The sequence below is a fragment of the Rhinocladiella mackenziei genome (genome assembly GCF_000835555.1).
Source record: "Rhinocladiella mackenziei CBS 650.93 unplaced genomic scaffold supercont1.9, whole genome shotgun sequence".
In the NCBI taxonomy this organism is placed as follows: Eukaryota; Fungi; Ascomycota; class Eurotiomycetes; order Chaetothyriales; family Herpotrichiellaceae; genus Rhinocladiella; species Rhinocladiella mackenziei.
The window spans coordinates 1-137260 of record NW_013550596.1 but is presented as its reverse complement, the minus strand read 5'-3'; the positions used below and the strand labels follow the sequence as shown (position 1 = coordinate 137260).

Genomic DNA, 137260 nt, shown 5'->3' with positions numbered 1-137260 from the left:
CCATAACTATCCAAAAAATGCGAAACCAAGGACTCCAAAGCCGTTTTTAGATGATCGATCATATGATGAAGCTCGGCTGAAGGTGTGTCCTGTTCCACAATTCCTGGCGGTTGGACCGACTTGGGGTCAATACGAATATAAAACATAGGCCACCTGTCAACCCCCTTTCCACTCCTAACAAATTCTCGGCTTAGCCCGCGGTCTTCCTTTGTATTCGTCATCGAGCGTGTGGAACCAGGGGTTTCAACCAGGCAGCCGAAGTTCGAGTACTCGAACACATGATTGACAGTCTCAAACAAATAGTTCTTCCCTCGCTCGCGTAATAGGGGAATGTGACCAATGGATATGAATTGAATGGCTCTACATGGAGAAGGTTGTAGTGAGAAGGCAGCATGAATGGAGTATTCGCCCGTGTAAACCGACGCTAATCTCCAGGTTGCCGTGTCAAGAGCGCTGATGAACTTGGCCTGAAACAGGGTTGCCACCACTGATTCGACGCAGACTTGCCCATTGGCCGGTCCAGGGGGGTGGCAATGGACATACTGCCTTCGGCCAGATTTCAGAGAGAATCGGACGTCGGTAGCCGTCGATCGCGCGAGGACGTATGCCACAAGGGTTCTTTTCACTTGGTCAAAATCTTTCTCGACCTGAGAGGGAGAAGAGTAGCGGATAGACAGGAATTTCGCTCGCACAGGGATATCTCCAAAGAGATTCTGTACGACAACGCTGGTGCCTTTTTGTCCGAGTCCCACATCCTCTTTCCTGACCCGCAATTGCCGGCTGATGACCTCTCCACGATGTAGGATTGATCGACTTGCATGAGATTCGGATTCGTGTTGAGAAGATATTGATAGGACTGACAAGAATGATAAATTGGACAAAAAGCGACCGTAGCGACCGTAGACAGGGTGTGACGAGTTGAATTTCGAGGTGCCTGACTGTTCCATCAGTTGTTGTGCCGTGAGTTGTCTGGGGTCTTCATACAATGGAGTTGTGCAAGATGACCATTCTCGGCAAATTCACCTTCTCTTATACCAATCCCATCATCACAAACCAAAATGGAGCCCTTGGTGAAATCCACTTCGATATTGATGGATGTTGCCTCTGCATCCAGCGCATTTTGAAAGAGGCCCTCAATGACATGTTGTGGAGAGGCTATTTCATAAGAAGATGAGACCTTCGAGCGCACATCCGCTGGGAGAAGGATAATAGGGACAGAGGTCGCAGCCATGCTGTCGAGCGAGACGGCATGAGGACTACTAGATCGACTGAAAAGGTGGACCTCACGGAGGTTGCCACTTCGATGATTTTGCGGGAAGAAGGTCTTTGGGCCACATGGTATTCAATGCAGTTGACACGCTTGCACGACGCAGCTCTTCAATGGTGAAAGTCGAAATACTCCATGTTCATCACGGAGGCTAGTCATGGGCATGTCACAGTCCGGGTTTGTTCAACTCGACCCTTTGGGGTTGATGTCCGCTTCCGTATGCCAAGCCCATCGGATGGTTTGGTCACACTGCCCTTTTGGTCTCCCAGTCTTGATGTCGAATCTATTTCAATCCCAGATATTGTGACAAAGACTACCATGCTGGATATTTGAGTCCTCGCGATGTACCTAAAGGACGTCCAAAGTGGTGTTGTCTGCTGATCATTGACCCCCACCCTTGACAAGCGCGAAAGGCATGACCGTCTCGAAATGGGTGACCCTGGTTCGCCAGTGTCTGCAGCAGCGAATATCAGTGGGAGAATTTGGCGAATTCTTGCACAGCTACGGTGATGGCATCGACGGCAAGCGGCTCTTTAATGCCTTGATTGAATGCCGGCGATCATTTTGTGCACCCGGAGACCCCCTGATTTCGTTATATGTCGACTATGTGGGCACTGCTGGAATGGTCAAGGTTTCCGATGCCCTCCTTGTCCTCATCAGCAAATGGAATGAAATGAAAACACCGCCAACACAACCCGTTCTAGGCTGCTACAATCAGACACTACAAGATATTACCATGATCATTGTGTCCGCCAGGTACAAGACCAATGCATCGGAAGTGTGCACATCCCTCTTGCTCTCGTCGAGATGGCTTTCTTCACTGGCCCGCCATCTCTCACAACAACTGGGCGATTCAGCAAATCCAGAGCACAGCCCTGTCATCGAGGCTCTTGCCTTTCTTGTGGTGTCACTCGCTGCGACTGATGGTGGACTTGAGGCCCTGTCACCAGCTAATATCTCCAAAGGTGACCCCAAGAAAGGATCTGGCCGCGAATTGCGGACGTCATTAAGACAGGCAATGGAGCACTGCCTGCCGCTGTATCCGGTTCTCTCAACTCAACTCATGGAACGAGTCAACGCCGTACTGAAGCATATCAATCTTCTTGATGATGGTTCGTCACAGCCAGCCAACTCATCGACACAATCTTCTGAGATTCAGGCTCTTCAATTTCAAGTTTCTATTCCTGATTCTCAGATTGTGGCGTCGAAACCAGGCACACTGATTTATCTTGAGAATATGGTACGTTGACCTCCCCATGTACGCTAAACACGGAGCTCATTGAATAGCTGTCGACAGGTTCAACAATTGATGACGGCATTGTGGTCAACTTTTTGTCTTCAAGGCATCAGGTAGCGTGTCCGATCCCCAGAAGCATTTCCAAATTGTTGATTGCCCCCAGAATGATTACCAAGCCATGTTCATTGATCTCTTTACGTCGTCCTTTCGCATTCTGAAGACTCAAAATACCGCTCCGAAAATGCAGTTGCTTCATCAACAATGTCAAACCTTCGCGCAAAACAAGCTTCCAGTACTTCTTTCCATGATATCCGCTTCCTCCTTCAACAGCTTCAATACGGAACAAGCGATTACCGATGCGTGGCATCAAGTTATGCCGTCAAATCAGGGTCTTCTTATGACAGGCTTTCGTTTCTTACACATCTGCTCACTACACCATTTACTAACGCCGCACGGCGCAACCCGGCTCATTGGCAGCGAAGATTTAGTCGCAAACATGAGCAAAGGCCTGTTCGCAAAAGACGACCTAGTTCTGCAAGTTAGCTCAAATCATACCAGGGGACCAAAGCTTGTGGAAGAGCTTATTCGCAGCGATGGAAGTGCCGGATCCATCAGCCAAGCTTTAGTTGAGGCAAGTTCACGTGTGAATTGCGAAATCTGCCCCTGACGCCTTCTCAGATCATGCACAATTACTGTCAAAGTAAAGAAACTCAATATCTCAAAGACCTTGCAAATTCGATCTTACGACGGCCTGCGACAATCAATTTCATCAGCTTATTTATTCGCCCGTCTTATTGGTTGGGGCCACTTTGTACCTTGTTGGATGATTGGCGTTGGGACGAGATACACGGTGAGTCATTGCGTTGCAAGGAAAAAGTCTCGACTGACTTGAAGAAGGTGAAGCTCAACCAGTATACGACGACTTCGGAGCCGTTTTTCTCCTCATTCTAGTGAGCAAGGCTCGATTGGGATTGACAAAATCTGATATTGGAATCCGGAAGAAGGATGGCTTTCTTGCTGAATATCTCGAACGCGACAATTCCGAGGAAAGTTTGGAAAATCTTTCTGAAGAGAGGAAAACACATCTGGGGAACTGGATCAACGCCCTTTACCTCGCCGAAGGTTTAAGCGATGAATTATTCACCAATTGCAGCCCACACGACTTCTACCCGCTGATACCAACTCTTCTTCGACAGTCCATAGCAGCCAACCAGCAGGGCAAGCTGACACAAGATTCTTTGAAAGCGGGATTAGATTGTAAGCAGGACATTATCTCCGTGTTGACGTGGACTAAACTTATTCCAGACTTAATGGAACCATTTTTGCTGCCATCGTTAATTTCCGCCTTGAACTGGGTTGGAAAATTGATCCTGGAAGACCCAGTGTCAGCGAAGGTAGTCCTGGAAGTGTTGGTCAAGCCACCGGGCGGAACTGACTCCCAAGACATACACCAAACTATTCTTGCAATGTGCGCACCTCAACTTCGCAAACGAATCGAGTGCATTCAACATCAAGACGACAAATTCGAATCAATCATCAAAACCCTAAATCAATGCCCCGAATTCTCTCTTTCCGTGGAAGCAGAAGCACATATCCGAGATAAGGGTCTTTTCAGTGGACTGCAAAACAGTATCGTCACAATGATCACATCTGCTAGTGCTCTGGAAATTGATGAACAGCTGATCGTCCAAAATGTTTCATCCATGGTACATCACGCCATTGAGCTACGAGGAGCCGATGCAACTTTGCGAGCTCTCATTGGCGTTCTACTACAATTGAGTGATAGTCATGACTTTCTCTTTGCTCTGGACACGGTTTCGACTATTGTTTGCGTGGCTGGACACCGAGTTCGTGATGTCTTGCGCTCTCAATACAACAATCTCAGTCCATTGTTGAAGAAGGGTGAAACATTGCTTGCCGAGGCGATAGTTCGTCTTCACCGGCAGGTGGAAGCCTACACAAATGTTCTCACTGTTCAAGACATGGGATTGGATGCCTTTTCGTTTGCCCAACAACTTACAAATATTGATACGGCCAACCCCAATCTTGACGACAATACAGCTGTATCTGGAGGTCTGGACATGCAGACAGAACAAGTTCAAGCAGATGGTATTGATCAAGTTCTGGACGAAGTTGCGGCAATGGGTAATTTGGACTCCAATGATGCTGATATGAGTTTTGATGCTTTCTATGGCTTACACAGCACAGATATGGATCTGAATGACTTGGATTTGGATATGTTCTGAGGTGCATTTGACATTCCCGATTTGGGGAAAATCAAGATTCAAAGTTCGATTAGTGTCACAGTCAAGCGTCTAGGCTAGTTCTTGGGAGATGAGTCTCATTTGCGCTTAAAAGCGAACTGCTTCGATCTCGTCATGATTGAAAATAGTTCGACAGCAGCGAAGACAACAACACCATATCGGTATTGAAGAACCGGCAAAAGACATCAGTTTGGTCCCTGGTATAGAAATGGGAGACAATGTGAGCCTATTATCCATTGTTTGCTTTCCATCGACTGCGAGATTCCGGGAATCTTAAGATTACCGATGTTGGCGCGATCATGAAGTGAGAAGAGTACGGCTGACACAACAGGACGGCTACAAAGTCTAGGTTCAATCCAGATCGTCTCACTGTTTACCAAACCCAACTCGATCGACTCCTCCCCATTAGGCCAATCACGAAAGCAGGAGATGTTCTGGGGCATTCTAGCCCGGGTGGTCATATTGCCATATTCCGAAATCGCAATCCCATCGCGAGGCCGAAACCTCAGGCACGAGCCATCCTGCCAAGGCCGAGTTTGTCCACCAATGTGAAATATAATTATTGGGCATGCTGACATGACCCTGGAAAAGGATTTGAATTGCTCATGAGGAAGTGACCGATGCTCAATCTCCAAATGCTGAAGCCACGGATTTTGTTCTTCAATCCTGTTCAGCATGCACATGAAGCATACAAAGCGCTGGCCTCCGTGGCTCAGACAGAGGTGGTAGCTAGCAAGTCACGACAAGAATTCTTCGAGGACGTTAAGCGCCGATATGCAGACATTGCAGTCATCTATCGAACATCTTCAAGTGGAGCTGTAAGTCGACATGCAATTATATTAGAGGAACTGGCGTCTGACTGTGATTTCAGGTCGCTGGCCGTTTCGACGAGGAATTTATTCGAAAGCTACCCTCAACCTTGGGGGTGATTTGCCACACAGGAGCTGGTTTGTGCACCAACTTTCCTGAAGCTGCACGTTGGAACTCATGGCCATAGGGTACGATCAAATCGACATCGACGCTTGCACACAACGGGGCATTCGAGTCACATACGCGCCTGACCCTGTCACAAATGCCACAGCTGATTTGACCTTGTTCCTCATTCTCGGAGCCGTTCGACAGCTGAATCCATCCTTGGTCTCATTACGTCAAGGGCGTTTCAAGACAGGCCTTGGGTTCGGCCATGATCTTGCTGGAAAGACGCTGGGAATCCTGGGTATGGGCCGAATTGGACGGGCGGTTAAAAAAAGGGCAGAACCCTTTGGCATGAAAATCATTTACCATAATCGAAGTCGTTCATACCATCCCGAGTCAATGGATGCGGAGTGTGTCTCTTTCGACGAACTCTTATCCGCAAGTCATATCATATCGATCCATGTACCCCTTCGAGAAGACACGCGTCATATGGTGGGCGCTGAGCAATTACAAAGGATGAAAAATGGCGTGGTGATTGTCAACACCTCTCGTGGTGCCGTGATAGATGAGGCCGCTTTAGCAGCTGCCCTTGACGCAGGAAAGGTGGCTGCGGTGGGCTTGGATGTTTATGAGCATGAGCCAACTGTCCACCCTTCGCTCTTGAGGAATGATCGGGCGCTCCTTGTTCCACACTTAGGAACCCACACAATTGAGACCTTGGCCGCGATGGAAGGGCTTGCAATGGAAAATGCCAGGAGAGCTGTGACGAAACAACCACTTTTGACAATTGTCCCTGAGCAGAAAGAATTCGAGGATTATCTACAAAGCTTGGAGAATGGCAAGGCTACGAATACTGGGTGACAAACATCCGACAGCGTGATACAAATGTGTTTTGCACCAACTCCATCCTGCCTCCAGAAATTTGAACATCGAGATTTTCCGAGTAGAAAAGCTGTGAAGGTCCAATCTGGTTGGAAGTTAGATTGGCAAACAGACTACGGCGAAGCTGCGATATCAATCCTCTACCCAGAATCAGATTTTTTTGCGCTACTGAATGTCTGTCCAGGAAAGGCCGTCCAGGTCCAGAAACTCGGGAGGGAAATTCACATTTGTTTGGAGGAGGTCTGTGTACACACGCAGAGAATCAAACACCAAGAATGCGCCCATCCTCGAGCGATGCGAGGACTCCTTGGCTCTGCTGACACGGACACACTCGGCCCTATTTTCCGGAGATGTAACCGTGGCCAGAAATTGGAAGAAATTTGGGCTTTTGGACGAACTGAGAGCCTGTTGAGCTCTTTCGATATGATGATTGATCAGATCGTCTTGCATCGCATAGGGGCCGATTTTGATGCGATACAGGAGGAGGACACTATAGCAAACTGACCGACAGGTATAAAATGGCACCAGAGATAGGTTTTTCTCACATGCGACTTGAATGAGTCGGATGGCGTCTTCTTTGGCTCGATGGACAATTTGAACGGCATCAGCGGAGACGGGAACATCATCATGCATTGCGAATGACCATAGCTGGAGCCTCGAACTCAAGAAAAACATCTCGACGACGTCGCTAGGCTTTGGAAAGCGTGTTCTCCGGAGCTCATCAAATTGCTTTGCAAAAATATTGATGAGACTTATTCGAGTTGCCGGTCCGACCAATCCAGTCACATTAGAGCCACGAGCTCCAATCGCATGCGCAGACTCGACGGTCAAGTGTGAGATACGGCAGAGATGAGACAGCTCTGCTGCATCATCGAATGAAGACAGGAGTGCATAATCTGCTAAAATCGTTGCGGGGACACCACGCCTGCTGGCTTGAATTTGGTTCACAACAAAACATGCCTGCCATGTCGTTTTTCTGATTTCCTCGTCTTCCTTTCCTATGCTCCTTTCACTGATAGAATCGAAATCCATACTCGGGCGGTGAAGGCCGATGCTGAGAGCAATTTGGGTCGCAATCGCACCGTGAATAAAAGATGGATCGTTCCTTTGGGAAGTGAAAGGAAATGGCCACATGCATAGAATGAGGAGAGCCTGGACCGTCTCGACGTTTCCCGCCGTCGGGATTAGGACATCAGCAACAAGTCGCCGTACCGTACTTTCAAATTGTGAACGTGCTGTGTCGGTTGATGCCACCGCACAAATGACCCAAAACAAGGTCGGGCTCCTCTCGTAGATTGATTCGATGGACCGATTGAGGGCGAATGGAAGGTATGGATGACATCGTGTGAAGTAGATGCGGAACAACTCATTTACATGAGTCGCGGTGAGGTGGATATCACCGATGCTTTTGTCTGCAATACAGAGACCCTGCAGGGCGGACTCGGACGAAAGAGTAATGCCACCCGATCCGTTTGCGTTGAGCCAGGAAGGCGGAGTCACTGATGGACATATTATCGCGGACGACGAAGAGACGGCATTGGCACCATTTGCCGCTGAAAGAACGTTTGTCAATTCCCTCAGTTCGGCGACCTGAGATTGCAGCTCTGCCAACTGCTTCCTTTTTGGCGTTCGTCGGAAGTTGCCATCAAAAGTGCAAAGGAGATGAAGATTGCGACAACGCGTACAGCCTTCAGGGCCTGCCACGTCAGCATCGCAGCCAACTTTCCACTGGCGGCACCGAGTACATGCTTTAGCCCTCATTGTTTCCTGGAGAGATTGCGAGGCTAGATGAAAGATTGCGAAACCAGCAGAATCGCTTCCAAGACAAGGTGAATTGGAGCTGGTTATAGTCCCATTTCCGATCGCAATTCCATGCGTCAGATTTCGGATAACAGGGACCTTGGAGAGAACTGCTTCTGCTTGGCATTGCAAAAACCGCAATCCTTTCTTGGTGGCTGTTTCAATGGCGGGTTGTCGTAATGGTGCCGTTGATGCGAAACTAATTCCTGCGCCATCAACGGAAAAAAGATGTCCTTGTGAGATCTGCTTCTGTCACGAATTGCTAACTCGCGAAACTGATTTACAATATCCCAACGAATAGGCCAAAGTCTCATTTTGGCGGATCTTTAGCAACTTGCATTCCACCACACCATACTCGTTGGACCTGCCGGATGTTACTGATATTCTCCAATGGGTTTGCTGCAACCAAAATGAGATCAGCTCTTTTACCCACTTCAATTGAACCACGATCTTCGAGACCGAAGATGGAGGATGGCAAAGCTGTGGCAGACCTTACGGCCTCTAGAGGCGACAATCCCGCTTCCACGAGAAGTTCAAGCTCCTGGAATATACTCTCACCACAGGGGACTTTTCCAGGACCACTTCCGTGTTTATTCGCATCAGTGCCAGCCAGAATTGGTACTTGTGCGCACTTCAAATCTATCACAGACATGCGAGCATTGTTGTAATCATTTGGCGGTCCTGGGTTCTTGTTTGCCGTTGCTAACATCTTGATCAACGTCGGTACGGATATGCAACCTTTGGACTTCATTTGAGTCACCAAGTGGCTGCTTAGTGGGTTTTCCATCGGGACATGTGTTAAAATATCCACTCCTGCCGCAAGTGCCATGGAGAAAGACTCACACGAGGTTGCGTGTGCGATGATCATTCGGCCTTGTTCATGTGTTGCTAATACCAGGGCATTTAGAATCTCTTGATCTGGTCCAGGGTTGTCCACCATCACCTTGAGGTAGTCTGCGCCTTCACCAACACGGTCACTGACAAAATGTTGAGCTTCATCAACACGGGTGACGAGAAGATGGGCAGGGAACCCTGGGATCTTGCTATGCCGACTGCCTGGTGATGTTGCTGGCATTCCCGAGCTTCGAACATCACAAATACCTCGACCCCCACGAAGTCGTTCGAAAACGTCGAGTGTCCTTGTACCCATGTCAAGAGCAGTGGTGACGCCGTGCTGTGCCAAACTTGAAAGATCTTCGTGGGAATGGACATGAACATGGCAGTCAATCAAGCCAGGCAATAAATACCCGTCTTGTCCATCGATGACCACGTCAGCATCTGAAGACTCCCCCACTAGGACACCTTTGTCGAAAGCTACCGTCCCGCCATCCTGCATTTGTTCGCCGTCAAACACATGGACATTTTTGATTACAACTTTCAAAATCTGAGCTGCAGTCATTTTTGATGAACCGACCGGGGGATGGAAAACCAAAGGCTCTCTAGAAAACCTGGTAGAAGGCTAGGGAGAAAGGGAGGGCTTTTAGAAATTTTGTAGTAATATATGCCGTCTCATGAGAACTAGTCACTTTGCAGATAAACTCGCATTTAGGATAAATCCGATCTCCACCAGCTTGAGGAGAATTACCCACGCCTGGAGTAATCGGATATGGCCTCAGAGGCCATTCTAGATTAACAAATTTCTGGTGACCCTAATTCAGGGAGAATGTCCTGGCGTCATCATTCCGATACCGACATTGCGATTTTCGGAAATATAGTTTTCAAACTTCTTGCGCGACTTGAATCGAAGGAGGGGCTCTGGCTCTCCCAATGAGTGCAGGAAGAGCCCATCTATACATCTATCTACGCGGTGTACGTGAGCAAGTGTTGCAGAATGAGTCGGTTTGTTGCGAACGACAGGCCACCAATTGTTCAACAGTGGGTGCATTCGATGCGGCGATTCAAAATGGTTCTAATCAAACCATTCAAGATCACTACCCCAATAAGAAGTGTTGTTATGGATATAACAAGAAAAGACACTTTCAGGCCATTGAAATGGGAGCAGAAGCAATTATCTGTGATGATGAATCAACTGACAGTGGGCCTCAAAAGCTCGTACTGGATTCATCAACTGCGTCCAGAGAGTCCTATGAAAAAGGTATCAAGACCACTGTTGATGCCGCATATCATCAAATTCAAAGTCCTAATCAGATCAGCAGGAGCAATGGTTCTGATGAGCATGTCAACGATTTCGTCCAGATCAATAGCCTGGAAAAAGGCTACAAGTTTAAGATCATCAAGATCTATGGCGGGATCAATAAGGATCTCGTGCACAAGGCCTTTTGATACTGGAAAGATTAGGCCTTGTGGAGCTGTGGCCGATCTCATGCACCAAGATGTTGATGATAGCTCTCGCATCGTGGCTCAAATAGGGGTTGAGCGTGTCCTTCTGGCCATGAAAGAGCATCCGGACTTCGATATCATCAAGCCTTTTCTATCACCAACGGACCTGAAAACCTTGGGAACGCCTTCAATATGGATAAGGCTCCTAGAATGCGGCGCATTTTGCTCTTGACCTAAATCAAAGAAAGTGTTTGCAACAATCTACGAGGACTGTTTAATGTTCATCCATTGGATCCGAAGTCAAACCGCACACCACAGTCCCTTTTTGCTCATAGTTTATACGACAATTCTCGTGCCGATCTTCATCCAAGACCTGGAGGAACATTGGACCTGTCTGAATCATGGCACCAGGCACGCGGTGATGGGTCTAGCACTGTCGGTGGTACCAATTTTCACGTTGCCAATCCCTACACAATCAAACTAGAAGGAGCTAAAGTGGCCGGTTGTTGCAGGATTTGGATAGGACGCTTTCGGGATCCTATTTTGATCAAACAAACCGACTCTTTCTTGGGAAATGGCGTCAACCCTAAACCGGAAGATCTATTCCATGGTGAGAAATATGATCTCAATTTCTGGGTGCATGGGAAAGACGGTACGATGGGTCATTATGAAATTGATCAATCTCTGCCTAGGGAAGTTTTATGGGCGAGGTGAAAGCAAGTAACCAAAAGCTTGGTAGTAATGTTGCGTCCATGGGATGGGCCGCAGGCATTCACCATCCATATCCTGATCAGAAGGGAACAGGAGGAAATTTCGCTATGCGGTTGATGTCCCTCGAGATTGGCCTTGCTCTGGTATGTTAGTTCCCTGTTTATCATCTAATGGATGTTGAAGACCCGGCTTCGAACTTTTCATTTTTTTGCGATCGATATTGGACTGCTAGACTCTACAGCGGCGAGACAGCCAGACTTTGGGTTTGACCCACCGGGAACTGGGTATCATCTGGACAAGGAAAAACAATCCATAAGTACGTCAGAGCAAGAAGAAAGGTCTCAAACGGCTGCTTGAAAATGGCGACGAACGCGGTGATAGGAAGACCTCCTTGCCCGAGCTTTCAGATATTCTTCGACCCAAGAATGCAGGTCTCTACGAGATTACTTTCGACATTATCTTCTACAGCATGGACTGCCAAGATCATACGTAGAAATCAGGGCAACTCAGCAAACAGAACATCTCTCTCTAAACTGTGCGGTTTGTCAGAGGACAAGACTATCGTTTTGCCGATTCTTCGAGCAAGCAGTGGCATACACATGCACCATTCGAAGAGACGGCATCGCGAGCGGTTTTGCCGATAGGGGTCTTCACACCAGCCAGCAATATATTCCGTTGATACGAATTCGAGCGTGAAAAGATTTGATATCATGAGATTTGTGCTACTACTGAAACGGCTTCAATGGACCAGGATTTCAAAATGGTGTGCGCACAAACACTTATATAAAGAGCGACTTGTAGATGGATGACTCGTGTTTCATCACTTGGCAGCAGATTCTTCCACCATAAATTATACTCTGCTTGAGGTAAGAGGCTCGGATACTCCCGTGTTTTCCTTCTCGTCTTCAGCAATATCGGCCGCCGCTGTATCCTGAATTCCTGTCACCTTTGCCATGATTTGGGCAGCAAAAAGATCACCGCTGACATTGGTCGCCGTTCGGAAACGGTCGATGAACCAGTCAATGGCAACGACCACCGCGTACATGCCGGTTATGGGAACATTCACTGCTCCCGCAATCATCACCGTGAGCACGAGCGAAGAGCTCGGAATGGGCGTTGTTGCAATGGATGACAAAGTCGAGAGGAGAACGATAATGACATAGTCTCCTGGTGACAGGCTGATTCCTTGAGTGGTGGCAAGGAAAACGACAACGACAGGGAAGTAGATAGCAGTTCTAGAGTGTGTAAGTCGAGTGTTTTTATTATCTCCGAGACCGGCCAACTCACCCGTCCATGTTAATCAAAGCACCAAGAGGAGCAGTAAATTTCGTAACGGTCTGAGGAACTCCGCGCGCCATCAGCGTCCGAATTGTCACCGGGAGAGTTGCGGCCGATGAAGCTGTACCCCAAGCCGTAATCCAAGCGGGTGAACACTTGACCCAATAGGTGTAGGGATTCGTTCTCATGAATGCGAAGAAGATGATAGGAAGCATAATAAATAGATGGATAAACATCCCAGCAATCGATGCTCCAATTAAAACACCCAGATTTCTGCCAATGTCTTCGATATCGAGGGTCATCAGATTTGACAGGATTAGGAAGAAGACGCCGATCGGGGCTAGTTTGATGAGGAAAATGATTATGGTACCGACAATTTTGTCGACTTCTCTGATGGCTCGGAGGAGAGACGAGTCTGGACCTTTGATCAGACAGCCCACAACAAGAGCTGAGATCAATACGGCAAGGAGGCTGTCTTCGGCGAGGGCTTCGAAAACATTTGAGGGAATAAATGACTCAAAAACCTGGACGACAATGTCATGAGGTTGAACATCTTCCCTTTCCTCAATCATCTCTTGATCATCTTCGTCCACGACCAAGCTGTCACCACTGGCTTCGACCATGAGGCGTCTCCACACCAAGTCGACGAGTATCATGCTGTGAACGATAGCCAGGCAAGTCGTGAGGACATAGTAAACAACGGTCCAACGGGCGAGCTTGGCTCCGTCTTTCGCCATGGTTTTCAAATTCTGAACGGCTAGAATAATCGCCGTTATGATCAAGGGCAGGACTGCGATTGTTAGAGAATTGCTATCCGGGGCCAGGATATTACCTGTGGCTCTCAATGCCCGCAACCAAAGAGATCCAGGAACCTCAAGGATAATAGGAGCCGCGTCAGGAATGTCTTGGACGTTGGCTGTGACTGCCATTCCTATGCCGATGGCGATGGCTGCAGCGATCACGATCTGAAGGGCTGATCCAGGCTCCTTGAGCGACTGATAGAGTGCCTGGCTCCATGTTCGCTTCGGGGTTTCCACTGCAGCTTCTATACGACTTTGTTCAAAGTTGGTCGGTATCAGTCGAGGTTCACTGCTTTCCTGTAAATTCTTCTCCATGGCGATCGCGATGCCCACTGTGGGAAGTGAATGAGACGGGGGAAAGGATGGGAGAAGAGTGGTTAGGGGACGGCGCCTGGGCGAGCAGGGAGATGGCCATATTTATCAACCTGATCATTGACAAACCTTTTTGTATTCTCATAAGATCTGTCATGCTCCCTTATCGACTCGATGCGATGGTCTTACGACCGAAAGGAAATGATTGACAGGGTGTCGAGCCTTGGTTGCATAATGGCCAAGAAGAGGAGACAAGCAGGAGAGCCTTTTGTTGGGAGGGCCCCAAATATGCTCCAGATGCTGGTGGCACCCCAGGCCCACATTTCAAGCCGAGGAGGCCAATGAATTGTGTAAAGCGACCACAACAACTCTGGAATTCGCCGAGCCTTGCCGCGCCTTTGACGCTCCAGTCCGGATGCCATGAGACGTTGCAGCCAAGATGGATCCAGCTGTACAAAGGCCTGCTGTCGCACCATCAAAAGTCTTGTACAGATAACAGCACCACCAAAAGATGAGGATTAATGGATTGATATCCATAGTCTTATCTTTTCTTGGAACTTTGTTGGATATCACGGTAGCGCGGCATCTTGCCAACACTTATCTTTGTTGCATTGCAAAAGATTCAGGTTTTTGGGATTGTTGACGTTGCACTGCTAGGAAAAGCTATTGGCTTTAATATTGTTCACATCCTTGGGACCAATAGGAATTCAACTCACCGCTGTACCTGCTGTGGGATCACGACGGGGTCGCAATTGTGTACAGCTATTGCCAAGCTAGGTATTACCTGCCCACTCCTCATAGTACCCTTAAATTTTTGACTGATGGCTATCCAACTCCATAAGAATCGGATCTCCAAGTACAAGCGACAATCGAATGAAAGCGCGATGGGCTATTTAGGTAATTGAGTGTCGCGTGAACCCCACTAGCGTGGCGTCTTTTCTGTCCCGCACCCCATTACTCGTTAGCTATTCCACGCTGTTACAATGTCAATGTCATTCCTTTCAAAGTCATGTCGTTTGTTGAATATTAAACCCCTTCGTTTGCGTCCATCCAAGAATATATCCCTAATATGTCGTGGTAAGAAATGGTCAACGCGTCAGGCAATGAGGCTACGGATCGGTCCAACAGGAAAGCCTATCAGCCAAGACGAGCCGTTTCAATACACAAATGGTCTCGGGAGAAACAACAACGCGACTGTCGTTATCTCAAATTTGATTTGGAAGCTCTCTGTGAAATTGCAACTTCAACCGGCCCTTCCATCTCTCCCGTTCGAGAAGTCGAGAAGTTAGAAGGCGGATTTAGTAAAGCATTACGCGTTCAAAAAGAGGATGGAATGGAGCTTGTCGCGAAGATTCCGTGCCCCATTGCAGGGCCTGCAAGATACACAACTGCCTCAGAGGTTGCCGTTCTGGAGTATGGTACGGACGCCCCAAACTCCTCGAAGCACGCATGAGGTTTGACCAGTCTCAGTGAGAGGATATACTAACATCCCAGTACCACATGTCTACGCCTGGAGCTCCGATACTTCGAACCCCGTTGGGGCGGAGTATATCATCATGGAAAAGGCCATCGGCGTCCAGCTCTTCAAAGTGTGGGATAAGCTTAAAGATATCTCCAAACTTGCTATCATCAAGAAGTTGACCGAATGGGAGAGCCAGTTGATGGCAATAAACTTCCCGGCATATGGTTGCCTATACCATCGCCATTCTATTCCAGACAATGATAGGAAGATGGACCTTCCAACCAGCATCGATCCATCCGGGTCCTACTGCATTGGTCAATCTTGCAATCCCACTTGGTCGTCTGTGGGCCAGAACCTGATGCCTGGACCTTGTTTCCTCTCAACGTCAAATTTGGAGGGCTGAACCATCTATAGGGCCTTCTCTTACCGAGTTTGGGACCGCATTCGCAAAACGCGAGATCCGTCGCATCTCACGGGAATCGAAAAGCGTTGACTCGCATAGTGGCACAGCTCCTGAACAAATCGCTTTGCTGGAGATCGCAGTCAAGCTCATGCAGATTTTAAGTTCCCATTCCGATCTTGTCCGACATGCTAAACCCACCTTCTGTCACACCGACCTGCACATGGGCAATATTTTTATTTCAGAGCATGACCCTTCAAAAATCTCGGCCATTATCGACTGGCAGTTCACACAAATAGCACCCATGTTCCTACAGGCACGTTGGCCGGCTTTTTTGAACCCTCCCGAAAAGAACCCAGCTGGGCTTGTGAGGCCGAAGTTACCTGATAACTATGGAGATTTGGATGGGGAGGAAAAGGAGTTGGCGGAGTATGAGTTCAAACAGGTAACGGCAGCCAAAGCATACGAATTGAGATGCTATCTTGACAATCCAGATGCTTACAATGCGATGAATATACCTCGCGTGTACCGGGAACTTTTCATCCGTTGTGGAGAAACATGGGAAGAGGGACCTGTGCCGTTACGTACTTGTCTCATCGAGATTTTCAACTGCTGGCAAGATCTAGGTCTCCCGGGTGAATGCCCTTACCCGTTTCACAAAGAGGACATTCAAACACATGAAAAAGAATTTGAAGAGTACGAAGAATGGCATCACGCGCGAGAATTTGCCAAGGAATATCTCAACACCGATGCACATGGCTGGATCTCGCCTGAAATGGACTTCACCAAGAAGCAGGAACAAAACAAGGCTCTGTTCAACTTGTTCGCAGAGAGAATGGCTGGCCAGAAGTAGCCAGGGGGGGGGGGGGGGTTACGTAGAATATGGCCATTTGCCGAAGGAATCTAAAGAAGGGATCGTTTCTGTATTGTCTTGTGAACAAAATTTCCCCAAGGTAAATGAATGTTTGTACCTCCTAATGACATTCAACATTAAGGAGGTCCTAGTGATGCTCAATGTATACCTATTATTTAAGGTTATCTTTAGCAGCCTGTTCCATTTCCCTCCCAGAGACATATTGCCGCCTCCTTTTGACCAGTTGCTGGGGTACTCTCATCAATAGTACAGACGGCCAAGTTTGCGTGTGAGCCATGCTTGCTCCTGAATTTCTTCAGGGAGTCGTTCTTAGCTTGAGAGTTGACCTGCAGGTAGACCTTTTCCTTGCCACCTTGTGACTCGCCGGCATCAAGGCGAAGCTCATATCCAAAATCGTTTGCGCTTGCCTGAGGTGGCGCGATGCAATTTCCCCATGTATGTTTGAGAATAGTTTCTCATAGTTGCTTTCTTGAAAGATGAACTCACCAAACGCTTTGAGGACTTCAGACATCCAGTCGATCTCTACTGGGCCGGCCTTGCAGATATCTTGCGCAACTGGAAGTGGCTATATTGTGCAAGACACAGTCAGCGATATCCGATCTCAATTTGGAACGGAAACTGCAGAAAAACGCTAAACAAACTGGACCTTGGCAATGGAAACGTGATTTCGTACACCTTATTTCCTCTTCTGTACATAAGTAAACGGCGTTGTTGAGAGAGTTGAGAGAGATCCTCAGGGAGATTCGGAAGTATAAAAGTTCGATCACGAGAGAAGGGCTAGGTGAAATCTCTTCTCAGGAGGTAGCATCAACGCGAGTAGTCCCATATTGAGAAAGAAAGTCTGACTGAGCTCATTGGCTTGGCCATTGTATTGCGCTCGAATACCAGTAGAAAGCTCTCCTAGGACCCAATTGGCCGAAGGACGGGACCGTTCCAGATATTGCCTTGGGAGGGGGCATCCTCCCTGCATTCCAAAGCTTTCTGCCTCTTCTCACGCTGGTTGCCTTTTGATCCCGCTCTTGACGTAGAATGGATGAGCCAAAGCTTGAAACAGGAGCCTGAAGAATGGATTGATGTTGAAAAGGACGTTTTATCTGCCAAATCGAAGAGAAAGACAGCACGAGGGATGAGTTACAAAGGTTCCACACGACATCGCAGATCCTATCTCAGGCATAAGGCCACTCTTCGACCTTCTAAGTCATCGCATCGCTTTGTAAGGAGCCTTAAATTAAGTGGTGGTCCCATCATAGTCCACGATATCATCATACGGTTGCTTTTCTTTGGGACTACCTCTTCTCTCTGCTCCTTCGCCCAGTCTCTATCATTTCGGTAGGCGGCGGCAACCTTGCCGGAAGTTTCCATATTACCAGTTATGCCCCAAGTGTTAAGAATGCATATAGTATTCAGGCCCCCCTTCAGGGATGACGGGCTGTTAAGGTTGGCGGTAGGCAAAAGCGCTATTGTCGTCAAAAGTTTGGTTCTTCCAACCCCTATGAGCGCAGGCTGCGCATCCTTCTCGCCCCTTCTGTACTAACGTAGCACGCTTTTCGTCCTGCCACTGTTTGACATCCATCTGGTCCCTTGGCTGTTGGTTTGGGGGGGGGGGGGGGGGGGGGGGAAATTCGTGAATGGTATCTCTCTTGAAAGCATTTTGCATTCCGGACATCTCTTTCGATGATTGGAATCACTGAGGCTTGTTATTTGCTTCTTGTTGATAGCGTGCGCATCTCTCTATACAAATTTCTCATGTTCCTGTCATAGGGCTTCTGGTTCAAAAGTTGAAGAATACCTTCATATCGGCTAGGAGCGGTTTTTCTATCAGAATGGAAGTTTGGCCAAGCATTCCTATGAGCGAACTCGATAATGTGCTATTCGAACTTTCATGATCTTGGAGACTTCCATCCCTACTGTAACTTCAAATGCATGGTCTAAGAGATGCCCTAAGGCCTGGCACGAGGCGATTTGCTGGTCAGGGATAAATGGATGCCAAAGAAAAAAGGTTGATTGGCTTAGTTTTTCCACAAGCTGAAGACCAGAAGGGTTTTCATTTCGCCGCAAGATTTCCAATTGAATTTCTAATTTCTGCCAAACGGACCTCCAAGCTTGTTGTTGGGATCATACTTCTTCTTGATCTCGACCAATTTGTCCCCATTCACGCCAAAAACCTATCTCCAGTCATTTCATTGTTTGTATAGTCCGACGACAAGGTAGACTCACCTGTTTTGGATCCACGAAGGATTCCATGAAATTTGGGAAATAATCGGCTCCAGTATGGCCTGGCCGGATCTGATATGGCCCCTCTGCCATTGCTTTATAGGCTAAGGCATCGCTCTCGGCTGATCCTGGTGGTGTACCAGTTCCTATCTGGAGGTTGTGTTGATGCAATGTATGCGGCCAAGCAGAGACTTTGCTAGGGAATCCCAGTGACTGATATGCAGCCTAAAGGTTGTGAGTACGGGTGCCATTTAGCTTTTCAAGTGGATGGGGAAACTGACCTTTTGCATGACTTCCATCAGGACATAAGTACCCCTTACCAATCTCGGATCCTTTTTCAAAAGGTCCAAATACCATTCCCAGGCACGCAAGATCAATTCCTGGTCAACTGATGGAACAGTAACTCCAGCAGCCCAGGTATTTGTCATTCCCATGGTAGACTTTAGAGCGTCTGTCCAACACGTTAGCAAAGGGAGGTCTCTTTGGGGAATTTTCTTTTTAATTGTGGCAGGGTCGATCATCCTTGCCAACGCTCACCGAATTGTTCATTGACCCCTCGATGGTTCAAGCATTTGGTCATATCAACCGCTCCCTTGATGTCTAATGCCCATTTAAACCCTTTATCGCTTCTTCCATGTTCTTCTCCATGAGCATCATATGCAAAGATTGCAAGCCCTGGTTTGGCCTCTTTGCCAGCGTATGTCCCCTGGGTCATGTCCAGGCAATATAAATGCAAAGCCATTTTTGGATCTCTGCATCTGGAAGCAAATGCTGCAACTTCTCGAGCCACATCACGCAGAGCCTCTGGTGGATACACAACCTGCCCGGTGAAGATTGCAGAAGGGTATTTGTAGACTCGCATCTTGTAGGCAGTCACGACGGCAAATCCACCTCCTCCTCCTCTCAGAGCCCATAACAGATCTGGCTCCTCACCGGCCCAGGTGACACTGCCATCCATCTTGACCACTTGTGCGTCAAGCATGTTCTGAGGGTCAGAAGAAAGTCCATATTCTGAACTGAGCCAGCTTTGTCCGCCGCTTAGAATTGAACCACCAACCCCAACGTATGTGCATCTTGCGCTGACCGCTGCATACCCGGGGGCCAGTTCTTCTACTTTGCGATCAATTTCTCCCCAATTGTGACCAGCTCCGAAGGTGATGCTCTCATCGTCTGGGTTGAATGAAAATGATTTGAATTCAGACATGGAAACCAAAACATCCTTTGCAGAGGCGTTTCCCACCCCTGTGCATCGGATCCCAATGTCTAGGCTCGACTCATTCAGACGTGCGATGATTTTGCCCAACGTCTGCAATGTCTTTGGTCGAACTACCACTCGAGGCTTTTTGTTGCATTGGGCAGCCCATGTAACTGACTGCTCGATGTATTCTGGCGATGCAGGTGTGATAATCTCCTCAGAAGATAAAAGACTTTTGATTTCTTCAATCTGAGTATTTATTTCTGCCATTTTGGTTAGAACCTGAACGCGGTCTAGACGTATTAATTCTGACTTGTATTGAAAAAACAGATGGCTGATGGTTGATGCTGGGCGATTTATATAATCCTGTGGTAGAGCTGGCCTTCCGTCAATAGGCTGCTGATCATTTCCACGCTCCGTGATTAAGGCCATCAGGTCTTTTCTTGCCTGATTTTTGAGTCTGAATGTCGTTCTCTTGGTCCAATTGAAATTGAATCCATGCACTCACCGACGTCGTAGAAGATCTTGGAAAAAGTTTCACATTAGTCATGGGCTGACTGGACACCTAGGAAATAGAAAGATGTGAACAAAATCGTCGGGTTACTGGGGGCTAATGAGACTCGAACCATTTTAGATCTCGGAAGCTGCGGAGATCCGAGGCCCTGCCGCTCGAGGTGACACCTGGCGTTCGCTGACACACATCGGGCGCCTGAAAAGAAATTCTTTTTGCCAATTCTCCATGGAATAACAAAGAGACAAGTGACATAAATTTTCGATTTCAGATGGGATAGAGAAACTCGTCCAAACATCATCATGGGTCCACTCGTAGAGATTGACGCCTTGGAAATTCTCGTCATTGTCGACAATGAGGTTGATCCCATCTCCTCGTATCAACATCCGGATCTTGCCGTCTTTGGTCAGCTTGCAGATGTGGCCTTACGAGCTCCATTGGCAGAAACAAGCAGAGGCCATGCCAAATTCGAGATGCGCCTTGATAATGTTTGTTGCGGTGCCCATGGATTATCGCTCATGATTGTGAGAAACGTCCTAGTTCCCTCGTATGGCTTCTCCCGTTGACGGCGTTGCAGACGGCCATCAAAGGGGACCAACGCCACACAGTTCTTTTCGATACAGCGCCAGAAGAACATATCTGGGAACTAAATGCTAAACGGTTGAGGGCAAATATCGGCTCAATTGAGTGGGTGCAATTGTCGCACTGGCATCGAGATCATTCCGGTGGAATATTGAAAGCCATTACCATGATCAATGAGGCAAAATCTATTTCTGGCGGCCTGCCTGTTGACCTTCATCCGAACCGACCAACTTATCGAGGTTTTCAGGGTCCAACTGGTGTGATCGTCTCGTTGGAAAGAGACCCAACATTTGAGGAGATTGAGGCGGCGGGAGCTGCTGTACTCCAGAATGATCAAGCTCATACAATTCTGGACGATATGTTCTTGGTATCGGGCGAAATTCCACGTGTCACCCCTTACGAGACGGGTTTTCGACGTGGTATGAAGTTCAATGAGAGGACGGGTGCCTGGGAATCGGATGAGTTAATCCTGGATGAACGATTCCTCATGTGCAATATAAAAGGTAATGTGATTCAAACGATCGACGGGCTCTTCCTAATAACTTCAAGGCAAAGGCGTCGTCGTTTTTACAGGCTGTAGTCATGCAGGAGTTGTCAATGTTGCGAAGCATGCTTTACAATTGGGAGGCGGATCGGCTCCTTTACATGCTGTGGTCGGCGGATATCATTTGGTTGGCCCGAATGAAGCTTTCATCAAAGAAACCATTGCAGATCTCAAAGATCTCAATCCTCGAATCTTGATACCTGGGCATTGTTCAGGTTGGCGGGCTAAAAACGAAATTGAAAGGGTGATGCCTGGGAAGCTTGCTCCGTCCACCGTTGGAACCAAATTCGTATTATAAGTCGAACACTTTTCATTGTCACACCTTTTTGTGGGTGGGTTCACCTCCTGTTGACCTATGAGATAGCGGCCTGCTAGGCTGCAGCATAGGCGGGGCACTGCTCCAATAGATATAGAGATGAGCTCTATCCTACATTCATTCAAATTGAAGTTGCACAGAGTTTGACACCTCCACGGATCGCTTAGATGACGCTCGTAATGTGACAGTGGACCTCTGGAAAATCCATGCTCCTCCAACTCCCTTCCGTTCCTCTCTTCAACTCATTGTCTGAACACAGGCGGTAAGCGCTGCCGTGCAGAACGCCTTAACAGCCTCCGGACCCTGCGTAGCTAGGATGTCATATGGCACGGCAAAAAACTTGACATCCGGCAGGATTTCGGTCGCGGCCACTAGGAGTTTCGCGCTTTCGTACGGCTTCCAGCTAGAAGCGATTGCCTTCGCAGTGATATTGAATCAGCCGAGAGATCCTTGTGATCACGGGCAGAATGAGATTCCTAGAGTAGTACGTACGAGAAAATCGGGTTTGACATCTCGAAGCACCGACTGAAGGTTTTCGGGGCCTATCGTATCGATTAACAAGTGAGTGACACGGTCAATGTGTCTGAACGGGTGCTTTCGAAACCGGCTCTGGCATACCTTCTGCATGTCCAGCATGAATGATGGTAACTCTATCGCGCATGTTTTCGATGACTTGGCCCATAATGTTTTGGGCGAGACTTCGGTTTCGATTGACGGTGACCAGTTTGAAAGGATCAAGAGGCCTGGAGGGATTCGCTGCGTTGTCAGACATCGACGTTCAATCAAATCATTTGAATGTGTCAAGAACAGACGGGGGGGGTAGATAGATACAGATGGTGACAACCGTCGCAGGATGTTTGATCTGGATAGAGATTGGCAACCCACGAACAGGTTGGGACATCCATCCCTTATTTAACCTGGCTTAGTGAGGTAGATTAGTGTTCTCATTCCCCATTATCTCAGGCCCGATACGTGTATTGTCGAATTTACCGAAGGTTTTTCACCAGCCCGTTGAGGGATGGCGAATACATTCGGAACGACAAGCCTCGCGAAATGGTGTCCGGCTACGTAAGTTGACGACTTCTCGCTCCAGGCTCGGACTTACGCCGCGTGGGAGTGGGACGTCCGATGACCGAGTAAGGCGATCGAGGGGCGCCACCCGTACCCCTTAATCCAGACATTTTCCGAGCTCCGTGCTCCTGACTTCTACTTACTAGAACTGACGATGCTTCAAAGCGACTCCATCGTCCAGGTCTTATATTCCCACCAGTTCCCAAGTGCATACTAAACACTCCCCTTGGCAGCAGTCTCAGCAATGGCGTCCATTACACGACTCCCCTCCTTCGACTCTCTGACCATAGACCTCGAGGGCCCGCGAGGCAATGCCTGGGGTCTGTTCGGCGACGGCAATGAGTTAGGTATGCTAAACCTTCTGACACCTGCGGTTGTTGCCCAAGCCGGGAAAGAGATTCGGGATGGCGTTCGTATATCGTTAGATTGGGATTTGAACCAACCGGAAATTCCCAATTTCAATCGACAACCGTTCAGGAGTGAGATGATTCACAAACACCCGCGGAGTGTGAACGATGATATTTTGACCTTTAATACTCAGTGTAGTTCGCAGTGGGATGGATTTAGACATTTTGGTGGGCCCTCTTTCTACGGTTACTTTGGTCTATGAGATAGGGGGGCTAAATTTCGCTCTTTGTTCTTATTCAGGAAATCAAAAGTTGAAACTTTATTTCAATGGGAATACGCAAGAGGACCTGCAGCGTTCGACCGTGCTGGGAATTGATGGTATGTACTGCCCTTCTCCTTTCTCCTTCCGGGTTTGCCCTCACACGCGCAGCAAGTGCCAGAGCAGAATTTCACGGATCTCAGGGAATTCATCTCGAAAAGTCTTTTCCAATACTAAAGAATTCAATATCTCTTTCAGCGTGGTCAAAGGCAGGCGGTATTGCCGGCAGGGGCGTTCTGTTGGATTGGGCGTCCTGGGCCGAACGCAAGAAGATACCCTACAGCAACTTCGAATCCAGCCATATCCCCCTCTCTGGTCTCCAAACCATCGCCGCAGAAACGGACATTTCTTTCGGCCCTGGGGATATCCTCTTTGTTCGTAGCGGGTATACCCAGTCTTACAATGGCCTATCCTCATCCGAACGCCTAGCAATCTCGCAACGTTCCAGCCCGGATTTTCTAGGCGTGCAGGCGGGGGAGGAAACCTTGCGGTGGCTGTAGAAAAATCAATTTGCGGCGATCGCGGGAGATGCGCCCGCTATCGAGAGGAGTCCGCCGCTGGGTGCGCATGCAGACTTGGATTATACACTTCATGAATGGTGTCTTGCCGGATGGGGGATGCCGATTGGTGAGCTCTTTGACCTGGAGGAACTGAGCAGGTATTGTGCAAAATCCGGGAGATGGAGCTTTTTCTTCACTAGTACACCATTGAAGGCGAGTCACACTTGTTGCTGGCGTAAATATGCTGCTGACCTGTTGTTGATAGGTTCCCGGAGGGGTTGCTTCACCTCCGAATGCGAGTTTAGCCCGCACAGGCTATATGAATTGAGTTGAGTCGGGGACAGGACAAGTTTTCGCAACAGCCAAGCTGTTCAAGACACGCTGTCGATCAATGCCATGGAACCTGGCCAACTTGACTGCTCGAAAGAATGCCAGTGAACCGAGCATCGAATAAAAAATATCCCAGATGAGCGACTTACGGTATCACAGATTGACTGTCACCTAGACTCACAGAATCCGTTAACATCTCACACAGCAGATGGAGCATTTGTCTGTCCGACAAGGTGTTATCATTATCCACCTTTCAACGGAAAGATTCTGAACAGCAGCAAAACAAGCTCGTTCAATTACCCAAACAGCAAAGCCCCTGGCAACAGAATGTCGCACAGTTCAAACTGGCCATGAATGCTCTTGTGTTGCCTTTGCACGCGCATCAAATGATCCCTCTAGGTCTGTCCTAATTGCCATTTCTAGGTCGATCAAGTGGCTGACAAAGAAGGATTCTTGTTTTCTTCGTTCATCATAAGGCTACCTACCGATATGTCGTGCTGGACGATGCATTCCCAAAGATATGAGAACTCGGCTAGAGTGCCTCATGGTGGAATCGTAATGATCTAAATAGCAGCGAGGCAGTCAATATAACATCGACTAATCGCGCTTTGAGGAGGCATCATAGCAACATTTTTCTCGAAGGCGAATCGAACGGTGCCAGCTTGCTGGCTTGGCATGTTCGTCTCAATGCTAAAGGGTCGTCTCGTAACACATAGATACATGTATGCCCGACGAGAGTATATCGCTTCCCGACATACTCAAGACGAGCGGCATTTTAAGTCCGGCCAATATGGCGATCTTATGTCCTAATGCGGTGCCTTCCGTCCCTTTCACTACCATCTCATTCGTTTCCAGAAATGTATTGTACCATAGTTTGAACGCGGCTGGTGCCTTCTCCGGCTCAAGCGGGCGCTCTCTATGGCCACGCTTTCTTCGTACGGAAAAGAGGGATTGGTCAACAAAAATCGCGAAGATATCATCGATTACGACACATGATCGGGAGCATTCTGGTGTACCAACGACGCTCGCCCGCAGAAGACCTGCCATGCTGCCTGGGACTCCTCTGGTACTCCCTCGTAGAGTGACGAGTCACTTTCAAAAGAAATGAAGAACCGCATGTCTTCAATCATAGGTACGTGTGCCATCACCTAGTCAACCTCGCCCACAAACTTGCATTTAATTTTGAGTAGCCTCTCCTTAGAATCAGTGTGGTAAAATGCTTTTGTTTCTCCCGCATTAAAGTCCACCAATTCTCAGCAATGCTAACGGTGTCGGCGACCATAAACAGCGTGTCACTTCCTCGTGGAATTCCCGCGACGGGCCATGGAACATACACAGCACCTCGAGGCAGCAACCACACGATGTTGTGATGTGTCCTATCTCCTTGGATGCTGGTTCAACGAACGACTAGACGGACCGAAACACAAGTGGAAAGCGAAATAGTGATAGCCTGAGCGACTGACTTTGTCGAGGTCACGGGGCGACTGCAAATGAACACCTGAGGAATATGATCGTCCCAGAAAAGGGTAGGAGCCAGGACGGATCAGTTATTTTACCGCTGAAAGATTAGTAATACTCAGGAAGCGCTCTTGATAGCCTGCCTGATGGCTCAAAAGGGGCTACAGCCTTGCAATGTCGTACAGAACAATTGGCGTGTGTTACGGATCTGTGAGGAGCCAGGGGCTGTACGAATTGAATCTAATCCGGTACCATGTTGCATGAGGAAGCAGCCTTCAAGCTCCAACGGGATAATGTCATAGCAATATGCGGCCGCAACATTGGCCCAGCCGGGGAAACCAGTAGCCGTCAATGACTCATCGCGTGGATGCAAGAAGGCTGCAGATGGCATTGCCACCTATCTCGACCGGCTCGATTTTGCTTCAGGTTGGGAGTAGACAGGGTTGTTGGCCAAAGGACGTACAGGCTTGCGAGGCTGCAAGTTGCTTGTCGATGCCATGGGCCACTTCTAATAGATGCCCCATAGTGAAGCCATAGTTGGCGTTTCCAGTCAACACCCAAGGGAGCCGCCGTCCATTCAATGTCGGACTGAATGAAAGGACGACTGGTGCCTGTTGCTAAGTGTTGCATCTTGCTCCGCTACTCTCTGGTCAAGAATTGTCTGATCTCCGCATGAGGGAACGCACGCTACAGTTTCCGATGTGAGTCGATTGCAAGGGCATTGCACTGAAGTATTCCGTGTGTCATCTAATAGTGTACACGGCAATATACGGCTGCCTTTCAGCATAATGGGCGCCTAGAAGCAGTGTCTCTCCCCTAATTCTCCGGTTACTACCATTAAGTGTACGGAGTTCCAGCTTCGTTTGACATCGTCTGGCAGCGCATTCACCATTGGGTTCTCCCTTCAATGTTCACCACTTTTCCTTGTTCAACTTGAGGCGTAAGCTCCACTCTTTACCGGATCACAGCCCGGTCTGATCGTGGCCAATGTGAGTGACGATTGTTCAGTCTCCTTCTGCGCCCTCACTTCGAAGGGACGACAAATACAATCTCCGTTCTTGAAAGTACCATTTGTGGGGCTCTGGTGGGTATAATAATGGAATATTAGGTGCATATCTGTAGGCAGGAAATATCAGGCTTCGTCAGGAAACATTGAAAAGATATCCGTTGATTGACAAGCAACTACGTACACTGACTTAGCTACTACCATCGCTAAATCATAGGTTCGAGAGCGCCCAAGCCACTGATCTTGACTTCACCAATCTCCCTGACGAGACTTTTCCGGGCCTTGAGGGCCGAAGCTGGGACCCAGTTGCCATGGATTTGAGCCTTGACATGGAACGGTAGCTGAACGATTGCCACCGACTTTTCAAATTCTCGGGTATCAATGATGGCAACGTCGCACCGGCCAGCGGCGCGTCGCTCGACCAGCGTCATGACCCAGCCATCACCCTCGGGAGCATCCACAGACCTAGGAATAAAGATCAGTTCTTGACACAACGAATTATCTCCCGCATAGAAATATCGCGTCTTGCCAGTCTTGTTGTTGTGCATGGCAAGACCGTTGAGACCATGGAAGATGTTCTTCCTACCGTCCATATTCTCCGGGATGAAAACATTGAGAAAGAGCCACTCGTATTGCTTGGTCATGAAACGTTCGTCGATTCTCGGAAATTCCGACGGTAGGTCGAGCACGACGAGAGGATCCGGTATACTTGACCCGTTTGGCATGGAGAGATCCAACTCCCAACGAACAAAATCCGCCTTAGTCTCTGGCGAAGGCATGCGCCCGTCGTCAGGAGGGAAAATGGGAAAGCATTGTCGTGCACGCGAGAGCTCTCGATGTAGATTTTGCCGCTTTCCTCCTTCCAACCACCGGCGGTATGGATCGGCATACAATTCTTCCAAGCGTAGACCCGATACTCGCCCTTCTTCCATCCAAAGTTAATGGCCGAATCTTCCCGTCGGGGAACGACGATAAAGGTGGCAGCTAGATCGTAGCTCCAAGCCCAGTGCTGTTTTCTGGCCTCCATCCTCGCTATGTTCGCCTCGAATGGCCACAGAACAAGAACGACAAAATTTTTCGGTCACAGCGCAATCATGAATGAATGCGCACCACGGGGACCGCGACCAGAATTCTGCCGTCTTTTTTCCTTGCTTGTGCAATGCATAGGTCACCACGTCACGCGTGGCAAGGCCTTTGGCCTCGTAACCGAAGCACACCAGCTCCTGTGTGAATGGGTCAACTTTGGGGTGCGCGGTGAACGTTTTGGAATTTATTTGGCCTTTGAACGGATCGTAGCCAAGGGTCTCGAGAGTGTCTGGATCCACCACATAAGGGAGAGCCACTTCTTTCAGGGTCAACAACTTCTCCGCCCAGTACACCAAGTTGGTGTTAGCTGTGGAGTCGACAGCCGCCCTGACGCAAGGATGATGAGTAAAAGGATTGCAGTAGAGCCCGAATAAAGCCTTGTTGGCCTTTCGCTCGAGCTTATAGCGTTCTGTCTCGACATAACGCGTCTTCATATCCACCCTCCCATTGTAAAATCTGAAGGCCGAGATATTTCCATCACCATCAATGGGCACGCTACCTGGGTCGGGGGGAACATATGGGTCACACATCACGCGATAGAAGGTGCCGTCTATCTCTTTGGGGATGGTCCCCAATACGATCAAGTCACCAATTTCTCCCTCAAGGCGACATGGGAGAGTTGACCCTGCGAGATCGTGGACAACCGGCCATTTCGAGGTGAGACCGTAGAGACCATCATTGTGACCGGAACTTGTCGCAGTGGCCGCTTTGGAAAGAGGAGGGACGTCAGATGTGCGTAGAGTATCTCCACTGGCATCGACAGCTGAAGCGCCAGCCATTTCGGCCGAACATGCCGAGTATGACAGCCGGTGACCTTGGATGCAGGACCATTACAACTGCCTCCTGGGACTGATGACGACAAAGTGGACCCTCTGGGTCCGAGTAACACGTTTTCCCTCGGCTTTGATTGGAACTTTGCCCCGATTCCACTAGTCCCAGAGCCTTACCGACTTTTCTAGCGTAAGAAAAAAAGGGTAAAATCTACTGTAATTTCAGTCATATCTAGTGTAGCGGGGTGCTACGTGCATAGGTTATGTAAGGAGAAAACGGACATGGGTGGGTAGAAAGTCGGGAGTGCACAGGGTCTTTCTTAGTTAGTTTCATCGGAGGACACAGGAACATAGAGGAGTCAAGCAACTAGAGCTTTCCGTGTGGTTTCTCATCGATCCTGACACCGACATCCTCCCCCATGATAGGCACTCAAGTGCTAAACCGTTCATCACCTTTACACTAGAAATCGACCAGGGCTATCGACCCATTTGCCTGCCCACCCAATCTTGCGTGAGAGAGCATCTCCTCCAATCTTGCTAGATCTCCACTGTTGCAAATGCGGAGCGATGCTTCACCTGGGGCTGGATTGTCCGGGGTTTGCCGGGATGGACCTCTGGAGCTGTATTATGGGGTGACCTTCTAAATCTTGGGCTCTCAGGAATTCGGAGGACGACAAGAGGAACGAAGATCAGGCCGATTTTGGGGGTTACTATGTCTGCTACCTTGGATACACCAAGTCCTCCGCGCTCCTGCTCTAGGCTCCATCCAGGCACTAGAGCATGCCTTGAGCGAAGAGCTGCCATCGAACCAATATCAACGGCAAGCGTTGGGATATCCCGGCATAAGAGGATTCCGATCATAGTCTAGATACGCCGAGACTGGTAGGGGTTGTACATGTTGGTGACGTTGTTTATCAAATCAAAGATCGTGTCTGCTAGGATGCAATCCTTCTTGTGAGAGCCAAGGAGGTCATCGTTGCTCCATCCTCCTAAGGCTACCATTCGCTTCAAGCTTATGGCTTTGTCGCGGATACGACAAAGGCAAATAACTTCCCAGTATTAGTAAAAGAAACCGCGAGTGGCGAGTTGCTGTGCAGGTATATCTGTTGGATAAATACCTAGACGACTTTCAATAATATGAGTTCGACGTGCTTCGTGTCCACTGGGACGTCGTCAGAACGTGATGGTGAGCTCCTTCGGCTTGCTGATGGTGATTTAACTGGTAATATTGACAGGGCAAAAAGGATTCGTTGATGCTACTGCTGCCATTTTCTCTCCAGCTTTATTAAAAGGAGATATTATTGTCACGTGGGCGGCTACAAGGAGATAACGGCCGATCTCGTGACGACTTATGTTGGGGGAGATGGCCAAGAGCCGATCAGCCTCCGTGTCCAGTGCCAAGAAATAGCAGTCTCGCCATAAGCTCGAGCGGCATAAATATGATCATCCCTCAGTGCAGGAACCAAACACCCAGACGAGTCTTCTATGTGAAAAATGACCGCAGAAAAACCATCATATATCATCGCTGGAGCTGGCGTGTTCGGAGTATCCACTGCCTATCATCTAATCAAGAAGTACCCTGACGCATCGGTGACTTTGATTGACCGGGATGCATTTGATGCAGATTACCGTGTGGCCGCCTCGTGGGATTGGAATAAGGTGGTACGCGCCGACTACGACGATATAGTATACTGCCGGCTCGCACTAGAAGCGCAAGACATCTTCAAGTCCGATCCGCTTTGGAAGCCGTATTTCCACGAGACCGGGATCTTCTGGATGTGTCGCAGCAACTACGCGCAGGATGTCATCGACAACTATAAGAAACTCGGCCGAAATGCTGATCTTTCTGCCGTGTCCGTCAGCGAGGCCCGTAAGTTGTACAATGGGCTTTTCGAAGACGCTGATTATACCGATGTCAGAGAAGTACTCATCAATAAGACCAGTGGTTGGGCTGCCGCTGGAGATGCTTTGCGGGCCATCACCAGCAAAGCCTTAGAACTAGGTGTCAAGTATGTGACTGCTGAAGTTGCAACACTGCAACTCGACAACCGAGGTTGTTGTTATGGAGTCAAGACAGCGACTGGGGAGATTTTGACTGCTTCACATATTATTCTTTGCACTGGTGCATTTACGCCGAAACTGTTGGAGCTGAGTGCTGCAAGTAGTGGCCTGGCTGATCTTCGAGCTGGACCCAGAATTGTGGCGGGTGGCATTACAACGGGAATGACGAAACTAGATGACAAGTCATATGAGAGGTTTACTGGTATGCCTGTGGGTGTTCAAGGGTATACTGCGCAGATAGGTGATTGCCACCCAGATCTATTACATTGCGCTGGTAGCTAACCGTCAAGACAGGTCCTTTTATTGGTAGTCTTCCACCAACTCAGGACAGAGAGCTTAAGTGGTGGGGACAAACGATATTCAAAAATACTCGGGAAATGTTGCCTGGCCGCCACATTTCAGCGCCGCCTCCGGAACCCGACTACGCTCAGTGGAAGGTTTCCGGAAGACTTCAGGAAGATATTCACCATGCGAACAATGTGTTTTACGGGAAGAAAGGTGCACACTGGAAGATGGAGAAATATCGTATCTGCTGGTAAGCCACTGCACCCCAATAACAATATACGGAACGACTAACCTTTAAGAAGGGATGCCTTTACGACGAGCTCGGACTTTATTATTTCGCCACACTCAGCCTCGAAGGGGTTGTACCTCGCAACCTGCGGTTCCTTCCACGGCTATAAGTTCTTCCCGGTGCTAGGTAAGTATGTTCGACAAATGCTGGAGGGCTCCCTCTCTCCCGATCTCGCAAAAAAATGGGCTTGGGATCGGGAGCGGCCAGATCCATCGCTTAACCCGGATTGGCCGAGGGCGGAAATGAGAGATCTCTTAGATCCAATCAAAATTTTGAAGTTGTAGGTAAAAATGTCTTTTAGAAGCCCTTTCGACATAATGGGAGGAGGCTCTAACGCGAGAAAACCTCGAAGGGGCTTTTCCGCTCGGTTTGAAGTTCTCCACTATCGCCACCATTAAGCTTCATCGAGTGGTGGTTGAATTACATTCTTACTTCTATAGCAGATGGTGGTCTAGAAGTGAGCACAAATACTAAAAGCCGCTAGGAGAGACCCACCACCATATGTAAGGAATTCATAGCCATTTAGAAGGGCTGGAACTTAGCGATCTCCTACATCGAATTCAGGGTGCGGCTTTGACGAGTTATCTGCATCATACAATTTTCAATCGGACTCTTGAGAAGTTCAGCCTAAAATACCGCCCTTCACGTTGTCAAAGGGAAAGCTGGCTAGAATTGAGCCTTGTTGAACTGGACCGTTTGCTGATTCCATAAAAATTGAAAGTCAACAAGCGGCCTCTCATCCACGAAAATACTTGCGAGGTGGGTCGCAAATGTAGATGTCCAGGCGAGGAGCTTGACGTCGTCTGGTGTGTTACGGTGCTACTACCTCCGAACTCCATTGTGACATATTTCATCTTCATCGCGGGCCAGGTAAGGCATGGTCCGCTTTACGAACACCGACCGTGCAAGCCTCGATATCAACGGTGTGGTCTTGCAACACTCGGTTGGCTATAGGTATTGCATTTTCAAGGAGTAAAGTTTTGAACTAGGTCTGGGGAGCTTTACTAATGGAAGAGTATAGCGTGGGTAGAACGACTTTGGTCGGACACGGTTATTGATAGAAAGACGTAAACGTCTTATGGACCTAGTTTTCGTTGGACGTTTCCTACATGTTCTGTAGAAGTCGACGCCTAGTCTACATGGACAGATTTGGCGGAATTCGGAGTCGCTGAACCGCCTTCTGACGAGCCTGGCCTAGAAAAGATCGGAAATCTTGGCGAAGCTCTGGGTGGATAAAATTACCTGTTTTGGCCTAGCCCCGTGCGACAAGGGAGTTCAAGGCTGGAAGGGGGGAGCCACGTATGGAACCTAAACTCATTTCGGAACTAGAGCCGCTACCAATACGAGAAAATGCAATGATATCCCCCCGTTGCCGAGGCGGACTCCGGTTCTTGTATCCCGCATGAGTAAGGCGATCTGTTTCCTCCAACGGTCCGAAGCCTCCAAAGGGGCTCGGTGTTGGGTGCCGCCCGCCGGTTGCCTGGTCTAAACTTCGGATTCCTTAATGCGAAAAACAAGCATTGTTCTGGTTTGAATAGATACCAAAGACAGGTGCGATCAGAGTATTGCTTCCTTCTGCAATAGCGCGTTATTTTTTAGGTGGAACAGAAGCTTTTCTCGTCTAACGCTGGTTTACTGGCGAGAAACCTGGAAGAAAATGGACAAGGACTTCTCGAAGCCTTGGGTGACCACCCCTTTGATCGAGAGCCGGACTCTTGCAGAGGCAGCAAAATGGTATGTCTCTCGTTGCACCTGCTATTCGCTTTGTCGGATTTCCCGTTTCTTTTGAACCATGCCCTTGAACCCAGGATGGTAACGATTCTAAATCGTAGAAGCAGAGTTTTCCTGAAGCTTGACAATCTACAACCCGCTGGATCATTCAAATCTCGTGGTATCGGAAACTACATTCTACGGCGAGTTGCTGAACTTCGGGGATGTTCCAAAATACACTTTTATGCAGCATCAGGAGGGAATGCAGGCATTGCCTGCGTCCATGCAGCCAAATTAATAGGCTACCCCGCGACGGTGGTGATTCCCACTACTGCGAAGCCTGCAATGGTCTCAAAGTTGTGGGCCATGGGGGCGACGGAAGTTATCCAACATGGCGCCAATATTGCAGAAGCCCAGGAATATATCCAGAAGGTACTGTTGCCACAGGACCCTAATGGATGTTTCGTACCCCCCTTTGACCATCCGGATATCTGGGACGGCAATGCGACAACTATGGAGGAAATCGCAGAGCAGCTTGGTGGAAAACCCGATGTTGTAGTCTGCAGTGTTGGAGGTGGAGGCTTGTTGAATGGAATTATGCAGGTGATTGATAAAAAGAACTGGAGTGACGAGGTACAAGTCCTGGCGATGGAGACGGAGGGTGCGGACTCGTTGAATCGATCTCTCCATGCGGGGCAGATCATAACGCTTCCACGAATCACATCTCAGGCCACGAGCCTGGGGGTCGTTAGGGTCTCTCGGAAGGCTTTCGACTACGCTAAGCGCCCGAACGTTACGAGCATTGTCCTCTCGGATGCGGAAGCCGCACGAGGGTGTTGTCTATTGGCGGAACACGAAAGGATGATGGTCGAGCTCACCGTCGGTGTCAACGTACCAGTCTGCTATGGAGGCCTTTTGCAGAGGGTCTTAGGACCCAGAAAAGCTCTCGATAGATCGAGTAAAGTGGTGATAGTCGTTTGCGGCGGAAACGACATCGATATTGAGATGCTCATGGACTGGCGCCGTGAGATGCTGGGCAATGAGAACATGCAGGAAAACACAATAACTGCAGCACGAAAGTCGGGACCACTCAGGGTGGCAGTGAATTAAAAGATGATATAACAGGCCGGCATTGAGAAAAGCAGCGTCTTTACTGAGGGCTTTGTATTGGTGTTTGTTTGAGTCTGGATATGTAATTTGCAAGGGAACTATAAATATTGCTCTTGGTCATGCTTTAGAAATAAGAGTGGGTCAGGAGATAAGATACTTGGAGAACTCTATTTTACTACAGTAGATGCGCTGCTCGTTGAGGAAATATTGGGTAATGGGTGAGCATGAATGCGAGTGGCAGATCAAGTCGTATATACGGGGTTTAAGCGGCGTGGTCTCATTAGTACCTGTACAGGTTTGTTAGCAGATTTTACTTCTCTTTTCTCACTAACCTATGGTTTGCGACCAGGCAAAACTTTACCCGAAATTCGTGGCATATTACTCTCGGTTCATGATCGGTGTTTTCGGCCATCTCACACCCTTTGTCCGGACAAGTTTTAATTTTGCACCATCAAATCCAACTTGCAAGAGCATTGCTACTGAATATGTTGCACCAGTGAAAACAATTGATTGTTCAAATCTCTTTGAAGGACATTGCAGTAAGTCAGACCGGGAAGATGACGTTAGGGCTCATATGTCGCTGCTAACGTGGTAGATCTCTAGTTATGCTACATTGCTACATCATGGAACAGTCGACACCAGCCTCTTCGACACCGATCACATGGGCGCGCCACGGGCATTTTGTGCCATAAAAGGTTTCCGGATCCCAAGCCATAAGTTGCCATTAGTTGCCATTTCAAGGACCATTGTGTTACCAGCTTTTCATTGTCTCCAATACTACATCTGAAAGTCGTCAATATGGCCTCGGTTTCCACGTCAACTTATGCTCTGTCTCAGACTCATAAGGACGTCAGTCGCACGAATTCGTTTGATCTGGAACAGGGAACCCTTAACACGAAATTGCAGATCCTCGAGAAGTCTTTGCCGAGATCATGCTACTTACTTCGAGACACTCCCGTATCGAGTTAATCACGACACCGGTATCATCGACTACGATAGGCTCGAGGAGAATGCCGTTCTATACCGCCCCAAGTGTATTGTTGCCGGAACTTCTGCATATTGTCGCTTAATCAACTATGCGCATATGCGCCAGATCGCAGACAGAGTCGGAGCATATCTCATTGTTGATATGGCTCATATCGCCGGTCCTATCGCGGCGGAAGTTGTCCCCTCTCCCTTTGAGCATGCGGACGTGGTTACTACCACCACCCATAAATCCCTTCGTGGCCCTCGCGGGGCTATGATCTTCTTTCGAAAAGGCATCCGCAGTATAAATCCTAAGACTGGCAACCAAGTCACATATGACCTCGAAGGCCCTATCAATTTCTCCGTCTTCCCCGGCCACCAGGGAGGTCCCCATAACCACACAATTACCGCGCTAGCGGTGACATTAAAGCAGGCCCCTACTCCTGAGTTTCGTGTCTACCAGGAACAGACACACACATGGTTCTACTAGACCTGCGCCCGCAACCTCTTGACGGTGCTCGTGTTGAAGCTGTTCTCGAACAAATCAACGTCACGTGCAACAAGAACAGCATTCCAGGCGACAAATCCGCGTTAGCCCGTGCGGGATTCGAATCGGTACTCCCGCTATGACTTCTCGCGGCTTTGGCGAGAAGGATTTCAAGCGTGTCGCGCTCTACGTTGACCAGAGCATTAAGTTGAGCAAGAAAATCCAGACAGAATTACCCAAGGAAGCGAACAAGCTCAAAGACTTCAAGGCTGTCGTGGCGAACGAATTAGTGCCCGAGATTTTGAAGTTGAAGACTGAGATAACTCAATGGGCATCAACTTTCCCTCTCCCTGTATAGTCATCTGGGGTTCCGAGGCAATATCTATATGAATTGATGGCATTTGACACATCGGACCTCGTGAGGAAGGCGTTCATGACGGTTTAGGGTTCGTCATACGCTGAATGTAACGTCCCACGATAGCTGAAAGGCTGAAAAAATGTGCCGAAAAATACAATCAATATCACCTTGGAACGCGTTGAATGGAAGTGCCGCACTCTTAGTTAATTCGTTCATATGGAAATATGATCAACGATGTAAGAGGCTGCGGTGGTTGGCGGTACGGTTAGCCAGGCTTCTTGCCTCTTACATGCGTTGCCAACAGACTGGAAGGAAAAATTGGCTATTTCATCCACGCATCTACGTGCGAAACTTTCTACAGGCAGTTGTGGGGACGGCATGTAAAGAAACTGTCTCGGAGCCACGTTGACATTCTGTGTCAGTTTGCCCTTTCCTCTGGAACTTTCTGAAGAGCATCTATTGCAGAATGTTTCGTATTGAGGGCTCTGCCGTCTTGCAAGAGGCCCTGCTATCTAGCAACTCTGTATACTTGTCCAATGAATCATCGATATAGGCACACGCGGGTACGAGAATGTACAACCGTGCTGAAGACCCACTCTACCCTATGATAGTGTCACGTGGCCTGAAGCCTGACAGTATCTTTCATCCATTTTCCCGGAGGTAATTTGCCCTTGTCCTCAAAGGTAGGCTCAGATAGACTAGTTCAAGTCTGCCATGGTGGATTTGGTGCAGTTTTTGTAGGAAGATTCAGAACAGCTATATATTTCCAGCCTGTAAGAAAAATTGACGCGGTAACCCGCCGCTCTTCAATGGAATATTCGGTACTGAAACGTTCTCACTAAACAACTATTTCTTGAGATACTTATCGTGCACTCGATAGCCAGAACTAGTTAGATTAGGCGGTGGAGGAAGAATTCGCGAGCTTCCGTCCTGGTGAAGCCTGAAGGATCGTGGGTTCTTGCCGTTGCAGATCACCAGCTTGGGAGGACCTGTCCCGAGTTCGATGATCTATGAAAATTCTGCAAGAAGTATGAAGGGTGACCCATGCTCCAGATCTCTTTATTACAATAACCTATTGAGCCACCTCCACGAAATGTGGATGGGCAGGACTGATAGACCAAGGGAACCGAAGTGGGCGGTAGCATTTTTTTGAAGAGACACCCAGAACGACTGGCTGAGATTTCAAAAAAGGGGCCGGAAAATATGAGTTAGAGAGGATTAGGGGATCACGAACAAAATCGACTTTACTGCCCATGAGCGATTGAATAATGACTTACAGACAACGGAGCTGGGCCTATGGTGGCTCGTGTTCTTTGATGCCAATAATTCTACGCCATCGGATTGCGCTACTATCCGGTGTCTCTACTAGGCCCGACCCCCCGATCATATGACCGGTATAATGCCCTGACCACTTCCGACATCCTTATCTGTCAAATGTATCCGATGGAAGGAGAGTAACATGGCCCTGGATCTCTGGCAAGCTCCTTAAATCTAAGCTTCCTTATCAAACAAGGTCCGCCTAGTTCTTGAGTTTCACTGATACTTGTCTTCTTTATCTTTCTTTCTTTCCCGATAATGGCTCAATCGTTCTTGAAAAACTACTTGGGCCTTGGACGGCCGTCGCCCACGGACGAAGAAAGTCCCATCCGTGCTTTACCGGCTTCCTGGTACACCTCCCAGGAAATGTACGAGCTTGAAAGACGAGCGATTTTCTCCAGAAAATGGCTTTTAACTACCCACAAGCTGAGACTGCTCAATCCTGGAGACTGGCTACGATGTGATGTGGCGGGTTTCCAGTTCATTCTTTGTCGAGACCGTGATGAGAACATCAATGGATTCCACAATGTCTGCAGACACCGTGCCTTTCCAATTGTGACCGAGGAGAAAGGGCACAATAACATTTTTGCTTGCAAATATCATGGTTGGTCGTATGGTCTCAACGGCAAGCTCGCGAAAGCACCGGGGTACCATGATCTAGAAGGATTTGACAAATCCAAGAACGGCCTCCTACCCATCCATATCCACATTGATCGTAATGGATTTATCTGGGTCAACTTAGACGGCGGCGAGAAGCCAGGAATTGCCTGGAACGATGACTTCGAAGGTGTGGACGAGCAGCCCAGATTCGAAAATTACAATTTCGATGATTACCAATTTGACCACACCTGGGAGATGGAGGGGGAATACAACTGGAAAATTTTGGCCGATAATTACAACGAGTGTTATCATTGTCAGACTTCGCATCCTGATATTCCTACAATTGCAGACCTCAGTTCCTACTTCGTCGAGACAAAAGACGCGCATATTCAACATTTCGGCAATCCTACGCCAGAACAGATTGCACGTGGCCTTAGGGTTGCCAGCACTTACTTTTTTCCTAATGCCTCGTTGAACGTCTCGTAAGTGCATTATTCTGACTAGACTTGCGATCTCGCTCACGCCTTTCAAGGCCGCACTTTTTCTTCATCCAAAGATTTGTGCCCAGAGGTCCCGTTAAGTCAACCATGAAATATGAAGTCTATAGGAACAAGAACTCAAGCGACGCAGACTTCGATTTGATTAACCAAATTTACAAGAGAATCATGTCGGAGGACAAGGACCTCTGCGCTAACACGCAGAAGAATCTCAACGCCGGGGTTTTTGTCAATGGCGAGATGCACCCAAGGATGGAGAAGGGCCCTTTGTACTTTCAAAAAACGGTGCGTAACCTCGTGCAGGCCCACCACAAGCGAGAGACGGACGTCAATCGCGAGATTTGGCCTGCTCGACAAACTCTCCCCAGAACTGCTGCGGCCAGCGAAAAAGACATCGCTTTTTGCTCTGCTGTGGATTGTTGCAGAATCGGCAAAGAGTCCATTGTTGTGTAGTCACGGCAGGAATTGACATTCTTCATATTGAAATTTACCATCTTCGAACCTGGCTGATGTGTTATGAAGTTTTCAACACTCGGGTTAAAATGCAGGTGCTGTATTTCTATCAGGAATAGTTGACGACCCTTTGCTTTTCATTGATCGTCCGCTAAACAAGAGGGAATCTTTCCCGTACCCGTTCAAGACAGTGCGTCAACAAGAACATGAGAAGTGGACAAGGCAAATAACATGTACCCAGTAAACTTGTGCTACCGTTATAGTAATTTTGCATATTGCGATAACTTCTGTCCTTAATTATAGACTCTCGTGGGAAAATGGAGGGTTCTGCACGTTCTTCTAAACGTCGCGAATGATTGGTCGGGGGCAATTCTGGAAAGATGTGGAGATGATCAAGGCCGGTTCCCCGCGCCGCTTAGTCAGTTGTCGGGGTCAAATAGTTTCAGGGAAGATTGTCACGCTCTAGGCGGGGAGGTGGCGAAGTGGCGACTATTTATTGGAGGTGAGCCACTAAACGGGCTCCTTTTTTCCAACGAAACCCTAAAGGGGGGCTCTCTGGTCTTGGTCATTTTTACTGCTGTGTAATGGCAATCATACATACTGCCGTGTAGCCATCTTCTTCGTCCAATCTTCTAGACTTTTAAGGTCATTCCGTACTCTTCGGTTTAAGATCCAGCATGACGCCGCCAGAAGATATAACTAGTTCTCGTGGAAGAAGACGATCACATCATGCTTGCATCAATTGCAGGTCTGTCACTTCTTACTTTTTTTTTTTATTTTTCGGTTTTTAATTGCATGCCAACCATAGTATATAGGAGGAAGAAGACTCGCTGTCCTGGCGAGAAGCCGGCCTGCTCAAGTTGTGTCCGCCTCAAACAGCCATGCTCTTATGCACCTGTCATAAGAGCGTCACAAAGTGGCCGATCGGTACATTATGACACGCCTTCCAATGATTCATGTCTCTTAACGACTTTTAGGAGGAGAGGCTGGCACACTTGGAAGAGAAACTGGATCTCCTCTTAAGTGGCAGCTTGTACAATCGGCTCCAAGAAAAGCTACGTCCAAACGTTCTGACCGCGTGCTTAGGCCGAGCCATGCAACACGTCAAGAACAGGCACTCGAAGAGATTGCTGGCATTTCGGAGAAATCATACTCAGTAACTCCTCCAGCTCCCGAGCCGAGCTACCCCGTCAGCCATTCTTCTACTCTCGATCTTGATTCCGACATCGTCAGTGGAATCGACCTCTACTTCAAGTATTGCCACAAGCAACCAATCTGGTGCTTTGAGCGTGAAGAAGTCCGGCAACACGGCTCTCTCCCTGAAGAACTTGTCTACAGTATCCTGGCACTGACTTCGCGCTTCCCTCCAAAACGTGACCGGTCGGAGCGCTGCGGCAAGAACGCAAGAAGTCTGATTATGTTTCGCATTGCAAATGGTACGGTGGACCTCGCGACTATCGAAAGCTTGTGTTTGCTTTCGCACTCTTCTTTCATAGGCATGAATGTCTGGCTAAGTCGTGAAGCAACCCCTTCAGCTAACACAGAGATAGACGGAAATGTTTCACTTGGTCAATTTCATGTCGGTCTTGCTTTTCAGCTCTGTCGATCCGCTATGCTAGATCTCGAATCGATATATACTATCGAGGATTCAACCACAGAACGGAAGAAGCGACTTTTCTGGAGCCTCCAGTTACTCGAGCAGTCTTACGGCCGACAGGCTGGTCTTTTGAGCGTCCCAACCGAGATATGGCGACCATCTTATTCCTCAACTGGCGGAGATCAAAAACCGAAAAGAGAACTTGACCAGAAGGCCCCGCCTTTACCCAGGGATGATCTGGGGTGTTCAACATCATCTGAACCAGGAATTTGGAACACAAGTGTCCAGCTCGGATGGGTCTGGAGTCGGGTAAGACAATACGTGTCTGATTGTGCTCGCAATATATGGAAAGAACCCTGGCGGCACGATTCGATGTACGCTATGGTACTCTCTGATTTCATGGAGACCGAGAACAGGATACCCGTCTGCCACCGATATGACTCGGTTAAATTCTACGAGCGCAAAGTGGAAGAGTTGAAAACCAACCGAGACTATTGGGCCCCATGGCTGAGGGAGCAGTTCACGTACCATGCAATCCCTACTGTCTTGAATCACCCATTCCTCTACATTGTTGGGGCACAACACAATCCAGATCTGGCAATTCCGAATACGTTTTGGAGGAGATCTTCCGAGACAGCCCTACTACATTCCACTTGGATTGTCCGCATGGTAGATATGGTTTTGGACAAGCAAATGCCACTCAGCGATCCATTTTTTGGACACGTCGCTGCCATTGCAGCTACGGTGCATCTTTACTATTGCTGCGCTGCCGATACCAGACTGAAATACAAATCGAATACAGACTTCGCCAAATGCAGAAGGTTTTTAAAAAGCTTTGTACCCTTTTCGGCAGCCTGCAAAGCTTTGGTATGTTTTTCTAGAAGACGAGAAAGTCCGAGCTGATAGCTTTTCAGGACTGTAATCTGGACAAGATGACGCGAATTGCTGCCGGCTCCGAGAGCATGGAGGTTGAAGACTGGATGCCATCCAAAATCTATCTCAGTGTACCTTTAATGTGGGATATCTTGCAGTTCAACTGTATAGCAGACCCGCGAGAAATTCCCACTGCTGGGTTACTAGATGCCTCGCTATCCCCCACAATTACTCATGGAGACGAGAACGAAAACTCAACCCTCGAGATCATCGTCGCAACATCACCCGAAATTACAATAAACACAGCTGATGGAGGACAAGACGCACCTATACTATCGTATAGGGCCCCCGTTTCTTCAGGTCCGGAGTCTTCCCAGAAAACTGTCAGCGATGAAGTATCTGTTGAACAGGCTGACAGTCTTACGCTAAACACTACTCCCTGGTTGTGGGCGGATCCTTCGCAATTTCTCAATATGGGTTATCACGACTCGCAGCCCGCAATTGGCGATACTAAGGGCGCAGCATGGTGGGAAGTCGAAAATTTTGGCAATGTCATGTACAATCACTTTTAGCTTAGTCCTTATCTGTCAAGACCGCAAATTCTGAGATATAAAGGTGTATTATTGGGACCATCTACATGATTCACCGATGTGAATTCCTAGCGTGGCAGCGAGGACATGACGATGATACTGCTATCACAGCCCTGACGCTACGTCACACTACCCAGGACTGACCCTACAATACCTCTCTAACTGACCAGAGGTTTCATGGATCTAGTAATTTAGGAGCTACGTCGTAGCTAGTACAACCATGTATGTTGACCATTCTCACTGAAGTGAGTCAGCCCACTCCTCCTGGGTAGAATGACGCATGATCCTGAACGGACGATTTCCCCCCCACCTGGCGATAGAACCCTGTCCGCCCTTTTGCATGCTGAACGAAAGCGACTAGCACAGATATTTACCCTCCTAGTCCGGGTCTTACAATATATTTGGTGTGTCCTGTCTGGGGTATCCTATCCGGGGTATCTGGATAAGAACACCGAAATTAGTCTAGAAGCGGTTTCCCGGCTCCGTGTGCCGACCAAAACGTTCGATCGAAGAGTTAACATGTGGCACCACCTTCTCATCCGTCAGGCGTGTTTTCAGTAAAAATGGTGCAGTATCCCGCGTAATTATTTGTTATTGACTGAAAAAGTTCGTGACAGGCCCTAGCAGACCTGTTTAGCTCCCTGCCGTTCGCTCAAATTCGGTTTGTTTGCCACCGTGTGACGGGCAAATCGGCATCGAAAAGCAGCGATGTGCTTGTGCAGTCTGCAACACCGCATAGAAGGAAGTTATTGCCCCATTTGGTTCATTTAACTCATTTGTTATCTTTTGACGCAGCGGAAATTCACCCGCGGGATCTCGTATTAGCTCACTATATAAACATCTGACATAACCCTATAACACAAAACCCGCAGTTATTCTCCCAAAGCTAGCCATCCATGAAATTCTGTCCGGATGTCCTAGTTTTAGGCATCCATACCCCTGTCGTAAGCTTCTCTTCACACGATTTCATGCTAGGTAAGCGCGAAGATGGTCCGCCTCTTCACAACTATCGAAGCGTCATTTTACTGGCATCCCAAGTCCCGCCGCGCACGGTTTGTACTCTCCGGTATCCGATACTGCATTTTACTGTTCGGTGTCCTCGGTATGCGATTCGGCGACGTTTCACGAGCTGTCTTCTACTTAAAAAAGACATCCATCATGCATAACAGCAAGGAGCTCAAGGGCGACAGCATCAATGAGACCGGCCTTCAACAGGGCAAAATATTCGTTGAAAATGCGGACAACCTTCGTCGACGTCTAAACAGCCGCCAGATCCAACTTATCGCCATCGGAGGTTCCATTGGCACGGCGCTGTTCGTGAGCATTGGAATGGTCTTGCCGCAGGAGGCCCTGGCAGCTTATTTATTGCCTATGTTCTCTACTCCTGTGTGGTGGCCTGTGTCAACAACTGTATAGCCGAAATGACCATCTTGTTCCCCGTCTCTGGCGGCTTCGTTCGACTAGCTGGGAAATGGGTAGACGACGCACTGGGTTTTATGGTCGGCTGGAACTTCTTTTTCTACGAGGCTCTCTTGATTCCGTTCGAGATCACCGCTGTGAATCACATCCTTACCTTCTGGAGAGACGACATTCCAGTGGCAGCCGTCTGTGCCGCAGTTATTGTGGCTTATGCGTACGAAGTCCCCTTAGCAACTTTCTTTGTCGAAGCAACGCCAAATGCATCAAAATGCCTCATGAGTTATTCCTGAATACCCCATTCCACATGCCTAACGGTTATTATTCCCAAATGTAATAATAAGAGCTAAGGTTTTGCCATATCTAGAGTTATCAACGTCTTTGCGGTTCGTGCCTATGGCGAAGCCGAATTCTGGCTCTCCGGAGGAAAGATTATATTGATATTTATACTCATATTCTTCACTCTTATCACCATGGTCGGTGGAAACCCTAAGAAAGAGGCATACGGATTTCGGTATTGGTCAAACCCCGGCGTCTTTGCCAAACACCCACTTCGAGACAATGTACTGGCGGTTTGGAACATTCTTTATCCTAGGCGCCTTGTGTGTCGGTATTGTGGTTCCCTGGAATGACCCTAAGCTTCGGGGGCTGGAACCGCTGCCGCATCGCCATATGTGATCGCTATGAGCAACCTCGGGATCGACATTCTACCAGATATCGTCAATGCGCTGATGGTTACCTCCATCTTTTCCGCCGGCAATACTTACACATACTGCGCCACTCGTTCCTTGTACGGTCTGGCTCTCGAAGGACGTGCCCCTAAGAAGGCAAGGTGTCCCGATCTATGCCTTGACCGTGGTTCTACTCTTCCCATTCCTCTCTTTCCTACAGGTCTCCAATAACGCATCGATCGTCCTCACCTGGCTAGTCGACCTCATTACAGCCGGTGCCCTTATAGACTACTTGATCATATGTATCACCTACCTTTTTTCCTACCGTGCATGTCAGCTGCAGAGTTTTGACCGGAAACAATTCCCGTATGTTGGCTGGCTTCAGCCATACTGTGCGAGGATTGGTGCAGTAAGCACTATTCTCATCTACCTCTTCTACGGCTACACCTCGTTCGCTCCCTAGAGCGTCGAATCCTTTTTCCGGAACTACACGATGCAGCTGGTCGCTCCGATCCTCTACTTTGGCTGGAAGTACATCGAGCGAACTCACCGAGTCAGACCCGCTGCACTTGACTTAGTACGGGAGCGACCTATTGTCGATGCATACGAGAGCAGTTGTGTTGACCCGCCCGTTAGATTCTGGATAGAGGTAAGACAACTGTTCTTAAGATGCTTTAGGAGAAGGAAGAACGACAATGCCAGGAACGTTGCTGGTTGAAACATCTGACATGGTTCGTGAATTGTGTGAGATGTTACGGGCATCGCATCAACTGAATTCCACCCTATATTGAATAACCTATTGGATGATGCTAGGAAGCATATCACCAAGACTATGAGCAGATGGGCTGAGAAAAGTGACTGAGTCTCACAGCCAAAAGAAAACAATTTTTAAAAATTTGGTTGTGCAACATTGGTTTCTGTCGGAATGTGGGCCAGCTCGTACAAAGGGGGAAAAAAAAAAGTTCTTGAGATGGCCCCCTGTTGGAGTCGGCTCGCTAGAGGTGTATGAGTCAATCTGGGTTTTTGAGATTTCATCATTTGTCGAATATACAATGAAAATTGTATCGTGCCTGTATAAACTTCCTTCGCCCTACTGATTTTCCCAAATACATCCATGGCAGTCTGGAGTCAGGAGATCTTGGCCCGGTGTTCTTGATAGGTGATATCTTAGGTACTACCTTACTGGTGCACCTTATACGTGCTTTAGGTGGAATGCTAAGAGAAAAGTCCGCATCTCTACATAATCACCTGGCCTACAGTTCGGGGTAGACATTTCCGATACCGATCAGGTGACCGCAGTAATAGCCGAGTGTTTCAGTTCTTATGACTTTTCGAAACAAAGCACCTCTACTCTAAAATACGGTGGGCTTGCAAGACGCCCGGTCTCATAATTATTAGCCATACAACCTAGCTGGGACATATTCAGAACCACCATTACTTCGCAAGTATCCTCTTTCATCCACGCTAACTATCGCCCTTCTTAAGTGGTCTATCAACATGGCCCCCGTGCCACTTGTCGTTATCATCGGGGCTGGTATTGTCGGAACAAGCCTCGCTGATGAGCTTGTCTCGCGCGGTTGGACCAATATCACCGTCATCGAGCAGGGGCCATTGGATATGCCGGGCGGGTCTACGTCACACGCCCCAGGCTTGGTGTTCCAGACTAATCCCTCAAAGACCATGACCCTGTTCGCGCGCTATACCGTGAAGAAGCTATTATCCTTAGAAGAGGATGGCCAGAACTGCTTTAACCAGGTAGGCGGCCTGGAGGTGGCGACCACCTCTGCGCGGCTCGAAGAGCTTAAGCGTAAGCATGGCTGGGCCTCCTCCTGGGGAGTCGAGACGCACCTACTCAGCAGCGAGGAATGTCTTGAGAGGTACCCGTTGTTGAACAAGGACCTAGTGCTCGGCGGCTTACTCATTCCGAGTGATGGACTAGCGTCAGCCGCCCGCGCCGTCCAGCTGCTTATTGCACGTACCCGCAAGGCCGGCGTCCGTTACTTGGGTTCGGCTCGAGTCACCGGCATCGAGCAGGCTAACGACCACGTTACCGGTGTGGTGACACCGGGTGGAATTATTCCTGCCGATATCGTCATCTCTTGCGCCGGCTTCTGGGGCGTCGAAGTGGGAGCTATGGTCGGCCTACCGATACCCCTACTACCACTGGCGCACCAGTACGTTAAGACCACCACCGTGCCGGCTCAGGTGGGTCACAACTCTCTCCCAAACGGAGCGGGCCTCCCGATTCTGCGTTACCAGGATCAAGACCTCTACTATCGTGAGCATGGCAACCAGCACGGCATCGGATACTATGGTCACCGGCCGATACCGGTCGTCGCCTCAACGTTGCCGATAGCTTCCAAGCATGTTGACGAGAGGAACATGCCATCCCGGCTAGGGTTTACCCCAGAAGACTTCAAGCCGGCATGGGACCTCTCCCAAGAGCTCTTGCCCGCCCTGAAGGAGAGCAAAATCGCCGACGGCATTAACGGGATCTTCTCATTCACGCCCGACGGCGGCCCTATCGTCGGGCAATCACCCACTCTGGACGGTTTCTACGTAGCGGAGGCGGTCTGGGTAACACATTCTGCTGGCGTGGCGCGCGCCATGGCCGAAATCTTAACTACAGGTCGATCTGAGATCGACCTAGCCGAATGCGACCTAGGCCGCTTCGAAGAGGTCCAACTCACACCCGCCTACGTTAGCGAGACTGCGCAGCAAAACTTTGTGGAGATCTACGACATCCTGCACCCACTACAGCCGAGGGAGTCCCCGCGCAACCTGCGAGTAAGTCCATTTTACGCTCGGCAGCGTGAGCTCGGCGCTTTTTTCCTCGAAGACGGTGCATGGGAGCGCCCGTACTGGTACGAAGCGAATGCGAAGCTAATTGAGTATCTACCGGCGGAGTGGCAGCCCGTCGAGCGTGACGCCTGGTCCTCCCGTTATTACTCGCCGATCGCTACGGTGGAGGCCTGGAAGACGCGCACAGCGGTCGCCATGTACGATATGACTCCGCTACGTCGGCTAGAGGTGTCTGGCCCCGGGGCTGTTGATCTACTACAGCGGCTAAGCACGGGCGACGTTTCGAAGAAGCCGGGCGCTGTTACATATACACTTCTTCTCGACGACCACGGAGGTATTCGCAGCGATATAACCGTGGCTAGACTCGCTGACGACCTATTTCAAGTGGGTGTAAATGGTCGCGTGGACCTGATCTACTTTACTCGAGAAGCCCGTCGACAATCGCAGCATAACCCCAGCAGATGGGTGCAGATACGCGAAAGTACCGGCGGCACATGCTGTATCGGGCTCTGGGGCCCCCGCGCTCGGGATGTGATCAGCATAGTCAGCCCTGATGACTTTACTAATAAGGGGCTACGCTACTTCCGCGTGAAGAGGGCGAGTATCGCTAGTATCCCGGTAATCGCGATGCGGCTATCCTACGTCGGAGAGCTAGGTTGGGAGATCTACACCAGCGCCGATAATGGTCAGAGGCTGTGGGACGCTCTCTGGCAGGCGGGCCAACGCTACGGAGTGATTGCCGCTGGTCGGACCGCCTTCAACGCCTTGCGGCTGGAAAAGGGATATCGCTCCTGGGGCTCTGATATGACTACCGAGCATGACCCGTACGAGGCCGGCCTTGACTTCACTATTAAGGCAGGTAAGCAGGGGTATGTTGGCCAGATTGCGCTCGAGGGGCGCTCCAAGGAGACTGTAACCCGACGACTGCGCTGCCTCACCGTCGATGACGGTCGCTCGGTGGTGCTGGGTAAGGAGCCGGTGTTCTACAACGGACGAGCAATCGGGTACGTTACAAGCGCCGCGTTCGGTTATACGATCGGTAAGCCTATCGCTTATGCCTGGCTACCCAGTTCAGTGCTCGAAGGTGAAACCGTCGAGATTGAGTACTTCGGGCGGTTGATTCAGGCCTCCGTCACTCCCGAACCGTTGTACGACCCGCCAATGAGCTGCCTACGCGGATGAACATGTATTTGACATTGATTGCCATGTCATGGGGAAAAAAGACATGATCGGGTCTAAGCTGGGCTTGGCTGAACTGAAATCATTAGGTAGTAATGTCGGAACGCTACTTTTGCAGCATGTCTTGCATTCAGATTAACCGCATGGCCGTTTGGTAGAATATGTCGGTCGGAATTCGACGAAGTCCTTCATGATGCTCAGCCAGAAATCTCGACTCGAGAGTCAGGCGAGATAAGCACTGAATGTAAACGTTTTCTGAATTGGGGAGAGGGGCAGTAGTGATGCATTATGCATAAGAATACAGGCTCCTGTGGATAGTCACATAGGTATCAGGAGCAAGATCCGCTTCGGGATCTGTTTCAGACCTCGATTCGATTTCTGTTTCTGCTGTGCCGTGCGTTATCGTATCGGAAGATTGCATAACTTGGTCCAAATTCGTTCCAGCCAAAAATCCGATACTTTTTGTTTTCCCTCGGCGTCTCATTCTTAGCCAGATGTTCAAGGCGATTCAATCTTGGGTTGGGCTCTGGTATCTGTGGTGTTTACAGATCTCTGGCCTAATTTCGGTCAAGATGTCCTCCATCAGCAACCAGATGCTCCTGATTTACCTGCAAGTCGGCGCAAGGAGAGGAGGGAGGTGCGAAAAGTATTGAGAGAGACGCTCCAGTGTTCTCAGTTATTCAAGTCAGCCAAGTGACTAGATGTTGGATAGAGACAAGAGGTTTCCATAGGCGACGAGCCGAGGGTAATGTTATTCTGTACACCACATTTTGTTATTCTGTACACCGCTTTTGATTGGTCCGGATTTTTATTTTTCCGGTTATCTGCGCAGTTCGAAGATACGTGATGTCACAACACCTAAGTCTGCCTATATAGAATGCAGAAATGATGGTTAACGATGGTATCCTCTGCACGGTCGATACCTCGTGCTGACTAAGGTAACAAACCAGCGCCCATAGGCTTGGGAGGACCGCTCATAAGCCGGAGGGGGAAACCGCCCATGAACCGGGGGGAAACCGCCCATAAGCCGGGGGGCAACTGCCCCGCTTATGGGCGGTTCCCACCCAAGCCTATGGGCGCTGGTTTGTTACCTTAGTCAGCACGAGGTATCGACCGTGCAGGGGATCTCTACACAAATCCGGCTGTGTAGGCCACAATAATTTACAAAGTATACAGAGAAGCTCAAAATGCACGGTACTTATCTACCAAGGAAAAGGGAATCAAATGTGTTTATTGCTTCGCAACCACCTATAACGGGGAGAGTTTAACGCGTCACCCCTCCACAGCTACGCCACTTACTAGTGTTTTCTCGCCATCGCCGGGCCAACGGCAACAAGCTCTGTTAGCGCGGTGTACAGAATAACAGGATGAGAGCGTTAAGTGTACAGAATAAGGCGAGAGAGAGGTGGTGGTGTACAGAATAAGGAGAGTTGAGGCATGGTGTACAGAATAAGCAGGTTTTCCGGTGTACAGAATAACAAAAGTTGGTGTACAGAATAATACCCCCCACGAGCCGAAGGGTTTGCCGTCACGTGATATAACGTGATATTACCACGTACCCTGGCTACTACAATAATTTATAATCTGCTACGGTTGTTTCCTCCGCACTGCAGATTACACAGGTCACCGTAGGTTTCAGTACGTTGCGGAGTAATGTCATTGCTCGGTTTGGTATGGATGTGGAGCCGGTGTAAGGGATGCCTAGAGCATTGTGGGTAGAGTATGATAGGATAAGATGAGATATGGAAAAGGTTGAATCACTCAAAGTCCTCTTGGTCAAGAAGGTTGACCTGGCCGGAGCTCAAATAAGGACGAATTGTTCCACGGGCCGGTTGTCGAAAACCGTAGCTGGTATGCTTCCGATGATTCCAAGGCGCTCGAAGGAATTCAGTGACCGCGATGAAAGACCAAGTATCAACACCTCGCACCTCGACTGGCCCACTCCAATCAGCAAGCAATAGCAAGTACTAGTCCAGCCATGGGACGGTGCCGCCTCAGCAGCTGGTAGATGTTGCGTAGCCGGAGTCGTCTCGCCATGTAGAAACCTCCCCAGGTATGGTCTAAGATGCGTATCCGCAGTGATCTTGACCCAATTCACTGAATCTTTATTGTTGCCAATTTCGTAGATGGTCCGCTGTTCAGAGTCGCCGAGCTCTTGACGCATTCTGACTGCAGCTGGTACGAGCTTGCCTTCCACAATGAGCTCTCCGGTTTTGGGGTCTGCCCTGAGAAGTTTCAGATGGTAGACGAAAGGATCAGCATCGTACAAAGCGCCCTTCTGCGCGTGGACCGTTTGGTAGGATATGGGCCCATCAATGCTCGTCCAGCTCCAGGTTGGCGCAAAATCTCCCGGCATCGCCTGTGCGAATTCGTCCTGCTTCTGTGCCGGTTGCCATGCTAGAGTCTCAATGAGACTCTCCTTCCACATCCCATATACAGGCCCCCAATTCGTCCTCTTTGCAATCCGTCGCATCACAGCTTCAATAGCTGGGAGTCGGTCCGAGGCGTAAGTGATATCCCTGGCTGAGAAATCCTCTACGAGCTTAGTCCATGATAAGTGTGCTTTGTCGTCTAATCGCATAGACCATGAATGCCCAACATGAGCTGGATCAGCGCCCTCCCAGAGAGAGCTACAGCGGCATTCAAATTTCAATGCTGCGGGCGTGTAAAAGACGGTCCGCGCCAAGAGTAGACGCTCCTGCCATATCCAGGCTCGCTTTGAGACTTTTCCATAATCTCCACCTTGGTTCTCCCGCCCTACCGGGATTGCACGCCGTCGAAAGTGTGCCTGGAAAGAATGTACTCCACCTAGTTTCAAGTCCACTATATAATGGTCCCACGATTTCTCCATTGGCCTCAGGATACGATCCGTTCTCTGAGCTCGCAGACGCGGCTGCTATGGTTAAAGTAGAGCTCCCATAGATTTCTCCCATTTTTGGAGCTTGTATCTCAAAGTCTCCGCCTGGTCCTTGGATAATACAAAGACGGTCAATCCTGCAAGATCTTAGAGTCAACAACAGAGGATGTTAGGTGTACTCCTTACCAAAGAAAATCAATGCCGTGTCTCCGAGCAATATTCACCACATCTTGGAAGAGAGGTGGTAGATCATTGAATCTCATCTCGTGCTTCCTTGATGCCAGTGTCGAAACGTTCGTCAGATAGATATTCGGGCTCATAGGACCCCAACAATAACTTAGCGTCACGTAGTCGGCCCTCGCATCTTTCTGCTCCACCAGCTGAAGGCCATCTTGAGTTGGAGCTTTGAGCCAAATGACACGATCGGGCAACAACGGCTTGGTTACTCCACTGCTACAAGCCGGATGGTGAGCGATGCAGTGATCCACCTGTCTTTTGATGAAGCTGCGGCAAACATCATCATTCGCATCAGGCCGTCTACCGAACGCAGGTCCAAAGCGATCATTGAGCTGATCCAAAACCAGCGCCACACTTTCTAGTCTTTGTTAGCAAAGGCCAATCATATATCATGACGCAGGGTATCAACATACCACTCACACTCCCGCGGTCAGCCGAAAAGCCGGGTCGATAAATCTCAATCTCAACCGGCGGTTTCTCAGGGTCCGTCAAATCCATCGAGAGATCCATAATCTGTCCAGCCGGCAACACATATCCCGGAGTTTCGTACCTCTCCACAGTAACCGTCTTCCCAAACAACAACCGCACCACTACTGGCAATCCGCTGGCCACAAAGATCCGTAGAAACGACTCGACTTCCCATCCGGGGTACATCTGGTTGAGCACGATGCACAGGATTGTGCAATAGATACAACCAGTCTGGGCGGTCTGAACTATATCTTTCGCTTCTTTGACTTCGATCTCTCCTGCAGCCGTTTGTGGGGGAATGTTGTATTCTTTCTGCGCCCAGGAGTCTTCTGTCAAGCCGTCGGTTGCCTGAGATCCAAGGTGTGGATTGAGGTCCATGCAGTTTGGACACCCAGATATGTCTACTCCAAATCCTGAGTGCGGGGTGTTGTCCGGAAGCGGCTTCATTTCTCTGAACCTTGTTTGATGGACCTTGGTTGGTTTGCACTACTTTTTCCGGGGTGTTGGAGTGCTGCTGAGGGGACCTTGAGCTCGTATGAGTTGATTTACTTTTGTTGTCGAGTTTCCGAAATAGCTTTTTCATCTTGAGATAGAGTCTTTCTGGAAAACAGGCAATGAATGCTGAACCGTTAAAATCGTTGTACCGCAGGTGTCTCCTAGACCTATGTTATTCGCCACGGTCGACCAGAACTCCCGCGGGAGGGGGATAGGGCGGACTCGCATTCCCGTAACTCGTATTCCTACCTTGCTATGATTCGCGAGCTTACGTACGGCTCTGCGGGACGTATCGATTGGACGAACACCTGCTTGTGTATCTATATCTTTCTAGATCGATTTCTTTTCACATAGTTATGTTCTATGCAATGGCCCCCAATCGTCGTGTAGACTTTCTCCGTCTCTTCCCGTCGATCGTCGTGGTGGATTCTTCCACGTTCCGTTTGGGCGAGGGTGAGGGCAGTAAAAAATATGAGGGTTCGTATCGCTTGTGACGTCGACAAGGAAATGTAGCACTGTTAGAGTGCCTCAGGATGGAATCATAATGATACAAAGGCATAGGAGCTAGGCAATGATCTAAATAGCAGCGAGGCAGTCCATAACATCGACTAATCACACTTTGAGAAGCATCAAGGCAACATGCTCTTCGTTGGCGATATAAAGGGTTTCAAGCTTGCTGGCTTGGCATGTTTGTCCTAATGTCAGGGGTTGTCCTATGACAAACACCTGGACTGAATTGTGATTTTATAAAACTTGTCCTATTTCGAAGGGAATCCAAGGAACCATCAGACTATATTTTTGAAGCGCGTACGAAGCGTACAACGCCTCCGAAGTCTTTACGAGCCTTTGGCGTCGCCACATATCGGGACCTTGGCACTTTAGCACGTTTGGGCCCACAGCATCAATTTCCAACGAGTGTCCAAGGGGTCCGCGGAATGTGTCAAACTGGGATGCAAATTGAGATGTATTGAATGCTCTGTCCTTCTGCAACTGGTCCCGCCAGGTTGCTGGTATTTATACAAGCTTGGTTACCACCCAGTGTTGGCAGGACTAGTAGTTCTGTTAGTCCTGAATCCGGAAAATCTATAATCCGACAATTCCCAAATCCTTTGCTCTTATTGGCCGAAATCCCGTAGGGCTCATCGGATCCAGTCTATGGACCATCCGGGGATGGGTAGACTGTGCGTTGTTGTAGGAAGGGTGCAAGTTGCAATATTGCCAAGCCGCACGTGATAATGCCAAGCAATATGTCACGTGACTGTAGCCCAAGGCTGACCAATTAGAGAGCTTCATTTTCGCCTTTAGGACCTAGTAGTTGGGACTAGGACGAATGGGACGTTCGTCCTGCCAACACTGTTGACCCCTTTCTACTCCTATTCTTCCCCTATATCCGGCATAGGGGTGATAACCATTTTCAAGTAGAGGGTACTGCCTATTATTCAACAGAATGTCACCGTCTTGCCCGCCGCAGAGATTATGCTAGTATTCGTAAGAACGAACCGCGGTGGTGAGCATGCTTTGCCTGCAACTGGTGAAGCATTCGCTCGCTGATTGTCGAAGTCCGCGTCTACCGCTTCCACGAGCACACTTTCTCATGAAGGACTTAAAGATCTCTCAACGTCATGGGATGCTGACTTGGCAAGCAGCCGAGACTTTGAGAAGTCCTTTTTCATTCTATATTGTGGCATGAAGCATCGGGGTTGATCATCCACATCCGGATTCAGCGTTTCTCCCTTAACCGAGGAACACCATTTTGGTCAAAACCCCGAAGTCGGGCTTGGCTTGTTGCAAACCCACCTATCATCTGTGTCGATTTTTCAAGGTGGCGTCTTGTCGAGACTAGGATTTCTTGACCCAACACCTTTAAAAAAAAATAAAAATAAAAATAAAACTTCCATGATTGGTGCGCTCATTGTAAATTCTTCACCTCCAAGTGTTACGGGCTAATAACTTTCTATTCTTTTCGGAAGTCGTAGTCGGTCATTGCACAGGAAGTATATCACGTAAGGGGATCCAGGGGTGTCATCATGGCCGTTGTTGTAGCCTTTGCTGTGACGGCTGTTGCGTTGCTTCTCCTTCAAGCACTTCTAAATCTTCGGCCACGTAGGCCAAAGGGACCAAGGAGCTTCCAGGACTCAAAAGGTAAGTCTTACACACGTGGAGAAAGACTACTTACCTCTAACGCACGGATGCTGACCGCCATAGCAAGGTAAACAAATTATCGGTAGTGTCAAAACCTGAAGGGCGACTATTCCTGGAAGACTTTTGAGAGCTGGGCGAAACAGTATGGTCCAATCTATCACTATAAAGCCTTTGGCTAGGTCAACGTGGCGATGTTCATAGAGAAAATTGCAAACGGTCTCCTTTGAGAGCACGGGACTATCTACAGCTCCCGGGAACAATTGACTATAAGTTCAGAATTGTGCAACAATAACATGAAGGCACTGTTTCTTCCGTATGAGTGGTATGTTCCGTCTCCAGCAGGAAGGTGCGAGGCTTTGGCGTCCCCCACCCCCATATTTGATGAGCTAACTCGTAGACTTGGCCCGAACTCAGAGATACGTGGCGTCACTATCGCAAGTTCCCACACCATGTACCTATGCCCAAAGACGCCACATCTTACCAACCACTTCAGCTTCAAGGGTCGGCCCGCCTCGTCTACGATCTGATACTAGGTCCGATGTGATATCAAACCCTCTCCCAACGCTATGCTTCAGGCTTCATCCCTTGATTTACGTATGACGTTAGGATCGAGACTGATGATGAAGAAACTGTTCGAAAGGTGAATGAGAACCAGCTCAACATCGAGAGAATCGCCGCGCCTGGTCAGTATATCGTGGATATCATCCCCGCTCTGAAACATCTACCGTCCTGGCTTGCATCTTTCAAGCGTGAATCCACAGTTCATAACAAGAAGGAGGTCGAGCTCTTCAGCGATCTGGTAGAGGATGTGCGACGAGATCTTCAGGCTGGGAAAGCGGGACCAAGCTTCACGAGGATGTGGTTAGAGAACAGACAGGACTGCAGTATGTCTGACTTGTAGGTATGCTATGTCTTAGGTGGCTTGTGGTCTGCAGGAGCTTCCACCACTGCGTCCGGCGCTATGAGCTGGGTATTATGTATGATCTTATTTCCTGAATGGTTGAAGCGCATCCAGGATGAACTGGATCGGGTGGTGGGCTCAGATTGGCTCCCTACCTTTGAAGATCTTCCACAACCACCCACAGTGTCAGGAAGAGGTCCACAGTCCCTTGGGATCGCCCTAAAAAGACTAAGAATCCTATCATTTCATGACAGAAACTTGGACCTCTTAGCTTATATACTTGTCAGAAACCGGTTCGTGACACACAGTACTGGCGATGACCAAAGAAACGTTGACATTCAGGCCAGTCACGGCAAGAGGTCAGCTTTTCTCGCCTAGCGCCTAAGTGCATCATTGCTACTGACAGCTGTTACAGGCATTGCCCATAAACTCGCCATGGACGACGTCTACGACAAGACTCTTCATTCCCAAGGGGCCCTCATTCACGCTAACGTTTGGTAATTGTCTACAATGTCTACGAAACTTCAGACCACGATAAGTAACACATATCTCTCCATAGGGCTATCCGTCGGAACCTAAAACTCTACCCAGGACCCGAGATATTTAATCCGAATCGATGACTGAAGTCGGGTTATCCAACATATCGTGAGCCTCCAGAGGTATTCCGTCTTCGGTTTTAGAAGACGCCCATGCCCTGGTGCGAACATCGATGAGCGGAGTCTGCACATCATCGTCGCACGTACAAGGTGGGCTTGCAATATCACGAAAGCCATGGACCCCGAGGCCGGAAAGGAGATTACTCTACCTCCTATGACCGTAAGTCATCGAGCGGAGTTCCTCTCCATCAAACAGAGAAGCTTCAGCTAACAACATATGCTCTTTTCACAGACGTAAACGTTTCAACATCGAACCGCACAGAGCGAACACACGGTAAATCGAGCGAGTTGGATTCATCGAGCCTATCAATCACCAACTGACTCCTTGGGTTTAGATTCCCAAAGCTCTACTTTTGGAACAGGTTTCATTTCCGACACGCCTCCCTCTTCAGCTTGAACTTCCGTCTTGTCAGCTTCATCGCGACTGGACTGGACAGCGAGGTAAGATGATAGCGTATTTTTTGAACCCGCCGTGCTTTTCTGCCCATTCTTTGCCATCTTCGACTAGCTCCAAGGGAAATGTGGCGACTTGTGCACCTACTGACTTCCCAATTTTCAATGTACCTTGATGTAACATACTCAAAACACGTTCAATTATTTCTCGGCTTGCAGTCCATCTTACGATGAACGAGCGATTAAGATGAATAGACTCGGCATATGGTACTCGAACCTCGCCATACGCAGCTCCGCTCAAGATAACTCTCCCATGATTTTTCAAAACTTTCAGAGAAGTCGAAAGGTAAGGAGATGTCTCGAGCCACCCTGGGGTCCAGTCGTTGTAGATATCGCACCCGAGTTGACCTGGTGTAAGTTTACAGATAGCAGCTGCATCCGCCTCCTTATCTCCCGTCATAACGAGCGTCTGAAGGTTATCTGGATTGTCAAGAAGTTCTTTTAATTCATTCTGTGTATCTTGCCGACGACCCAGAGCAATAACACTCGCACCTGCTAGAAGAGCTAATTGGACCGCAACACTACCGAATGAACCAGTTGCTGGGCCCATTACGAGAACATCACCTGTTTTGACTTGTGCCACTTCGATGATAGCGCCTGCAGCAATAATATAAAGTGGAAGACATGTGAGTTCGGGCAACGTGTAGCCAAGTTGTTTCAGGTGATCCGTATCAAGGAGATTGCAACTCTCAAGCGGCACCTTCTGGTACCTTTGGAAAGAACCGTCCCGCCATTCTCCCTGCATCAATTTTCGACCTCGATCGCCTTCCCCTCCAAGGTGACCTTGCACAATTTGTACTGAAGGGTCATCACGCCCATGAATCGTGCTCTCACACCAAACAATGTCTCCAAGCTTGATCAAAACAGCGTCAGGGCCATCCATAATTACCCTTCCCACACAATTGGCATTTGGAATAAGAGGTAGCATAAGATTTGTTGGTTTGACCTCTCCCCTGTGGATTCGACCTAGGTATGGCACGACCCGCGTAGCCAGGATTTGAACGACAGCGCTGCCGCTTGTTGCCTTTGGTATGGGCAAATCGACTATCTCCAGGGGAGTATTGAAAGCGGAGAGCCATGCACCGCGATTGGTCGGTTCTTGGTCCACCATGATATCGGCCTAACAATTCGCTCTTAATCGTGCCCCCTTTTTTTTTTTTTTTTTTTTTGTTTGAGGGGGAGAGGGGAATGATTTTTTGTCTAATTGATCTAAACATTCATCTGGGAAATCTTGTTGTACATGTGCACTTTTGCGGAGTAAGTAATCCGGCCCCACAAACTGTTGGTAGACCTGATTCGGAATCGGAACGGAAGACTTCCGACATTCCTTTATGAAGTCTGTGCGTGGCCCCGTGTTACAGTATTGAGGAGCCGAAAACAGCTACTCTAAGAGTGGGGTTCCCCGAATTCTCCCCGCGATAATCTTTGCGGTTGTGGCTAGGCTGACACTTCATCGTCAGACTCTGCCTCAACAACTCGCTCACACTCTGTCCCGCATAACGCCTGTTGGCCAATCATTTGAGGCAGTTGGCTCGGCAATGTCGCAACTTGCACATGTCAAAACTTCTTGGGCAACTTGAATTGAAGGAGTGCTCTGGCTCTCCTAGCGAGAGTAGGATGGAGCCCATATATATATCTATCTACACAGTGTACGTTAACGATGTTGCCTATTCATGGTGATATAGCCTAGTGAGCGAGTGTCGCAAAACGAGTTAGTCTGCTGCGAACGATGGGTTACTAATTATTCAACAGCACACTTCCTACTTATTTAGACTTGCTCTCTTATTAGATAGAACAACAATGTATTCCTTCATATCTCTTTTCTATACTCCACAGTCTATCATATACAGAATCGATGCACGCTCCCGCACCTACATTTTCGCATCTTGCGTTGTGTCAATATCCATGGCTTCCAATCCGAAACGCAGTACTCGAATTTTTGGAGGGTGGTTCCTTTTACACCAATGGCAGGCACTATTCGCTTCATTCATGGAAATACACCCAACCTCAGGCAAGACCCGGGACTACGGGCCAGCCTGAAGGTATCCAGAGCGGGCATGATCTTCTACCAATGCAGGGCGGATCTCCTTGGGAAGTCTACGAGCCAAGGTATGATCTAGAGTTTGGTTCAGTGGTTAAAGTGGCCGGAATGAAGCTGAAAACTAAGGATGTCTTCGTGATGAGAAGTATTTCGGGTCGCTCATGCTAGATAATATCTGGAAACTATGTCAGAAATCTACTCAACAAACATATCCAGAACCTCTCTCAGCCCCGTTCGTGGCCACATGATCCAACGGAATCCGCTATAAGCGATCCTCTATCTTGGGATCCATCAGCAGCATAAACTTCCCAGCGTCAAACGCTTCTTCAGAATGCTTCTCTGAAAAATGACACATCTATACAATTTAGGATTGCGAGGTACAACTTTTGATCCCTCGGCGATGGTATGCAAAAATATTCGGCGACGTTCGCGTGAACCTTGAGGTAGAGTTATAAGGTCTTGTTGAACGGGGGAACAGTAGCCAGGGCTTCTCTACTGGGGAAAAGGGGAGCGCTGAAATGGGAGCAAGATATTGGCAGCTTTGAGACGGTTACAGTTTTTCAGTGTGTGTAATGGTAAATCTGATGTATTCCAATCAGCATTGGCTAGATCCATCAGTGCTGTGTTTCCTTGATGGTCAATTGTGGAAGCATCCAGATCAGAAGCCAAGAAATATTTGATAATGGAGACTTTGTCTTTGTAACTGAAATTGCTTGACATTGCGATACTCCCCCGGGGGCCGACCCAGCCGATGTATGGAGAAGAGATCTCCATTCGGAGATGGTGAATTCGTAGATCGGCTCCGACATCAAAGAGCACAGAAATCTTCTTCGAGTCCCCTCGAAAAGCGTACTGAGATACAGCGCTGCCTCCCAGTGTTATCCTGGGCGTTGATGTCGATTCGGCCTTCTTTCAGCAGTCTCATCGTTGTCGGACTTTTCCATGAAAGAATTGCGTTCATGTAGCACACAGCTCATGCAATATTCCTTTGCCTTGAGAATTCTTTGTATTTGGATTATCTCTATTCTCGAGGCTATCGATTCTATCAGTGCTTTGAGTATGATCCGAATAAAGCTGACTGACTGATATATGGAGTAGAATTTTACCATCCTTCCGCTGAGCATTTGGGTCCACCCCGCCCCCCACTTTCATCAAGGGTTCGGATATTACAAGGCACCGTCATATGGAGCGGCTAGTTCCGCACATTATCACATGAATAAAAGTCTGCTTCATATTGAAGCAATAGATGAGTCGTTTTAGAATACCCAAAACCCCACGGAGGCATTATGGAGAAGCGTCTTGCCCGTCGAATCACGAACGCTAACATCAATTCCTGTCTTAAGCAATTCCACCGTGATTTACGCCATGTCTGTCCGCATGGGGTTATCCAGATGTGTAGAAGATATCTCTCCGATTATGGGACTTTGTTCCAGCAGCACTTGGGCCTGAAACGGAGATTGTAATTAGCGCCATAACCCAAGAGAACCTCACGACTCTTAGCCTTGTAAAGAGGCGTATGCCCATGCTTGTCCTGACTATCAACATGTATTCATCCCTTATCCAGAAATCGTAGCGATCTCCGCACGGCCATATGCCGCCGCCCAATGTAGTGGAGTCATCAAATTCTTGAGTTTTACCATTCTGGTTAGCTAAACGGAGAGGGCGCTTTCTTTTCTTTTCCTTTTTTTATTTTTCCCATGAGCAACAACATGAGTAGGATGGTTATAGTCCGTAGTCACGCTACTGGGTCATCCCCTTGCGTCGAGAAGTAATTATACTGTCGAATCACGTCCACAATTGGGTGGCTACATAATCCAAAGAAACAAGCCGCAGCCTGCAATGAGCATTAGAGTTAGAATATTTTCACCAAAAATTCAATTGTGGCTGTACATGCGACCCAGAGATTCATGATGCAATTGTAGGCGAGTGATCTTCCATGGTGCGAAGTTCTTTACCCTTTTTGATATAAACTATGACATCATAGTTTCAGGTTGCTGGCCAGAGGTCCTCGAGGGACTTGTTCAGTAGAATTTCCTATTGTGGAGTCAGCCCCGAAGTCGTTTATCGCAATTTTAATAGCAGATACTTAGCCACGGATTACTAGTTTTGTGGAGCGCGCGGGCGTGCCGAATACCATTCCAAACCACCCCTGCAGTGAAATGGAAGGCCTAAAATTAGCCAAGAAACTAAAGTTTATTTCCCTATCGCCATTGGTGGAGCGCGGCATATGACCTAAACAGGTTAGCCCGTCGGCCACTGACGACGTGCACTGCCATATCACATTGTCGAAAAGTCCAACGGATTTGGTCCCAAAGAGCGTGCAGGTAGTTTCCGACAAAGTATATGAGGGGCAGGCAACCCGGGGCAGTATCTTGAACTGTCGATCAATCCACCTCACAATCTTCAAGTATATACCTTAGGCCGAATCACGCACATTATCACCGTTCAACCTGACATGGAATACTCTCACGACATCCCTCAGGAGAAGTTAGGCACATCATCCTCAACAGCGACCTTGAAAGTCGACTTCCGCTGGACAAAGTTAAAAGCACACATCACAACCGTCGAGGCTGACATTCACGATCCATCCACCGTACCTGTCTACACCCTAAGCTTCCAAACGCTGAAATCTCCTCACCTCATTTTCCATCCTGGCAACGACACCACCTCCGTCATCGGCACAGGTACTATCCACGCAATCTCCATCAACCCGGACTACGAGCTTCATGGGAAACCGGGCACTATCAAGGCGTTGCGGCGCTTCCATACAGTTTATGAGCACATCTCGTCCGTCCTGCGTAACCCCGGCGGCGCACCCATGCCCATGACGTGGACTAGCGACACCAACTTTAAAACCTGGGACTTCGTCTGCGTGGATGACCAACAGAACCCCGTGGCGAAGTTCAGTACCAACATATGGATGGTGAAGAAAGTCGGGAACATCGAGTTCATGGACAAGAATATCAGTGATGAGTTGCGCGATGAAATTGTTGTCACGGGGCTGACGCTATACTACTGCATGGCCACCCGGGTGAACAACATCTTCAACTTGTTCGGTGCAGTTTTCTCGAGACCGGGACGGCATTCAGAAGAAGAAGTGGAAAAGAGAGATGATAAGAGGGGTAGTGAGGTTGTGGGTAGCTGAGACATGAGTAGTTAGATAATTCCCGTTTTGGTTGGGAGGGCGCTGATTAGCAGTGGTGTTATATATTGTTTCGCTCCCTGCTTTAGCTGGGAGGGCAAATCGCTTCGAATTTCAGGGTTGCGGTGCTGAAGGTGAGATATGAACTGATGGTCTAAGTTTCTGGACAATTATACTCCCATTTGGCATCCCATAGATTCACCTTTTGAAACCGAATCATCCGGGGGGCCCATATTGACACGAGGCTGTTTGCAATGGCCTCCCCACAAGTCGCTGGAGATGTCGCTTCCCGAACCTTTGCTCGGTAAGCGTCACAGAGAGTTTTCCTGATCAGCCTACCTTTATGATTGTACGCCTGCTGCTAAGTCTTCCCAATCATCCTGGCTTCTCGTTCGTTGGTATCGTCTTCAACTGCCGCGTTTTCTTCAGTGCCTCCTTGCACTCTCAGGTCAACCCCGGGCGAGATCTGTCCTCCCCATAGTATCAGCAAGCGGACATCAACAATCACCGGCTGGAGCATTACGTTTACCCATCTAGGGCACCTAGAAAGCTAGGCCGGACAACCCTCTTACACACCTATGATCAAACATTAGGGAGGCCCCTCAATTCTATCGGTTTGACTGAAACCTAGTACGTCCATTCGGTTTCGTCCTTGATAGGTCAACCACGATTTGGTGTCAATTTGGAGGGGAAATTCTGCGGAACAAAATAAATATGCCCGAATTTCCATGTGGTTGTAGCGGCGGGAAGAGAATGTATGAACTAACTAAAACTATCTGCTGGGGGTGGCCGCTTTACTTATATATACTCCGTAAACGAATGTAGCTTAGCGTGAGCCAGAATCCTTGGCAGAAATCCACATCCATTGGAATCACGTGATTTTAACTTAATACGTGGGACGCCAAGACAATCGTGTTGGCCAATAACGTGGGGTTATGGCTTGGCGTGAGTTCTCGTTACATGGATCGGATCCCATTAAATACCGCCATTGGATCCAATCCGTGGACCATGTGGCCGAGTGGGACCGGGAACGGTGGTCTCGTTTTTTCAGCCTGATCGGATCCAGTCCATGGCCCATCCGGAGACGAGTCGCAAAAATGTCCCGTTCATCTGCTCTTCAGCTCGGAGCTCCTTCTCCGGTAGAGATACCAATCTGTCATTGTCAAACAATCAGTGGATGTACATTGATTGTTGTTAAGTACTCTGGAATTGAAAGGATGCTCTGACCGGACCCGATCAGAGAATAGAGCCCATCTACATAGCTATCCGAACAGTGTCCATCAGCATTTGTTGCCTGTGCTTGGCCGGTGTTGTAGACTAGTCGACAACAGCCTCATGGAATTTACGAGACCAAGGATCCAAGTACAGATGTATCCAACATTACACATGACGAATCGACGACGCTTACGTGCCAGCCTCGATATCTAGATGGTCTATGGATCGGATCCTATGAAATACCACTGCCATCGGATCCAATACGTGGACCATGTGGCCGAGCGGGGAACGTGGAGAGCGGTATGGCGCATCCTGCTACCTCAGCATAGCCTCTATACGATATTGGTGCTATGCTAGTGCTCCTAGGCGACACATTAGAGGATTTTAGTTTTTCCCGGAAGAGCAGGTTCATATACAATCGACGTACATCAACATATTCTCGAAACTCTAACAATACCTTCGTAGTCTCGACAGCAAAACGAATAAATGAGAAAAATTCTTGATATTCCACTTTCAAGGCTACATCCCAGGGTCTCCCCTCCCAAAGAGGTAGCTGAAATCGATATAATGCGCCATGCAGACATTGTATGGATCGACTACGACGGCGGGGGAGTGGGTTCTGAAGCTGTAGGGGGAGAATTTGGTTGACTTTTTCTGCGATGCTGCCTATTTTTAGCTTGGCGTGTCACGTTTGCCGTGTGACTCCTACGGTGTTTACTTAAGGCAACTCACATCGTCAACCGTACTCTCTGAACAGAACTAATCACGGACTGAACAGTCCATCAGAATTAATTAACCATCTTCTCATCGCCTAATCCATCACCTCTACTACCGCCGTTACTTGCCGCTTCTACTCTCCACCTTTCGCCATCTTCTCGCCACGCTCGGCCATTCTAAGTAACATCACTATGAGTACCCCTTCAGAACCGGACACGGAGCACACCGGTTCAGGCTCTCAAGCCGCTCAGGAAAAGTCTACTACTATGGAAAAGGAGCTAAAAGATATGAGTACGGGGGAGCAGCTCGAGTGGCTGGACAAAAGATATCTAGAAGACTGCGAAAAGCTGCTCTCGAGTCCGGCCAAGGACGGGACAGTTAGTGCAGACACCAACAATCCCGCCTTCTATACAGGCTGCCTCTCTCAGATAACTGCAATCCTTCGTGCCCTGCAAAAAGATTGGAACAGTGCGTATTTCCCGCACTCTCTGATTGCGTTACGAGACCTCATTCGGCGATACCAGCTACTCGATGTGAGCCAGTATTACGCAAAAACCTTGGTGTTCGTCCAGAGCAGCGGCATGGGTAAGTCAAGGTTAGCGGATGTTTTCGGCCAGTACTGTCCGATGATCAACTTCATTCTTCGTGAGTCTGGAACTTCCGGCTTTCCACCTCCTGATGGAGAGATACTATCATTTCTACGCGACAGGCCGCCGGCCAACCTCGGGCGCATCAGCTGGCAGGGAACATCTAGTGATTTTCCGGAGAGGAGAGTAACCGTTGCGTGGAACTACACTCTCGCTACAGCATTGCTTCAGGCCAGTTTCGAGACATGTAAGTTGCCGATGCTCTTTTTGCCGAAACTCTCACTAATTCAATCTTGTCAGTTCATGCCTGGGTAGAGAGCCAGGCCTTTACCACAATGACTCTTGAAGAGCTTGCAGGTAGCAGGCATGCAGAGATGGCCACACTTGAACCAAGTATCTTTGCTGAAAACGCCGAGAGCCAACGGTCCGAAATGCGTGTCAAGTTCTGCAATTCGGTAGCGAAGAGAGCTCGGGTGATCGCTCAAGAGTTAATTTCCAGCCGGGATTGGATGGAGAAGTTCGATGATGACAGACCGTCCAAGATTCACCGTCGACTCGAAATGACACACAGTGAAGATCATCCCAATCCCCTAAACGGTCTTCTTAATGTTGCCGAAAACCTGATGAAAATTCTCCAACAGTGTCGAGGTACCAGCAGCACGGACCCACTCTTGGTGATCGTCTTCGACGAGGCGTCAAGTATGATGAGAAAGTATCGTGCCGACGAGCCAAATATCGAACTCTATGTGGCGCTCAATCGAGTCATCAGTTATCTGAAGAAGTTTCGTGTGTGGTCTATCTTCCTCTCAACAGAATCTCTCATCAGACACATTGTACCGCCGAGCAATACCAGCGACTACGTTCAGGACCCCTCCACTTATACTGATCTGATGCGCTTTCCCCCGTTTGTGAGTCTCCAGCTCGACGTCGAGGACAGACGAAGGATGCAGAATCCAATGCTAAAGAAAGAGGAACTCCTTAAGCCGTTAAAGACATTTGCGAACCTAGAGCATATGGCCCTATTCGGTAGGCCTCTCTGGTACATATATACACATGCGGAACGGGGTAGTATGATCGAAGTGGCTAAATTGAAGCTCATTGCTGGCCGGCAGCGGGGATATTACGATCCTAACGACCCGGACCACGTATTTGCTGCACTGTCCTTTCGCCTCTCTTTGGATGTCTGCCTACAGAATCCCGCCACCGTCTCCCTCAACGAGACAGCTGTGAGTTGTTTCATGAGAGTGGTCATATCTATGGATCACGAGACCGGAGTGATGGACACAACGACGCCATCAGAGCCAGTATTGGCCAGGGCAGCCATGGAGCATCTCTGCCGCCGGGGCAACTGGCCGTATAGCATTCTCACGCTCTGTAAGAAGCTCCTTGAGAAAGGATTGATAGAAAAGGGGCGCAAAGGAGAACTCTATGCTCGGTTAGTGTTGATTCTGGCGCACGACTGCGTTCGGTGCGTTCCACCAGATCCCGCTTCACAATTGGCACCAACCTTCACGGTGTCCGACTTTCTCATGGCATTGTATGCTAGAGATCATCACGATTCAATTCGAAAGATACCGAAGCGGACACGCGAAGCCAGAATGAACTTCATTCATTTTGTACCAGCTTATACACGACTTTCCCCCGAAGTCATTCCTGCAGTATGTCACGACCTGTTACGTCGAAGCGCGGCGATGCAGCTGTCTTGGGACCAGCAAATATACGATCTGCTGATTCCTGTGTACTATGGCACCGAGGACGAGAAGTTCGACCCGTCGAACTGCGGAGTTATCGTAGTACAGGTGAAGAACCAGAATAATGCCACAACACCTCGAGAGATATTCAGAGAGGACTTCATTAATGTCAGTCCGGAAACGTCGAACCCGGTTAAATTAGAGGCAAGAATTTCTGAGCGCAAGCCGACGAAATTTCTGTTCAATCAGATGGCAAACCCTATTCTGTTCCTCCTCTTCGATCTAGGCGTGGTTGGAGGCAGCCAGGCTGACGGTCCACCTGTTCAAGTAATGCACAGCGAAAGTGGACAACAACCAGATTTGTGGGCGATCCATTCGCGAGGACATGATCACACTATCTTTGGCTGCTTACAGCATATGGATTCTGGAATCTGGAGCGAGCGACTCTTTAATTCAGTACGAACAGCCAACACTCTGGCTGACCGACTCTCTCTGAGAAATAGAACCTTCTATCAGCCTTGGCGAAGCTTTAGATATGAGGGATTTGAGCAAGAAATGGAAGCGAGTGCGGAAGGGACCGAGAGGGGTGTGCAAGAACAGGGTGTGGATAACGCTGGAAAAGAAGGCGAAGTGGTTAATATCGAAGCGCAGGAAGAGGAAGCAAGCAATACCCGATCGAAGAGAAAGGAGGTGGAAAGTCCCAAGGATAACTGGTTCGGCAAAAGAGCCCGCAACTTTGCCAAAAATCATCTCTGTTTCGGAGACGCTTAGAGGAAGAAGGCTGAGTCGCACTCAAGGTTTGAATTGCTATTTGCCTCTAGCTAGCTAGAAAGGGTCGGTGATTGGAGCAGGTGCGAGAATTTTCTCGTACAATATAGGTCTTCAGCAAGATCTTGATGCTTTCCTAATATCGCCGGTGGATAATTTTACTCATGTTCGTGATTCTCTCATATTTCTAGCGAGCAAATCTGTTCAATGGACACCTTTCAGTTCAACGAGCAAATCTGCTCCGTGAACACTTTCCGCGTTAGCCCAGTGCGCAAAGCTACTTCATGAATACTTCGCACATAGTTCAGCGCGCATCGGTGAAGAGCGAACTATAGCAAATCCGTCAGCATCGGCCAACTCTGCCGGGATGAGGTGGGGCATGGAAAGCCACGGGATAAGATCAGAGCAACTTCGTGCTGACATTCATGCTGATATTTATACTGATATTCACACTGGCATTCATGCTGCTGTCCACGCTGCTGTTCATAATCCTTCTCACGCTGCCACCCATACGATACCCCACCGCCGCCCAGACCCAACCGAGGATATGGCCCGGCGTGATGTGGCCAACCGCTTCGCCCGAAAATCCGCCACGTGAGACCCTACTGAGCCGAAAGATGACGACGAAGAAGCTGCTCACTCAAGATCCGTTCGGGACACCTGAAATCCGTCATAGTGTAAGGTGCAGTTGGGACACTTCCGTAATGGAAAGCTGCGACAGGGCCACCACGAGGCGATGAGTTAAACGGGTGCAACTTGAGATGTATTGAATTCTCTGGCTTTTCCAATGAATGCAGGATAGAACCCATCTATATATCTATCTATGCGGTGTACGTCAACGCTATTGCCTGTCAATGGTAATACAGCCTAGTGGGCAGGTGTTGCAGAATGAGCTGGCTTGTCACGAACGATAGGTCACCAACTGTTCAACTATCAAACTGTGTGCAACTCGAGATGTATTGAATTCAGGCTTCGAGACGAGCCGAGACGAGCCGAGACGAGCCGAGACGAGCCGAGACTGAGCGAGACTAGTCGAGCTTGGGCTAAACCCTAGCACGTCTCGTCTCGTCCCTCTTGGGTTCATGGACCGGATTAACAATTTTCCGGGGCCTTCGCCATCGGATCCAGTCTGTGGACCATGTGTCCCTCGCCCCCTGTCACGGGACCACGCGCCAAGGATTACGTATTCAGGGTTCTTCAGCAATTTCTGCGTAGCATTCAATCTTGATTCTCTTCGTGCTACGTCTTGTACCTAGAACTCGATGCTAGCTAGAATATATTGGTTGTATCCTTGACCCTGAACCCTCACACCCCCCCGGAGCCCATTGGATCCAGTCTACGGACCACCTAAAATAACTCTACTAATCACACTTGACATGATGCACGCATTGGATCCGATGAAATCCCCCGTCGCCCATCGGATCCAGTCTATGGACCACCCAAACAAGCTCGATTGATCACCCTTTGTAGGACCGAGAGAGGATTGATTGATTGAATCTATCTGAACGAGGCGCAAGCTGCGGTGCACGTAACTAGACTAGTCCCAATATGGTCTGCTAATAAAATCAACTAGATTAACTACTGCTAACAAATAATATTTACATCCACCTAGGAGTGATTTTAGGCAACAAGCAACGATAGACAGTAGCAGAGTGTAACCACTGTTGTGACGCCCGCTGTGATATGAAACCTTGACTTACAAATCAATCATGGAAGCATTCCGGTGCTTGATAATCAGATATCTCGAGGAAGTCTACAAGAAAGAAGAGAATAAAAAGGCTCCAAGGAGCGATCTAGCTACGCAGCTTGCATTGAGTTATAGAGAATAAATCAGAGAGTACAAAACTCAATGGGGACAATGAGTTGCAGCAATATAGGCGGCGTATGTAAACAAGCGAGACCGTGGCTCGCCAAGGTCTTGCTCGCTCGTCTCGGTCTCGTCTCAACCAAGACGAGGCGAGACGAGCGCCACCAAGACCAAGCGAGCGCTCAGTCTTGCCAAAATCGTCTCGGCTCGTTGAGAACCCTGTATTGAATGCTCTGGGCTCTTCAAATGAGTGTGGGATAGAGCCCATCTATCTATCTACGAGGTGTATGCTGGCGCTGTTGCCTGTCAATGGTGTTGCACGCCAGGAGGGGAATGTTACAAAACGAGTAGGTTTGCCATGAACGATAGGTTATCGTTTGTTCAACATCGACACCTTGTTCGACAGGTGGTTTGTTCTAGTCGCCAGCGCATTGCTCTAAGTAAGCTTCGTGCCTCTTATCTTTGTTGCTCGTAGTCACTTTCTTTCCAAGGTTCAAACCATCCTCGCCACAGGTTCCTCGGACTTCTTCTTGTATTTGACCTTGAATTATAATTACCTGTTGGACAGGGGGGTAATAATGTATAGGCTCACCATTGAAACACTGGTGGGAGGTTTCCATAGATGACGACGTTACTGGCGGTTACTCCGCGCGACGATGAAGTATTCGCATGTCTATAAAGAGACCCTTAGTAGCACAAGAAGTTTGACATTACTCAAAGATCTATCTGGAGATGGGACCGTAATGGTAACTTATCAGCTACTGGGTGTGAGCAAGTAGAGGCGAAGAGGCAGGGAGGCGTCTCTTGACATCGCTGGTTAATGGGTCCTTGATGCCTTTCTCTGCATAACTGCATAGCGGCCAGCTAATATTCCAGGAAGAGATCGAAGCACCAGAGCACCAAACTCGGCACCACCAAATTCAGCTCGAAAGTATATAGTCTGACGGTCACCCGGATCCCTTCGAAATAGAGGAAGTCCTCCGTAAAATCACACTCCTGTAATTCTACAGATAACTGTCGAACTGGGGAACAAACTTAAGATGTATTGAATGCTATGTCTACCTCACAACCGGTCGTGCCAGGTTGCCGGTATATATATACACGTTGGGTTGACCCCTTTTCTTCTCCTATTCCTACCCCTAAATCCTGCATAGGGTGATAACCCCTTTTCCTAATAAAGGGGCATTTGTTACTCTCCAACAGTTCAGTGAGATCTTGTTCCACAGGTGGTGTACAGGATAACATCTGCCATCCGAACGCGGCATCGCTAGACGCACAAGATTCCTGGCTGTGACAATTCACGGTAGATCCGTGGCCAAGAAGTCTTCCCTATCGGCCGCCGCCGCTCACAATCGAGTTCCCGATCCAGGGCACTCGGGGTGTGCAAATCACCGAAAAGTCAGGACAACATTCAGGAAAAGTTAATGGGAGACATCATTCTAAAGAGCGGTCTTAGATTTTCGGTCGGCAATACTCGTAGGTAAGCGCCTGCCGCTGGCGTCTGAAGACGTCATAACAATATGATTTAGCATTGTGAGATCACGGAGAAATACTGATCGGACATCAGAAGCCAACGAAGCAAGTGGAGTCATTTTTCGCATACGAAATTTAGCAGTATAAGAGAGTTGGGTAGTACGAGGCTACGGGCGATGAAACGGTTGTAGAAAACATTGCTTTGAATGCTGGCTGACAGCTGAGTATAAATATTGTTCATTCAACGTTACGCTAGAGTTTACTAGTCAGAGAAGGGGCTTTTGTTGGAATCCCAAAGCTCGAGATATCTTCCTTGGTCCTTCCATCTATCGCTAACTCCGCAAGGACGCGGCCAAAAGCTGGAGCAAACTTGAAAGCGTGGGCAGCGCCTAGACCTACAATGATGTCGTGGTGCTTTTCCAGTGGACTGATAATGAATTGACGATCTGGAGTAATGGTATATTGACAAGTCACTGTGCGGAGCGGCAGACGATCTTTATCAGGTATCAACTTGTCGAGGAAGCATGACAATTGTTGGAACAGCTTCGGCGAATGAACGTAGGTACGCTGCTCCGGTGTCATAAAGTTCTCCGCGTTATCACGGCCAGCCTTTATGGTCGGCTCGCCGAAGCATGGGAATCCGTAGAACCATAGATCTTTCCCCCAAATCCATACAGGAAACCGGTCGGATTTGAAAGCAGCTGTATCCGTTGGTTTGAAGTACGTCACCTGCTCTTGCGTGACGGCCAAGGGAATCTCTGCGCCCAGGGGCGCAAGGAGTTTGTTTGTCCATGCGTCGGCCGCGAGAATCACCTTGGCTGCATGGAACTGGCCTTGCGAAGTCTCAAGTATCACACCCTTGCCTGATGTCTGGGGCTTCACACTTTCCACCCGAGTGCGCTCTTTCAAAACGGCGCCATAGGAACGTGCCACATATTGCATAGCTGTGACTGATTTGGCGGCGTGGACAATGCCCGAGTCAGCCGTGTACACGGTAACTATGTCGTCTCCTACTTGGAACTGGGGCCAGCGCCTGTGCACTTCTGCGGCATCAAGAAGCTCGTAAGGAATGTTGTTAGCGTCCAAACTCCTCGCGTAGTCGCTCGCCGGGGTCGGTCCATCTTTGTTGAGGAATGTCACGCCGCCAGTCACGGTCAGAAGCTTTAGCCCTGCGGCTTTTTCGAGGTCGGCCCAGTCCTTGTAGGCGGCTTTGGCGAGAGCCACATACTCAGGTGACCCATATGAGGTTCTGACTATGCGCGAAGTGTCGTGGGAGGATCCGTGTACGTGTCCCAGCTCGAATTGCTCGAAAGCGACCACTTTGGCGCCTTTTCGAGCTGCTTGGTAGGCCGCGGCGCTCCCAAGGGCACCAAGCCCGACGATAGCCACATCAAAGTGTTCCATTTGGTCTTTAGGTAGATTTTTGTGAAGAAATTATGTCAGGTGCAGACGGCATGACCTGAATATATGCTCGTCCTCTACGGTGCCCCGCTCCCGTATCAATGCGGAGTATAGATTAGCCTCAACTTGCTGCGGCAAGGGTGGAAATCGGTTATCAGCAAAAAAATCCCTTCGATAATTTCAGCCGTACGTAATGACTGGACAAAATGTTCGCATCGAGGATGCCGTGGATCCGCAAGAAGCTAGTGCTAGAACCGAATTGTTGGCCCAGCCGGTCAGGTGATCGGCCAGTAGCCGGCAACGCCGCCTCGTGCAAGAAAAGTTACCATGTAAATACTTGGCGATGCTTTGAGACAACGTACCACCATCATCACCCAATTATTGCTTCCTTGATTGCTGGATTTCTGGAGAAGCTCGTGCTCTACTCAGCCACGCGTGGTAGAACTCTTCAGTTCTCAAGAGTCTGGCGTTACAGTACACCTGAATCGTGTGGACAGGGAACCACCTTGTCTCCGCCTTCAGCCTCAAGCATGTTATAAGCGCCAACTTGGCTACCTGCAAACCATTCCAAGGAGACCCAGTCCTATTGACTTCTAAAGCACTATAGCGACTTAAGGAGATAGTGAATAACCGCTTCTATCCGATATATCACCTTGTTATCGATACGTTAGAGACAAGTGAAATCGTTAGAAATCACTAGTTAGACATACAAGTATCGCACTATAAGTCCACGAGTATAATCTTACACTGACGCTTTGTAGAAGAACACCTGTGACGAATTTCGAATCCTGCAATAAGCGCCCCTAATCACGAATGCATTCATACAGTGCTTAATGAGCGCTGCAGGTAGAAAGCAATTGAACATTCTGTGACTCTCCTTGAGAATAGACTGGTCAGCTAGCAGACATTACGCAGAGATATGTTGATGGCGCACACACAGGACTTGGCGAAAATACCAAAAATGAAAATGTTGAACAGGGGGTATCATGTATAGGCTCCACCACTAAAACACTGGGAGGAGGTTTCCATAGACGACGGCGTTACTGACGGTTGCTCTGCACAACGACGAGACACTCACACGTCTATAAAGAGACCCTCAATAGCTCAATAAGTAGATAGAGAACAGAGCTCTCCTTCAATTCAAGTTGCACAAGAAGTTTGACATTGTCCAAGAGTCTGAAATTTAAGTTTTGTAATCGTTCTTCCACTCCGTGAAAGGCCAGAATTGGGACCGCGGAGCGACGGCTGGTGGCTACACATGAGACTCTGCTACCCACCAATTAACATGATCAACCCATAGAAATTATCAAAAAGATGGTCCCTAAGACCCCTCTTTAGGGTTTCCGATTGTTGCAGCAGTGTAGCGAAAACGTGCCGACGCTCTCGAGCTACTCTTGAATGAAGAAAAGACCAGAAGTCAAATTCCACCCAGTGAGGAATAAGTCTGCTCAGATTGCAATGCCTAATGAGGCAGATGAAGCTGGTGCTAGACAGGGCAAAAGCTCGGACATGAAACTAAAAGAGAGGAGGAGGTGGTCTCAATTCCGTACATGCGCTGATGTCAAACTTCTCTTTATCGAGAGAAAGATGCTCTGGCTCTTCTAATGAGTGCAGGATAGAGCCCATCTATATATTTATCTAACGAGCGTACGTCATCATTGCTGCCTGTCAATGGTGATACAGTTTGGTGAGCGAATGTTGCATAATAACCTGGTTGATCGTGAACGATAGGTTATCAATTGTTCGACAGCTGAGGCGAAAGATAAAGCCGATGCTGAAGATTCCGGCAGCTTAGCGACTCGAACTAACGCTCCAATGTAGTAGTGCCACTGTCGAAGATTAGAAATCAGCCCAAGTCTACTCACATCATCACAAAAAGGAACCCCGCGATCCGGCTTCTGACCAGGATACGCTGAAAAATTGTTAACAATGCTGGACGCCGTTGGACAGAGTGGTCTGGGGTCTTTATGGCCTAAAGGTAAAGCAGGAGGATCAAACTAGCTCTACCCAGCTGCCACGTTAGCCAATTAGTCTGTTACCAGATCTCTCAAAAAGGGCCGCTGCTTCGCACTCCGCAGTCTAAACGGATGAGTCTAGCGCATGAAGCATATCGTGGCTTGCCGCTTAGCTTTTCAAAGACGTTCATTCTCATGGGGTGCCTCGTCTTCGGCAAGACACCAAAAATTTGCAACGAATGTCCCCATTTCACTCCAACGCGGTTGTAACAACGATATCAACGAAGGGTATCGATCTGTTACGAGGGGTGTAGAGAGAAGGATCATAAATCGTTGCGAGTGCACAAGGTAGGGTATGGAATAGTAATGTACTGAAACCTGTCTCTCTATCTAAGGGTTCGAAGGTCCTTCTTATACCTTCGATCCTTCCGTCTTCCTGCCTCCCTTTCGACGCCCAGCCCCCTTCCTGCCACCCTTACGATGGCTGGGAATTCGTGGCGTGATATTCGGGTGTTACAAATGGTGATAGAGCCTAGTAGGCAAGTGTTGCAGAATGAGTCGGCCTGTCGTGAACGATAGGTCATCACCTGTTCAACGGCACCTAAGACGGTTACTGTGTCGTCAGGGACAACACCAATGATCCACCACGTGTTGGGTAGACACGCGAAGACTAATGCTGAACTAAAGATAGACATCGGTAAAGCTTCACAAAAGAATAATTCTGGGGAGTCTGTTGTTATACGCCGGCATGGATATTATAGCAGCTGGCCATGAAACTCAATCCTCATATGCTTTGAAAGTTTCTTGAGCCTCCTCTATTTTACGGTCAATAGGACGTTGGTGTTCTATGGTCCGCACATTTAAGCTGCAAGGGAATGGCTTTGGCGCCGTAAGGAAGTCGTTCATTTACGGGGTCTCTACTGAGTCCAAGGCCTCTTCACTGAATAGCTATCTTCAGATCTTCAGGCCTTCTCCAAGTGTGATGCTGAATGTCAACACTAGCTTTCTGATGTTGACCATCTGAACAAATTTAGTTAGCAGATCTCAGTCGTAGACATGACAGGAATCTTCCCAGATAATTCTCCACAATATGTAGACCTGGGCAAATATACCTTCCAACTCTGAAGGCCTACGGTATCGTTATTCTCGCTCTATTCGATCTCTACGAATGGCTATTGAACAAGGGTGGTATGCTGCACCACAGTCTATTCCAGAGCAGAAACTCTCCGTCAAACTTCTTGTGCAACTTGAGATGAAGGAGCGCTCTGTTTTCTATCTACTTATCGAGGTGCTAAGGCTCCTTTTATAGACACACGAATGCTACATCGTTGCACAGGGCAACCATCTGTAACGTCGTCGCCTATGGTAACCTCTCGTCTCTATCCAACACCATTTATATATCTGTCTAACGAGCGTTCGTCACCATTGCTGCCTGTCAATGGTGATACAGCCTATTGAGCGAGTGTTGCAAAATGTCATAGTCTGTTGTAAATGATTGGCTAGCATTTGTTCAATGCTTTTGTCCAACACATCGGGATTCCGGTGCCCCACGTAATTGGATTGCAGCGGTAACGCGGAGCATTAGGACCACCCGACAACATCAGTCTTTAACCTCTCTCACTATAGCTAAAAGCTATCGTAGTATTCGCATTGAGATTGAGCAAATCTTCTATAAGGTAGACGGTTTATGTATACGTAAACAAAAATAATATTAAGAAAATAAAAGGCCCCCTCCCATAGTCCATCTCTAACGAACTTATAGATGGGGCGCCGCAACCAGTGAAAGCTTCAGTCACACAAGTTCAACTGCAGAAGAGTTTGAATCAGTGACTTCTCAACGTATGAACAAGACGACATCATCAACAATCACTGGCTGGAGCATTACGTTACCCATACAGGGCACCTAGAAACTCAATAGAGCTAGGCCGGACAACCCTCTTACCTTACCTATGATCGAACACTAGTAAGGCCCCTCAATTCTATCGGTTCGACTGCAAGCCGAGTGTTTTACCACTCGGTTACGTCCTTGATAGGTCAACCACGATTTGGTGTCAATTTTGAAGCAATTTTTGGCATTATAAAATATAAATTTGATTTTTTTTTTTTTTTTTTTTTTTTAAAAAAATTTTGGAATTGCCTGGTTAGGGCCTGACGTTGTGTGGCGACGCCAAGAGCGACAAGCCGGCCAATCACGTAAGCATATAGCTTGGCGTTATCACGTAACTATTTTCCGGGATCACGTGCTAACCCCCGATGGGGGCGCCCTCCCAACTCGACATGATCCACGGATTGGATCCGATGAAATCCCCATCGGATCCAGTCTATGGACCACCCGACCTTCAACGGATCAACCATTTTCCGGGGTCACGTGCTCCCCCGGGCCCATGTGGCGGGGGGCACCCTACTCGATAAATATCGATATCCTCGATATCGAGATAATCCATGGATTCGATGAAAGACCACCGCCATCGGATCCAGTCTGTGGACGTGTTGGACAATAGCATTGAACAAATGCTAGCCAATCATTTAGGATATTGTCATACTTGTGGTACAACTTGAGTTGAAGGAGTGCTCTGTTTTCTATCAAGTTGAGGTCCTGACTCGCATGTTTATATAGACAAAGGTTGTTGCCCCCGTTCGGTGTCTTCGTGTTCAGCTCGTAGACGAAATCCTTGTCTAGCTGAACATTCATTGCCACGCTGAAATCGTTGCCACATGTTGTCTCACAGTTCAACATGATGGCTTAGTGCACCTTTAGGCTCTCATTCAGGCTTCTCAACGAGCCGAGACGAGCCGAGACTGAGCGAGACTAGCCGAGCTCGGGCAAAACCCTAGCTCGTCTCGTCTCGGTCTCATGCGTCTTGCCGAGCGCTCGTCTCGTCTCATTATGGACCGGATTAACTATTTTCCGAGGCCTTCGCCATCGGATCCAGTCTATAGACCACCTAAAATAACTCTACTAATCACACTCGACATCCCTCGTAACCGAGCGTGAACGACGAGCCTCGACGTCGATATGGTTCACGGATTAACATTTTTCCTAAATTACGTGCTCCCCTCGGGACCCCTCGTCGCCCATCGGATCCAGTCTATGAACCACCCAACCCTTAACGATTCAGCCATCTTCCGGAACTATGTGCTCCCCTCGCCCCCCAAGAGGGAGGGGGCCTTCCATTCGATATCAACATGGTCCATGGATTGGATCCGATGAAATCCTCCCTTCGACTATCGGATCTAGTTTGTGGACCACCCCGACAAGTGTTGGCCAGTCACGTGACGCGTTGCCTTGGCAACACCACGTGAGGCTGGTTGGCCTGGCAACTTACGCCCTTCTTTTCGTCTTGCTCTCTTAGATAGAACAACAACACATTCCTTCTCTAGATCTACAGTCTATCAACAAGCTCGATTGATCATACTTGACATGATGCACGCATTGGATCCGACGAAATCCCCCGTCGCTCGTCGAATCCAGTTTATGGACCACCCAAACAAGCTCGATTGATCACCCTTTGTAGGACCGAGAGAGGATTGATTGATTGAGTCTATCTGAACGAGGAGTAATTCTAGACAACAAGCAACGATAGGCAGTAGCAGCAATATAGGCGGAGTATATAAACAAGCGAGACTGTGGCTCGCCAAGGTCTCGCCCGCTCGTCTCGGTCTCGTCTCAACCGAGACGAGATGAGACGAGCGCCACCAAGACCGAGCGAGCGCTCAGTCTCACTAAATTCGTCTCAGCTCGTTGAGAACCCTGCTCTCATTAGGCGCCTTCTACCTAGAGCCTTTAGAAAGTCGTTTGTCTTTTAAAGTCATCGCTCGAATGTTACCACTATACTATTTCAGGCATTAGCGTACTGTAACAACATTTGGAGCACGCCTCCGTACAGAAGCTACGCTTTTTCACCCCTCGTGGAATATCCTGTCCGCAACCCCTAGTTATACGCTTACAGAATGGCGGTAAAATAAGTGCTATTCCGGAGGGTATTTGGATTGGACTGGCGTGGATCGTATTTGGATGGAGCGGATTCAGTGCTTCAAATACTTGGAGTGGATTGGATCGATTCGCTGTACGCTCCTAGAGCTCCAATGGCTTAACCCGACTGAGCAAAAAGCTAAACTGGATTGGACAGGTGGACTACTCGACGGTGATCCCGGAAAATTGTTAATCCGTAGATGGTGGGCCGGGAAATATTAAGAGCGGTCCGCTTACTAATCGCCGAAAAGGGAAATAATGCTGTTAGATCCATACTAGAGAACCAGGAGCCTGTAGACCAGACCTTCTGGACTGGATTGGATCGAGCTCCGGATCCAGCTCCAATCCAATCCAATCCAATAACATCACTGCGTATAAAACACAACATCCTCAACTGCGGCCATAGGTAAGGCTCGAACTTTTGAATTGCAAAAGTTGAATGCTGAATATGGCGTCCAGACAGAACTACGACCAACTTCGCATCGAGATCTCGATACCTCGTTCAAAACGCCACCGAACACGTGCAATACCTTCCCTTAAGGCCTCTCTAGAGAGCCTCCATCGAAGAGGAGGGTTACCACCCGACGGGAATATGGCCTCGCCAGAGAAGGAATCACGCGTCGTGCCTATCTCCCAGATGCCTAAGAAGACAACAACCAAAAGCAGTGTCCCCAATGAGACGCCCCAAGGAGGCAGTAAATTCTGTCCCCCACAACGATACTCAAACTCATCGCTTACCCGTTTTCATCTCTAACCTTGGCTGCATGACACACGTGGAGGACACAAAGGTCTCCATTTTTGAGAAACTTCATAATAAGATGTCCAAGAACGCAAAGTTCACCGAAACCCAAATTAAGAGGGCAGAGGAGACACTCAAGACATCTAACGAATGGAAGAAATGGCGGTCGGATATGGTCTCAAAGAGCTCGGGAATAACTTCTCAGAATATATTTTTCCGCATGCTTCAGAAAGCTCAAGAGGTCCTTCAAACACAATCCACGGCAAAGACACGACAGGCTCAGAACGTCTTCATTAATATCGGAACCAGAGTACCCAAGTCCGGGATTAGTAATGAGGAGTACGCAGAAGGCCTGAAGCTTTTCAAACCCGACCTAGCTAGTATTGCCACCGATGCCAACGAGGGAAATGTGAGGTTTTGCGATATGAAGACAACCTGGGAACTCAAGAAATCGGCCGACCAGACATATGCACAATCGCAAATACAACTCTCTCTTTTGAGATGCAACCAAGTGTTTCGAGACGACCCATTTCGTCACTTCATATACTCCATCTATGTCACCGGCAGGACATTGCGTCTCTATCAACTAAATAGAGGGCAGGTGTTGTGTTACGAAAGTGGGCTTAATATCGAGCAGAATACATTGGGTTTTCTGCGCTTCGTCAACTGGCTCATGCTGGCCAGTGACGACGCCCAGGGCTTAGCAAAGAAACCTTCTGCAATCGGTAGAAGAGCCATCAACTTCACTCCTGCCGGATGTAAGATACCATCGCCACTCGTGCGTGTGGGTGTCGACATGGTCACGACACGCGGCACTACGGTATGGCCTGTTAAAATGCAGAAACCGAAGCCAAAAAAGAAAAAATCAAGAAAGTCACAGGCTAGAAAGGATACAGAGAACTCACCTCCAGAAGGTGACGGCGTTGCAGCGCTGAAAATGGCCTGGGTCTACGAGGCGCGCACGAGTGAAGCCGATATCCTTAGTGAACTTAGCAATATCGAGGAACTACCAAAGCTTTTTGAGTGGAAAGACGGACCTTTAACCACCGCGTTTGACGTTCTACCGGAGGCAAAACATTCCAGACAATATCTCAAAATGGGACCGAACTATCAATATATGGAGGTGACACACAGTACATCCTCCGTCATGGCAAACCAGACCCGGAAGAAAGAGGCTGAGAAAGGCTTGTTCATGCCGGAAGTGAACGAGACCGCTGCCAAGTCAGCCGATAAGCCTTCATATACGAGAAGGCAGCGATGGTATCTAGAAGAGTACTGTGGCGTTTCTGTGGATACCACACCGCGTGGACTTTCACAACATCAATACCGCAATCCTCGAGATGTTACTGAACTTGAGCGTATAAAGGCTCTACGTTCTGCTATACGTGCCATTCGGAAAATGTTTTGCAGAGATCGGCCCATTATTCACCGAGATATTTCTCCAGCGAATATTATGGTGACGTCGCCAGATATACTGAACCGGGAAGGCGCCCCTCCACCCGGACGGCTGATTGACCTCGACATGGCTTGCGCATATGGAGACCCCCGTTCCGGAGCTCCCTGGCGCACTGGCACTTACCTTTACATGGCAATCAACATTCTGATGGGGGAACACTCTCGGCACAACCCATGGCATGACATTGAGAGTGTCTTTTGGGTTTTGCTCTTTGGAGAACTGAATCGGACTCCTGAAGGTGCGAAGGAACTAAAACGCATTGCTTCCGCTGGAGCATCCCATCCCACAGAAGCTGAAAAAGGCGTAGTATTGGGGTCCAGAAAAACCATTATCGTGAGTCATAACTGGGATATATGGATGGGCGGTAAACGATCACGTCTCTTCGGAAAGGCTTCATTCCCAGTCATCCGGCTCATGCATCGACTGAGGGTCGAGCTATTTGGATTCCTTGAACAAAAAGAGCCAGATCGTCTAGCAACCTTAGAAGACGTCGTTGCCGCGGCAAATGAACCCATAGTCACCTCTACGAGATACAACGCGCTCAGATTTGCTGTCCCTGACGAGAAAATTTGGGAGGAGGTTGAGGAGGAAGTTGAGAAAGTAGAAACAGGTATCGAAGGGCTTAGCTTGGAGGAAAAAGCCGACAAGACTGGTCAGAACAAAAGCTATAATTCTGCTGACAAAGAAGGCGTCGGGGAGTCGGAGAAAGACCTAGCCTTCGAGAGGCTGAAGCAGGCAGTTGCCACGACCACAGAGCGCATTGATGGGTGGTTTGCTGAGTGTATTGAGGACCTGGAAGAAGTTAAGTAGTCCATGAGCGAAGAAAGGCTAGGCCCTGATGGGCAGGGATAAATTCTTACCCGAAAAACTTTCCCGTCTGACTGATTGTTAAGCCACAACTGCAGCTACATCTAAGCATTTGTTGCGTGCTCTTGGTCTCTTGCGCTTGAATATTCCACTAGAAAGGACAAACTATCTTCACATATCGTCTTCAGTATCTTTCACGGCTACATTTGCTCTTCAACATAACTATTGTCATGATATATAGTATAGAAGACCGAAGATGTCGTCCGAACTTGATCGATTACGCCGAGAGCTTGAAGAAGAGTATCGACCACGAGAGGAAGAACAATATCGCCGTATAGCCGCCGAAGAGCACGATATTTCGAAGCAACGCCGACGAGAAGAGGAGCAACACCAACGAGAAGAAGAGCGACGCCGCTATAATCAAAGAACAGGAAATACAAGCTTGGCCGAATTCCTCGATGCATGTCATGTTCACCTCTACCAAGGATTGGCCGTCCAACACAAGACCCAGTCAACCCAAGGAACTCCTGCGAATGCTGACCGAAAGCTTCGTCCCGGTTATATGGTTTCTTGGATGGATTTTCCGGCGAACCAGACTCGCATGTGGGATATAGTGATGGAGTCGGATTTCATATCAGAAGACATGTCACGAACCGGGTTCTGACAAGTATATAAGCTAAGAGGTCCAAGTTTCTGTCATGAAATGGCAGGATTCTTAGTCTTTTTGGGCTGTGGTGTAACAACAGTACTGATAGAGGGTGTGGGGAGAGGGATCATAATCGTTGCGAGCGTACAAGGTAGGGTGTGGAATGGCAATGTACTGAAACCTGTCTATCTATCTAAGGGTTCAAAGGCTCTCTTTATACCTTCGATCCTTTCATCTTCTTGCCTCCTTCGACGTCCCCCCCTTCCTGCCACCTTTGCGATGGCTGGGAATTCGTGGCGTGATATTTGGGTGTTACAATCTTACATCGAGATGGGGCTCGACGAAATATGCTCTGGAATTCGAAAGAGCAGCGAGTGATATGGCACGACTTTGGGCGAGCATGTTTCTATCAACGTGATCTTCTAACCGAGAAGTCGATCAACACCCAGACGATTTCAAGGATCCTCAGCGGGAGTTCTCCAAGAAGATTCGGAAGGCGTTGTCGGAACTTGAATTAAACCGATCTTCACAGCCGGGGACGTTACACTCGTCGATATCGCGAGGAATTAGAATAGAGATATTGGTGCAAGGTATTTATAGGATCTCATCCAAGAACCGTCTCGAGTCTGATTAGTAGTATTTGTCTAGGTGTTCCACAGACTGGATTCGATATTGTTGAACAAACGATAACCTATCGTTCATGGCAAACCTACTCTTTTTGTAACATTACCCTCCTGGCGTGCAACACCATTGACAGGCAACAGCGCCAGCATACACCTCATAGATAGATGGGCTCTATCCCACACTCATTTAGAGAGCCCAGAGCATTCAGTACATCTCGAGTTGCACCCAGTTTGACACGAACCATGTCGAATATGATCAGTAGAGCTTGTCCAGGTGGTCCACAAATTGGACCCGATGAAATGCCACGACCCATCGAATCCAATCCATGAATCATCTCGGCGTCGAGGCTTGTCGTTCACGCTCGGTTACGAAGCATGTCGAGTGCGATTAGTAAAGTCTATCTAGGTGGTTCATAGACTGGATCCGATGAAAGACACCCCCGCCATCGGATCCAATTCATGGATCATCTCGATGTCGAGGTTCGTCCGTTCACGCTCGATTATGAAGAACTTGTGTGGTTGGTCCACAGACTGGATCCGATGGGAGCTAGTCCGGAAAATATTTAATCCGATGACGGTTGGCCGGAAAATGGTTAATCCGTTGGGGGTCGGCCGGGAAATGTTTGATCCGTTAATAACGGTGGCCCGTTGATCAAATCCGATCCACGGACCCACCAAAAAGGAAGGCCCCCGGAACAATGTACGTCATTTGTATCAGTGTACGGAGGTGCCCTTCAAAAGTCTTTTCCTGGACCGTGCGCAGTGGCGTTTTTAGCTCGTTCTAGCGCATACTAGCGCGCACGCACAAAAAATATCAAAATTCCTCGTTGTAGTTTCCATTCCTTTGTATGATAATGCCACAAGGGCTCAGGCCGTCAGTTCAAAGCTCGTTGGGTTCGAAAGTGCAGAGATTGAGTCTATTACTAGAATTCAACCTAGGATCCTCAATTCAATACACCGCAAAGCCATTGCCAAAGCACTATTGGGAGAAGAATGGGAGGAGATAGAATGAGATCTACAGAAATCCGTTGAACGATGAGGAAGATTGAATGGCCCTTGATTGTTACATTGAGTGCTTTGTCTCTGATTGTGAGAGTCTGTAACTAGTATCTATATATGCTTGCTCACGAAGCTATAGATATTAGGCAGTAAACTCTGAATTTGCCTCTTCGAGCGTTATGATACCTAAGCTTAACTATCCCAACCTCTAAGGCTTTACCTAGAGAGTGCCTAGGTTTAGACACCCTCTAGGCAACCTTTAGGCGGGTGGTGCCTATAAGCACTGCCAAGAGTCACGTGTAAGCTAAATTATACTATGCGCTAGCATGCGCTAATGCGCGCTAAAAAGGCCACTGCGCACGGTCCAGGAAAAGACTTTTGAAGGGCACCTCCGTACGTGGCCGGGTGGGATCGGGGTTAGTAGTGTCTGTTTCCAACACGTGACACCTGGCTTGGCATTGCCACGTGAGGAGTTTGGCTCGGCAATGTTGCATCTTGCACCCTTTCTACTTATTTAGTCTTGTTCTCTTGTTTAGATATGTCTCTTCTCTAGACTCCACAGTTTATCACAGTGTTTAGCAATATCGCTGTGGTACGCGAGTCGCTGTGGGTTGTCACTCTCCCGATATATTCCCTGAGTAGCCGTTGTTAGCCAGAATAGGCAACGCTGGCTTGGCGTGTCACCGCAAGCAGTAACACCTGGGGCAACTTTGCGCTTTCAACCTTTCTACCTAAATAACCACTCTCTTCTCTACCGCGTATGCTACACTTGTTGCTCCCTCTACCCTCATAATCAGATCGAAGACCCTACCTCCGACCCCTTATCCGACTGCAGTTCACGTGCGCTTATCTTGGGCGAGTTTGAACTCTCCACAACCTGCGTGCGAGTCGTCACATCATCCCGTCTCTCTCGTTTAACCCTCCTTCACGTCGATCATAATGAACGCTTCTAATCAGGAAGCTGGGCAAGGCTAGAAGAGAATCCCTACAATTCAAGAGATGGAAAGTTGGGACGATGAGCAATTGCTCGAATGGATCCAGAAAATACAACCAAACATTTTCCGCAATAAGAAGAACGTTTCGACATTCAAAGCGGCAGAAATCGATGGCTCTACCTTCTTGGATTATGCTGGGGATATAGATTTCTTCAGCAAAACTCAACTGCCCCCTGGAGTCTATGGTGCTCTTGCATCTCTTGCAAAAAAAGTTAAGAAACAGAGTAAGATTAAACTGTGGATACAACTCAAACATAAGCTAACAGTGTCACAAGGGGACAGTGAGCAGATCGGTCCTCCCCGCAAAAAAAGGCGTCTAGAGGTTAATCAACCTCCGAATCCGAAACGTTTCCAGCTGTCCCTCCTTTCAGGATCAAGCGCTATCTACGAGGCCGAAGCTGAAGCCGGAACTGAAGCCGGAGACGAAGCCGAAGCCGAATCTACTGTAGTGCGTTGTGTGTTCCCTTCCACTCCTAGCTTGCGTCTAATGATGTTCCAGAGCCGCAGTCACGTCCTTTTCCCAGCAAGCGCAGAGTTTACCAACTTCAGCAACAATCCTGGCGCCATTGTTGTTGATAAAACACACTTCATCCCTCTTCTAGAGGAGAGCGCCTTCCAATACATGTTTCTCCGTCCTCGGCGCTGGGGAAAGTCCACGTTTCTCAACATGCTCGCCGCGTACTATGATGTCAACACAAAAGATTCGTTTGAGGAGATTTTCGGCGGACTTTATATAGGCAAGGCACCGACAAAGGCTCGCAACTCCCATCTTGTTCTTCTCTTCGACTTCTCCACAATTACAGCAAATGGATCTTTTGAAGCGGTCAGCCAGAGCGTCTTTGATTGTATCTATGGGTCAATACGTGATTTCCTGCTTAAATATCGGAACATATTCGGTGATGTGTCACCAGATGAATATATTGTTCCCGGCCGCGCCGGACCCTCGCTTCAACGGATACTGGTAAGTAAGCTTGGAGCTGGCGATTACTGCAGCACTAAAACGTGATCATAGAATCTCATTTACGAAAGGGGTTATACCGCTTTCGTTGGCGTCGACGAGTACGATGCCCCGGTCAATACTTGTTTAATGTCTGCCTTAAGAAACCGAACGCGCTTGCCGGAGAGAGCGCAAGTAATCGATTACTTGGAAGACATCCTCAAGTCCCAATTCTTTGCCGTGATGAAGAAAGCTTCTGACAGAATCGTGGCAAAGTACTGGCTTACCGGAGTGCTTCCAGCTTTCCGTGATGGGATCAGTCCCCTGACGGCTACGCAGGTACTCTCATTTGACTCGCGGTACCGGTCTATGTGCGGGCTTACACACGAGGATGTTGAGACCATTGTCACACGAGCCTTACGCGATCTTCCGGAGATTGAGCCTGCCCGCATATTGGACTCTCTCAGGCAATGGTGCAACGGATACAGGTTCAGCGCGGCCTTTTCTCACTCCAAGGACTCAACCTTATACAACCCCCAACTAGTTTTCGTTTACTTGCGGAATATCATGTCTGGCCAGCCGCCGCTGTTTTACAACGAGGAACCAAATACTGTCCGCATTTCGACAGTATTGTCAACCGTGGGTGAGACCGGACCCGTCACGATTCGCAACCTCCTCGAGATGCTCTTTCGCTCAAACGTACAAGGAAAAATCTCGACCGAACTTTCTTTCGCTGAACTTACGCAAGACCCAATAATTCGGCCAAGCGATGTGACCTGGTCTCTCTTATATTGTTTGGGAGTTGTGACTTTCCATGAGCATTTAGGTTATCTACGTGCACCCAACCGCTCTATGGTTGAGCTGGTCAGTCCTCGAATGTCAAGCTTAGGGGAAGTGTTGATGATTGACTTGGTTTCTACAGATTACCGAACGCATCAGAGCTTATCTTAATGGTGATCCTGACTTTTCCACGAGGATGCGCAGATCCTACGATGACTTCATGAATGGCAACACCACGACGTTTGTGAACTTACTCGAGGAGTTTTTCGGTCAAGGACATATTAGGTCATTCGCTAACACCTATGAGTCAAACCTGGAAATGGCAACAAGGTTCCTCTGGGTTCACCGTAAGCAATGTGTGGATCAAATGCACCTTGTGGTGGACCCGACCAAGACGTGGGGAACCGGACGAAACGGATTTGTCGACCTCTTCGTCGGCAATGCACACCGACAATATCCTGCCTTGAATTCAGTCATCGTCATGGAGCTAAAGAATGTGTCGCTTTATTCTCTATGGAAAGGAAAACAAAAGAGTCCCTCCGTCGAGCCGAACTCTCAGTCTAATTACGAGCCCCTAGCGAAAGAACTACGCCAAGCCACTGAAGACCAAATGTTGAATCTGAAGTACAGCTACCAGGACAAAACTGGGAAATGGGTCACTCAACAAGTCAATGACATTATGAAGGCCGCCATTGCTCAAGTCAATAATTATGTAAGCATCATCTCGTGTGGTCCGGGAGGGCGAGGACGTGCTGGCGTTGATGATTCTCGAGTTTCCTGCGGCGATGGAGGTCGGGATGTACTTTGTGGGTATGTCATTATATGTGTTGGTGGTACACGGGCTATATGCAGACATACGGTGAAGAAAAACACTCAATGGTCATATGAAGTCACTAGCGTTTAGGCAAAGCTTAAGGGTCTCTGCATGGTTCCCCAGGCCCGAAACGAGGAAGGAGTTGAAGTTGTAAGGGTTCTGCCAAACTTCTGGTGCCACTTGAACCGAATGAGTGTCTGATTATGTGGTATTGACTGACTATATACTTGTGCTGAACCAGGCTGCCGTGCATCGTGATGACTCAAAGCAGTTGTTGCCTAGTAAAGAACCATCTAGAATGAATAGGTCAGACAGCATTCTTCTTCAACATTCTTCCTCAGAACTCTTCCTCAGCATTCTTCCTGCATTCTTCCTACATCCTTTCTCAGCATTCCTCCTCTGCATTCTTCCTTAGCATCCTACGAGGGGATCGGCTTCGCGTCGTCGACCATGGTAAGTTAGACAAACCGACATCTAGGCACAGAGAATTGGTGATCTTTGAGGTCTGATTGTTGCGGCTGAATACAGCGAGCGCTCTGAATTGGTCATAATGGCAGGCCGGGCCTGCGAATGTGGCCAGACTCCTTCCAACACTTTTATTGTAAATTGCTATAGCAAATAAGCATCCTGGCACCTTCAGAATTGAGCCAAACATCCGTAACACGCTCGCACATATCACTGACAGGTGACTGTCTTCCGGCGAATAGTGTGCGTCTCTGCCCCCTGAGCTGCGAAAGTTTCCAGCCTTTCTGATTACTGTCTCTTTATATTAAGTAGAGACCATACCCTGGTTAGGAGGAGTATCTTTCCTCACATCTGTATTTTCCCTCTCCTTTGACTTCTCCAAAGTTACCAATGTGGTTTCGCCTAGAGGGGCATCGACGTGCATGTTAAATTTATCCTTTCGGTCAACGACAAAGTGCCGAACAAGAAAAGGAAGATCGAATAGATCTTGATTGTTACATTGATTGTTACATTGAATGCTCTGTTCCTCGTAAGAGTCTGCTAGCTAGTATCTATTGTAGCGGGGCGCTACGTGCATGGATTATGTAAGGGGTAAGCAAGCATGGGTGGGTAGAAAGATGGCGAGAGCATTGAACTTTTCTTGTAACTAGAGGTTTGTGTGTGGTTGCTCAACGACTTTGACGACGACATCCTCCCTGAATGACAGGCACTCAAGTGCTAAACCGTTCATCACCTTTACACTATATATGTTGTGATATGGGGCTTGACTGACAAATAGATCATGGAAACATTCCGGTGCTTTGAAATCAGATGAATGCTCGGACAGGAGGATTCGAAGTATATATATCTCTTCTTTGTTCTCATAGACAGAACTTTAATAAGATATGCTTCCACTGCCTGAAAACAATAAAACGTACGATATCGTGGGAAAGGGCACAGCTAGGGGCTGAAACCATCGGGAAGGCCTAGTGTTTAAAGCACGGGAAACGAAGTGGTATTACAGATGAGCACCTCGAGATAGTTAACTAAATCTCTTACTGGTCTGCAAGGGCTGGGGGTTGTTGTTAAACGGATCTACAGTAATTGAGTGCTCTGGTTAATCGCACTCACTGAGGGTGTCCATCTACTGGATCCGATGGAGGCTGTTGTTGAATGGGTCTAGTAAAATGCTCTACTTAATCACCCCCACTAAGGTGGTCTGTCAGGGTGGAGGCATACGAGGGAACGAGAGTGGAGATTCGACAATGATATTACTATCCAGTGCACTATAAAGTACAAGACGAGAGACAAGGAGCATGAAAGCAGTGCAAACCTATCCCAGATACTTATAGCCAGCGGTACAGTCATACCGCAAGGCTACCACGCAGGCACACGAGGCTATTCGACAGCCACAGTGGGCCTGTCAAGACCGTTCGAGGGGCTTCCAGGTTGTGCCATGACATGGTCCATGGATTGGATCCGACGGAGGTGTGGATTTCTGCCAAAGAATCTGGCTTACGCTAAACTACATTCGTTTACTGAACATATATAAAGCGGCCACCCCCAGCAAGTTCTTAAAGCAAGCTATGTATCGGTCTGGTCACGCGGCAAAGCAACGGCTATTCAGGGTTGAGTATGTGGTCGATTGAGACGTGAGAAAACAGCATTCAAGTGGCTGACCTGAAAACATAATACAAAGCAGTGTACGATACCCTAAAGTCGTCGTCGCTTCTCCTTTCGGAAGCTGTAACAATCATGCCATCGGCGAACACAACCGCCATGTGAAGTATTGTCATGTACTGTTGACTGACTGAAGTTATGAGCTGTTGATCTTCTTGTTCTTCCACAGTTTGTTCTGCCAGCTTGCTGAAATATATACACGTTTAGTTGCCCCTATTCTACTCCTTTTCTTGCCCCTATCTCCTGCATAGGGGTGAACCCCTTTTTCCTGCGGAAAAGGGGTGCTGGCAACTATTCAGCACCGTTGGATGTTTGTATCTTCAACAGAGCGTCTTGACCGGCTCGAAACGCCGCCGGAGAATTGCCAGATGAATCACTTCCCGTCGAATGACGAACTATACCTGCTTTAGCGCGCCGCAATGCGGTTATCAGCTCTAGAGAAAAGAGAAGGAATATCATACAAATTTGCTGCAACAATTAAACAGAGGAGGAAATATCGATGCCCAGATGAATACTGTACTCCGAATCTGCACGACAAGCCGAAGCTGCGGAAACATTTCATGCAGAAACATCACCCACTGTCGACGTTGATGGAAAAAGAAGTGTGTAGGCCTTGTGGAGAAGTCTTCCGCTCGCCTCGAGGTCTTCAAGACCACGAAAAGAAAGAGCATAACTCTGATCCGGAAGTGAGGATTGAACCTTATTTGAGATAGTTTCTTCAATCTGACGGTATGCCCAAAGATCTCGATTGCCCCATAAAACATTCGGTGTAAGTTGACAGTTTCCAGCTGAAAATGCCTATATGGCGCTGCTTTCTGCCGACACGAGGATAGATGACACTCTGAACCCAAATACATCACTCAAATATGATTCGTGACGGAAAAGAGAAGCGAAAAGAGGAAGACAACGCAGCTGGACATACCAGACCTGACGGGACAACAGAGTCTAGGATGCGGAGACCTCCGGGAGAATGTCTTGACTCGAGCCAACATGGATGAGGTGATCGATAGGCCACATCAAAAGGCGATAGCAGAGCACAACCTTCTGGATGCTGAAGGTGGTGCAACTCAAATTACACCTCTCAACTCTCAAGATGACCTTGGCAACGGGATGTTTCGTGCCCCTGAATCACGGCAAGCTGTGGTTCATAATGACGCGCTCCGGACGGAAGAAACACCTAACAGATCAGCAACACATGAGTTGTACAGCAATATGGTGCATCAAATGGACTTTGAAGATTTCATCCCCTTTTGCCGAGGTGCTGCTAACTCAAACGATGAGGCACTGACCACATTCGGGTCTTCGTACGCTCCTTGCACCTTGACATTCAATGACCAAGCGGGCCCGGGGGTATCTTACGACAACGGTTCGGGACATTATCCACCCACATTCTCCGAAATATACAATGCCCTCCTAAATGAACTGTATAGCGAGGCTCCATCTGGCAACCCTGTACATACTGAATTTATCTCAGGCGCAACTTTGGCATCAGTATACAATGACCTGGATTCCAGCAAGGCGGCTTTACCGGTCAAATTGATCTTCGCGGTCTATAAGCCCGAGACGGGAGATGACTATCTCTCGCAGCGGCTTTCAGTTGCGAATCCAGTTCCGTCTTGGGCAGGTATCATGATGTCCCGGAGCTAACCTCAGCCGACCTATGGTTTTTCCAAGCGTAGAGCATAATTGCCATGTACAGTTCCTTTTCGGGAGTTGGTGCAGGTACTGTAAATTTCAAGTACGCGGCGACTAGCACTCTGTTAATGGTTCAGGAAGATAATGGAACGTAGGACAAAGGTGGAGCCCTACATGTCGGTCTCTCTCAACTCAACCACCCTTTCGCCAGACTCTGGAGAACGGCCAGCTTTGTCATACTTCATGATCCATTTGTCCTCCTGTGTACCTCCGAGGTGGTGACACCAGATAGCGGACGTGCCCTGACCTTCAGCAAACAATTCCCATTTGGGTGCTCGGATCCATTCGTTTTTGGCCGAAGTTCTTTTCACAATATTGACAGCGCTGTGCTGATATTCGCCGTCATAGGGCAAGGCCTCCAATAGAGCCTCAACTGCCTGTTCTTCCTGTGAGAGAAGGTCGTGTAGTGGAGAGCCGCAAGTACCGTATTCGAAACCGCATCCTGCTCTTTCGACGCCGAGGAAACTGTGGTGGAATTCTTCAACACAGCCCCGCCTTTGTTCCCTAGGGTTTGTATAATTTCGAGCGCGCTTTCGCTTCGAGCGATACCACAAGCTGTGTCTGGAGACGTATTGTCGGGAGTCAAAATGTGGATGAGGTATGGAGCCATGAAAAAACTCGTTTGTGTGAGGGTTCTAGGGCGAGGATCTAATCAGTGTATTCTAGCTAACATCTGGTTCTAGGTACGATACGATACGATATTCCTACACCCTGCGCGGGCTAAGCCCCCATAGGGGACTAGCTACTATACCATATTATTTCTACCGATATCCGTCGGTTCATTCAGTGCCCAGCTCGTCGTTACCTTGTTGATCCCCTGCTACCGTGTTCAGCCCCATCGAGTTCTCGGCCAGGTCATCAAGGGTGTTTTCCTGAGTATTGCTGGTCCTTCAGCGGCGCAGCAACTTCCTCGCTCCTTCTTGCTCGAGGAAATCATTCTTCCCCCGCGTTCGTCCGCAATCGACCAGTTGCCTTCACGAAGTCAATCGTGGCCTTAATAGTTTTCATGTTCACCTTCCACTTCTCCCTCGGCCCATCTAGTCTTTCACCTCCAAAGAGGTCCTGGCTACTGCCACAGTTACTTGTATTCCTCCTCGCATGCGCAAAACACAATGCGGAATTTTTAGTGGTTCGGCTTAGTTGCCTAAACATACGCAATTCAAGGGGTAGCAGCGTGCTAGTGACAACGCTAAAGATTTAGCGGGAACGCGCCGCGTCCGATTCTTTCAAAACAATGACTCTGCGATTCGCTCTCACCTCATTCTGCAGCAGGTCGCGCACTGGCTATTGAGCTCCCGCGAAGGATACTTTATCGCTATGACAACTCCTTCGTAAGTACACAACATCCTTCCTTGACTCCGGACTGACAGAATACTAGTGCATTCTTCGACAAACTGATGGCGGTCAAGCCAGAAGACGACTTGAAGCCTGGCCAAATCCTCGTCGCAGTGCTCCAATGTGACATCACCCCGACGCAGCCTTTTGAGCAACAAGATGCCTTATGGATCAGATGCCGTCAAGATACTGAAATCGCCAGGGTGTTGGACGCATACAAGAAGCAGTGCCCCGATGCCGGAGAGGTTGTGCTGAGACACGACTTTCGAGTCCTCGATGAAAAGACCGCCGTCAGGGCACTGGCAGACCGACCTCCCTACAATTTCGTTGCTTTAGAAACCATTCGAGTACAAGACCTCCACAAGCGTATGGGAGCAACGCCGGTACGCACCCCGTTAAGCGACGTCACCAACGTCGTCAAAAAAACAATCAGCCAGGGTACAGCAACCTCCAAAGCTATCGAAACACCTTCAGGCCAGCGGTCAATACCGCCTAAGCCTCAGGTTACACTTGCAAGCACACCACCGGTATCTGCCCACGTCGCAAGTCATTTGCCGCAGCCAGCTGGAGCAGACCATTCGCTCGCTAGCTCAGAACAACTTGGATGGGAAGATTTCTTCTTCGAGCGCCATGAATGTTACAATCCAGCGACTGGCCACCATTCTCGGCGTCCAGATTCCGAGTACTATGCTCTTGACAAATCAATCCACGAGGAATGGCTGGCCCTGACAAGCGGGCAGAAGTCATATTTCAATGAAAGGGGCGTCAGGATAGCAAGCATCTCGAACAGTGCCGATCCCATTGAACGGCGGATCGGACACTGGGCATTCTGGTGCTTCTACTATGACAACTACATCAAGACTCATCACGGCCCATTTGACCCTCACCATGATTTCGATACGCGTTGGCAACATATTGAGAGATGGCGGGTTGAATGGACAAAATTGAGCAGCCATGGCAGACGCGTCTGGATGGATAAAGTGCGCTCACACACTGTCGCTGCGGTGGAGAGAGGCATCCTTGACAGGCCTGAATCACTCGTCAGCTCTGCTCGATCAAGCCCGCTCTCGGATACGGATACGGACAGCCTCAAACTTGGAGCATCACCAGATCCAAAACCTGGCAACAATGCAATTCACCAATTTGACGGACCGACGGAGGAGACGGATTTTCACATTCCACTTGAAGATGCTCCTAATTCGCAAGGCCCTGCTCCGACCCGCCTAAGTATGGCGGAACTGTTCGACAACCGTACACCTGAGCAGCTAGAAAAAAGCGTCGAGAAAGGTGTAGAGCTGCTGAGCGGCATTCAACGAACTCTGAAAGCACAACCTAGTCAAGATGCAGACCAATGGCTTCAAGCACTTGAAAATGTGCAGAAGCAAGCAGTCAGGTCCAAAACCGTGGTCGGCGTCGTTGGCGCCACAGGCGCAGGGAAGAGCTCGGTGATCAACGCCATGCTTGACGAGGAACGCCTTGTCCCTACCAATTGTATGAGGGCTTGTACGGCCGTTGTGACCGAAATCAGCTACAACTACGAAGAAGGCGCGGCGTACCGGGCGGAGGTGGAGTTCATCTCTCGCGAAAACTGGCACCAGCAACTGAAGATCCTCTTCCAAGACCTGCTTGATGGGAGTGGCCAGGTATCCCGCGAGTGCAACAACGAAGATCACGAAAGTGGCGTGGCTTATGCCCAGGTGAAGGCCGTCTACCCCACATTGACCAAGGAAGAAATGGAGCATGTCCCCATCGAAAGACTCTTGCAACACGAGAACGTGGCCTGTCTAGGCACCACGCGCAATTTAGAATCGGATGATTCTCTAACCTTCTACAAGAAACTCCAGCACTACGTCGACAGCAAGGAGAAGAGTAGTGCCACGAAGGAGAAACCGGACTTCCGGGAAAAGAAGAAGAAGCCCCGTGAGATGGAATTCTGGCCTTTGATCCGAGTCGTTCGACTTTATGTCAAAGCTCCTGCTCTAGCCACGGGTGCCGTCATTGTCGATCTTCCGGGTGTCCACGATAGCAACCAGGCTCGAGCCGCTGTTGCTCAAGGTTACATGAAACAATGCACCGGGCTGTGGATTGTTGCGCCAATTACCCGAGCTGTGGATGACAAATCAGCAAAGAACTTACTGGGAGAATCTTTCAAGCGTCAATTGAAGATGGATGGTGGCTACAGCTCCGTTACATTCATCTGCAGCAAGACAGATGACATTTCCATCACTGAAGCTCAGGACTCCTTGGGCCTTGAAGAGGAGTTTGATCCCGTGTGGGCCAAATCGGAAGCGCTACGGAAGAAGGAGGTTGCTCTGAAGAAGCAGATCAATGAGCTCAAGGACACAAGATCTGACATCAGTGCTGCCATAGACTTCGCTGAAGAAGGGCTTGAAGTATGGGAGAAGCTTCAAGAAGAGTGCAATGAGGGTAAACCCGTCTTCAAACCACAGCCAAAATCGCAGAAGCGAAAGCGGACGGAAAAGAACAGCCCGGCGAGGAAGAAGTCCAAGTACGTGGAGCCCGACACCGACGACGACTTCATCGACGATGACGGTGATTCCGACAGCGACGCTGGATCCAATCATGCTTCCTCGGATGCCACCGAAGATCGAGGAGAGCCACTTAGAGAAGATGATATCCAGCGGAAGATTGCGGAGCTGCGAGGAGCCAAGAAGGAAAGACGGCGGGAGAGACTCAAACTGGATGATCAACTCAAGGGGCTACGCCAACAAATGGACAAGATCAACCAGGAACGCGACGGCATTGACGCCGAGCTCTCAGCCCGGTGTATCTCCGGACGCAATGAGTACTCACGAGCTGCGATTCGACAAGACTATGCAGCGGGTATCCGTGAGCTCGATCAAGAGCTAGCTGAAGAGGAGGACGCCGCAAACTTCAACCCGGATGTGGACGCTCGCGACTACGGTGAGGTTGCTCGCAATCTGCCCGTCTTCTGTGTGTCTTCTCGAGCATATCAGAAGCTAAAAGGCAGGCTTCCGAAGGACAAGACGCCACCCGGTTTCAAGCATGTTGATGAGACCGAAATTCCTGCTCTTCAAGATCACTGCATTCAATTGACCACAGCTGGGCGCCAAGCATTTTGTCGCAAATTTCTTAACAGCATGTATCAACTGCTCAATTCTCTCCGTCTCTGGGCATCCAATGACGGCACTAGCAAGAACCTTTCGGAAGGCCAACTTAAGCGGGAAGCGCAAATTCTGAAAGAAAAGCTGAGCAAACTCGATTGTGTGAGTTCCCCCGAGTTGTCAGTGTTCCATATTTCCTATCACGTCTACATCGCCGTACCCCGTTGCTAACACAGCTAGGCATTCGAAAAAGCAGTCACGGCCATCAGCAGTGGACTGGGGGAAGAGCTACAAGACAAAGTCTACGGTATTTACCCAACTGCTACACAGGCCGCAAAGGCACAGGCAAACGACACTGTTCGCAAATGGGGGATGCCTGTCAATAGGGACAATCGTGCGGCGGGAGGTCTCTATTGGGCAACGTACAAGGCTGTGGTCCGGCGCGACGGATGCTTTACGAACGCTCACGGCAATAATAATTTCAATGAGCAGCTAGTCGAACCAGTCCTACGCCATCTTGCTGGACCCTGGGAGTCACTATTTGCTCGCCGAATGCCTGGCATCCTGAATGGACTCCCTATGACCGTGGGTCAGCTTATCACAAAGTTCCACAACGAGGTCGAGGGTCGCGCGGTGCGCAATGGCGTCTCCATTGCTTCCTTCCACATGTTGAAGCAACAGATACCTGTGTACAAAGAGATGTTGAAAGATGCCATGACGGAGATGCGTGGTCGTCTCAGTGAGAAGCAGCGCGAAATCAACCGGGAATTTGAACCACAAATCAAGGCCCATATGATGGACACGTACGAATGGTGCACCAGAGAGTCCGGACCAGGTCAGTACAAGAGAATGAGGGACCATATGGAGCGACATGTGGAAGAAGAGAAGTTCTCCATGTTCAACGACGCGGTGGAGCATGTTCGTGGACTCCTCGAGGAACTGTTGGATGATACCAAAGAAGAAATGCTCAAGAGAATCGATGCGGTCTTCATGGCTATTGAGAGAGACTACACCGCAGTCGTCGTCGGTCAAGAGAAGAGTGCGAATTCTGATGATGTACTGCCAAGAGGACAGCGAGCCATGCGAAAAGCGGTACTTGAGATCATTGACGGTGCTGAATTGATCTTCAAGCGTGCTGTTGGTCTGGAACTTGAAGCTTCCGATCCCGAGGCTGCCGGTGGGCACGACATCAAGACAGAAGAAGATTCCCTTGACACACTGCATAAGTCTAACAAGGGAGGTGGAAGTCCCGCCTCGATGCCCGAGGTTTCGATTGTGGTCAAGACCGAAGCGAGTGCTTCAATCGAAGATATTCCCGAAGAGGCTGCAAAAGTGGATAGTGCTGAATCTTCGCAACATCCCGAGAACCAGTCCGAGGTGGTTCAGCAGCAATTCCGGCACAATCTAAGGAGCACGGTGCCGCTCAAGCCGACTTTATGAGTCAACTCGCTGCTGCAGCCGATGCTCGAGAGAACATCACTGCCCACCGAATGGAAGCTCCCAAGCCTGCCGAAGTTAGCAGCGAGGGCCAGAAGGGAGAGACGTAAGACAAGGCTGAGGTGTCTGAAGGAACCGATGTGTTGATGGGAGATGCCGACCTTTTTAGCGCGTCTACAGATGACACAGCCGACTGGACTTGCCAAAGCTGGTGTCAGGGTGGTGACGTACTATAGAATGAGAGTGAAGTCCGACAATGATATTACTATCCAGTGCACTATAAAGTACAAGACGAGAGACAAAGAACACGAAAGCAGTATGATGCTATCCTAGATACTTATAGCCTTGCGGTGTAGTCGTGCCACAAGGCTATCGACAGCCACATTGGGTCCATGGCAGTCGCCAATAGTCATCGAGCAGGCACCTGGCAGGCCTCGATGGGCCTGTCTGATTGTGCCGTAACAATAGAGAACAGAGCACTTTTTCACCTCAAGTTGCACACGAAGTTTGACACGAGATGATCCATGGATTGGATCCGATGGCGGGGGCCTTTCAGTCTGTGAACCAGTGTTGCAAAATATCCTGGTCTGCGTGAACGATAGGTCACCATTTCTTCAATACTATTATCCACTGGTTCAACATAATCGCACTCGAAATGCTTCGTAGCCGAGCACGAACGGACAAGCCGCGACGTTGAGATGATCCATGAATCCGACCCCATGATACACCACCGCCATCGGATCCAATCTCTGGACCACCGAGCGCAATGTATATCATCTTGTGGGGCCATCCACATATCCAAATGAGATCCAAATCGATTCAAATCAAATCAAATCAAATCGATCCTTTTCGAATCCAAATCAAATCACATTCCAATGTCACACGTCTTTTTTGACCTCCACTCCGACCACCCCACAGAGCGAGCCTAGTCTGGGCAAATGACTGCCTTTCATTCTACCTGCTCCACTACAACGGCAAACATAAATATATTGTTTGATCCCTCCTCCTATCGCCATCTTTGTACCGGCGCATAGACATGCTTATATTTCCTTCGCATTCAAAGCTTGCTTTGGTGTGCCTGTAGAGCTGCATTCACTTGTCGCCCCGCCCGTACTCTAGGTCGTGTCATTCATCAGATCAGCCATATAAAGTATCGTCTCTACAAGACAGGGAGTGATTCGACTCCAGGATGTCAGGAGAACATCCGTGTATCGGGGGCTTGATGTCGTGATGTATTAGGCGCCTGGTGGGAGATTCGCACTTGCGACTGGCGGGAGCAACAAGGCCTTTTATGATGGAGGAATGGAACAAGCCGCAAACACCCACACCTCAGATGGGTTTGAATTCTTGGTAGATTAGTTTTCATATTTCGCATAAGATTGGCACCGCACCATACTGCTACGGGCCAAAATTGTGGCTGAAGCTCGATCCTCTGACCAAGGCCCGGATCAACCAGTTAATGCCGTAAACTTAGCCTCATAAAACCGAGGACGCTATTTGATATGCGCACTCCCACTTTCCATGTGACTGCTGTCATTGTCTATGTGATTTTACGGAGGACTTGTAGCTAAAACACGTATTTTTTTCATTCGGCCGCATCACAATAACCCCTGTGGAAAATGAGGTGGTGTTAAACGATTGAGCAGCACGGAGTAGTAAGTGCCCCTTTACTGGGAAAAGGGTTATTACTCCTATGTACGATATAGGGGTAGGAATAGGAGACGAAAAGGGGGTCAACCAAACGTGTATAAATATCAGCAACCTGGCAGGGCCAGTTGCTAGAGAACAGAGCATTCTCGATGCGGATAAAAGAGGTGAAAGCCCCCTCTATAGGCTAGAATAAGCTGTCATATTCTCTTGGCATTCATTATTTGACAGGTGGGAATCGGGAACGCCGACAGACCGGAGGAAGCAAAATTGCGGACCACATCGCGGAAAAGTGAACCGGGGTAACCGAAAGATCAGACGTGAGTCCCGATAAAGAAACAGCCTAGAGAGTCTAGGAATAATCCTCATTTGGCTAATTGCGGACGTAGCGTTCGTGGCGAAGCTGACCGATGCACGAACGACTGATTGTGGAGGGGTTGTATGACGCTTCGGAAAAGGGGTCTTGCAGGGGTTGACTAAGCAAATCACCATGTTCGGACCATGAACTCACGTGGTGGCGTAGGGCTCTTGCCATGGTATAATATCGTGATACCCGTACGTCGTAATGTATGAATCCGAATGTTGTCGCGTTTGCACGTCCTCCTCGGCCCTCCCATCCTCTTGGCCTGCCGCCAGATCCTTCTGCTGTTTTTGTAGCAGCAAGCAGTTGGCCCGGATAAACATGCGCTCCCAAATACCGATGCACTCCTCGAGCAGCTTATTTTCGCCTTTTTCCCAGAACCACTGGTTGCTCGGCTCGTCGAGCGACCATACATGATTCTTGCGGGGCCCCTCGACGCGGACCAGCGGTGTCGTCGCCACGCTCGTCGGGAAGTTGTAGAATGGAGTCACCGGTCCCCCCACGCTGTGATAGATGTCAAAAGCATCTGCCACGTGGCCCGGCCGGGACATATTCGGCAACGGCCCTTTTTTGAGTTTATAGCCGTTCCCAATCAGGGCACGGCAGTCCCAGACATTGACATCGTCCAGATGCCGGCCGTAGTATTGGTAGCGGATCCGCACCGACGGGTGCACGTACTCTTCGGGTGCATTCAGCGACTTGTCGTTCTTGCCGTCAGCGTTGTACATGCCCGGCGTGCGCGTAGTGAAGCCGGTGTCCGCTCCGGTAATTTTGCGATACGGCAGCGTGGCCCATCTGTGGAACTTGTCGGGTATCGTGGTTACGCCGGTTGGGTGGTAGATGCGACCCATGCCCCACTTCCGGACCTCGACGCCGGGGTTGACCGAATAGAAGATACGGAACATCTCCGTCCTGCTGAACTCAACTCCAATCGACGTCAGTTGATCGGCCATCCCTACTCTTCGTTAGCCTTTTCAACTCCTTACGCCGTGTCAGAGATAAGTGAGGCTGTACACGCAAGAGCGATGGTTGCAATTTGTTGGTCTTGCCAGCCGCCCCCGACATTGCCATGGCTGCCTGGGAACCAGACTTGACGAAGTTTCGTGTTCTCATTGTCCTCCCTTTTATCCCACATAGTAGGGCTAAAAGCGGTGCGCCATTCGTCTAGAGCAATAGCGTGGAAGGCGTAGTCGATATTGGGGTGCACATTAAGACTTTCGAACCGAATCTATCGAGCCGGTCAGTCCAAACATGAGGTGTAAATTGAAGAATCCACCGACTACGGGTATACCTCTCCGGTTCGAGGGTCGCCATTGTGGAACAGGGGAAGCTTCGGTATGCCAAGGCTGCCCACGGTATCCCAGACACCTAGTGACAATAATGCTGGGTTAGGAGCTACCTAGAATGGATAGGTTGGAGACGGCCTCACCGATTGCTCTGACCATTCCCTCCACTGCCACAAACACCGCATTTCCGTCCTGGTCGTTAGTTCGGGTAGCTAAGGACATTTCGTGCTATTCCTGTTTTAGCGTATAACAAGAGGTAACAAGCGGGGACGGTGGCGACCTACTCTGACGAGCATATCTCGGTATTTCTCCGCCATCGTCCTAGTCCTTCTACCAGGGTCAGAGTCTTGTATCTTCGACATCTCTTCGAACAGTTTCTTCTTCTCAGCGTCAAGCGCCTCTTGCGTTATCTCCACGTCCTCCTTCGAACCCTTCTCGATCCTGAACTCTTGCATCTTCTTTACCCTCCGCAAGTTGTCGAGCGTGAAGCCCAAGAGCTGGTCCTTTTTGTTGTACCGAGACTCTCTCGTCCACGTCAGCCAATTCTTGTAGTCGCGGAAGATATGTGGCAGCTGGTCGATGCCGGCGCGATTGAGGAAGCCAAGCGCGCACACCATGCCGGCGACGGAACGGGCCGTGAAGGCACCGCGCGAGAAGCCGATGATGACGATCTCGTCGCCGGGTCTGTAATTGTCGCAGATGAAGCGATAGCTTTCGACGATATCCTGCAATGCATAGCTGAGCGAACTTATTCCCCGGTGGGCTATCGATTACTAGATCGAATACTAGTCATATCAGCCGACGCAACTCACCTGAGGAATACCAGCTCCAAACATCCCTCCGAGGACCTTCGCAGTATTAAAAACCTCGGTTCCGGCCCCAGGGTGGTAGTAAACGATCTGGGGCATACCGGAGCAGCACTTGCGAGCGAAAGCGCCGGAAAGGCGACTGACGTTGCTGGCCGGATCCGCTTTGTCATTTCTGCGATTCGCGTCAGAAGGGCGATGGCAGAACCAACAGGACTACGTACGAGTTGTTCCAAGTTCCATCGCAGCATAAGATGAGTCGCTTGCGGTTAGGGTGCTGGCCGGCCTCTGCTTGGTGGGCGCAGCGCACTACATTGGTAGCCATGGGCAAGGCCACGAGCAGCGGGACGGCCTTCGAGAATAGACGTACGATCGCTTACGGATGAAGAAGCGCGGAGGAGAATTTCATGGCTATACTAGGGACCGCCTGATAGACTGTGGAGTCTGGAGAAGGAAGGGTGCGAGTTGCAACGATACCAAGCAAAACTGCCTTACGTGACAATGCCAAGCACCAGGCCTGTGGTTGTAGCGGCCGGAAGAGAACTATCTGGGGGTGGCCGCTTACTTATATATCCTCCGTAAACGAATGTAGTTTAGCGTAAGCCAGAGGCCTTGGCAGAAATACCCAGGCCCACTGCTTCACGTGATTTGCCAACCCAGTGGATATCTGTCAAGAACCCGAGTACGCCGGGCAACATTCATTTACGCCAGACATATAGGTAAAGCGACCACCCCGCCAGATACGTTTAGTTACCTCGTGCATTCTCTTCACGCCGCTACAACAAAGAGTTTTATGTCACGTGATATCACGTGTCCTCGCAGTGCCAAGCCCACTTCCTCACGTAGTAATGCCAAGAAGACACGTCACGTGATTAAAAACACCACTCACACGCAGCAGCGAAAATTTCTTTAAAAAGAAAAAGGGTCAGTTTCGATGCGTGTACGAAAGCGTACAACGCCTCCGAAGGTCTTTATAAGCCTTGGCGCCGCCACACATCACAGGGCTACAAATGCAATATCACGTGCCAAAAAGTCCTGCCACGACTCGAATTCATCGAGCCAAGCCACTGTAGCCACTTGTATCGTTTGATTTTTATCACCACCCCACCACTGGATCGATCCGTGGACCATGTGGACCGGGAGGGAACATCCCGATTCGGCAATCTTACTGTCAAACTTCGGGAATGTCTCGGGAGAGCGACAACCCACAGTGACTCGCGTACCACAGCGACGTTGCTAAACACAAATCAGGCCTAGCTTGTGCGAGCGTTGTCCGCATGATGGAAAGGTACCTGGAAACCCCACCCAAACCCTAGTAAAATCGCACAAATCGAGGTACCAAAACATCAAAATTGAGGCATTCACATACCTTTGGTATTTGCGAGCTCTTTGCCTCATTGTTGCTCGATTCGCGATTTGTATAGCTGTTTGACCCTTTTGACCTCCTCTTGTTGCTGCAGCCTCAATGGCCACTTTCTTTGTCGGCGACCCCTGGCAAGCCCTGAAAGACCCCGACCGCGTCGATCGCCAATCGAAATTCCGGCGTTTACAGCACCTCCAGCATTAACAGGAGGTAGAGGCAAGAGAATGCACACTCACACTGCGAGATACAACGAGGCAAAAGAGCATGGATTCATTCAAGACTCACAGGGAAGCTCGCAGGGCGTCAGGACAGCCCTGAAGGGGTCGGCAGCGAGGTCACGAGGCGGCAGGAGGACTACAGAGGCGACAGACAGGCCACACAGGTGGCAGAGAGGGTCTGACACGCCACAACCCCAAAAAAGAGTGCAAAAAGGCGTGGAAAGGCGAATGCAAAGGACTCCATTAAAAGGGGTCAACGAAAGAACATCAAAAAGCGCCAACTATGTGAGGGAGGCCAGGTGGATGGAAAGGTACTTCAAATCCCTAGGAAAATGGGGGGTTCTCAGGTACCTTTCCATCATGCGGACAACACTCGCACAACTAGGCCCGATTGGTGTTTAGTGATGTCGCTGTGGTACGCGAGTCGCTGTGGGTTGTCGCTCTCCCGAGACATTCCCCAAACTTCTTTCCATTGAAAGAAATTGCTCTGTTCTTCCTCAATTAGAGGGTGGCATTGAGCCTGTCTATAATCTATCTGACGAGTGTACGTCATCATTGCTGCCTGTCAATGGTGATACAGTCTGGTGAGCGAGCGTTGCAAAATAACCCGATTAGTCGTGAACGATAAGCCATCAATTGTTCAACACTTACTCATCAGCTGTTGAACAATTGGTGACCTATTATCCACAGTAGACCAACTCGTTCTGCGACACTCGCTCATTAGGCTATATCACCATGAATAGGCCACAGCGTTAACGTACACTGTGTAGATAGATATATAGATGGGCTCTATCCTACACTCGTCAGGAGAGCCAGAGCATTCATTCAAATTCAGATCTCATGAAAAACCATCCCCATCGGATCCAATCGGTGGACCATATGGCCGTGGTAGGACTATCTCGATTCTGCAACACCGGATCCTCACTCACATCACCTTGTTGTGAATTTCAGGCGGTGGATGTCATGGGGCGCCAAGACCCCATGCCAAGAACATGTATATAGCATGCGTTGCGCTATTCGACTTCCAAGCGTGGAAGTCGATGTCGCCCCTGCACCTATATAGATAGATAGGTATCCTTTTGACGTCTTTACAGCCCGCTGGCGAGCCTGCCCCTGACAGTGGAGGCATGTATTATTAAACCTCTATCTATGAGAACAAAGAAGAGATATGTCAAACTTCTTGTGCAACTTGAGATGAAGGAGTGCTCTGTTCTCTGTCTACTTGTCGAGGCCCTGAGGCTCCTTTTATAGGCATGCGAATGCCACATCGTTGCACAGAGCAACCATCTGTAACGTCGTCGTCTATGGAAACCTCTCGTCTTGTCAAACTTATGGTACAACTTGAGTTGAAAGAGTGCTCTGTTCTCTATCAAGTTGAGGTCCTGCCTCGCATGTTTATATAGACAAAGATTGTCACCATCTTTCTGTGTCTCCGTGTTCAGCTCGTAGACGAAACCCTTGTCCAGCTGAACATTCATTGCCACGCTGAAATCGTTGCCCCATATCGTCTCACAGTTCAACAGCTATTGTCCAACAACTCGTTATTTCGGAGGGCTTGTCTCAACATAGTCGAGCTCGAATTCCCACACCGCCTTCGCAAGAAAACATAGGCAACCTATCAAATCCACGGCCAGTGAGCTCTATGTATCCAATTGGGGATATTGGATCGGCTCATGGATACTAATACATGCTGGCGATCTTCCGATATTGCCATTTCACGGGATATGGAATAATGCTGTGCCATACAAGCACATTCGAAAAAACTTCTAAGCAAATATCAAATGAATGACCAGGAAGGTGGAAAGTACGACCTAGTGGCCAGAAGATCTGACCCTAGAGTCGTCTGGTGAAAGTGGTCATTCCTTTAGCCTGGATTTCTTGGAGGTTTCCCATAATCCCAAGGCTTCTTGCATCCTTTGGGGCGATCTTTGCACCTTTTGCCGCCATATCTCTTATCTGGTCGAAAGGGTTGCTTCACAGGTTCGGCCAGACTGGTAGTTCGGTCCCAGGGCAATGGATTATCAGAATCAAGGTGACCCTGGTTGGGGATTAGGCTGACAATTGCAGTCGGCATTTTCCATGATGCCCTTGCACTATTTCCGCTCCGCTTCAATACCCGCACCTCCTGCTCAGACTTCTTGTTCTGTCGATGGTAACTTATTTGACTCTACATCACCCTAGACGGTGGGAATGGACTCAGGATTTTGTGGCTCCTTTTGGCTTCGGAATGCTGTTATAGCACCACCATGATTTTTCCCAGCAAGGTTGTTGAATCCTGGTCTCCGACACTACTTAACGCATTTCCAGAAACCATTCGCCCACAACGACAGGTCCATTGCACTAAGGACGATGTCGCCTTCTGGAGGCACTGGGGGCCGGAGAAAGATTTTCTGAAATTCCAGGATCATGGGTGCCCCTGTCACCGCATATGATGGAGTAGTACCTGGCAGAACAACGACGGTTGGTGGAGCAGTGTTGGCTTGTTGAATGGGCTGTCCAGGAGTCTGATTTTGCGTAATGGCGATATGCTGCACTTTTGTCGGGAGTACTGAATTCGGACTCGAAGATGCTCTGGTGACCGGCCGATTTGGAGGAAGCGGACAAAGGCACCACTTCTCCACACGTAGCTCCTTCTTGGCTGGCCTGACTGAGATGATGATCACAAGTTTGACGTCTCCTCTTGATTTCTCAAGCCACCATGCTGCATCACATCTCAACCGAGGGAGCGATTCGGAGAGGCCAGACTCAAAAACAATTGTGGGCCAATCGCTTTTGCTCTCTCTGGAGTCAGGCTTAAATGCTCCGTCCGCCTCCTTAGAGGAGCGAGTGCTGGAGAATCTCCCGGCGCCGAGAGGAACGAGGGCTTCCTCCGGTATGCCCATTCTGCCAAGTGCGCGATCCAATTTCTTAGCTAGGCTAAGGTGGGGCATTTCGTGCACCACTGAGGGCATCAACTTGATAACTAGTAGATCAGAGTCGACGTAGTAGCTCATTCGAGTATCTTTCCCTATGGCGTCACGCTGACGGTCCATCTTTGTAAGGTCCCGTTTTGTGACTCCACGGAATACGAGGTACTGCTGATTCGTACCAGCAGTCTGCAACTCAGCACACTGTGACCTGATTTGCTCTTGCAGAGCTTCGATCCCCATATACTGATGGACATAGATGTTTCCTAGTCCTTCCATAGGCGACATCTCCATGGGCAAAGTCATCTCTGACGTTGTCTCTGACTCGCTCGTACTTGAAGAAGACCGGGACATAGGTGCGGATGTAGATGGGTCATCGTTGGATGCGAGAAGTGCAGCCATGTTAAGGTTCGAGGGGGCAAGTGTGGGCCAGAGGGTGTAGTGTTGGAGAGAAGCTGCTTGAAGAAGCGGGCGTGCTCTAAGCCGAGGAGAGATGATCAAAGCTTGACGTAGCCGCTTAGGAGAGAGGTAGAGAATGGAAGTAGATGTACGGCTGACTTCTTGAAAGAAAGAACGTGCCTCGTAGAGGTGAGTGTGAGGGTTACTTTATGAGTTGGGAGGTGTGGCAAGGGAGAGGCTATAGAACATGTCACGATCTTGGCATCGCCAAGACCGATGCTGTGTTTGCCCTGCTTTGGCTGCGACCGGGAAGAACGACAGAGTAGATAGAGCAGAAGGCGACTAACGCGACCAATAGGTCGCAATCCTTTGTCAGTTTCCGAGCGCAACATGAGCATGTATACAACGTTCCATTATCGTAGCAGAGCGTAAGCGTAGCGTTGTGCAGTACGTGATTACGCCAAGACTGTCGCGTCGACTAATCACGTAAGCGCGTAGCTTGGCATTGTCACGTGAGGTTGAAAGCCACCGCCATCGGATCCAATCCGTGGACCACATGGCCCCTCGGGGAGGGCGCCCTACTCGATGGAAGTCGATATTCTCGATATCGAGATGGTCCATGGATCGGATCCAGTCTATGGACCACCGCCATCGGCCGGCAGCCGAATAACTTATCGATAAGCTAGACTAGAATAATCTAATCGCTTGGCTGACTTGAATAACTGAGAACACTGTGTACCACCGCCATCGGATCCAATCCGTGGACCATGTTGCCAGATAGGGCTGGGAACAGTGTATGGCGCTGGCCTCGATATCTAGGTGGTCATTGGATCAGGGTCCCCTGATATACCACCGCTGTCACGGGACCACATGCCAGGGATTACGTGCTCAGGGGTTCTTGTTGAACAATTGATAGCCTATCGTTCACGACTAACCGGGTTATTTTGCAACATGCGCTCATCAGACTGTATCACCATTGACAGGCAAAAATGGTGACATACACTCGTTAGATATTTAGAGACGCTCGATGCCACCCTCTGACCGAACTCAATCAGAGCATTCTTTCAATGAAGAGAAATTTGACAGTTCTTCAACACTTCCTGCGTAGCATCCTATCTTAACTCTCTTCGTGCTACGTCTTGGACCTAGAACTAGATGTTAACGGGAATACATTGATTGAATCTGTTGGATGACGAGAGGTCTCCATGGGCAACAACGTTACAGATGGTTGCTCTGTGCAACAGTGTAGCATTCGTGTGTCTATAAAAGGAGCCTCAACACCTCGATAGGTAGATAGGGAACAGAGCGCTCCTTCATCTCAAGTTGCACGAGAAGTTCGACAGAATCCTCGCACTAGAACCCTCACAACCGCCATCGGATCCAATTCGTGGACCACGTTGGCGGGGTAGGAGCGGGGCTGTACACCACCTTTTGTTATTCTATACACCGGCTACAACAACCCCGCAGAACACCACAAACACTACTCAAAAGACTCGTATTTTTGCTATATTGTATGCAGAAATATCAGCTAATACGCAAATGTCTTTTCAGCTTTCAAATCGCCCATATACGCTTGCAGAATGGTGGTAAAATAAGTGCTATTCTGGCGTATTTGGTCCACCCTTTCGAAAGTGGCACGTCGTACCATTTAGCGTGCGAAACGCAACTTTTCCCCACCACTCTCTTTACCTTACAATAACGTAGAAAAATCGAAGTTTTTGGTCGATCCAATTCAAAAAGTTACACAGTAGCTATAGTCACAGAATTTCTAGAGCACTCGTCGTTGAGATTTCGGCAACAAGCTGGCGCAGGAGTCCCTTGGCACGTAATTCTTGGCATTTGGTCCCGTGACAAAAATCCATTACGGTATTTGTTGCCTAGGCAACGGCAGCTTTGGACATCAGTCAAACGCGCCACTGCCGATAACATGTCTCACTAGTTTGGCACCATACAAAAGGCACACCACACCCCCAACTGCGGCCATAGGTAAGACTCGAACTTTTGAATTGCAAAGACAAATGCTAAATATGGCATCCAGACAGAACTCCGACCAACTTCGCATCGAGATCTCGATATCTCATTCAAAACGCCACCGAACGCGTGTAATACCTTCCCTTGAAGCCTCTCTAGAGAGCCTCCATCGAAGAGGAGGGTTACCACCTGACGGGAATATGGCCTCGCCAGAGAAGGAATCACGCGTCGTGCCTATCTCCCAGACGCCTAAGAAGACAACAACCAAAAGCAGTGTCCCCAATGAGACGCCCCAGAAGGCAGTAAATTCTGTCCCCCACAACGATACTCAAACTCATCGCTTACCCGTTTTCATCTCTAACCTTGGCTGCATGACACACGTGGAGGACACAAAGGTCTCCATTTTTGAGAAACTTCATAATAAGATGTCCAAGAACGCAAAGTTCACCGAAACCCAAATTAAGAGGGCAGAAGAGACACTCAAGACATCCAACGAATGGAAGAAATGGCGGTCGGATATGGTCTCAAAGAGCTCGGGAATAATTTCTCAGAATATATTTTTCCGCATGCTTCAGAAAGCTCAAGAGGTCCTTCAAACACAATCGACGGCAAAGACGCGACAGGCTCAGAATGTCTTCATTAATATCGGAACAAGGGTGCCCAAGTCCGGGATTAGTAATGAGGAGTACGCAGAAGGCCTGAAGCTTTTCAAACCCGACTTAGCTAGTATTGCCATCGATGTCAACGAGGAAAATGTGAGGTTTTGCGATATGAAGACAACCTGGGAACTCAAGAAATCGGCCGACCAGACATATGCACAATCCCAAATACAACTCTCTCTTTTGAGATGCAACCAAGTGTTCCGAGACGACCCATTTCGTCACTTCATATACTCCATCTACGTCGCCGGCAGGACATTGCGTCTCTATCAACTGAACAGAGGGCAGGTGCTGTGTTATGAAAGTGGGCTTAATATCGAGCAGAATACATTGGGTTTTCTGCGCTTCGTCAACTGGCTCATGCTGGCCAGTGACGACGCCCAGGGCTTAGCAAAGGAACCTTCTGCAATCGGTCGAAGAGCCATCAGCTTCACTCCTGCCGGATGTAAGATACCATCGCCACTCGTGCGTGTGGGTGTCGACATGGTCACGACACGCGGCACTACGGTATGGCCTGTTAAAATGCAGAAACCGAAGCCAAAAAAGAAAAAATCAAGAAAGTCGCAGACTAAAAAGGAGACAGAGAACTCACCTCCAGAAGATGACGGTCTTGCAGCGCTGAAAATGGCCTGGGTCTACGAGGCGCGCACGAGTGAAGCTGATATCCTTAGTGAACTTAGCGATATCGAGGAACTACCAAAGCTTTTTGAGTGGAAAGACGGACCTTTAACCACCGCGTTTGACGTTCTACCGGAGGCAAAACATTCCAGACAATATCTCAAAATGGGACCGAACTATCAATATATGGAGGTGACACACACCACGTCCTCCGTCATGGCAAACCAGACCCAGAATAAAGAGGCTGAGAAAGGCTTGTTCATGCCGGAAGTGAACGAGACCGCTGCCAAGTCAGCCGATAAGCCTTCATATACGAGAAGGCAGCGATGGTACCTGGAAGAGTACTGCGGCGTTTCTGTGGATACCACACCGCATGGACTTTCACAACATCAATACCGCAATCCTCGAGATGTTACTGAACTTGAGCGTATAAAGGCTCTACGTTCTGCTGTACGTGCCATTCGGAAAATGTTTTGCAGGGATCGACCCATTATACACCGAGATATTTCTCCAGCGAATATTATGGTGACGTCGCCAGATATGCTGAACGGGGAGGGCGCCCCTCCGCCCGGACGGCTGATTGACCTCGACATGGCTTGCGTATATGGAGACCCCCATTCCGGAGCTCCCTGGCGCACTGGCACTTACCTCTATATGGCAATCAATATTCTGATGGGGAAACACTCTCGGCACAACCCATGGCATGACATTGAGAGTGTCTTTTGGGTTCTGCTCTTTGGAGAGCTGAATCGGACTCCTGAAGGTGCGAAGGAACTAAAGCGCATTGCTTCCGCTGGGGCATCCCATCCCGCAGAAGTCGAAAAAGGCGTAGGATTAGGGTTCAGAAAAATGGGTATCGTTGTGGAGATCTGGGATACATGGATGGGCGACGAACGATTGCGTCTCTTCGGAAAGACTTCATTCCCAGTTATCCGGCTCATGCATCGACTGAGGGTCGAACTGTTTGGATTCCACGAACAAAAGGAGCCAGATCGTCTAGCAACCTTGATAGACGTCGTTGCCGCGGCAAATGAACCCATAGTCACCTCTACGAGATACCACGCGCTCAGATTTGCTGTTCCTGACGAGAAAATTTGGGAGGAGGCTGAGGACGAAGTTGAGAAAGTAGAAACAGGCATCGAAGGGCTTAGCTTGGAGGAAAAGGCCGACAAGACTGGTCAGGACAAAAGCAATAATTCTGCCGATAAAGAAGGCGTCGGGGAGTCGGAGAAAGACCTAGCTATCGAGAGGCTTAAGCAGGCAGTTTCCACGATCACAAAGCGCATTGATGGGTGGTTTGTTGAGTGTATTGAGGACCTGGAAAAAGCTGAGCAGCAAGAGTAGTCCATGAGCGAAGCTCCATGAAATTTTTCAATCAGAAAGGCTAGGCCCAAATAGGCAGAGACAATTTGCATCTCATAACTCGTTGAGAGCGTTTTCGTCCCTTGAAGAGGTGTATCGATTTGAATGCTGAAAAGATATATGTCTACTAAATGAGTATGTCTGCACACGATCTAGCAAAAATTTGAGCCTCTTAGATAGTGTTTGTGGCGTTTTGTGGGGGTATTGTAGCTGGTGTACAGAATAACAAAAAGTGGTGTACAGGACGCCAAGGCTTGTGAAGACCTTGGGGGGCCTTGTAGGCTTCGTGCACGCTTCGACCAGTCCTCCGTAAAATCACAGCGTTCTTTGCCGACCTAGCACCTACAAAAATCACAACAAACAGCCTGCAGCGCTTCAACTCGACTAACAGCCAAACAGCACGAGATGTCGCTGCTGCTTCCACCCAACGTACCACAAGTTGGAGTGTAGACTATACATTCTCAATCTGAATACGCCGCCGCTCGCCATACTTCGTTTTCTCCTCCTTCACTTCTTTGGCAGTTGCTCCTGCTAATACAACGCTACCAATATCTCGCGCTCGATTATCACCGTTAGCCCGATCGCCGTATCTGCAAGCTCCGTATCTACCCTTAGCCGCATCTCCTCTTCTTGTTCTCGCACGCTCCCTCTCTAATTTTAGACGAACCATTGCACGCTTGTTTAGGACTCCCCTGCAGCCCCGTCAACCTCTCAAAGTTTGAGAACTCACTGTACACTGAAAGCCTGACCTGATTCTGCCTGCGGTTGCTCCACCTGCGACATCTTGTCATACTTCGTGAATTGAAAGAGTGCTCTGGCTCTCCTAATGAGTGTAGGATAGAGCCCATGTCTATCTAACGAGCGTACGTCACCATTGCTGCCTGTCAATGGTGATATAGCCTATTGAGCGAGTGTTGCAAAATATCCTAGCCTGTCATAAATGATTGGCTGGATATGCGCGCTGAACAAGGAATTGGCCGCCGCCATGTTTATTCTGGATGAAGAACATGAGATGATAGCAGGACAAGATTCACATGGTCATGGCAGCTACGTGTTGGGTCTCATCCACCAGCATAATGTGGTGATTGGTTGTATGCCAAAAGGGGGTGCATGGGTTAGTTCTTGCAGCCAATGTGGCAAAGGACATGGCAAGCACGTTCCCTGGCTCCGAATAGACCTGATGGTTAGCGTTGGTAGCGGCATTCATGACCTCTCCAAGGGAATCGACATTTGCTTGGGGGATATTGTGGTGAACAAACCCGAGAAAACTTGGGAAGACGTGAGGTGGTGAAGATGCTGGCGAATGTCGGGGCAGATGTTAATCCTCAACGAGGATACTACGGCAACGCACGGCAATGGGCATTGGAAGGTCGCCATGAGTATGTGGGATTGCTGTAGCTGCTCAGGGAAGACACATGAACTACTGGTACGCCAGCGTGAGGAGAAGAGGGATAATGAGCATTATCATGAACCGGCGAAGCTCTCACATCTGTCAATAAGCTCGCGTTGGTCCATATTAGCGAGTACATATGTTGGCAGTGACGCTGACATCACGGTCAGGATTCAACATGCAGTAAACATTGATGCTGATGCTCGCCGACGAAGACGGGGAGCGTGGCGGAGAGATCTGAGTCAACGAAGATCTCCACAATATCATCCAATGGTATGACGAGAGAATTGCTCGTATCGACGAGCAGCAGAGACGACATCGAGGACGGAAGAACGACAACTTTTCGAGGCTCGAACTTGAGCGGAAGGGAGAAAGCGCCGACGGGCACAGGAGCAGGCCTGAAGATCTGGATACGTCATGCCCATAGCACTCAATTCCTTAATTCGAACTCATTCTAGAGATTGCTATCAGAGTGCCAAACGAGGATGTAACAACGATACTAACGAAGGGTGTAGGGAGAGGGATCATAAATCGTTGCGAGTACACAAGGTAGGGTGTGGAATGGCAATATACTGAAACCTGTCTATCTATCTAGGGATTCGAAGGCTCTTCTTATACCTTTCGAGCCCCCTTACCTCTGTGATGGCTGGGAATTCGTGGCGTGATATTTGGGTGTCACAGAGGATAGAGGGCATCCGGGCCCCTAGTAGCAGCAATGTGCAGTCGGGCCCAATGCTTTAGAGATAACCTGCGTAAACAATTAGGGGCATCAGGGTATCGTTATTCTATGTCTATAAAGTGCGGCTTAAATAGTATGTTAGGACGGTCTTAGAACATTGTTACTACCATACTCGAGCAATCGACTTTTAAGAAGAGGGGTAGTGTCAAACTGGGTGCAACTCGAGATGTCTCGAATACTCTGTTCTCTATCTACTTGTCGAGGCATTGAGGCTTCTTTTATAGACGTGCGGATACTACGTCGTTACTCAGAGCAACCATCAGCAAAGTCGTCGTCTATGGAAACCTCTCACCAGTGTTTCAGCTGTAAAGCCTATACACAATAGCCCTTTGTTCAACAGCTCCTCAAATGAGTGTGAGATAGAGCCCATCTATATATCTACGAGGTGTATGCTGGCGCTGTTGCCTGCTAGTGGTGTTGGACACCAGGAGGTGTATGTTACAGAATGGTTTGGTTTACCATAATCGATAGGTTACCATTTGTTCAACAGCTTCGTAACCGAGAGTGAACGGACGAGCTTCAGCATCGACATGATCCTTGGATTGGATCCGATGGGTTGTGGTATTTCATCGGATCCAATCTGTGAACCACATAGACAGGCTCTCCTAATCACACTCGATATGCTTCGTAACTAAGCGTGAACGGACAAGCCTCGACGTCGATATGATCCATGGATTGGATCCGATGGGTCGTGATATTTCATCGGATCCAATCCGTGGACCACCTAGACAAGCCATACTGATCATACGCGACATGGCTCGTAACCGAGCGTTAACGGACGAACCTCAATATCGCGATGATCCACGGATTGGATCTAATGACTGTGATCTTTCATCGGATCCGATCCATGAACCATGTAGCCGGGGGGGCACCCTACTAGATAAATATCGACCTCTTCGATATCGATATGATCCATGTATCGGATCTGTCAGGGCGGAGACGTATGAGGATGAAGATCTGACAATGATATTACTATCCAATGCAGTATGAAGTACAAGACGAGAGACAAACAACATGAAAGCAGTGCGAGGCTATCCTAGATACTCATAGCCTTGTGGTGTAGTCGCGCCACAAGGCTCCCGCGCAGGCATACAAGGCTATCGACAGCCACAGTGGGTCCATAGCAGGCACCAATAGTCAACGAATAGGTACCTGGCAGACCTCGATGACCCTGCCTGGTTGTGCCGTAACACACCTATTCTGGAGGATCAGAAAGTCCGTTGAACAAAGTCAATCACGCTTCGTATCGCCACTACGACGAACATCGGAAGCCCTGAAACTAGATACCGCTCGCCTGAAGTGTGTCGAACCATTCGGCGTGGCGCCCTGGCAACCACGATCTCGTATCTATTTTCACGAATGAGAAAAAGTGGAGGAGCTGGCGAGTCGAGCGAGTCTAGAGCACACCATGTTCACGGATGCGTCGTGTCGACAGGGAAGAGTTGGTATCGGGGTGGCGCATTTATCATCGACAGCACCTAATATGATCAACAGAACCATGGGATCGCCCTCGACGTTAAGTGTATATCACGGTGAACTGGTGGCTATTCGGGAAGCATGCCAGTTTGTGGACGCGCTATGGCTAGGTCACGACATTTACCCCAAAAAGGCAGTGGCCATATTTGGCAACAGTGTTGAACGATGTGTAGCGACATTCTCAGCTATGCAAGGATCTCATCTATGGAGCTGAGCACGGAGACACCGAAAGGTGGCAACAATCTTTCTATATATATATATATACGTAAGCCATGACCTCAATTTGATAGAAAACAGAGCACTCCTTCAATTCAATTTGTATAAGAAGTTTGACAAACAGTCAGTCCGCGCTTCGTGTGCTAGCGAAACCGCGACAACAGAGTGGACAAGCGATCGTGCGAGACATCTTATTGCGACTTCAGCGGTTCTCCTAGCGTTGGGCATCACGGATGGTGTTTCGCGGGTCCATAGACATAGAGATACCTAGGCAGCGAATTAACACATAAGCACACGCAGAAAGCGACAGAACTAGATTGAGACATTCTTTTAACTACTATGGTAAAGCTGGTTCGAAACTGGCTACGAGGGTTAATACGTGAAGTAGTTAGATCGCGCTTTACCAGGCACGTACACACGACGAATCTATGTACGGTCTGAAACGCGAAGAAGCTTAGATCGTGGCGCAGCTATGTACGGGGAAAAGTCGTCTCAATAGTACCCTTTATAGTATTAGCGCGACAGACTCGAAGTTGTATTGTAAAGGTGATGAACGGTTTAGCACTTGAGTGCCTGTCATGCAGAAAGGAGGTCGTCGTCAAAGTCGTTAAGCAACCACGCACAAAGCTCCAATTACTTCATTCCTCTATGCGCTGTCTCTTTTCTTTCTACATGTATCTCCTTTTTTTAAAAACTACCAAGAAACCATATTTGCTTAGCCCTTACATAATTAATCCATGCACGTAGCGCCCCGCCACAGTATGAATAGTGCCAACGACCGGAAACAGTACGACGCTTTCCCATTGACAGGCAACAGCGCCAGTGTACACCTCGTAGATAGATATATAGATGGGCTCTATCTCACACTCATTTGAGGAGCCCAGAGCATTCAATACATCTCGAGTTGCACCCAGTTTGACACCTTCAAACAGCAACTACAAGATGGTGCGATGTAAGACCCAAATATCACGCACGAATTCCCAGCCATCGCAGAAGTGTCAGGAAGGAGCCTGGACGCCGAAAATGAAGAGCCTTAGATAAATAGACAGGTTTCGGTACATTACTATTCCACACCCTACCTTGTGCACCCACAACGATTTATGATCCCTCTCCTTATACCCCTAGTAACAGATCCTTACCCTTCGTTGGTATCGTTGTTATAATCGAGGCCTGCTAGGTGCCTGCGTGGGAGCCTTGTGGCATGACTACGCCATAAGGCTATAAGTATCTAGGATAGCATCGTACTGCTTTCATGTTGTTTGTCTCTCGTCTTGTGCTTTATAGTGTATTAGATAGTAATATCATTGTCAGATCTCCATCCTCGTTCTATATAGTACGTCTCCACCCTGACAACATTCGAGCAAAGGGTTGACGCCGACGATGGGCTGCTCGCTAAACTGTCCTTGTAATCATTGTTGTCAACTTCAGGCAGTGGAAGCATTGAATTGATTGTAGTTATTCTATCAGGGCAGAGAGAGAGAAATATAATTCAGATCCTTCTACTCTGATTATCAAACATCGGAATGTTTCCATGGTTGATTTTATCAGTCAAGGCCTTATATTACAACAATCATGTCAAACCTCGAGCGAAAGTTGTCTTCGCCAGAAGATTTTCTCTCCAGTACCAAACCGTCGACATAGTAGCGCCAGGACCAATAGTGAGACTGCCTATCGCGATGAGAGCGGAGGCCTTTCTCGTATCGACGAATGTTCGACCCATTCGCTTCAAATCTTAGGCTGCCATACATAGCCAGCCATACATGGCAGCATAGAAGCCCCAGAAGTCTGCCAAGAAGAGAGCTCGGAGTCCCTCGCCAAATGCCTTTGGCTGCGCGGTAAAGTCGGGCCAGAAGACGGACATCAAGCTCAGGTTGGGCGAAGATACAATTTTAGCAAGGGAATAGATATGTAACAATACACTCAGTATACCGCTAACAATGTAGAGGTTCTGAAGAATCGGCACGTCCGGGAAGGGGTCTGCGGCTTTTCCAGAGACCTGCTTGAGATTGTGTCTTTTGACATAGACATACCCCAGAACGCTGCAGATAAACGGAACAAACATTGGCGATGGTTGCCACAATGACTCGAATGCTTGGATTGTATACGGGTCCTTCCAGGGTATAAATATAAGTATTGTCGGTAAGGTGAAGCCAATCATGACCGCCCGCATTAAGGAGTTAGCGAATTGAATGGGAACCTCTCGATTGAGCGGCCACCAATACGTTTCAGGCTTAGAGACGTATGTGTAGGCAGCATAGTAGATTGGCATGCAGATTCCGACGCCGGCCCATTAAACAAGTGTAAACCAGATAGTTATTCTGGCAAACAAGGTGAGTCAGGTAGCCAAACAAGAGGGTTTTTGAATCAATACTTACAAGGCTACTAGTGTCAGCGCATTGCGCTTCCGATATGCCTCGACAGACCACACTGTGATCGACTGAACGAGCATTCCGAGAAAGTACATCTGCAAAGTGCTGAAATTCGGGTCCCAGTTATTCAAGCCTGGCATGTACGCTGCTGCTAGGAATACAAGATAGTTGTCGATGGGCGCGATGCCGATATAATTGTGCTTGAGGGGAAAACTCGGGTCGTACGAGAATTTTCCAGTTTTCAAAATGGCTTCAATGTGGGCGCCGAGGCCATAATGAACAGACCAAATCCACATACCATAGTGAACTAGTGCGGCAATTGTTAGATAGAATCCGATGAAGTACCACTTCTTAATGCCTCGAGGGACTGGGGCACTCAGAAGTTCGTCCTTGTAAGGCACGAGCCTTGGAACTGGTGTCAACTTGGGGGTGTTCAGCTTTTCAGCAAGCGGCATGTTGCGGGAAAAATTGAAGGTAACGTCTTCAGTGTCCGTCATTGGCAACAAGTAGAACGCCGCGAATTCATGAAGCTGCGTGTCGAGTAGCTCTGTTCGCTGCTGTTCGTGCGAATAGCATGTAAGAGTGACGGCTCTTGCTTGTCGGATTGCCCGAGTCGTGGCAAACGCGCGCTCGATCTGTTCCAACGTTGGCTTTTCACCTCGCGACTTGTTGGCTACGTCGCGAATGGCGTTAACAAGAGCAGCCGCTGACTCAATAGCAGCATTTCCGCCATGACCTGCGATTGGATGGAACTGGATTGTCAGCATAAGCCGGGGCTCAGATGTTGCACATCCATACCTTATGAGCGGCATCGCCAATGGTGATGATACGCTTGAAGTACCACTGTCTGAAGACATATTCTTGCAGTGGCACCAAAGCCAACGAGATCTTCCGTTCCACGAGCGTTTTGAATTTCAACGTCGGAGTAATGTTGTCATTTGCTCGCATGGCCAGTAGATTTTTCTCATCTTCCTTTGTATAAACCGGAATATCGTCGCCGTAGGCTCGCTGGACCAGCTTGTAGAAATAGAACCAATACACACGACCCTCAGGGCCTCCATTAACTATATAGAATTCGTGCTTTCTAAATACCGAGTTTGAAGCTCCTGGTTCAATACCCTCGCAAGGGTTTGAAATTCCGAAGATGCATCCATAATCGCAAGGGACGCCTTATCCAAATCAGTTCGGGCCAATGCAGGGATAGTCAAACTCACAAGAATGTTCATCGGATGGAATCCACCCGGGGCGTGTTTCACTTGCTATCCTCCACATTTCTCCTCTTACAGTGGAATGAATGCCATCTGCCCCCACCAGGATATCACCATGATAGGTCGAGTTGTCCGAGGTTTTCACCATCACTCCATCCTCAGTAAGCTCGACTTTTTGGACTTGTTTCTTAGTGAGGACCTTCGTCTTGTCCTTGATTCCATCGTACAATACCTGAAGGACCATCTGGCGATCCAAAAATGTGATCGGATAGCCGTGACTAGATATTGTTAGATGTGGAACCTGTTCGTTTATCACGCAAGCTCATCTCTGATGCATCGACTCGTTCATGCCTCGAAATTCACATATGATGTTGCCTGTCTGATCACGGAAGTGGAACGAGTCTAAGGGAGGGTATAAGGCCAGAATCTTCTGATACAGACCAAGCTGGTCCAATATTCTGTTGCCGTGTGGCAGTATCCCGATACTTGCCCCCACTTGAGGTGCTATATCCGGATACGATTCAAGAACAACAAAGTCGATATTGTAGAGTTGCAGCATGTTGGCCAGAGTGAGGCCTGTGATGCTGCCACCGGCAATCACCACCTTGAAATCGCTCTTGGCCATCATCCTTATCAGTTTGTGCCTTGAATGGTTATCTCATGGGAGGAAAAAGAGCTGGAAGTGATAGACTCTCAAGAAGAAGGATAGAACTGTCTTATATCTCTACCTTGGTTAGATTCTAGTCTCTGCCTTAAACAGTGAGTCTCCTCAATCTCCGGCCGAGAGGAACGTCTGCCACGGTGATCTGCATCTTCTGGACGGTTTAATCACTCCCCAAACAAGTAGTGGCATGATCGAGGCTGGAGAATTATCTCGAGCTACTTACGTACTCGATGTGAAAGACCCTCGGTGTGCATATCCGGACGTGTGCAGGCCCTCTGGAAAAGTATCCCGAAAGGAAATACAGCCGATCCAGATCTTCGGCGCGGGGAGACCTGGCAGCTGCGGCGCCTGCAGGCTTCTCAACGAGCCGAGACAAGCCGAGGCCCTTACTGCACGGATATTGAGACTAGATCTAGTGTCGAGACGAAGAGATTTAACGCCCAAGTTAAGACAGACGTTTCTCGAAGGCATTAGCTAAAGGATCGTATAGGTTTTGAAGCAATATATTGCGTGCTGGTGATGCTAGTCGTCGTTAAATTTATCGATCTTGTCGTCGGCGGGAATTTTCGGAGTCAAAGGCTAAACCCTTTTCGATAATTATCTCGAGTTTTGGAGTTAACTAAAATTAGCTAAGTCCCTTGTGGAAATGTTAACATATTACTACGTGCGCTAAACCACAGCAAGGGGGTGCTGAACAACGTGCGCAACGATACGATCAAACAGGGCTGCGTGCCATTTGTTTCCTCTTCCCCTCCGCTATCTCATGAATCTACTTCCACCGATCTCCCTCTTCTAACTACAACAAGTCTTCCTTCGACATCGATTACATTACATGACCATAACAGTTTCGATGATATAAACCTCTCACGACACCTTCCACCTTCGAGCCCTTCACCTCCTAGTTTTCCACCAAGTCCTCCACTCGATCCTGTAACGGTTAATACTGAGATACCTAACAACGACGATTCTTCCGCACGAACGCCTTCATTTCATACTCGAGTCGATCCCCGTCTTCGAGTATACTGCTTCCACCCATCCACCTAAAGAAGATGACACGGTGACGGTAGTGCAGTCGCACGAGAGGGCGACTAATGACGATGTCGCCGTTCACCTTAATTGAGTGGAATATATTACTCGACGATTAGCGGGTTCACTCGCGGCATTTCCAGACTGTTGCGTCGATTGTCATGCTCAGAAAAAGGAGGAACATCAAATACAATTCGAGAAGCATGTCAGTCTCGCCGAGTATCTCGACGCGATGGTCGATCGATGTCCTGATATTCTCGGATCAACACGAATAGCGACACGTCAAGATGATTTAGTGCACAAAGTCGATGCGAGAACACGACGAGAGATGTTCTCCGGTCTCGTTTCGGACGACTCGGTACACGAGCCGCCTCACCTATGCCTCGAGGCTGATGAACGAGTGTCGAGTTCTGCGGGGATTCATTTCGACGAAGACAACGTCACGGGATTCTCGAGCGATCTGGCCGTGGCCAAAGCGGGCATTCGATGGCATCCGACTTAAATGCCGATCTCCGACCTTCAGTCCAGTCTTCATCTTCATCCACGCCGAGTTTCGTATTTCGACGAAGCTGGTCACTTGCATCGAGTTCGTGGGCCAGTTCATCAGATTCCGCATTACACTTTCGGTCGTTTAGCGGGTTTCGAAGATATCTCGCTCTACTTCCTCTTCCCTTATTTAAGTATGATGAAATCTACAGGAAGTTATTCCCATCAAATCTTGTCTCTTCTAGTGTTTTAACTCGAGAAGATTACGTTGAAGTGGACCAGAAGAAGGTAGTTCATGGACTGGATTTGATATTATAGCCCGTCTAGGTGGTCTACAGACTGGATCCGATGGCGTTGATCTTTCATCAGATCGAATACATGGATTATATCGATATCGAAGAGACGGACATTCATCGAGTAGAGTGCCCCCTTAGCCATCGGGACCATAGATCGAGTTCGACGAAAGATCATGGTGATTGAATCTAATTATGGACTATATGGATATCGAGGCTCGTCCATTAGCACTCTACACAAGCGATCTCGAGTGGAATCTAGTAAGGCTTGTCTAGATGGTCCACGAATTGGATTCGATGAAATGCCACGACTCATCGGATTTAATCTGTGGATCATGTCGACGCCGAGGCTTGTCGTTCACGCTCGGTTACAAGGTATGTCGAGTAGAGCTTACGTGGGTGGTCCACAGATTGGATCCGATGAAATACCACGACCCATCGAATCCAGTCCATAAATCATCTCGACAGCGAGGCTTGTCATTCACGCTCGGTTACGATACATCTCGAGTGCGATTAGTAGAGTGTTGGATAGAGACGAGAGGTTTACATAGAAGACGACGTTATAGACGGTTGCTCTGTGCAACGATGTAGCCTTCGCATGCCTATAAAAGGAGCCTCAGGGCCTCGACAAGTAGATAGAGAACAGAGCACTCCTTCATCTCAAGTTGCACAAGAAGTTTGACATCTCCAGAACCCCCAACTTCTATCTAGATTTGTCGCTTGAATATTAAACTGATATTGATATAAATGCTCTAAGTCGATTCACTTCGACATGCTCTATCCAATTATATAAAAAAGGTTGAAAAAATTCAATATTCGTTCATGCCGTTACAAGGGGAGACGGCACGTTAGAGGGCCTTATGGATAGGGCCAGGTAGACACGCACATAGGTCTAGAAAGTCGCCGGAGCATTAGTGAGCCCGAAAGGCATTCCGACCTATTCGAATTTTCCTTCTCTCGTATTGAAGGCTGCCTTTTCCCGATCGTTCGCTGCGATTCGTATTTGATAGTATCCTTGCGTAAGATCCAACTTTGTTAGAAAGGGGCCTGTTTAATAAGAAGGAAGCATTCCTGAATTCATGGCAGTGGTGTACCGTTTTTCCTTGTAACCGCGTTTAACACTCTAAAATCGATACACACTCGCCATTTCCTGCCGGGTTTCTTCACGAAGAGGAACGGGAAAGCCCCAAGAGCTCGTAGATTCCTGTATCAACCCTTGTTGAAGCATTCGTCGAATCTGACGTGACTGTTATTTAATGTGAATTAGCGATAAGGGGTACGTATTAATATTGATTGGGGTGGCGTCTTCTGTGTCGATTGTATATTCGTAATCCCTCGTAGGCGGGAGTTCCGCAGGCAATTCCCCTCAAAATACGAAGGAAAAGTTCCGAAGAAGCTCTTGAATGCAAGGATCGCTTCGTACGACAGGAGGTAGGGAACCTGGAGTTATTCTAAAGGTTCACTGCTGGATCTGCTGTACCCTTTCGTATATTGTAGACAAAGCTTTCCGTCCCTTTCTGCTGTAGTAAGTCTAAGTAAATGAGGTCGGCAGCATAATCGTGAACATCGCGTCCTCCCTAAACGGTGGCATTCCATGTTTCTTTTAGGTGGAGTTGTTCGTTCGGATCTCGGAAAGTGCATCGTAACCAAGCGCAATAATCCGCAAATGAGTGGATTCGGTGGGAGAAGAGCCGATGCATTCGCCCCGTAAGGAAGGAAGAGCATTGTCGAACTTTCCCCTGTTCACTTGCCCATTGGTTGCGAGCCTCGTAAAAGGTGACCCCGTTAGCAAGGTCCCGTAAATGATCGTCAATTTTGCCATCAGAGCGGTCTCCATCGTAACTCTTAGGCTCCTTTGGTTTAGGGCCTCCACCACGGGTGTTAACGTTCGCGGGGTTAGACTGCGTTGCGAGGCCTTGTAACCTCGGTGCAAGTTGAGCGATAACGTCGTGGGTAGATCGTTGACCTTCCGCTAATGCTTGAAGGATATAGTTCTAGTCAAAAGCTTGAGAGTCCCCCACGACTAGAAGGTAATAGGATGTAATAGGCCGTAACTATAAGGAGCGATGAGAGGTGGGTCGAATACTTGGGTTTATAGAGGCGCCACTTCCTTTATGTACCTCGGCCTATAATTATTGGAGCGACTAGAGGCGTCTCCACTTCGGCGATTTAAATCGGTTACCGACAACTCGGTAACGTCACTTCGGTTTTGACGAGCCACGACTAGATCCGAGTGCTGTTCGGTTTTCGAATAATTGACCGACGTCGCCGACTATGTTTGTTCCGGAGGTAGCGACGCTTTGAGAGGGGGAAACCGTCCTCTCGCCCAGTATCGTGAGCTTTCAGTAATCGTAGAGAAGCGATCGTTGTGTTTCTCAACAATATAGAAGAAGACGTATTGTTTCAGGAAGCGTCGCAGGAAGGACCATAGGGAGCGCAGCCCTAAGTCTACAGCCTCGGGGCCTCGCGATTATGTTCAAGGAATTGCAACTAGTAGTAATGTTAAAATAACGAGGGAAACTATTGGTAGCTAACTAAGTGAGGGCGTGCCGAAGGCCGCTTTTATTCCCAGTTACTAGCGACTTGGCATATTTCACACGTGCTCTCTATAAGTTAGTGCCAAGCCAACTTCCCCACGTACTAATATCAAGAAAGCATATTACGTAATTAGCCAACACCGTTGACATTATCCAGACTGTACTCATGCCTGTGCTATAGCCTGCGGCTGCCTACAGCTGTCTGCAGCTGCCTACGGCAGCCTAGACGAGTAACTGTGTATTTGAAGTCCGTCAAACTTCTTGAGATGAAGGAGCGCTCCGTTCCCTATCTACTTGTCGAGGTCCTGGGGCTCCTTTTATAGGCACAAGAATGCTACATCGTTACACAAAGCAACCATCTGTAACGTCGTCGCCTATGGAAACCTCTCGTCTCTATCCAACATAACAGCTGAAGAACCTCTGAATACGTAATCCTTGGCACGTGGTCCCGTGACATATTTCGTCGAATCCAATCCGTGAACCACCCAGACAAGCTCTATGTCAAACTTCCTTGTGCAACTTGAGCTGAAGGTTTCTTCATAGACCTGTGAATACCTCGTCGTCGCGCAGAGTAACCGCCAGTAAACGTCGTTGTCTATGGAAACCTCCCACCAGTGTTTCTGTTGAACAAAGGGCTATTGTGTACAGGCTCCACAGCTGAAACACTGGTGAGAGGTTTCCATAGACGACGACGTTACTGATGGTTGCTCTGTGTAACGACGTAGTATTCGCATGTCTATAAAAGAAGCCTCAATACCTCGACAAGTAGATAGAGAACAGAGCATTCAATACATCTTGAGTTACACCCAGTTTAACAGTTTCAATGGCAGAGCCTGTACATTATAGCCCCATGTTCAACAGTAGGGTTTGTCTAGTGGTCCACGGATTGGATCCGATGAAATATCACGACTCATCGGATCCAATTCATGGATCATCTCGATATCGAGGATCGTCCATTCATGCTCGGTTACGAAGCATATCGAGTGTGATTAGTAGAGCTTGTGTGAGTGGTCCACAGGCTGGATCCGATTGTGGTGATCCGGAAAATGTTTGATTCGTTGGGGGCTGAGTAGTTCACGGACTGGATCCGATAGCGATGCTGTGACATGTGGCGACGCCAAAGCTTATAAAGACCTTCGGAAGTGTTGTACGCTTCGAAAGTATATAGTCTGACGGTCCCCTGGACCCTTCGAAATAGGACAAGTCCTCCGTAAAATCATATCTCTTGTCTCACCGTCATCGGATCCAATCCGTGGACCACGTGGCCGGGAGGGCACCCTACTCGATAGAAGTCGATGTCGAGATGGACCACGTATCGGATCCAGTATGCGGACCAATGTTGAGATAATAGATGCAGAAATTGGATCCGACGGAGGGGGTCTCTTATCGGATCCAGTCTGTGGACTACCCACACACGCTCTTCTAATCGCACTCGAGATGCTTCGTAACCGAGCGTGAACGGACAAGCCGCGATATCGAGATGATTCATGGATTGGATCCGATTACCTTTGGAAAAAGAGGGGCTATCTAAACATCCAAATGAGATCTAAATCAATTTAAATTAAATCAAATTAAATTAATCCTAAATTCGAGGCTCGATTTGATTGATTTATTTATTTGTAAGCCTGCTTGAGACTATCTAAGGATGAATGAGTGATTTATATACACAGCTGTTGGATAGAGACGAGAGGTTTCCATAGACGACGACGTCACAGATGGTTGCTCTGTCCAACAATGTAGCATTCGCATATCTATAAAAGGAGCCCCAGGGCCTCGACAAGTAGATAGGGAACAGAGCACTCCTTCATCTCTAGTTGCACAAGAAAGTTTGACAACAGCTGTTACTCTAGGCAGCGCCATGTCTGCCTGCGTTGCCGTAGGTCATAGCAGGCTGCAATACAGGGATGGGGCAAGCACAGTCTGGACTATACCCTACAATATAGTTGGATCGTAGATAGATCGCCCGGTGTCTTCTGGAACTCGGCTTGGATGCTATCATATAGCCGACTGGTAACTAGGTGATGCACAATGTGTCGTATTGAGGGCTCTGTCTTTCTGTAGGAGGTCCTGCTATCTAGGTTCTCTATATACTTGTTCAATGAGTCGTCGAAATAGGCACACGCAGACAGGAGAAAGCACCAGCAGACTGAGGACCAACCTTACAGAATGATACAGTCACGTGGCCTGGAGCCTGACACTTTTCTACATAAACTACTCAATCTTCTCCCCATGTTTGTCCATCATCCTCGTTGTCACCGACAAGTTCTCTATCGTGCATACCATACTTGTTGCTTCCTCTACCCCCACAATCAGATCGAAGACTCTTGCCTCTACCATCGCGATCACTTGTCCCACGGCAGTTCGTGTGCGCTTATCTTGAGCGAGTTTGAACTTTCCATATCCTACGTGCGAGTCATTATATTATACCGTCTCCGTCGCTTGACCTTCTTCACGTCGATTATAATGAACGCTTCTAATCAGGAAGCTGGGCAAGGCCCGAAGAGAATCCCTACAATTCAAGAGATGAAAAGTTGGAACTATGAGCAATTGCTCGAATGGATCCAGCGAACACAACCAAACATTTTCTGCGATGACGAGGACGTTTTGACATTCAAAGCGGCAAAAATCAGGGGCTCTACCTTCTTGAATTATGCTGAGGATCTAGGCTTCTTTAGAGAAACTCGTCTGCCTCTTGGAGTCTATTGGACTCTTGCATCTCTTGCAAGTAAAGTCAGCAAACAGAGTAAGAGCAGACTATGGATACAACTTAAACACTAGCTAACAGTGTCAAGACGATCAACCGAACCAGACAGCCGATCAAAAGAGGAAATGTAATTACACCTTTAATGTACTATACGACAGCTAGCTAGTATCGTCACAGGGGATGAAACAGATTCATCTGAAGAGTCGCCCATTTCGTCAAAAAGACGTCAACATGAAGATGGGCTGACGCGAATAGCCATCGCAGCGAGTAAGCGAAGACAGGCCATCAAGAATATGTTTATACAAGTGAACGACGCTCCTGATCAGCATTCTGATTCCGTCGATCCTCTTCCTGGAGCTGTCGATAAACTTTCCGACCCCACATTAAATCACATACTCGACTTTCCGTTTGTCGGCACGATGCCAGAACGATTTAAAGAGCCCGATATAGCTGAAGGAAAGTGGCTATATATGGGGAGAACGATGTTCAAAGACTTTCTCCATGAGGTAAAGGAAGTGCGAAAGAGTCAGGTTTACCGAAGATGTTGGCTCTATGGAACCCATGGCTTTGGGAAGTCTCACCTTCTAGCCGCCCTCGTCTGCTACTTTGCTGCTCAAGATGAACGAGTCGTCTATCTACCGGATTGCCGATGCCTGCTCGATGACCCTGTTTCCTACGTCAAATCAGCAATGCTATTCGCCTGGGCCAGCGATTTCACCACCCAGAAGAAGATTATAGCTCTACGCACTGAAGTCCAGATCGAGGAATTCTTCGAGTATCAAGAAAACGTCATATTTGTCGTTGATCAGATGGATGCTTTAATGAGTGACAGCATTCCAAATAGGAAGATGGCCCTAACGTTATATAACTGGGTGATCCGTTTCGCTTCTTTCCATAAAGCAGTTCTCAGTTTCTCTGCCAATTGTACGACGAACTTCGAGGTGTTCGAACATCAGACTTCGTGCCATGTGGTACACGTCTATGGCGGTTTCAGTGAGGTAAGTGGCGTCAAATTTGTGTCATAACGAGGTTTCTAACTTTGTTAGACGGAAATGGAGCAGTGGTGGAAGCAGCATCAAGATATTAAATTGGGAGAGTATTCCCGGAATAAGGTTGAAGACGTTACAGGCTGCATCCCATTGCTCTTAAACCAATGCATAGTGAATAGGAAGTTTGATTTAACGGCCCCTAAATTGATCGAAATCTCTAACGAAGCTATGGCGTTTGTACAGCGATTCAAGTCCACTGTTACGAAGTTTGATTGGGAGTGGTATGTTCGTATATTCGACCGATTTGATGCTTAGTACATTTCTGACTTTTCAGGTATTGCAAGTACGCAAGGGGTTGCATTCGTAACCGGCGTGTACCACGTGGATGGACGGGACACATCGAACTGATCGACCATCGGTACTTTTATCACGATACGAAGGAAATTGGAAAATATACCTGCGGTTTAGTTCGTGACGCTGTAGCAAATCAGCTTCTCGAGTTGGATGATACATATATCGACATTAACTTTCTGGCCTCATTACGCCATTTTATTGACAATCGATCTGTCGTCGAGTTTATGGTGGAATACGCCGTCTTGGCATCCATTCGATCAAAAGGTTTAAAGGATTGCGAGGGCTGTAACAAGCGCATGGACTTAAAATTCCTCACGGAGCCAGAGGACATTGAGTTCGATATCCGCGACCAGCCAGTACTTTATCGCCCCCGACAGGTTAATTACAAGGCGATAGATGGAATGATTGTCTTGATTAAGACCCCCAAAAAACCCGCTAAGGGGAAAAAGCCGAAATTGCTCATTTTCCCCATTCAGATCACAGTGGCAAAGAATCACACGAAGTCTCGTCCAACATTCTTACAAAAATACCGCGAGTGGGCCAAGGAGCAACTACCGAAGTTTGATATTGAACTAGAATTCCTCTGGATCACCCCAGATAAGCACGATGTTATACAACAGCCGCCTCATTCACCGTGGCCTGGACATCGAGAGCGTTATATTTCTTTGAGGGATGTTAGTATGGACATCTGGACTAAGTATCAAAGAGCGGAGAAAGCCAGAGAAAAGAAAGAAAACGATAAAAAGGGAGAAGCCCAAGAAGAAGAAACTGGAGAAGAAGAGGAGCAATCCGAAGGAGAAGAAGCGAATAAAGAAGTCGAAGAAGACCAAAGCGGTAAACTCGTGACACGAGCTAGAGCGAGGCGATCCAGAGCGCGCTAGCGGATGCTGGACGCTGTTGGCTAAGTTCATCGCAGCAGATGGGAGAAGTGAAGGATGCAGGAATGATCGGAAGGTCACTGATTTCGCTTTCGTGGTCAATGTCGTAATCTCTTAAGGATTTTGGGCCGCCTCAGCTCGCGCATAGCCATCGACTCGCGGTGAAGAGCATTGATGATTTGTTTTCATGGTTGTGGGAGTAGAAGGACGGGATCACAAGCCATATCGAATACTCTTTCGACATAGCTACTACGCCGTTACGACGGCTCGAGGTCAAGCTCGTACTCGAATATAGCGATAAGAGCTCAGAAAGTCATTCATTCGAAGTCACTGGATGATTCCATATCCTCAAAATATCGGATTTATGCGGAAAGATAAAGATACCAAACACTTTGTGTGGTGGCCGAGTTATCGTTCTGGACTCCATGCGACAATCTTTGTCTATATAAACATTCGAGGCAGGGCCTCAATTTGATAGAGAACAGAGCACTCCTTCAACTCATATTGTACCAAAAGTTTGACATCTTCCAATCTAGCTTAGTCGTTAGTGTTGTGACTGACAAATAGATCATGGAAACGTTCCGGTGCTTTGAAATCAGATAAATGTTCTGAGAAGAGGATTCGAAGTATATGTATCCTTTCTTCGTCCTCATAGATAGAGGTTTAAAAAAATATAACATGCTTTCACTGCTTAAAATTTACAACGGTTAGCAACTCTGCCCCGGAGTAGGGTGCTGTGAATGTTCGGGGTTAAAGATATAATCAATATATTCAAGCTAGCATCGAGTTCTAGATACAAGACGTAGCGCGAAGAGAGTCAAGATGAGATGTGTTAAACTTCTTGAGATTGAAAGAGTGCTCTGGCTCTCCTTATGAGTGTAAGATAGAGCCCATCTATATATCTATCTAACGAGCGTACGTCACCATTGTTCCCTGTTAATGGTGATACAGTTTATTGAGCGAGTGTTGCAAAATGTCCTAGTCTGTTGTAAATGATTGGCTAGCATTTGTTCAATGCTATTGTCCAATAGATAGCTTCACTTTTTTCCCAAGATGATCAGATTTAATCCATAGATCATCTCGATATTGTTGAAAGTTTCAGGCAGCAGAAGCGTATCTCTTTTCAAGTTCTATCAATGAAGACAAAGAGGAGATATACATACTTCAAATCTTCCTGTCCGAGCATTTATTTGATTTCAAAGCACCGGAATGTTTCCATGATCTATTTGTCAGTCAATACCCATATCACAACAGATATCGCGACTTGTCCGTTCACACTCGGTTACGAAGCATCTCGAGTGCGATTAGTAGAGCCTTTGTCGGTGGTCTACAGACTGGATCCGATGAAAGACCCCCGGTCGGATCCAATCCATGAATCATCTCAACGTCGAGGCTCGTCCATTCACGCTCGGTTACGAAGCATCTCGAGGGTGATTAGTAGAGCTTCCCTGGGTGGTCCACAGGCTGGATCCGACGGGTGAGGGGGAATTTCATCGGATCCAATCTGTAAACCACGCCGAGTGGGAGACCCCCCCGGGAGGCATATGGTCCACAGATTGGATCCGATGACGGCGATCACGGAAAATATTTAATCCGACGGCGGTGATCCGGAAAATGTTTAATCTATTGTAGGGGGAGCTTCCACGTGATCACGCGTTACGTGATCAGCTAGCATGACGGTCTTGGTGTCGCCACACAACGCCAAGCTGCAACCGGGTGGTTCCAAAATTGAAAAAAACAAGTTTATATTTTATAATGCCAAAAACTGCTTCAAAATTGACACCAAATCGTGGTTGACCTATCAAGGACGAAACCTAGTGGGCACACTAGGTTTTAGTCGAACCGATAGAATTGAGGGACCTTACTAGTGTTCGATCATAGGTAAGGCAAGAGGGTTGTCCGGCCTAGATTTCTAGGTGCCCTAGATGGGTAAACGTAATGCTCCAGCCAGTGATTGTTGATGTTAAACTAAGTGATACCGAGAGAAGTCACTGATTCAAACCTTTCTTGAATTGAACTTGTTTAGCTCAAGCTTTCATTGGTTGTGGCGCCCCATTTATCAGTTCGTCAGTGATGGACTATAGGAGGGGAGCTTTGGTGTTGATTATTTTTGTCGTGACGAAGCGTGTGTGTTGTAGAGATATCTCCTCCTTTGTGTGTGTGTGTGATAGAAGCCCTTCGAACGGTCTTGGCAGGCCCACTGTGGCTGTCGAATAGCCTCGTGTGTCTGCTGTGCCTGCGTGGTAGTGAAGTTATGAGCTGTTGGACAATAGTATTGTGTTGACCTGTGAGATAATATATGGCAACACTTTCAGCGTGGCAATTGGTATTCAGCTAGACAAGGATTTCATCTACGAGCTGAATACGGAGACACCAAAAGATGGCGACAATCTTTGTCTATATAAACATGCGAGGCAGTGTTGGCCAGTCACGTGACGCGTTGCCTTGGCAACGTCACGTGAGGCTGTTTGGCTTGGCAACTTACGCCCATCCTTCTTTTCGTCTTGCTCTCTCAGATAGAACAACAACACATTCCTTCTCTAGACTCCACAGTCTATCAGGCAGGACCTCAACTTGATAGAAAACAGAGCACTCCTTCAACTCAAGTTGTACCACGAGTTCGACAAATATGTGCTATTTTGGCGTAATGGTCCACCCTTTCAAAAGTGGTACGTCGCACCATTTAGCGTATGAAACGCAACTTTTTCCCACCACTCTCTTTACCTTACATTAATGTAGAAAAATCGAAGTTTTTAGGTCGATCTAATTTTAAAGGCTACAAAGTAGCTATATTAAGAAGTCAGAGAATTTCTAGAGCACTCGTCGTTGAGATTTCGGCAACAAGCTGGCGCAGGAGTCCCTTGGCACGTAATTCTTGGCATTTGGTCCCGTGACAAAAATCCATTACGATATTTGTTGCCTAGGCAACGGCAGCTTTGGACATCAATCAAACGCGCCACTGCCGATAACATGTCTCACTAGTCTGGCACCATACAAAAGGCACACCACACCCCCAACTGCGGCCATAGGTAAGACTCGAACTTTTGAATTGCAAAGACAAATGCTAAATATGGCATCCAGACAGAAATCCGACCAACTTCGCATCGAGATCTCGATATCTCATTCAAAACGCCGCCGAACGCGTGTAATACCTTCCCTTGAAGCCTCTCTAGAGAGCCTCCATCGAAGAGGAGGGTTATCACCTGACGGGAATATGGCCTCGCCAGAGAAGGAATCACGCGTCGTGCCTATCTCCCAGACGCCTAAGAAGACAACAACCAAAAGCAGTGTCCCCAATGAGACGCCCCAGAAGGCAGTAAATTCTGTCCCCCACAACGATACTCAAACTCATCGCTTACCCGTTTTCATCTCTAACCTTGGCTGCATGACACACGTGGAGGACACAAAGGTCTCCATTTTTGAGAAACTTCATAATAAGATGTCCAAGAACGCAAAGTTCACCGAAACCCAAATTAAGAGGGCAGAGGAGACACTCAAGACATCCAACGAATGGAAGAAATGGCGGTCGGATATGGTCTCAAAGAGCTCGGGAATAATTTCTCAGAATATATTTTTCCGCATGCTTCAGAAAGCTCAAGAGGTCCTTCAAGCACAATCCACGGCAAAGACACGACAGGCTCAGAACGTCTTCATTAATATCGGAACAAGGGTGCCCAAGTCCGGGATTAGTAATGAGGAGTACGCGGAAGGCCTGAAGCTTTTCAAACCCGACTTAGCTAGTATTGCCATCGATATCAACAAGGAAAATGTGAGGTTTTGCGATATGAAGACAACCTGGGAACTCAAGAAATCGGCCGACCAGACATATGCACAATCCCAAATACAACTCTCTCTTTTGAGATGCAACCAAGTGTTCCGAGACGACCCATTTCGTCACTTCATATACTCCATCTACGTCGCCGGCAGGACATTGCGTCTCTATCAACTGAACAGAGGGCAGGTGCTGTGTTACGAAAGTGGGCTTAATATCGAGCAGAATACATTGGGTTTTCTGCGCTTCGTCAACTGGCTCATGCTGGCCAGTGACGACGCCCAGGGCTTAGTAAAGGAACCTTCTGCAATCGGTCGAAGAGCCATCAGCTTCACTCCTGCCGGATGTAAGATACCATCGCCACTCGTGCGTGTGGGTGTCGACATGGTCACGACACGCGGCACTACGGTATGGGCTGTTAAAATGCAGAAACCGAAGCCCAAAAAGAAAAAATCAAGACAGTCACAGGCTAAAAAGGATACAGAGAACTCACCTACAGAAGATGACGGTCTTGCAGCGCTGAAAATGGCCTGGGTCTACGAGGCGCGCACGAGTGAAGCTGATATCCTTAGTGAACTTAGCGATATCGAGGAACTACCAAAGCTTTTTGAGTGGAAAGACGGACCTTTAACCACCGCGTTTGACGTTCTACCGGAGGCAAGACATTCCAGACAATATCTCAAAATGGGACCAAACTATCGGTATATGGAGGTGACACACAGTACATCCTCCGTCATGGCCAACCAGACCCAGAAGAAAGAGGCTGAGAAGGGCTTGTTCATGCCGGAAGTGAACGAGACCGCTATCGAGTCAGCCGATGAGCCTTTATACGCGAGAAGACAGCGATGGTACCTGGAAGAGTACTGTGGCGTTTCTGTGGATACCACACCGCGTGGCCTTTCACAACATCAATACCCCAATCCTCGAGGTGTTACTGAACTTGAGCGTATAAAGGCTCTACGTTCTGCTGTACGTGCCATTCGGAAAATGTTTTGCAGGGATCGGCCCATTATACACCGAGATATTTCTCCAGCGAATATTATGGTGACGTCGCCAGATATACTGAACGGGGAGGGCGCCCCTCCACCCGGACGGCTGATTGACCTCGACATGGCTTGCGTATATGGAGACCCCCATTCCGGAGCTCCCTGGCGCACTGGCACTTACCTTTACATGGCAATCAACATTCTGATGGGGGAACACTCTCGGCACAACCCATGGCATGACATTGAGAGTGTCTTTTGGGTTTTGCTCTTTGGAGAACTGAATCGGACTCCTGAAGGTGCGAAGGAACTAAAACGCATTGCTTCCGCTGGGGCATCCCAGCTCACAGAAGCTGAAAAAGGTGTCGGATTAGCGTCTAGAAAAAACCTTATCGTGGGTACTTCCTGGAATACATGGATGGGCGGTAAGCGATCACGTCTCTTCGAAAAGACTTCATTTCCAGTTATTCGGCTTATACATCGGCTGAGGGTCGAACTGTTTGGATTTGACGAACGAAAGGAGCCAGATCGTCTAGCAACCTTGGAAGACGTCGCTGCCGCGGCGAGTAAACGCATAATCACCTCTACAGAATACGACGCGCCTAGATTTGCGGTCCCTAACGAGGAAATTTGGGAGAAAACTGAGGAGGAAGTTAAGAAATTAGAAAAAGGTATCGAAGGGCTTGGTTTGGAGGAAAAGGCCGATAAGACTGATCAAGACAAAAGCAATAATCCTAATGCCAAAGAAGGCGTCGGGAACTCGGAGAAAGACCTAGCCATCGAGAGGCTTAAGCAGGCAGTTGCCACGGTTACAGAGCGTATTGATGGGTGGTTTGCTGAGTGTATTGAGGACCCGGAAAAGTTGAGCAGCAAGAGTAGTCCATGAGCGAAGCTTCGTGAAGCTTTTCAATCAGAAAGGCTAGGTCATGATGGGCAGAGACAATTCATATCTGACTGTTGCTAAGCCACAACCGCAGCCACATATTTTCCCCGCGAGTTTCAAATTTGTCTTTCTGATCACGCGACAATATTCTTGTTCAGGCAACGCGCGCTATTTCACTGGAAAGGACAAGTTACCTTCACATATCGTCTCTTCAACATAACCATTGTCATGACATATGGTACATGTCATGGCACAACCTGGAGGCCCCTCGAACGGTCTTGGCAGGCCCACTGTGGCTGTCGAATAGCCTTGTGTGCCTGCGTGGTAGCCTTGCAGCATGACTGTACCGCCGGCTATAAGTATCTAGGATGGGTTTGCATTGCTTTCACGATCTTTGTCTCTCGTCTTGTACTTCATAATGCATTGGATAGTAATATCATTGTCGGATCTCCACTCTCGTTCCCTCGTACGTCCTCACCCTGACACACACCCTAGTCAGTCATTCAATTTCCCACCAAAATTGTCAGGGTGGGGACGTACGAGGGAACGAGAGTGGAGATCCGACAATGATATTATGTCAAACTTCTCGTGCAACTTGAGATGAACGAGCGCTCTGTTCCCTATCTACCTATCGAGGTGTTGAGGCTCCTTTTATAGACACACGAATGCTATACTGTTGCACAGAGCAACCATCTGTAACGTCGACCTCTCGTCGTCCAACAGGATCCGATGGGGTTTGCCAATTAGAGCACGTGATTGGCTCTCGGATTATAGATTTTCCGGGCTACGACGCCATTCCACCCCTCCTGGATGGGCCGTGGACTGGATCCGATGGAGTTAGCCAACTAGAGCACGTGATTGGGTGTCGGATTATAGATTTTCCGGGCTACGGCGCACTCTGCCCACTCCTGGGTGGGCCGTGGATTGGATCCAATGGGGTTGGCCAATTAGAGCACGTGACTAGCTGTCGGATTATAGATTTTCCGGGCTCCGACGCACTCTCCTGAGTGGGCCGTGGATTGGATCCGATGAGGTCAACCACATGATTACGTAATACTCGGATTATTGATTTTCCGGAGGCTTGGCTAATCACGTGACACGAGGGCCTGGCTGTTGGCCCGTGGACTGGATCCGATGGCGCCGGAGTCGTCGGATTATAGATTTTCCGGATCCCGAGCGGTCGCAATCACGTGAATCGTCGTACGGCCGCATGTGTGCGCCGCCAAGAGTTGCCAAGGCCAATGTGGCCAGCTCAATCACGTAATGTCTCGAGCGCAGCGAGCCTCCCCAAAATACAAAAGCTACGTTTTTACCCCCGTGGAACATCCTGTCCGCGGCCCCTAGTGTACTGAGGTAGCCCGCACAGGGTGTATAAATATCGTATCGTATCGTACCGTATGCGATCGGGTGGGACCGGAGTTAGCGGTGTTTGTTTTCAATCACGTGATATATGGCTTAGTATTGCCACGTGAGGAATTTGGTTTAGCAATGTCGCAACTTGCACCCTTTCTACTTATTCAGTTTTGCTCTCTTGTTTACATAAAATAACAACATATCTCTTCTCTAGACTCTACAGTTTATTATAGCGTTTAGCAATATCGCTGTAATACGCGAGTCGTTATGGGTTATCACTCTCCCGATGTATTCCCTGAGTAGCCGTTGTTAGCCAGAATAGGCAACGCTGGCTTGGCGTGTCGCCGCAAGCAGTGACACCTGGGGCAGCTTGCACTCTCAACCTTTCTACTTAAACAATCCCTCCATCTTCTCCCCATCAATCAATCCATCATCCCCGTTGCCATCGACAAGTTCTCTACCGTGTATACTACACAGTTGCTCCCTCTACCCTCATAACCAGATCGAAGACCCTACCTCCAACTTCGCGAACCCCTATCCTACGGCAGTTCGTGTATGCTTGTCTTGGGCGAGTTTGAACTCTCCACAACCTACCTGCGAGTCGTCACATCACCCCGTCTCCCTCGTTTAGCCCTTCTTCACGTCGATCATAATGAGCGCTTCTAGTCAGAAAGCTGAGCAAGGCTCGAAGAAATTCCCTACAATCCAAGAGATGGAAAGTTGGAACGATGAGCAATTGCTCGAATGGATACAGCAAATACAACCAAACATTTTCCGTTATAACGAGGATATGGTGACATTCAAAGCGGCAAAAATCACTGGCTACGTCTTTTCGAAGTATGCTGAGGATCTAGACTTTTTCAAAGAAATTCATTTGCCCCTGGGGGTCTATAAGGCTCTTGCGGCTCTTGCGAGCGAATTCAGTAAACAGAGTAAGATTAGACTGTGGATGCAACTTGGACACTGGCTAACAGCGTCAAGACGATCAATCGGACCAGACAGCCGGCCAAAAGAGGAAAGGTAATTACGCCTTTAATATACTATACGACAGCTCGCTAATGTCGTTACAGGGGATAACAAAAAGAGGAGGAAGGACGATGAAACCGTCACACAGGAATCACCGACCAGCAAGTCTCCGAAAAGAATACGTCTGGAACGAGGTCAAAAACAGCACCACGATAACAATGATGGCGACAACGACCAAAGACAAAATATTAATCTACTACCAGAAGAGATCAAGGATATTCGGAATAGAAGGCAGGCAATTAAGAAGATCATCACAGGTCTCGATACGAAATATTCTCACGAGAACTCTGCTTCTCCTGATTCCGAGTTTGCTCTGCCTGGAGCCGTCGCCCTACTTTCCGATCCTCAGCACGAACACAGACTTCCGTTTCCAATGACCATTTTGAAGACGCCTGCTCGATTTGCGATCACCCAGGAAGGCGTTTGGCAGTATGTGGGAAGAGAGATATTTCCAGAACTTCTACGTCAGCTCAAAACCGCCCGTGAGGCGAGTCCGTACTCAAACCTCTGGGTCTACGGAACCAGAGGCTATGGGAAATCTCACCTTCTAGCAGCACTCGTCTGTTACCTGTCAGCCCTAGAGAACCGGGTTATATACATCCCGGATTGTCGTATATGCCTTGAGGATCCTCTTCTGTACTTTCAAGCAGCATTGTTGTTCGCCTTTACCGACAAGGCGGCACAGGACGAGATCGTGACGCTGGACACGAAGGAGAAGATACGAATATTCTTGGGGCGGCAGAGGAATGTCATCTTCGTCATTGATCAGATGAACGCATTGTGCGAAAAGGAGGGCGAACCCCAGCACACGCGTTCGGCCAAGGGCGATCTCTCAGACTGGATAAATCGTCTGATAGCACGTCACACAGCAGTTCTCAGCTCGTCAGCCAATAATCAGGACTACCTCAGGGGGCAAATCTTGGAGAATAGTAACTTCACCATGCTTGTTTATGGCGGCTTGACCGAGGTATGTCTCAATACAGGTCAGATCTTCCAAGTGCATCTCTTCTAACTTCTATTTAGACGGAAATGAAGTGCTGGTGGGATCGTCACTCCGACTTGGGTCTGGAAGACAAGGCCAAAGAGAACTTTGAAGACCTCACGGGCCGTATCCCTTTGCTGTTGAACGAGTGTGTGGCACGTGGAAAGATTAACCTTTCACCACTCCAGAAAGTCGCGGACAAAGCCGTGATATTCGCCGAAGGTGTCAAACTGAAAACGCTGAATGAGGGTAATGATGTCCGATGGACTAGGTATGTTATTCAGACTTCGACGACGGAACTAACTAACTTCTCAGGTATTGCGAGTTCGTGAACGCTTGCTTTCTCGGCCTTCGCGTGCAGACTGTCATTTTCCAGACACCCGACCTCGTCGACTATCGTTTTTTCTTCGGGCGCGAAGAACGACACGAAGACGAACTCGATGACGGAAGCGAAGACGAAGTCAATGGTAGATGCACATATGTCACTGGTGGCTGTTCTTGCGGTGTGGTCCGCAAAGCAGTAGCAAATGCCCTCGTCCAATATCAACAATGCCAAGTTTCTGGATGCAATGTCGACATTTTATAACAACCCATCGACGCTGGGGTTTTTCATGAAGTACGCCGTTCTGTACTACTTGAAAAAAAATGGGCTACCTACTCTGGCCTCTCTTGACCAGTCCATGAAGGTGATAACCTTCACAACCGCCATCCCGATTATTCGCGACGATATTATTGGCACCCCTGTCGTTTATCACCCCAGCGATTGGAATTACCAAACCCTGGATGGGATAATCGTCTTGATCGAGGAAGTCCCGAAGGGGAGAAAGAAAAAAATGACCTTCTGCGCTTATCAGGTCACATTGCATCGCAAGAATCATGAAGATTCTCATGAAGCTTTCTTCAAAAAATATGGCCAATGGGTCAAAAAACTTAGGGACTATGACATAACAACTATGTTTATATGGTTCAGCGCTGACGAGAGTTCACACATAGATCATCGGGGGTCTCCCAGACACAGAGAGTATGTGGTAAATTTCGGTGATCTTGACCAAAACCTTTGGGTTAAGTACAAGGAGGCACAAAACAAAGCGGACGAGGAGAAAAGGGATAAGAAAGCAGAAAAGACATCACGAGAGAAGGCGGAACAGGAAGAAGAGGAAGAAATGAGAACGGCGCAAGAAGCAAAGAGAACAGAGCAAGCAAAGAAGAGAGAAGAGCAGGCAAAGAAGAGAGCAGAGCAGAAAGCACGAAAAGAGGCAGAAAAAGAAGCAAAGGCGCAGAAGCAAGCAACCGGAGGAACAACGGGACCGCCCGGGAGAAGGTATGGGAAAGGACGAGGAAGGGCATGAAAGGGAAACTAAGCCCTCCAATTTCCGTTCCAACTTCCCCGACTTCCCCAACTTGTTCCCAAATTTTCTCGTCAGGGACAGAAAATCTGGACGATTTCGTCTCGAATCTTGTTGTCAGGAACCGTCGTCAACTGGAAGGGTGAGCGTCAGCACGACCGAGAGAAATGGTGGTTTAAAGCGGCGACGCCTGGGTGAAGATCGAAATGTCGGCAGCATACCTCTGCCGAGACCGCCAAGAGGTGGGGCGACCGGTGTCCGTCTCCGGCGGGCGAGCGGCTCGGCGCCACGGGATAACTCTCCAGAATAGACCGGTCGCTCGTGCCCGTCTCGCGGTCGAATCGGTTCGATACCGAGGTCGGTCGCATCTCCTCGTCGAGCTCGATCGATTCGATGATGATTTGTCGTCGTCGAAGTGTTGAGAGAATGAATGCAGAAATGCATGCGCATTGGGCTATGGAGGCTTGCCTGTCTGACTATCTAAGGATAATGAACGACTTTAAATACACAGTTACTCGTCTAGGCTGACGTAGGCTGCCGCAGGC

General features: G+C 48.7%; 43 protein-coding genes across 43 annotated transcripts in view; 28 read left to right on the top strand and 15 right to left on the bottom strand.

The window, feature by feature from the left end:
- Positions 1–1231, bottom strand: part of Z518_10256 (uncharacterized protein) — a gene marked incomplete at both ends in the record, with an annotated part of 2765 nt that extends 1534 nt beyond the window's left edge. The window contains 2 exons of the mRNA XM_013411801.1: positions 1–934; positions 985–1231. The exon at positions 1–934 is cut by the window's left edge and continues 1534 nt beyond it. Coding sequence (XP_013267255.1) covers positions 1–934; positions 985–1231 — 1181 coding nt within the window. The remainder of the gene's footprint in view (positions 935–984) is intronic.
- Positions 1232–1682: 451 nt separating this feature from the next.
- Z518_10255 (uncharacterized protein) lies at positions 1683–4750 on the top strand (the record flags this gene model as incomplete). The annotated part of the gene is made up of 6 exons (XM_013411800.1): positions 1683–2507; positions 2555–2617; positions 2668–3147; positions 3183–3354; positions 3399–3761; positions 3810–4750. 6 exons carry the CDS (start codon positions 1683–1685, stop codon positions 4748–4750), a joined length of 2844 nt encoding a protein of 947 aa, XP_013267254.1.
- Positions 4751–5403: 653 nt separating this feature from the next.
- On the top strand, positions 5404–6544 carry Z518_10254 (uncharacterized protein; the record flags this gene model as incomplete). Its single annotated transcript, XM_013411799.1, has 3 exons — positions 5404–5586; positions 5640–5715; positions 5766–6544. The coding sequence occupies 3 exons, from the start codon at positions 5404–5406 to the stop codon at positions 6542–6544; spliced, it is 1038 nt and encodes a 345-aa protein (XP_013267253.1).
- A 186-nt stretch (positions 6545–6730) lies between these two features.
- Z518_10253 (uncharacterized protein) lies at positions 6731–8326 on the bottom strand (the record flags this gene model as incomplete). The annotated part of the gene is made up of 1 exon (XM_013411798.1): positions 6731–8326. The coding sequence occupies one exon, from the start codon at positions 8324–8326 to the stop codon at positions 6731–6733; it is 1596 nt and encodes a 531-aa protein (XP_013267252.1).
- Positions 8327–8675: 349 nt separating this feature from the next.
- Z518_10252 (uncharacterized protein) lies at positions 8676–9764 on the bottom strand (the record flags this gene model as incomplete). Its single annotated transcript, XM_013411797.1, has 1 exon — positions 8676–9764. The coding sequence occupies one exon, from the start codon at positions 9762–9764 to the stop codon at positions 8676–8678; it is 1089 nt and encodes a 362-aa protein (XP_013267251.1).
- A 368-nt stretch (positions 9765–10132) lies between these two features.
- On the top strand, positions 10133–10648 carry Z518_10251 (uncharacterized protein; the record flags this gene model as incomplete). Its single annotated transcript, XM_013411796.1, has 1 exon — positions 10133–10648. One exon carries the CDS (start codon positions 10133–10135, stop codon positions 10646–10648), a length of 516 nt encoding a protein of 171 aa, XP_013267250.1.
- An 815-nt stretch (positions 10649–11463) lies between these two features.
- Z518_10250 (uncharacterized protein) lies at positions 11464–11849 on the top strand (the record flags this gene model as incomplete). The annotated part of the gene is made up of 2 exons (XM_013411795.1): positions 11464–11499; positions 11682–11849. The coding sequence occupies 2 exons, from the start codon at positions 11464–11466 to the stop codon at positions 11847–11849; spliced, it is 204 nt and encodes a 67-aa protein (XP_013267249.1).
- A 357-nt stretch (positions 11850–12206) lies between these two features.
- Z518_10249 (uncharacterized protein) lies at positions 12207–13749 on the bottom strand (the record flags this gene model as incomplete). The annotated part of the gene is made up of 3 exons (XM_013411794.1): positions 12207–12591; positions 12644–13424; positions 13467–13749. 3 exons carry the CDS (start codon positions 13747–13749, stop codon positions 12207–12209), a joined length of 1449 nt encoding a protein of 482 aa, XP_013267248.1.
- Positions 13750–14830: 1081 nt separating this feature from the next.
- Z518_10248 (uncharacterized protein) lies at positions 14831–16461 on the top strand (the record flags this gene model as incomplete). The annotated part of the gene is made up of 3 exons (XM_013411793.1): positions 14831–15164; positions 15217–15579; positions 15623–16461. 3 exons carry the CDS (start codon positions 14831–14833, stop codon positions 16459–16461), a joined length of 1536 nt encoding a protein of 511 aa, XP_013267247.1.
- A 2096-nt stretch (positions 16462–18557) lies between these two features.
- On the bottom strand, positions 18558–20161 carry Z518_10247 (uncharacterized protein; the record flags this gene model as incomplete). The annotated part of the gene is made up of 4 exons (XM_013411792.1): positions 18558–18647; positions 18700–18921; positions 18978–19147; positions 19234–20161. The coding sequence occupies 4 exons, from the start codon at positions 20159–20161 to the stop codon at positions 18558–18560; spliced, it is 1410 nt and encodes a 469-aa protein (XP_013267246.1).
- Positions 20162–20704: 543 nt separating this feature from the next.
- Z518_10246 (uncharacterized protein) lies at positions 20705–21826 on the top strand (the record flags this gene model as incomplete). The annotated part of the gene is made up of 3 exons (XM_013411791.1): positions 20705–20926; positions 20980–21487; positions 21534–21826. 3 exons carry the CDS (start codon positions 20705–20707, stop codon positions 21824–21826), a joined length of 1023 nt encoding a protein of 340 aa, XP_013267245.1.
- Positions 21827–23159: 1333 nt separating this feature from the next.
- Positions 23160–24082, top strand: Z518_10245 (uncharacterized protein; the record flags this gene model as incomplete). The annotated part of the gene is made up of 3 exons (XM_013411790.1): positions 23160–23490; positions 23564–23641; positions 23694–24082. 3 exons carry the CDS (start codon positions 23160–23162, stop codon positions 24080–24082), a joined length of 798 nt encoding a protein of 265 aa, XP_013267244.1.
- A 3000-nt stretch (positions 24083–27082) lies between these two features.
- Positions 27083–27601, bottom strand: Z518_10244 (uncharacterized protein; the record flags this gene model as incomplete). The annotated part of the gene is made up of 1 exon (XM_013411789.1): positions 27083–27601. The coding sequence occupies one exon, from the start codon at positions 27599–27601 to the stop codon at positions 27083–27085; it is 519 nt and encodes a 172-aa protein (XP_013267243.1).
- Positions 27602–27814: 213 nt separating this feature from the next.
- On the bottom strand, positions 27815–28741 carry Z518_10243 (uncharacterized protein; the record flags this gene model as incomplete). Its single annotated transcript, XM_013411788.1, has 1 exon — positions 27815–28741. The coding sequence occupies one exon, from the start codon at positions 28739–28741 to the stop codon at positions 27815–27817; it is 927 nt and encodes a 308-aa protein (XP_013267242.1).
- A 1485-nt stretch (positions 28742–30226) lies between these two features.
- Positions 30227–31332, top strand: Z518_10242 (uncharacterized protein; the record flags this gene model as incomplete). Its single annotated transcript, XM_013411787.1, has 2 exons — positions 30227–31034; positions 31088–31332. 2 exons carry the CDS (start codon positions 30227–30229, stop codon positions 31330–31332), a joined length of 1053 nt encoding a protein of 350 aa, XP_013267241.1.
- Positions 31333–33176: 1844 nt separating this feature from the next.
- On the top strand, positions 33177–34187 carry Z518_10241 (uncharacterized protein; the record flags this gene model as incomplete). Its single annotated transcript, XM_013411786.1, has 1 exon — positions 33177–34187. The coding sequence occupies one exon, from the start codon at positions 33177–33179 to the stop codon at positions 34185–34187; it is 1011 nt and encodes a 336-aa protein (XP_013267240.1).
- A 798-nt stretch (positions 34188–34985) lies between these two features.
- Z518_10240 (uncharacterized protein) lies at positions 34986–35998 on the top strand (the record flags this gene model as incomplete). The annotated part of the gene is made up of 3 exons (XM_013411785.1): positions 34986–35053; positions 35094–35633; positions 35683–35998. The coding sequence occupies 3 exons, from the start codon at positions 34986–34988 to the stop codon at positions 35996–35998; spliced, it is 924 nt and encodes a 307-aa protein (XP_013267239.1).
- Positions 35999–37573: 1575 nt separating this feature from the next.
- Positions 37574–38865, top strand: Z518_10239 (uncharacterized protein; the record flags this gene model as incomplete). The annotated part of the gene is made up of 2 exons (XM_013411784.1): positions 37574–38397; positions 38472–38865. The coding sequence occupies 2 exons, from the start codon at positions 37574–37576 to the stop codon at positions 38863–38865; spliced, it is 1218 nt and encodes a 405-aa protein (XP_013267238.1).
- An 881-nt stretch (positions 38866–39746) lies between these two features.
- Positions 39747–41907, top strand: Z518_10238 (uncharacterized protein; the record flags this gene model as incomplete). The annotated part of the gene is made up of 3 exons (XM_013411783.1): positions 39747–39792; positions 39843–41329; positions 41377–41907. 3 exons carry the CDS (start codon positions 39747–39749, stop codon positions 41905–41907), a joined length of 2064 nt encoding a protein of 687 aa, XP_013267237.1.
- Positions 41908–43083: 1176 nt separating this feature from the next.
- Z518_10237 (uncharacterized protein) lies at positions 43084–43341 on the top strand (the record flags this gene model as incomplete). Its single annotated transcript, XM_013411782.1, has 1 exon — positions 43084–43341. The coding sequence occupies one exon, from the start codon at positions 43084–43086 to the stop codon at positions 43339–43341; it is 258 nt and encodes an 85-aa protein (XP_013267236.1).
- Positions 43342–43346: 5 nt separating this feature from the next.
- Z518_10236 (uncharacterized protein) lies at positions 43347–43634 on the top strand (the record flags this gene model as incomplete). Its single annotated transcript, XM_013411781.1, has 1 exon — positions 43347–43634. One exon carries the CDS (start codon positions 43347–43349, stop codon positions 43632–43634), a length of 288 nt encoding a protein of 95 aa, XP_013267235.1.
- A 1875-nt stretch (positions 43635–45509) lies between these two features.
- Positions 45510–47996, top strand: Z518_10235 (uncharacterized protein; the record flags this gene model as incomplete). Its single annotated transcript, XM_013411780.1, has 1 exon — positions 45510–47996. One exon carries the CDS (start codon positions 45510–45512, stop codon positions 47994–47996), a length of 2487 nt encoding a protein of 828 aa, XP_013267234.1.
- A 1798-nt stretch (positions 47997–49794) lies between these two features.
- On the bottom strand, positions 49795–51933 carry Z518_10234 (uncharacterized protein; the record flags this gene model as incomplete). The annotated part of the gene is made up of 4 exons (XM_013411779.1): positions 49795–50750; positions 50797–50987; positions 51037–51445; positions 51501–51933. 4 exons carry the CDS (start codon positions 51931–51933, stop codon positions 49795–49797), a joined length of 1989 nt encoding a protein of 662 aa, XP_013267233.1.
- A 2552-nt stretch (positions 51934–54485) lies between these two features.
- On the top strand, positions 54486–55093 carry Z518_10233 (uncharacterized protein; the record flags this gene model as incomplete). Its single annotated transcript, XM_013411778.1, has 2 exons — positions 54486–54538; positions 54799–55093. The coding sequence occupies 2 exons, from the start codon at positions 54486–54488 to the stop codon at positions 55091–55093; spliced, it is 348 nt and encodes a 115-aa protein (XP_013267232.1).
- Positions 55094–56164: 1071 nt separating this feature from the next.
- Positions 56165–57313, bottom strand: Z518_10232 (uncharacterized protein; the record flags this gene model as incomplete). The annotated part of the gene is made up of 1 exon (XM_013411777.1): positions 56165–57313. One exon carries the CDS (start codon positions 57311–57313, stop codon positions 56165–56167), a length of 1149 nt encoding a protein of 382 aa, XP_013267231.1.
- A 3385-nt stretch (positions 57314–60698) lies between these two features.
- On the top strand, positions 60699–61388 carry Z518_10231 (uncharacterized protein; the record flags this gene model as incomplete). Its single annotated transcript, XM_013411776.1, has 1 exon — positions 60699–61388. The coding sequence occupies one exon, from the start codon at positions 60699–60701 to the stop codon at positions 61386–61388; it is 690 nt and encodes a 229-aa protein (XP_013267230.1).
- Positions 61389–63508: 2120 nt separating this feature from the next.
- On the top strand, positions 63509–66366 carry Z518_10230 (uncharacterized protein; the record flags this gene model as incomplete). Its single annotated transcript, XM_013411775.1, has 2 exons — positions 63509–64151; positions 64205–66366. 2 exons carry the CDS (start codon positions 63509–63511, stop codon positions 66364–66366), a joined length of 2805 nt encoding a protein of 934 aa, XP_013267229.1.
- Positions 66367–69895: 3529 nt separating this feature from the next.
- Z518_10229 (uncharacterized protein) lies at positions 69896–71047 on the bottom strand (the record flags this gene model as incomplete). Its single annotated transcript, XM_013411774.1, has 1 exon — positions 69896–71047. The coding sequence occupies one exon, from the start codon at positions 71045–71047 to the stop codon at positions 69896–69898; it is 1152 nt and encodes a 383-aa protein (XP_013267228.1).
- Positions 71048–77790: 6743 nt separating this feature from the next.
- On the top strand, positions 77791–79977 carry Z518_10228 (uncharacterized protein; the record flags this gene model as incomplete). The annotated part of the gene is made up of 1 exon (XM_013411773.1): positions 77791–79977. One exon carries the CDS (start codon positions 77791–77793, stop codon positions 79975–79977), a length of 2187 nt encoding a protein of 728 aa, XP_013267227.1.
- Positions 79978–80230: 253 nt separating this feature from the next.
- Z518_10227 (uncharacterized protein) lies at positions 80231–80638 on the top strand (the record flags this gene model as incomplete). The annotated part of the gene is made up of 1 exon (XM_013411772.1): positions 80231–80638. One exon carries the CDS (start codon positions 80231–80233, stop codon positions 80636–80638), a length of 408 nt encoding a protein of 135 aa, XP_013267226.1.
- Positions 80639–83241: 2603 nt separating this feature from the next.
- On the top strand, positions 83242–85858 carry Z518_10226 (uncharacterized protein; the record flags this gene model as incomplete). The annotated part of the gene is made up of 5 exons (XM_013411771.1): positions 83242–83461; positions 83513–83685; positions 83737–84198; positions 84250–85038; positions 85097–85858. The coding sequence occupies 5 exons, from the start codon at positions 83242–83244 to the stop codon at positions 85856–85858; spliced, it is 2406 nt and encodes an 801-aa protein (XP_013267225.1).
- A 3024-nt stretch (positions 85859–88882) lies between these two features.
- On the top strand, positions 88883–89539 carry Z518_10225 (uncharacterized protein; the record flags this gene model as incomplete). The annotated part of the gene is made up of 1 exon (XM_013411770.1): positions 88883–89539. One exon carries the CDS (start codon positions 88883–88885, stop codon positions 89537–89539), a length of 657 nt encoding a protein of 218 aa, XP_013267224.1.
- A 158-nt stretch (positions 89540–89697) lies between these two features.
- Positions 89698–90197, bottom strand: Z518_10224 (uncharacterized protein; the record flags this gene model as incomplete). The annotated part of the gene is made up of 2 exons (XM_013411769.1): positions 89698–89964; positions 90012–90197. The coding sequence occupies 2 exons, from the start codon at positions 90195–90197 to the stop codon at positions 89698–89700; spliced, it is 453 nt and encodes a 150-aa protein (XP_013267223.1).
- A 707-nt stretch (positions 90198–90904) lies between these two features.
- Z518_10223 (uncharacterized protein) lies at positions 90905–95448 on the top strand (the record flags this gene model as incomplete). The annotated part of the gene is made up of 3 exons (XM_013411768.1): positions 90905–90918; positions 90966–94170; positions 94249–95448. The coding sequence occupies 3 exons, from the start codon at positions 90905–90907 to the stop codon at positions 95446–95448; spliced, it is 4419 nt and encodes a 1472-aa protein (XP_013267222.1).
- A 2151-nt stretch (positions 95449–97599) lies between these two features.
- On the bottom strand, positions 97600–99870 carry Z518_10222 (uncharacterized protein; the record flags this gene model as incomplete). The annotated part of the gene is made up of 7 exons (XM_013411767.1): positions 97600–98408; positions 98468–98681; positions 98745–98821; positions 98883–98967; positions 99024–99464; positions 99552–99720; positions 99770–99870. The coding sequence occupies 7 exons, from the start codon at positions 99868–99870 to the stop codon at positions 97600–97602; spliced, it is 1896 nt and encodes a 631-aa protein (XP_013267221.1).
- A 3544-nt stretch (positions 99871–103414) lies between these two features.
- On the bottom strand, positions 103415–104434 carry Z518_10221 (uncharacterized protein; the record flags this gene model as incomplete). Its single annotated transcript, XM_013411766.1, has 1 exon — positions 103415–104434. One exon carries the CDS (start codon positions 104432–104434, stop codon positions 103415–103417), a length of 1020 nt encoding a protein of 339 aa, XP_013267220.1.
- Positions 104435–106602: 2168 nt separating this feature from the next.
- Z518_10220 (uncharacterized protein) lies at positions 106603–109023 on the top strand (the record flags this gene model as incomplete). The annotated part of the gene is made up of 1 exon (XM_013411765.1): positions 106603–109023. The coding sequence occupies one exon, from the start codon at positions 106603–106605 to the stop codon at positions 109021–109023; it is 2421 nt and encodes an 806-aa protein (XP_013267219.1).
- A 5571-nt stretch (positions 109024–114594) lies between these two features.
- Z518_10219 (uncharacterized protein) lies at positions 114595–115131 on the bottom strand (the record flags this gene model as incomplete). The annotated part of the gene is made up of 1 exon (XM_013411764.1): positions 114595–115131. The coding sequence occupies one exon, from the start codon at positions 115129–115131 to the stop codon at positions 114595–114597; it is 537 nt and encodes a 178-aa protein (XP_013267218.1).
- A 102-nt stretch (positions 115132–115233) lies between these two features.
- Positions 115234–117067, bottom strand: Z518_10218 (uncharacterized protein; the record flags this gene model as incomplete). Its single annotated transcript, XM_013411763.1, has 4 exons — positions 115234–115983; positions 116030–116400; positions 116446–116717; positions 116781–117067. The coding sequence occupies 4 exons, from the start codon at positions 117065–117067 to the stop codon at positions 115234–115236; spliced, it is 1680 nt and encodes a 559-aa protein (XP_013267217.1).
- Positions 117068–118361: 1294 nt separating this feature from the next.
- Positions 118362–118631, top strand: Z518_10217 (uncharacterized protein; the record flags this gene model as incomplete). Its single annotated transcript, XM_013411762.1, has 1 exon — positions 118362–118631. One exon carries the CDS (start codon positions 118362–118364, stop codon positions 118629–118631), a length of 270 nt encoding a protein of 89 aa, XP_013267216.1.
- A 5277-nt stretch (positions 118632–123908) lies between these two features.
- Z518_10216 (uncharacterized protein) lies at positions 123909–126373 on the top strand (the record flags this gene model as incomplete). Its single annotated transcript, XM_013411761.1, has 5 exons — positions 123909–124188; positions 124238–124276; positions 124405–125147; positions 125196–125419; positions 125473–126373. 5 exons carry the CDS (start codon positions 123909–123911, stop codon positions 126371–126373), a joined length of 2187 nt encoding a protein of 728 aa, XP_013267215.1.
- Positions 126374–129584: 3211 nt separating this feature from the next.
- Z518_10215 (uncharacterized protein) lies at positions 129585–132011 on the top strand (the record flags this gene model as incomplete). Its single annotated transcript, XM_013411760.1, has 1 exon — positions 129585–132011. The coding sequence occupies one exon, from the start codon at positions 129585–129587 to the stop codon at positions 132009–132011; it is 2427 nt and encodes an 808-aa protein (XP_013267214.1).
- Positions 132012–134013: 2002 nt separating this feature from the next.
- Z518_10214 (uncharacterized protein) lies at positions 134014–136718 on the top strand (the record flags this gene model as incomplete). The annotated part of the gene is made up of 6 exons (XM_013411759.1): positions 134014–134293; positions 134343–134381; positions 134432–135354; positions 135411–135640; positions 135685–135877; positions 135927–136718. The coding sequence occupies 6 exons, from the start codon at positions 134014–134016 to the stop codon at positions 136716–136718; spliced, it is 2457 nt and encodes an 818-aa protein (XP_013267213.1).
- Between the last annotated feature and the right edge of the window lie 542 nt (positions 136719–137260).